At 36.4% G+C, this 144,179-nt stretch overlaps 8 protein-coding genes and 2 pseudogenes across 11 annotated transcripts; 4 read left to right on the plus strand and 6 right to left on the minus strand.

Annotated features, from left to right (window-relative positions):
* Positions 1-13,222: 13,222 nt before the first annotated feature.
* On the minus strand, positions 13,223-47,935 carry LOC142639301 (plant intracellular Ras-group-related LRR protein 6). Its single transcript, XM_075813506.1, has 21 exons — positions 47,728-47,935; positions 37,614-37,677; positions 37,347-37,483; positions 37,141-37,227; positions 33,261-33,336; positions 32,232-32,306; positions 32,039-32,108; positions 31,869-31,946; positions 31,697-31,757; positions 31,489-31,567; positions 28,760-28,850; positions 28,276-28,336; positions 28,124-28,191; positions 27,928-27,998; positions 21,347-21,484; positions 18,046-18,150; positions 17,247-17,371; positions 16,999-17,095; positions 16,153-16,227; positions 15,396-15,451; positions 13,223-13,619 (listed from the first exon to the last, which is right to left on the minus strand). The coding sequence occupies exons 1-21, from the start codon at positions 47,790-47,792 to the stop codon at positions 13,547-13,549; spliced, it is 1,752 nt and encodes a 583-aa protein (XP_075669621.1). The 5' UTR covers positions 47,793-47,935; the 3' UTR covers positions 13,223-13,546.
* A 5,375-nt stretch (positions 47,936-53,310) lies between these two features.
* Positions 53,311-54,933, plus strand: LOC142638912 (L10-interacting MYB domain-containing protein-like; annotated as a pseudogene).
* Positions 54,934-63,931: 8,998 nt separating this feature from the next.
* LOC142639223 (nuclear/nucleolar GTPase 2) lies at positions 63,932-73,623 on the plus strand. Its single transcript, XM_075813358.1, has 11 exons — positions 63,932-64,257; positions 65,009-65,142; positions 65,674-65,803; positions 66,013-66,173; positions 67,949-68,050; positions 68,157-68,261; positions 69,219-69,347; positions 70,343-70,483; positions 71,439-71,539; positions 72,215-72,272; positions 73,024-73,623. Exons 1-11 carry the CDS (start codon positions 64,023-64,025, stop codon positions 73,372-73,374), a joined length of 1,647 nt encoding a protein of 548 aa, XP_075669473.1. The 5' UTR covers positions 63,932-64,022; the 3' UTR covers positions 73,375-73,623.
* A 2,671-nt stretch (positions 73,624-76,294) lies between these two features.
* LOC142638957 (uncharacterized) lies at positions 76,295-78,675 on the minus strand. Its single transcript, XM_075813032.1, has one exon. The coding sequence runs from the start codon at positions 78,560-78,562 to the stop codon at positions 76,775-76,777; it is 1,788 nt and encodes a 595-aa protein (XP_075669147.1). The 5' UTR covers positions 78,563-78,675; the 3' UTR covers positions 76,295-76,774.
* A 5,470-nt stretch (positions 78,676-84,145) lies between these two features.
* On the minus strand, positions 84,146-95,624 carry LOC142639590 (F-box/kelch-repeat protein At3g23880-like; annotated as a pseudogene).
* Positions 93,092-99,182, minus strand: LOC142641005 (F-box protein CPR1-like). Of its 4 annotated transcripts, none has more exons than XM_075815355.1 (2): positions 97,685-99,182; positions 93,092-93,632 (listed from the first exon to the last, which is right to left on the minus strand). In XM_075815355.1, exon 1 carries the CDS (start codon positions 98,916-98,918, stop codon positions 97,716-97,718), a length of 1,203 nt encoding a protein of 400 aa, XP_075671470.1. In that variant the 5' UTR covers positions 98,919-99,182; the 3' UTR covers positions 93,092-93,632; positions 97,685-97,715. The 4 variants fall into 4 exon arrangements, with proteins under 4 accessions (XP_075671470.1, XP_075671472.1, XP_075671471.1 ...); XM_075815357.1 differs by having other exon boundaries at positions 93,092-93,493; positions 97,685-99,172; XM_075815356.1 differs by having other exon boundaries at positions 93,092-93,610; positions 97,685-99,172.
* A 3,459-nt stretch (positions 99,183-102,641) lies between these two features.
* On the minus strand, positions 102,642-104,137 carry LOC142639591 (uncharacterized). The gene is made up of 3 exons (XM_075813749.1): positions 103,963-104,137; positions 103,563-103,771; positions 102,642-103,340 (listed from the first exon to the last, which is right to left on the minus strand). The coding sequence occupies exons 1-3, from the start codon at positions 104,135-104,137 to the stop codon at positions 102,642-102,644; spliced, it is 1,083 nt and encodes a 360-aa protein (XP_075669864.1).
* Positions 104,138-116,498: 12,361 nt separating this feature from the next.
* Positions 116,499-117,275, plus strand: LOC142639593 (uncharacterized). The gene has a single exon (XM_075813750.1). It carries the CDS (start codon positions 116,499-116,501, stop codon positions 117,273-117,275), a length of 777 nt encoding a protein of 258 aa, XP_075669865.1.
* A 4,605-nt stretch (positions 117,276-121,880) lies between these two features.
* On the plus strand, positions 121,881-123,760 carry LOC142639594 (uncharacterized). Its single transcript, XM_075813751.1, has 5 exons — positions 121,881-122,199; positions 122,363-122,464; positions 122,790-122,893; positions 123,242-123,313; positions 123,443-123,760. Exons 1-5 carry the CDS (start codon positions 121,881-121,883, stop codon positions 123,758-123,760), a joined length of 915 nt encoding a protein of 304 aa, XP_075669866.1.
* Positions 123,761-124,842: 1,082 nt separating this feature from the next.
* Positions 124,843-126,093, minus strand: LOC142639595 (F-box protein At3g07870-like). Its single transcript, XM_075813752.1, has one exon. The coding sequence runs from the start codon at positions 126,091-126,093 to the stop codon at positions 124,843-124,845; it is 1,251 nt and encodes a 416-aa protein (XP_075669867.1).
* Between the last annotated feature and the right edge of the window lie 18,086 nt (positions 126,094-144,179).

Raw genomic sequence — 144,179 nt, forward strand, 5'->3', positions numbered from 1 at the left:
ATTCTTAAGCGGAGCACCGTGGTATATGATTATAACAATATCAGACATTGTGAACCTGTTCAAGTCAAGTCCTATGTTAGTTAAATCACATAGTCGTAAAGTGAGGGAAAAAAGTAATGCAATCTTACCAATGAACATATTCAAGCCAGGTTATAGAGTGCCCATTATTATCTAAAGGCCAAGACGTAAACCTTCTAATCCTAGTACATTTCCAGTGTACTTGGTTGGTTTTTTATTCTTAATAAAATTTATTCTGTTACTTATCAAAAAAAGAAATGCTCATTCTAGAAATGTCAATTCTCAATGTAGTGCATTTACATTACACTGCTGAGTAATTCAGGATCATTCTTTCTTTGAACCTACTTTGTGAATGCTTAACAACATCATTTTCTATGTATTCAAGATGTCATATGAGCAAGCAAAACTGATGGGATGATTAGATGTATGGTATGTTTTCTAATTACTCATATGTACATATGTATATATGGATGTATGTAAGTGTGTGCATGCGAGTGTGTGCGTATTATACATATAAGCATTTTAGTCATTTTAGCCACATTTCCCACATGGTGGGTATCTCATGTTAGCATCATTCATGTGGTAATCATATTCCCCTGAAACATGGGAAGGTGACATTCTTGGAATGTGTTATGTAATTAGAGAACCAAAGATGAAAATCCAATCAATTCCTGGAGAATGATGGGAATCTTGTCAGGATTCTGCAGACCAAATGGCCCCTCAATGTGTTTTTCATAAGAAATACGAATTTTATGAAGAACAGAAGGAAACTAGTGTTGCTTTCAGTCATTTATACTTACAATATTTGCTTATTTATAGGGATCCGTAAAAATTAACAATGCCCATGAAAATAGCCCCAATATGCCAGGAAAAAGGATGATGAATGTAATTGTTTGTCCCTTCAGACAATGCCCATGAAAACAAAAGCAGATCCAGTGAGACTAAGTGCTAAAGAGGAGGTTGAAAACTCTAAAGGGACACAAGAAAGATTCTAAAGAAACAAACTATACATATTTCAATAAATAATTAAAATTCATAAGAAAGTATCACTTTATCATCAGAGGACACCCATAGACAACATACCCAACTACAATGACAATCAAATTATGCAAATCCTTACCTGAGATATGAATTTGCTAAGAGGGAAGAGCAGTGAGAGTGGAGATTGTGGTTTTGTGAGAGTGGACAATGTGGTTTTGTGAGAGTGAGTGGTGTGAGAGAGTTATGGGTGAGTGAGAGTTAGTGAGGGTGAGTGAGTGAGAGTTAGTGAGGCTGAGAGTGTATTAAGTGAGTCTCTGTGAGTGTGTATTAAGTGAGTCTCTGTGAGTGTTAATGCCACGGGCTGGGTTTAAATAAAACTATCCAGAGGAAATCGAGTCTATAAGACTCGAGTTACTCTGGAAAAACTCGAGTCTCTAAGACTCGAGTTTTATGCTAATGAAACATAATTTAAAAAATAAGATACAGAAAAACTCGAGTTTTATAAACTCGAGTTTTATCGAAAACTCGAGTCTGTAAGACTCGAGTTTCATGCTTATGAAATCATAATTTAAAAATAAGATACAGTAAAACTCGAGTCTTATAGACTCGATTTTTATTTGAAGTAAAACGAGTTTTAAAGACTCGAGATCTAGGTGGCATTTTGTCCACCTCAGCTAGCGCAAAGCGAGCATAAAGCGAGTTTCTGAGACTCGATTTTTTATGTAAATCTCGAGTTTCAAAAACTCGAGTTGCTATTTTCCTTTATAGTTTCAAACAGTGCCTAACTTACTATATTCATGCCATCCACACCGCTAATCTGCACATTCCCCCGGTGTACGTGTATAGCAAAGGAGAAAAAGATCAAGACCAACTTTTTTCCACTTTTTGGCATTTGCACTTTTCACCCCATATAAACTTATATTTCAAGAAATGCCTGTGTGTGTATATATATACATATATATCCTTATCTTCATAAAATTTATTTTCTACAACATCAAAAGAGCATATGTCTTTTATAATATCACAATAGCAAAGTTTTAATGCACTTAAAATAATTAAGGTAATAACAAACATATAAACTCATAAATTTAATTATGCAATTAGGTTGGGGGTGTTACAAATCCTGTGTCACAATGAACCATAACATGTGTATATATAATAAACTAAACTCTAAACTAATAAACTTCTAATACAAGTAGGAGACTTGGCTTGCACACAAAATAGAATTAGGCTTGAGCTTATACTAATGGGCTAATATATCTCTAACACCAATTAAGGTTGATATACCTTTTCTTTGCTTCCAGCACTTCCTGCAACGTAGCCCATCAATTTGGCCAATTGCTACTACATGATACCCATCAGTCTTGTTCAAATTTTTGCAAACCCATTATGAGCCCATGCATCTTAAACCATATCCTTTTAAAATTTTGCTAATTCTCTTGATCAAATTATACAAACCAAAGAAAACTCATAGGAGCCAGTATTACAATATCCAGAAATGAAGAAGGACGGATAAGTAGAATGCAGTACCTGAGAAGCCAAACGAATAGCGAGTAGCGACAGTAGACCTTGAGTTGTACACGAAAATAGTGGCAAAAGAATAATGGGTGGAAATAATAATAGTGATGTGAATAATTGTCATTAATGCAAAATTAATTAATTAAATTATATATATAGATATTTCAATTTTACATCCCAAAATTCAATTTATCTATTTTACATCGTCGCCTTAATAATATGTCATAAATCCCAAACTTTGTTTTACAATACATCATTTTAAAATAAGATTTTAAAAGAGAAATATTATGTCCACAACATTTTCACAACAAATTTCGTATGGTAAGTTACTACTTGCTATTACTAGTGGGTAAAAAAGTCATTTGAGTGGTGGATTCAGATTAAAAACCCATAAAACATGCTACCTAAGATTTATTGTAAAAGTGTTATAAAAATGTTGTGAATGTAGCACTGTTCATTCTAAAATCTATTTATAAATGGAAAATATTTGATTCCAAATATGTTTGGAACCTAAGAAAACTTCAACTACCAATACGAAGATAACATATGTCCTAGTATAAGTAATGTAAACAACTCACTTGGTTGGTTGGACTATGTGAGTAGGTGTAATACTGCACATAACATGAATTAATATCATCTTCGTTTTGGTAACAATGACTAATGTTATCTTTCTATTGGTTACAACTCCACTTGATAGAGAAAGTGTGAAAATGTGTGGCTGAAGGTCCAGTTGATCAAGTACTATCTCAAAAACTGTCAGTAGTAGGGAGAGGATGTGTGAGAGCGCAACCAGGTCAAGAGAGGAGGATACAGAACTTCAACGGCGTACGAAGAATGTTAAGGAAAACCACTGCTTGGGTGAGCATTGCTCGGACAATAGTTCCACGGGCTTGAATGAAAAGAGGTCATATAGGGATAAACTGCTTGGAGAAATCCCAGGAGCCTTTAAACGAGCTTTTGACGTCAGTCACAATATGGAGATGGAGGTAGAGTCAAACGACAAGTTCTCTGATCTCCCTCTAGGAGAGAAGGCGGTCAAACTTTCTAGCACTACCAAAACTCGAATAAGAGCCCAATGGTCAAACGCCTTAATTCTCAAGGTTGTGGGGAAGTCTATTAGATATAGCTTCTTGCACTCATGCATTGTGATTATGTGGAAACCGTCGGGAAGGAAGGATTGTGTCAACCTTGGCCAAGACTTCTTCCTTACTACATTTGCAGAGACTGAGGACATTGACAGGGTGCTTAAGGGTGGTGCCTGGTTTGTGGGGGGACACTACCTATCCATAATTCGTTGGGAGCCCAACTTCAAAGCTTCCCATGCAAGCCTATCCTCTATAGCGGTCTGGATTCAGCTCCCTGAGTTGCCGATTGAGTATTATTAACCATCGGTGCTTCGGGAGATTAGGGAAGTCATTGGACCGGTGGAGTCTAGGGGGAGATTTGCCAGATTATGTGTCCAAATAAATCTTGATGAGCCAATAACCAAACTCCTCAAGCTTGGTGGGATTGATCAGCCGGTGCAATACGAAGGACTTAGCTCCTTATGTTTTGCTTGTGGCCGGGTAGGACATAAGATGGAAAATTTCCATTACAAGGTTTGAGCTCTAGCAATAGAAGGGGGGAAGAAGAAGCGGGAAGCCGGTCTAACGCACATGATCAAACTTCAAAAGAAGAGAAAGCTTTTGGTCCCTGGGTATTAGTTTCACGAAAAAGGCCTCCCAGCAGGAAAGTTGCAAAAGAGCATGTCCATACTTCTACTTTGGGCTCCTCTGATCGAAGCCCAAGGAATCAACAGGCCTCAACCCCATTCAGTCTTGCCTTAGGCCTATCCAAAGCATGTGATACCAGCAAGGATGGACAGGGACAGCCCATTGTCATTACAGGAGCTAGTGCGTTTCTTGCAGATCGCACTAAGGAGAGTCAAAGTAAGGATATCTCTAACCCTGTGACTGACATCTCGAGTGCTAAGAGCTCTAATCAAGGCCAAAAGACAAAAAAGAAAACTCGGGCTACGCCGAGAACTAAGGGCACAAACAAATATTCCTCTCTTTCTTGGAAGGCGGTGGGCACAAATCCCTTTGAACTTAAGATGGGTGAAGGTAGCAGTAGCTTCAATTCAGACACTCTAGGCACCTGTTCGCCGTCGGGGGTCTGTGAATTTAAAGCAAGGGGGTCAGCTTCTCTCAAGGAGATTCTCAATAGGCAAGCCCTTGTGAAGAATACAGAAGAGGGCTTGGTTAGTGTGCCTAATCAAGATATTTTGAGTATTAAGCCCTCCAAATCGGATTCTTCAAAAGTTCCAAACTCCTTTTTTTTGGATGGGAAGCAGGACACGAGCATCGACCGGGTTTCGGCTAGCATCTCTAACCTCCCGTTGAAGTGGATTGATCCATCTCGCCAATCAAAGGGGTCAAATCAAGGGGAAGATGGAGCGGAGACGATGCAAATGGATTCTAGTGAGGAGCAAATGGGGGTTTTGGAATCCCCAACGAATGATATGCTTGTCGAGGCAGGAGGTGGTCGCCACAACCTTTCTTGAAAGGTCTATATCCTTCCTTGTCTTTTAAATTATGCATCTTTTATTTTGGAATTTTCGGGGTGCCATCAACCCCAATTTTCATAGTATAGTTAATGATATGGTCCAAGCACACTCCCCTACCCCTCAGGACTTTGGCTTTATTATTGACCGTGTTCAGAGTCATCTCTCTGGATGGAAAGCTAATCTTTTGTCTTTTGCTAGTCATTTGGTTCTTACTCAAGCTGTCACCACCACCATCCCCAACTATGTCATGTAGTGTATGGCTCTTCCCCCCAAGATCCTTAACAGTGTTGATAGGCTTAGTAGGAATTTTCTATGGGGCTCTTCAGAAAGGAAGAAAAAAAATCCATTTGGTGAGTCGGAAGAAAATCACAAAGCCTAAAAGGGAAGGTGGTTTGGGCATCCAAGAAGCCAAAGCAAAAAACACGGCCTTGTTTGCCAAACTGAATTGGAGACTGCACTCAAAGACTTCTTCGCTATGGGCAAGAGTTTTACTCCATAAGTATAAAAACCCTAAAAGGAGAGCTAATCCCTATGCCAAGTTTCGGTCCTGTTCAGCTACCTAGGCAGCAGTTCAAAAAGGTGAAAATATTTTTAAACTTGGATCTAAATGGGTTGTGGGCAGAAACAACCACCTCTCTCTCTGGTATGATAAATGGATGGACAAAGGACCTCTTAGAGGGTTGATTGCTGGTCCGCTTAACCATGGAGAGGATGGCATTCTCCTTAAGGATGTGGTCCAATTTTTGGATTGGGATTGGCAGAAATTCTCCTTCTCATTCCCTAAACAGCTTGCATTGGAAATTAAAGCCACTCTAATATCCTTATCTGCTTCTATTACTGATAGCATTTCCTGGTCTTCTTCCCCAAATGGGATTTTTGACCTCAAGGATGCCTACAAGATAGCATCCTTGCAGGAGGGAGATATTAATTCCGGGATGATGGATGGGGAATGGATTTGGAAGGTAGCTACTATTCCGAAAATCCAATGTTTTATTTGGCAATGCCTTCACCGTAGCATTCCTATGAGAGAGGTCTTGCATTCTAGGGGGATGGAAGTCCCACAAACTTGTCCTATTTGTAATGAGAAGCCTGAAACAATCCTCCATTGCCTCAGAGATTGCCGTGAAGCTCAAGCCCTGTGGAAGGCCTTTCCTCCCCCTCTTGCCGCAAGCACTTTCTTTGGAACCAGCCTTATGGACTGGCTCAAGTTAAATTGCTGAACCAATAAGCTTCTTTCCTCCTCGAGCTTCAATTGGGGGAATCATATTCCCATTTGGTCTTTGGACCTTATGGTTGCGAAGGAACAATTTTCTTTTTCGCAATGCTGGTCTTCCTTGGAACTTGAGAGCTGAGGTGATCTCTAGAGCCTCTGAATTCACTTATCTCGACACCAACATGAAGTTTGCTCGCCCTCAGATCAAAATCCAGGTAAGATGGTTCTGCCCTCCCTTGAATTGGCACAAACTGAATTCTAACGGGTCATCCCTTGGCAATCCCGGATTGGCTGGGGGAGGTGGTTTGATTAGAAATGATAAGGGAGAATGGGTTAAAGGGTATGCTAGAGCTGTGGGTTTACAACCAGTGTAGCAGCAGAATTGTGGGCTCTAAGAGATGGAATTAAGCTTTGTATTGCTCTAAAAATTCCTACTGTAATCTTTGAGTTAGATGCGCAACTTGTTGTAGACCTCTTGAAGAAATCAGATTGCCATCCTAACGGTATTGGTGCTTTGATCAGCGATTGTAAGGCGGGTCTTCAGGAGATTCCCATGGTCCAAGTTCAGCATTGTTACTGCGAGGCTATTAAATGTGCTGATTCCCTTGCTAGGCGAGGAGCTTTGCTGCCTCAGGATTTTGTAATTTTTTTAGAACCTCCTACAGAGGTCTTGTTTTTGCTTAATTTAGACACTGCTGGGATGTACTCGGATCGTTTTGTATCTGCTGTTTAGTTTTAATTGAATTCTGATTTCTACCAAAAAAAAAACAACTCTACTTGATATATTTTTATTGAAAGTGAATTTTGACAAATCCATCGTTGAATCAATTTTTTTTAATCCTTCATTCTTGCAAATTTTCCAAAAGATCAAAGATCAATAGTTATATCATTAATCAAATATTTAAATTTTAAATTTTTGTAATATAAAATTATGAGGTTGGACTTGTATCCAGTGGTTAGTTCCATTGGACACGTTGAAATGCGGACACGTGTCCGTATCCTAGCGTGTCCAATGGAACTGGCCACTAGACACAAGCTTCTCCCAAAATTATACATAAAAAATCTATTTATTGATCAAATAGTAAATAACATCTAATTGGCATGAAATTTGATATATATGTATTAAGAACATAAAGAGAATGCAATCTAATAGTAAAATTTTCAAAATATGTAAGTTTTAATTATTGTATACAACCAGATTTGGAGCAAAACTTTTAAGATTATTAGATGACTTTAGGAAGATGAATACGCAAATCATCACCAAACAACCCTACTATTTACAAGCCGGCAATACAATGCATTACTACTAGGAAGTCATCTACTATCTATCTACCAACCTTTTAATAAATAAACTATATTAAAAAATTAGCCACCAACCGCTATAACCTTTATGCATGTACACAAGAATCTGCATGTAAATGCAATAGTCTTAATATTTACTCATAAAAATGTAAGCACCACCTGTATAATATATATTTATTCATATATAGAAATTGCATCTTGTATTATTCTTTCTTTTTAAACTATATTACTCCACCTGTGATACCTTGCATTAGTCATAGAGAAATTTTCTCATAATATCGAATTAGCTTAACATGACTCTTGTATCACCAACGTTTACAAGGGATCCTATGTTAAATTCCAGTGCTAACTATAATCTTAAGATGTAATTCAAATTTAATTTCACATCTAGCTTACTCCTAAAAAATTGTTTATCAAATAAATAAAGAAATAAAAAGCTTACTCCGAAAATTGGGAATAAGGCTTTGTTGTTTTTGTTGTTTTCATCTATGTGGATGTATTAATACGTGGATCCTTTACGATATAGTGATCTCAACCTATTATTTGGTTAATAAAACAAAATTGTATATATAGGTCTATGTATGTAAATCGTATTATAATTTGCCCTAAGATTTGGTTAAAGTAGCAGGTATATATAGATAAACTAATAGGAAATCACATTGACTTAACTTCAATTTCTATGATTATCTTGGTGCTTGAATCATACTTTTGGAAGATTTCCTACTATACTTGGTTTGGCATGATTAAAGGTTCAAAAATATGATAGAATTCTCTCTCTCTCTCTCTCTCTCTCTCTCTCTATATATATATATATATAGAATTGTCTTAAAGAAGCAGGATCGTTGCACACTCAAGCATAGCGTATTTAGAGTCATAGGTCATAACCCCTATGTTGTGAGACGTAAGGGGAGAGTATTAATTGAATGAACCTTTAAAGTAATGCATACTGTAAAAAAAATTTAGAAACCTAAACATAAACATGTCATTAACCATAATTTTTACGTTAATTCCATGTGTACATTTTTTTTTTTTTTTTTTGTACTATGCAATACGCATAAAGGATAAAATTTTGAGAGTTTATAGCCATAACAGATATTTGCGTTACAAAATATTTTTTGAAATCTAATATGTAAAGAAAACATGTTATAAAAAGCAGAAAAACAAATTAAAAGGGGATAAGAGTATAAATTTTTTTTTTCCTAACATGTAAGTAAAAATAATTCAAATAAACAAATTTATGATGTTAGTGATTCAAAATTCAAAATTTATTTAGCCAATGAAATATCAAATGGTGTATGTGCAGTTAAGTGTTATGGTATTATTTTAAGCGTCCCTAATATGTGTTTTTCATTATATTATATCTAAAATATATAATAAGTATTATATTTAATGTATTGTAACTTAATGTACTTAACATTCTTTCTCAAAAAAAATAATAATAATAATAATGTACTTAACATTATTTTATGTTAAACATTAAAATGATTTCTATATTTACAAAACTATATTCTAAACTTTAATTATTAACTGTAGTTTTAATGTTTTCCACTCAATGTGATAGATTAAAGCTAAACTTTTTTTAAAAAGTTATTAAATAAATTGAAGACAAAAAAGGTAGTGCATAAAGCCGTTATTGTAGATATAAGGTACTCTTCAATAATCACTAATATGCTGCTTGACAAAAGTTTTTCTACCTATGGTATGGCGAATGAATATACACTAATTTAATTTGCTTTTTAGATAAACTTATATTCAACAATAAAACTACTGCTACTTTTTTATATATGAAAAAAAAAATTGATTTTTAACTTATACTTCACAAAATAAATTTTTTTACAAACAATTAGTTAAATTGCATTCGCAATGCACATGTTTGATCATTGTATTAAATATAGTTTGATTTATTATATTAAATGATGATATAATTATAATTATTATTCGCAAAACAGACAATGAATGTAATTATTACTATGAAATTTTAAATATTGCAAGTTTGAATGCAAATATTAACTGACTGTAATGTAAATATTTTAACACATTAAACATTAACAATTTTTTAAAACAAATGGAAAATTAAACATAGCACAACACTGACATTTTTGTTTTCTTTTAGAGGTGGTAATTGTCCTTATTGTCTCATAATTTTTTAAAGAAAATGATCATTTGAATAATTTAAGTTTACTTTAATTTTAATGAAAAATATTTTACAAGTAACAATAAACTATAAAAATATCAATTTGCAATTAATTATTTACAAAACTCTAATGAATTATTTGCACCTTGTATGCCTTTTCAAGCAAAGAGTATCTAAATTCATAGTCCATATGTTGAGAAACATTTTATTAAAGCTAAACCTAAACCTAAACCTAAACCTAAACATGTCAACATAAACTTTACTCAATTAATTATATAACTTTTTATGTTCATTCAATGTGTGCATATCTTTTGTACTATGTGATACACAGTAACACATAAGAGAGAAAAATACCGAGATTTTTATAGTCATAACCAAAAGAGCATACACATTTGTAAAGAAAAAAATTATGAGTAGAAGAAAACCAAAATAAAAGAGATAAGATTATACTTTTTTTTTTTTTTATTCCAACAACATGTTAGTGAAAAACAATTCAAAGAAGCAAGGTAATAACATTAGTGTTTCAAAATTCATAGTTTATTTATGCCAATAAAATACCAATTGGTATATGTGCAATTAAGTGTTATGGTTTTTTTAAAGTAGATTGACTATATGCTTTTCATTATATCATGACTGAAATATATAATAGTATTACATTATATTATAATTAATTCTTAATTTGATTCAGGTATATCCTGGTGCATAGGTGTACTTTAGGCAAAAAATTTGAGTTGGTGAATGAATAAAAACGGGTGAGAATTTGCTGTTGCTTTAATATTGCTTCCAAGTATAGGATTGTAGCTAAGTAATAACGATGAGTCCAAGGTCAATTCCACAAGGAAAAGGAGTTGATTAGCAATTCACAAAATAAAATAAATAAAAACAATAAAATTATATTATATAAACAGAAATTATAATGAGTTGATAAAGAAAAATTAAATTGAGAAAAACAGCGATATTTTAAAACACTAAGGTTTAGAGATCCACAAAACACTTCTATAAAGAGAAAACAAAACTTGACATAAGGGGTTCGGCTATGGGAGTCCCTCTGAACATTGCCCAAACATTTCTAGCGAAAGGCATTCCCACAAGACGTGGTTTACATTCTTTGGTGGCTGACAGCAAAGTCACACCACGGCTCCACCTTTAATTTTCTTCTCTGTAAATTGTCTCTTGTGGGTAGGATGTTGGTTGTTGGAGCATGCTCTCTACACAAAATTCAAAACTTTAGGAGGCACGTTGAGTGACCAAACCTTCTTCCAAGTGGTACTGCCCAGCAGGTTGTTGTTTAAGACGAAGTGCTACCTGGTAGGCGGTCTTCTTCACTGAGATAGATTGAGTTCTATTTTCCTGCCACACCAGCTTATCTCTAGAGGTTACAGCTTATACTGTTCAAAAGGAATAGCCAAAATTTCCTGCCGGGTAGTAGGAACAAATATAATGCAAGGATTTTTCCGCAATCCCACTGCAAAGTACCTTCGTCAAGGAGGTCTATTACTCGCATAGATAGTGGAATAGGGCCAGTAAAAATTGAAAGGATGATGATTTTATACTTCAACTAAAACTCATACGATTGCTGATTTTAGCACTAAGAACACAATAATTATCCTTCTAAAGGTATTTATATGAATTATATTGATTTTAGGGAACAAAAAACTAGTGTTTTAATTCTCAAGGAATCCTAAGTATTTAACGTGCATAGAGTCTATTAAGTCTAAGTTAAATTTAAGAATTATACAAAACTAAACATTTTTCTAGATAAATAAATTGATAAAAAAAAATCACAAGAATTTAAACATTAAAAATCATAAAAGTATTGTTAAGAACATACTAATACTAATAGAAGGTTGGGTTTCACCTCTAACTTTAGAAAGGCTTCTAGCAAGCTATTACACCCAAAAAAAAAAAAAAAAAAAAAAACTCTAGAAATTAAAAAGAAAGTATAAGAAATAACTAACTTCATTCTAAGGCTGCCACTTTTTGAATGTTGACCTAAAGGGCCTTTAAATAGGCTACGAAATATTATTACAAATAGAATTCTCGTTTGGAAAAAAATCTTTGGTTTTCAAGCTTCACTTAAACAACTTTTTTGGCCGTTAGACATCATAATTTAGACTCTTCATAAACTACAAAGGAAGGTGTCAATAGTTAAGAAAATATGGCAAGATCTCAATAATGTAGACACAATTATATTCCAAGCAACAACGATGCCAAGCATAAGGGTGGAACCAAGGAACAGTTCAGCCTAAGAACGACAGCAAAGACTTAGCGTAAATTACTAAGGAATTGCATAACCTTAAATAGTTTAATTCTCGTTGATTCTCGTCTTATGTTATGGCCTATCCTCTGACAGATTGGCCATAAGCAAGCATTGAGAACCATTTCCTAAATAATGTTTCTTGCAAATCAGAGCAAACATTCACCGAAAGAATCTATCTGCAAGCTTTAATAGTTGGATTAGTCTTGGTGGTTTTAAAAATACTCAACCCGCTAGCTTTAATAGTTGATCCAACCCAACTCACTTGAATATCAATATCATATCCATATAGGACGATGCGGGGCTGAGCAGGTTGAACGGTTTGGACGGAATAAACGGGTTATTGCACAAGCATAATCAGAACTCATAGGCGATAAATGTCAAAAGTACTCTCACTAAGTTGACCACATCATTGAGCATGCAAGAAAATGATTGCAGCCGAACCTCATAAGTTTATCGTCATGCTTCAAAGTGGAAAAGTAATTGAAAAGAACATTTTCAAAGGCCATGAACAGGATAAATCTTACAAAGTAAAGAATAGTGACAAGTCTTACCTTAAACCTGAGTCTAGTAAGATTGAGAGATGTCCTACCTTTACTCATTTTTCTCATAGGCTAAATACCCCCTCGAAGGTGAATCAATAATTGCAATTTCACTTAAATTAAATTTTATTGTTTTAATTTAATCTATCTTATGAATTGTTAATCAATACTCCTTGATGCGGAATCGACTTCTGACTCGTCAAGTTATCAATTTGCACTAATTTTGCAGTTGGGAACTTTATTGAAATTGTAACACTTACCATACCGAGTAAGAAAGATTTTTTTTTGTTTTATTTTATTTGAGAATTCTGTATGAAACTATGAATGATTTGAGAAAAAATCTTGAGTGAGATGGGCGCATGCCTTACAGGATACCTTCTCATGATTTGATTGAAGCTAAAGGTGCAACAAGGACAAAAACATGAGCGGAGACCTTTAGATAATGAACGACATAATACAGTCTAGGTAATGTAATATACAACTTTTTTTTTTTCACATTCTTTTCCATTTTAAACCTCGATCGAAACTGGAAAAGAATTTGCCAAAATAGGAGAAAACGAGACACCTTAGCAAAGTGAACAAGTTACTGTAGAATCATAATCTAATTGGTGAATAAAGGTCGCAATCCATTCCATCTAATGGACCATAAATACTTTTAAATGGCGTGACCATTAACACAGGTAGATACAATAAATAAAGTAACACAAGTAGATAGAACAAATGTTTCTCAAAAAAAAAAAGACATAACAAATAAATTCTTAACCATGAAATGTACTCTCTCCATCACTTGATATGACGAGGATCCTAATCATTGAGAGAGAGAGAGAGAGAGAGAGAGAGAACAAACCAAGAGTAAAATTAGGAAACAAACAGTAAAACCCACAAGTATATGGTATTGAATACCAGAAATGAGTCATGTCTCATATGTTACATATTGTTACACACAAGACATGTACAAGTACGTGGTCTTTAACAAGAAGCTTAAAATAATAATATAAAATTAAATAAGAAAGAGAGGGAGTAAGATGTGAATGAACTACTGTGGAATTTTGTCCTTCAAATAATTCAGAACAGCTTTGGTTCCTCTGTCTAAAATTGTCCTCCGGATACTGTAAAAGATATAGAAAGAAAAGAGCATCACAAAAATTTAGCACAGCATTCTATACTCCCTTTTAGTAATACACATAATTTTATCTTAATATTATTTACCAATGAAATTATTTCTGGCAACATGAGTAGTAAAATATTTAAAACGTTGTTACTTGTATTTACTCTTTCTTCCAGATGCTATAGTTTTCACAGAGAGTACAGACCATGGGATGCTAATTGCAAAAGGATTCCATAAAAGTTCATGAAAATAATGTATCAAGAATTACAAAGTAAGGGTACTCTTTTTTTTTTTTTTTTGGCTAAACACATAGGAAGGGTACTTGAGATCTATACACACACATAAGCGACTTGGCCTAGTGTTAAACTAACAAACTTTATGCCACCATTGCCATAAAGTCCAAATCAACCCATGGAAACTGAATCACACTACCACCTCCTACATGATATTTGTGAAAACACGTCTTCTTCTTCTTTTTTGATAGGTACGTCTTCTTTCTTTCCTTAACACATTAGCCTTTCTCTACTGAGCAACGGCTTGATTTTAATTTCCAGTAAAAGACAACATTTCAATAAATTTGGTAATTGTGGTCATGATATGAAGCTCTCTAAATCTCAAGCAAATCAAAAAATTAATTATCTAGCAAAATTTTAGGGCATGTTTGTTAACTGTTTTTTTCCCTTATTTTTTGTTTTCAAAAACAATTTTCTATTTTTGAAACTAAAAAAAGTGTTTAGCAACTCAAAATAGATAGAAAACAAAAAATGTTCTCAAACTCAATTTGTGAAGAAAACTAAAAACATGCAAAATGCTATTTTCAATTTCTAATTTTCAAAAGTCAATGAAAATACGCATTTAATTTTATAAATCTGTTTCATTTACTGAGTTAGCATTAAATTTCAAATCCTAATAACAACATATTTTAGTATTTTTTTATTCTTCAAAAAACTATTTTTTAATTTCAACTAACCAAACATGTTTTCGATTTCAAAAATACAAGAAAATTGTTTTTTTTTTATATTCTCAAAAACAAATTTTTGAAAATAGAAAACAAAAACTGTTACCTCCTTCAGGTCAAACAATACTGTTGCTTAATCACGAGCTTAAGATTCCAAATTATTCAGGATCTGATTCTCATAGATGCTAAAGGGAGAGCTGTACTTAGTCTCTAATAGAAGTTCCAATCCATATATCAAATTAAGTACTCTTATTTCCGTGAGACTTAACATCCCCATAATGCTTTAAGTACTCAAGTTACAGAAAGAGGTTATGTTCAGAGCTTTAGACGAGACCCTTAACTTCACTGGACATTATTGTGTACTCGTGCATCATTATCCCAAAACTAATAGTATTATTGATTTGTAATTATGATCACTGTATCATAGGCACCCAAATGTGTATAATTTGTCTTGATGCATCACTACAAAAAGATTGCAAGTTTCACCCAAATCAACAATTTCAGAAGTGACAAAGCTAGATGAAACTGGAAGGCTTTGTCAATGCCCTTTTTCACCTGGGAAGTTGTTAGGCTACAATGATGCCTGTGAATTAGACAACTTCTATTATTATTGCCTAATCAAAATTGAACCCTATGACATACAAAGGATATTAATATCTTAACCCTCACAATACAAAATGACACAATTACCCTTACACTTATACCAATATCACTTATAATATCGCAAAAACCAGAAAACTAAAGCAAAGCTATTGAAACTTCTAAAGAAATTAAATAGTGTTAAAAAAAAAGCTGGAGAAACAGCAAAATGTAGCATACCTTCTCATTGGATTTCCATCAAGTCTTAAAGCCTGTAGGCTAGGTTCAAGCAAACCCTGACCAAAATAAACTCTTTATACTTAGATAATGTAAAAAAATCCTTGAAAATATGTCCCAAAAAATGTATCATTTGAAGCAATAGATATATCCTAAAGCCATACGCTTATTGATTAATGTGTGTGATGCATTGTAGAACAAGTTATTATCACTTAAAAATCAAGACAGGAAAGACCCGAACAAAAATAATCAGTTAAGCTAAAAAAAAAAAGTGATAACAGACTTGTTTATACCATATGTTATGCAATTTAAACCAACCATCACGGAACAATTTATTGGTGATATGAAAATGTATAGTCTGAATTTTGCCCCCAGAAATGCTTTGTGGGGCAAAGTATGGGGCATTTCCTTGTTCTATTTGCTTCTCACCAAAAAAAGTAGGATAAAAGAAAAACTAATCATTATGCTAGAAGTATACTAACTTGATGACCCCATTGATCAAATAGAAAAAACATGAGTTATTTTTGTGATTTGATCATTAAAAAGACAGAAATTTTGAGAATTCAAGAGAAGGTCACAGTGAGATGAGTTGTTTATCACTAAGACAGGTGTCAAGTGGACGTTCAGAGATACATGCAGCTGAGAACATGATATTCCCCATTTCTCGCTGCTGACATTAAACACTAGCTGGACCATACAGATTTTATGTACCATAATATCTAAAGAAAACACCATAGGAAAAAGGATATCATATACTGACCAGCTCTGGGGGAAGTACTGAGATGTTGTTGTCAGATAGACCAAGCTCAGAGAGTGAAGTAAGACGTTGGAACTCCTGCATGCCAGTATTAACAAACACCATCACAAATTTGATGGCAGTTGATGCTCCCAAAAGAGGAAAGTTTGCATCCATGAACAAAATTTATGAATTCAGGATTCATCTCAGTAAACAATAGATAGATAGAACCAGTAAAATTGAGCATGTCAACTTGTAGGGTTCCTAGCATGTCCATAATAATCAACCTCCTATCAGTACACCAATTTGTAGATTCGGGGATCACTAACACCAATGAGCTCTAGTTCAACTGGCACCTTCCCTTGGATTTGAGGTCATGGGTCCAATGACAAACCAGATGCATGTGCAATTTACCAACAAATAAAAAATTTAGAGAAAAAAAAAAAACCATTAACCATGAACCATGAGCCAGTTATATGGTCATTGTGAATAATATAACCATGTCCAAAAAAATATTAAATCCACTAAACTAAAAATGATCACTTCACTTCCATGTCCATCTCCAATGTTGAAACTGAAACTCTTAACCTGTAAAACCTAACAGACCTTGGCCTGTCATATCCATTTCCATACACAATAAACTGACCAAGAAAAAAAATCTTTTGACTTGAATGAACCAAAAGAACACATTCTTGTCCACCAATCAAGAAAAAAAATCTTGAAGCCTGTTATATACAACATGGATCTTTTTCAAGTCTGTCTAGCCCCAATACTAAAGCAAAGGCAATCAATAGACTTTAACAAGTTCTAAATTAAAAAGTGTCATAATACAGGTTAAAATATTTTCTTTTTAAGAAAGATATATATTACCACTGAAACCGATTGAAGGGAATTTTGGCTCAGGTCAAGGATCCGCAATTGCTGTAAGTTAAATATATCTGAGGGAACTTCGTGTAGCTGCATTCTTCTGTCAAGTGGAATTAGATGTAAGAATAATAGCTTAGACATTAAAAATAACTATAAGTTCAAGCATAGAAGCAAATAGGCAGACTCAGGCATAAATCCTTGTGCATGTACATCAATGTGTGTGATTGTATTGGAATTTCCAGCTGACTGACCTCAGGTAAAGCTCTTGCAAATGAGACATGCTTGAAAATGCTGGATGCTCCGGTAATGAAGATGCATTACCACTTAGATCCAGAACCTGAACCCTAGAGACTGCTTGAAATCCATCAGATGGTATCTGCAGGTCAAATAATAAGAGGGTAGTCAGATCATAGAGGTAACAAAGTCTCAGATCACATTCTCTAAATATGGATATCTTCGCAAAATAATTCAAGAAAATATCTATAATGCTGAACTGACATTATCGGACAATTGATATACAGTACCATGCGTCTAAATTGACAGGGTACTTATTTTGCTCTGTGTGTGTGTGTGTGTTAAGAAAAAAGGTCCAAACCTTTTTGACAGATACATTTATGCCAGAGAACTAAGGCCATATATTATACATGTTGGGAAAGTCCAGTGCCAAAGTCTGGGTGAGTAGGCTATCATGAAGGTTCCTATTTTTCAAATATATCCTTGTGTGATTCAAGTTGTGGCATACACCACTTAGCTAATTTGTGTTTTTCCATAGGTTCATGAATCATGATGCATGCTTTATTTATTTGAAGGAGGGGGGGGGGGGGGGGGGGGGGCCACAGCAGCATTGGTGAGGTGCCAAGTTAATTGACCTATCAGTTATGGACTGTCCCCTGCATGTTTTCCATTGGAGCTCTTAATAAATGGGGTCATGAAAGTTAATTCGTTAACAAAAGACAGAAAAAAAAAAGCTTCAAACTGTCCATTTTTTTCAACAGCAACACCTTAACTCATATGGTTCAAGAGAGAAGCATAAAATTAGATCTAATTTACCTGTCTGAGTGGATTATTGTCCAACTTCAAACACAAAAGATTAGGAAGTGACTTTAAAATTGCACCTGGCCAGTCTTTAATCTTGTTCCTGGATAAAATCAAAGTCTGTACATTTGGGGAAAAAATGATGCATTAATAGACAATATCAGATTCAAACAAGCCAAATTATCAGTATAGAAGAATCCCTGATTAACTTAATTCCTAACCAAAGCTGATCAGAAATGGAATGGACCAAAAGTTTTTAAAGAGGAATTTCTGTACAACTGGACCTGGTGATGCAGGACAAAATTCAAAGGATATATGGGGAAAACAAATAGAACAAGAAAAGAAGGATAAACCTAAGAATAGGCACATAGGGTTGCTTGGAATCAACACTAAGCAGGAAAACCTAGGAATCAACACCTAAGCTACCAGGAATCGGCACAAAGCCATTGGAAAATTTTCAACATAAAATTTTATTCATCAATCATTTGTCCATAATAATTTCTCTAGGGACTTTAAATAGGCTTCCAAATTACATCAAGGAAGGAAAATGAAATGATAACTAGATAGCAGTCAAATCCCTAAAAACACTCAAAATAAAATAAAATTCAAATCAGTTCAAATCCTATAATTCAAATTAATTGAAAACTCATAATTTGGACTAATGGAATCAATCGGTATTAATCTGGTGCACACCAACTTTCCCAGAGTGGAGAGACTCAACCCCATCAACTATAGCTCAAAATAGTACTCTAGCAGATCAAGTTCCAGATGACACAACTCGGCCCTAGTAATGCATGTGTAGTCAAAACTTGGTCGCGTCTTGCAATATACTAGGTAGTGAAAATAATCTGCTCATACAAATTAGCATCTATATGTTCCTTATGTGATGGGGGAGGGTTTAGACTTTAGCAGTATTGGATCAAGTATAAATTTTTAACTGGGTCATGAAAAGACTCATCAGAGGGGCATATGGAATGATTTTTGGACCTTTCTCAGATGGAATGTCAACAAAATATGCATTCTTTCCACCAGGATTTAACACTTTGAACAATCTAAAAGAAAATCTCTAGGGACTAAGGAGTAAAGATAGTGGTAGCCCCTATTGATGAAACGATGAGAGTGAGTCGCAAGTAATGAACCAGTAAGAAAGAGTGAATTGATCCAAATTGAGGGAACAAAAAAAGGTAGAGAAAGGTCAAAATAACATTAGTAGAAGTAATAAAATAAAAATTTTTAAACGACATATCAATTGGGAAAGTAACAAAGAGCATGACTTTAGATAGGATAGAATGGAGAAAAAAATTCAAATGGCCAACCCAGTCTAATTTGTTGAGGATCCATAGGCAACCCCAAATTTTGGGACTAAGGCTTTCTTCTTCTTATTGTTTTTATAAAATTAACCAAGCATCTAAAAAATTAGAAAAACATTCAGATGGCGAGTCAAGTCCACAAAAGAAAAGGATGAGAATTCACACTTGGGATGAACTCAGCACATGCTTGAACTAATCTGAGTCACATGCAAGTATGAGTATTAGACTAGGTTGCTAATATCATGGCCTGGTTTGCCAAGAATTCACACTTGGTATGGGCTGAGCACGTGTTTGAACTAATCTGGGTGTGGGGTAGATCTGAGTCACATGCTGGTATGAGTATTAGACTAGGTTGCTAATGTCATGGCCTGGTTTGCCAAGAATTCACACTTGGTATGGGCTGAGCACGTGTTTGAACTAATCTGGGTGTGGGGTAGATCTGAGTCACATGCTGGTATGAGTATTAGACTAGGTTGCTAATGTCATGGCCTGGTTTGCCAAGAATTCACACTTGGTACGAGCTGGGCACATGTTTGAACTAATCTGGGTGTGGTGTGGGGTATATGTATGGTGGAGGTGGTAGGCTTGGGAGTGGGTGTGGTTACTGCAGTGGTGGTAAGGGTGGGAGTGGGGGTTGCAAACATCTAACTCTTTGTTTGCATGCCCGCATGCCCTAGATTTAGTAACGTGCAGCCCCCTCCACATGGATAAATATTAAAGCTTTAACTCCAGCCTTGCATAACATCAAACTAAATGGACAAATTATTGACTCCCGGAGGACCACATCAGCAATGCCTAGTGGTCCTTCCACTAGATAATAGTCTTCCATGTGTGACAATTTTATTGAGTCACATTCTAGTCACCAATCCAATCAATTTAAGATTAGGAAAAAATAATAATCAAATAAAAACTAAAAACCTTCACCTTCACCCTCACCCTCACTGCCAGTGGCTCCACCACCATCCCCAACTCTAATCAGACAAGGCCACCATCCATAGTGGAAATATCCTTATATCCACAACCAAGACAGCCATTCAAACAGCCCAAAGGAAAGACATTTTATTGGTCACAGTAGACAATTAGAAAGTCTCACATATATTGCTTCTTGGTGAGTATCAATTTGTGACTATTAAAATGAGGGCAAACCAATTTCGAGCTGTGCAATAAAAAACTTAGGAAATTTCTGCGGAAATAGCAGGTCAATTAAAGTATGATAATGGCGAACCCACATGGTGCTGTTTGGAGAAAGTTCTCCATGGAGCCCCCATCCTCAAATCAGGCGAGTTACTGCCATCCCACTCCATCTATTCTTCCTGCCATTTGAGAAGGTTCCAAGAGGTTCCACCGACACACACCCCAGATGCACAGATCTGAGACAGAGTGAGAGAGAGATGCCTATGCCTTGTCTAATTGGAGTTGGGGATGGTGGTGGAGGAGCCACCAGCATTGAGAGTGCTCCTCCTGGAGAAGTGAATAATTTCTCAACCCAAAAGAGCTTCCAAAAAGCATGTCCACATAATTTATTATCCCTTGTACCTTATTACAACAAAATAACTGCTTTAATTTCAAATTTTAGTACTCACCATTTAATGAATCCATTAATCAAGTAATACAAATATACCTTTTTCTTTTTTTGATATGTAGAAATACAAATATATTTTTTTTAAATCAATGTATAGGCTGACTCCAATTCTGATACTCTGGCACCAAAAATATTTCTTGGATTCTTTTTTATTGGTACGTTACATAAGCACCTGGTAGGTCTTGAACTACTCTCCACCTTGTTCTTTATAAGGAGAGGAGTTGACATTTTAATCTAGAGTTTATTGGCTTCTGGATTTAATCAAAAGCTGTAGACAGCTGCGTCCATCATTTAAGGAGGTTAGCAGTCACTTAGACTTGCCAACACAAATAGCATTTCACTTTATCATTATTTCCCCCCCCCCCCCCCCCCACCCCAAAAAAAAAAAAACAGTGTACAAACCAGGATCAACTAAGAAATTTACCTGGAGTGAAATACATGAGGAAAGCTCAACTGGAAGCTCTTGAATGGCATTCCTAGAAAGATCAACTTTTATGACCTCACCCGATTCCCATACTTCTGATGGAACAGCACTCAAACTAAGCCCTTCCAAAGAAAGTTCCTGAAATTTCCACATTAATAAAGGTGAAATTTCCTATTTGAAGACAGAAAAATTAAATGAAAGGTAAATCAGAAGATCCACGCTAACTAAGATCACTATGGAGGGATAAGTATGCATAGCACAACATGACAACCAGAATCAAAAGCAGCACAGGAAACCCTACGGTTGATATCAAAAATCAAAAATTTGAACCTAAGACCAATTTAAATCCCACCCCACCCTTTAGTACCAAAGCCACAGCCCAAGGCCCAAATTTCCAATATTCTATACCAGAAAGTGTGTATCAAACAATATCATCCAGCAAATTAAACTTTCAAACACCATGAATAGCAGGATTAACAAAACGAAAAAGTATCAATTATTCAATCCAACAGAGTTTAAACCTTGCTACTTGGGATCAGCTAGCCATCCAGCTCTAATAGGTTCATGTTCTTTGAAGCTGCCATGAATCCACTAACTTCTCCTCAGGTCCAGTATAGATCTTGTAAATGATCAAAACCATATTGCACGCATGGCTAACACTCCTCTTATCATCTATCTAAGCTTACCTCTAACTTCTCATAACAGCATTCAGTTGTTTACTCAAATCTTGAAACCACCCAAAACCTCTCATTTATGCTCCACACCTTTTATAGGCATGATGTTTTATGACAATTCATTAAAATCTATCAAAAAGATAAACAAAAAAATCCATAACTTTGATGACAAAATAATTGGTGCAACCGTTGCAGTCACCTTTGTTCTTATACTAAAACATATAGAATACTTCTGGTCCAAAAAAGAAAAAAGAAAAAAAACATATAGAATACTTCTTCCACTCTTCAAGGATTTCGTAACCTTTGAGATAATTGCATCTTTTTTTAAATAAATAAAAATTATATATAAGTATTCATATCTCATTAATAGCGCAAAAGGGCACAACCCATGTACACAGGAAGTATACAAGCGATTCCCCCAACAAGTGAGAATGTAAAAAGATCAAAAAATTCTAACAGATTAGAAAAAGTAAAACAAGAATTGGCAATCATCCAATCATATAAAGCCTTCAGCTTATACAAACTATCCTACAGATTAGAAAAAGTAAAACAAGAATTGGCAAACAACATATCCAACAAGGCCATCATGACCATCAATTTCCAACACTTTTGATAGCAGCTTATACAAACTACCCACAAGGCTAATAGGACAAAAGTCCTTAATGTTAATAGCATTGGTCTTCTTAGGAAGTAACAGCCCCGCCCCAACTGTGTAGATATTGTCCGCTTTGGGGCCCATGCCCCTCACAGTTTTGTTCTCCCTCAAAGCACACGGCAGTGGAGAAAAAGACCTCTACACATTAAAGGAAGGTCACTCCTTATAAGCACATCCCCATGTGCTTCCCTAGGCGATGTGGGATTCCATGGATTGCAATACCCCCTTTTGGGTCACTGCATTAAAGGATTTTTCAAAGATGCAAGTTCTATAAAAAGCCATAACATCTTCTTCTAACACACTCCCAACACTTTTGGAAAAAAACCCATAGTAAAACCATTTGGCCTAGGTGCCTTATCACCTTCAGCCTCATTTAAAACTGCAAGAATCTCCTCCTTATCGAACTCCCTCTCTAAAGATAGTCTCTAAGATTCATCCAAGCAAGCAAACTCTAGGCCATCAATAGTAGGTCTCCAAGATTCAAGCTCTTGATATAGATTCTTATAAAATTCCACCAAGTGAGCTTGAACCTCCCTGTCATACTCATAAAGCACACCCTCAACTTCCATTCCCCTAATTTGATTGGTTTGCCTATCTAAGTTAGCCAACCTATGAAAAAACTAAGTATTATTATCCCCCTCTTTTATGAACAAGACCTTGGATTTTCGCCTCCAAGAAATTTCCTCCAAAGAAGCTAAATGCTCGATATCAGCTTTGATCATAGTTCTTCTAGATCTATTTTCTAGAGACAAAACTTGCAGCTCTTCTCTCATATCAAGCTCTAACAACTCAGTCAAAAGACATTTCTTCCTAAAAGCCACATCCCCAAACACATGCTTATTCCAATGCTTCAAATCACCTTTCAAAGCCGTCAATTTACAAGCTAAAACATAACTTGGAGGCCCCACAAAGTGATAACCCCTCCACCACTACCGAACTCGATCCACAAACCCTCCACTTTCAGCCACATATTGTCAAATTTAAAAGCACTCGTCCCACTCAACATACCTCCTGCCTCTGCTAAAATAGGACAATGATCCGACACCACCTGAGGAGGAGACTTCTGTGTCGCATCCAAAAAATGATCCTCCCAGTCAGCTGAAATTAGAGCCCTATCAATTCTGGACATGGAAGGATTATTAGAATCACGAAACCAGGTGTAATCACCTCCCTCCAAAGGCAGATCAACCAAATTGTGTTTCTCAATAAAGTCAGAGAATTTAATCATGGCTGAGCTAAAAGAGCTACAACCAAGCTTCTCTACCGGATATATGATGATGTTAAAATCACCAATCAAACACCAAGCCGAAATCACCTGCAATATCATAGAATCAAGTTCCACCCACATATCATTCCTAGCACTGTCATCAGATGGACCGTACACCCCTGAACACACCCATTCAAAACCGTCTACCACTCCCTTCAACAAAACAGAAATAGAAAATCTACCAACAATATAATCAACTTTCTCAAACAACCTCCTATCTCAAGCCAACCAAATACCCCCAGCAGTGTGAATTGCATCCAAAACTGCCCAATCTACAAATGGGCTGCCCCGTAAACTTTTCACAATGGTAGAGTTAGTACTGTCCAATTTGGTCTCCTGTAAACAAATAACATCACCCTTCCATTCCTTAAGCAAAATTTTCACAATAACCCTCTTATGAAAATTGTTTAAACCCCTCACATTCCAAGATAGGATTTTTAAATTCATGGATACTGATCTGAGCCCAACCCAATGGATTTCAAACTACCTTTAGAGTTTGTACCAGCCTTCCTATCTTAATTAATGGAAGAGACTAAACTCCTTAAACTCCTTACTTTTGTTTAGGATCCCATATAGACTAGGCTCAAAAAGGAGGTTACTCCAGCTGAAGATTTATCTTAAGAGCGACTTTGAGTGACATTATAATCAAGCCAATGTTAAGTAATTTTGTCTGCCCCCCACACCACCCCCCCAAAAAAAGTAGTATTGTATGTACCAGGCCCACAAAAATTGATTTATTCTATAAAGATTGGCATAGGGTTTGAAATCAATGCCAATGAGCCAAGTCTCAAGCAGCAATTCCTTCTCTCACATGTATGAGTGGAGGGTGAGGTCATGAGTCCAAAACCCAATGGGTACATATTGCATGTAGTTAGACTAATGGTTTATATATATATATATAAGTAAATGAAAGCAAAGGAGTGTAACACAGAGATTGACTTTCCAAGAGGTCACCCATCCTAGTGATTGTTAGAATAATGATTAAATTCACTATTTTCTAATAGCTTAAGATTTTGGAAAAAATGTTAATATATCATAGTACCAAAACAGGTGGTCTTAAGTTTAAACCTATGTCCTTTACCTCCCATTTAATAAGTTAAAAATCTCACGTGTTTGGCTTTACTTTGGGAGGGTCCAAGCCCACACATGAGGGGGTGTTAGAATAATGATTGAATGATTTAAGTTCACCATTTCTTAATAGTTAAACTTTTAGGACAAGTGGAAATTTTGTCATTTGCTACTTACCAATCAAAAAACAATTGTTTGAAACTTAATAATGCTATGGATAGTATTCAGAAGATTCTACTTGCTTTCTCCTAAACTTGTTTTTACAAAATGGAATTTAAGAATTTAACTAATGACCGTATTTTCACATTATATGCAAGGGCCTCGTATAAATTTTATGAAGTCTTCCTTTTGGGGTTGGGAGGCTATCCCAATATTAGATGTTCCCCACTTCACAAGTGTTAGGACATATGTGTTTCACTTATTTAAAATATATGTCATTCTTTTATGTAATTGACTAATCCTTTGACAAAACGCACTTTACTTGTAATTGGGTAGATTTAGGATGTGTTTAATGCTTCAAGAAACTGTGTTTCAAGATCAAGTGTTGAAGTCATCAAGTATGTCCAAGAAACAAGCTGAAAAGTGCAAGTTCATTAAAGCTCGACAGCTAGCATGTGTCGAGGTTTAAAGAGTTGTTCCAGTCCCGTGACTCGACAGCTGCTCGACAGCATCTCGACACCTCTATCTGTTGAGGTTTAAGAAAAACAGATTTTGAGTTCTGTTTTGATTCCAATCCGTGGATGTGTCTTTGAGTCTTCTTTTCTCCTAACTCTAGACATATAAAAGGATTATTTTAAGGGCCGTCAAAGAGTACACAAGTTGCACAAGCATTGAGAAATCCTTGTTCAAGCAAGTTGTAACTAGAGACAAAGTTCTTGCCCTAGTTCATCTCTCTTGTGAAGAAGTTGCTGTGTAATGTGCACCATAGGGTTTTGTAACCAAGCATCTTCTTGATCTTCATCGTGTGGATGAATTGAAGAACTTTGTAGCCAATCATCTTCTCTAGTTGGTAATTGAAGTTGCGTACTGGGATCCGCGCAATTGGTTAGTCACGTACTTAGGAGCCGTGCATTGAAAGGAGAAATTGTCACTACAAAACAAGTCCAATTGGGTATTGGAGTAAGGGTTTAACTGTAGGTTGGTAAGGTACTTGGCCGCTTATTGTGATAATAGTGGAATTTTGGGAGTGGTGACCTTAAAATCGTTCGGTGGAGTTTTTGCCATGTAGGTTTTCCCCATTCGTAAACAAATCACCATGTTATTTAATTTCCGCTGCATACTTAGTTTAATTAATGATTTGTTTGTGCTACCACACGCTTTGCATGTTAATTTGATTAATTGATAACTTCGCTAATTAATCAACTTAATCTATCACAGGGGTCAATACGTTTTTGGCCTATCAATCGTAAACTTCATTTAGTGAATTGGTCTAAGGTCTGTAGGCCAGTGAAGAATGGAGGGCTAGGCATTCGGTGCTTGAGAAGGTTTAATTCTGCCCTTCTAGCCAAATGGTTGTGGCGTTATGGTGAGGAGAATGATGCCCTTTGGAGAAGGGTCATTGGGGCGAAGTATGGGAATGACTGGGGTGGTTGGTGTACAAAATCTGTGTCTGGGGCTTATGGTGTTTGTTTGTGGAAGTCCATTAGAAGGGGTTGGCTGAATTTTTCCAAGTTCCTTCGGTATGATGTGGGTGATGGTACTCGTGTGAAGTTTTGGGTTGATGTGTGGTGTGGGGATAGTCCTCTTAAGGAGGCGTTTCCAGATTTATACAATATTAGTAGGACAAGGGATGCTTCAGTCTCTGAGGTTATGTGCTATGCAAATGGGAGTATTTTTTGGAACCTACAATTTCGCCGTTTTGTGAATGATCAAGAGTCACACTCTTTGGATTCGTGTATGGCTTTAATCTATTCCACAAAGGTGCGGGGTGTAGGTTCTGACAAGCTTTGTTGGAAGCTAGCCAGCCGTGGTTTTGTGGTGAGTGGGTATTATCACTCCCTTTCCCCTCCCCCCACTGCCACTCCCTTCCCTTGGAAAATGATATGGCAATCGAAGGTTCCCCCCCGGGTTGCGTTTGTTTCTTGGACTGCTGCTCTAAGCAAGATTCTTACTATTGATAATCTTCGGAAAAGGCACTTTGTTGTCCTTGAGTGGTGTTTTATGTGTAAAAGGTGTGGGGAATCTGTTGATCATCTCCTCCTTCACTGTCCTATAGCTTTTGAGATGTGGAGTATGGTCTTTTGCTTGTTTGGTATTTGTTGGGTGATGCCGCAAAGGGTAGTGGATCTATTGGATTGTTGGGCTTGCAATTTCAGGCATCATCACAATATAGTGATTTGGAGGATGGTGCCGCACTGTTTGATGTGGTGTATCTGGCGGGAACGGAATTTTAGAAGTTTTGAGGGTCGCGATCGGTCCATTCTTGAGATTAAGTCTTTTTTCTTTTTTACTCTTCTGGAATGGTGTTTAGTTTTACCATCTTTTTCTTGTCTTTCCCTTCCTATTTTGCTTGATCATTGTAATTTGGTTTCTTGATGTTTTTGCCTCTTTAGTACATTCCCTATGTACGGGGCTGTGTTCTTCTCTAATATATTTTTATCGTTACTTATCAAAAAAAAAACAAGGATCACTCTAGCAATATATTCAATTCTTGTGGGTTCTATACATCACCATAAAATCTACTTGGTCTCCACCAGCAGAAAGATATATAGCAAGATCCACAGAAAAAGCAGTTAGACAAAAATGACTATTGACTATAATCAGATTATATGGCACCAGTAAAATAGTAGTTTTCTAGGAAAGACCCAAGCAACTAAGTTACATCACCAACACGTGAAATTGTAGACAGTTTACTCTCAAAAAAGAATATTGTCTTTAAAAAAAAATAAAAAAAAATTACAGCTATAACAAGTGATACCTTTGAAGCGATAGACAATCGAGCTGCCTTGGTAATTACATCTTCTTTTGTAGGTGTTGTAATTTCAGAGTCTACATAACATTTTGAATCTAATTACTCATAACAGAAGATAACTCATAAAGGAAAAAAAAAAAAAAAAGGGCTTGGTATGTTAAAGACCATCACACAGAAGCATGCTTAGCAAGAACCAACATACCTTCACCCTCAGAAAGTCTACTTCGAAGGTACTTCAGTAAAGCAGGTGTTGGTCCAGAAACCAATGAACTGGAGGAGAAAAGGTTTCAGTTGGATAATCCTTTAATTATAAGACATACATGACACGCTAAAGGCCAACATAATGACTCACACCTTCGAAGAGTTCGCAAAGGATTTCCAGTAAGCAAAAGTTTTCGCAGGGTAGTCATATTTCCTAGAAAACAAAAATTAATTAGATTCCCCATTATATACTGATCATATTAATTCCCAATCTTTGAGTTGTTTACAGTGCTTAAGTTCATAACTAACATTAAAAAAGAACTTTCTGAGAGATAAGGGGTAAGGCAATGTGGAGCTCAGTTGAGTGACTTAAAAAGAAGTATAAAGGGAAAAAAAAAAGTCTAAGATCCAGCATTAGAATAGCCAGAAGCTAAACCAAAGGGTTTATCTTGGCCTAAAAGATTTTCCAGTTTGGACCAATTGGAGTAAAATTGTAATATCTTCATCTTGTTTGAAATAATTTAGAAGTGAAAAGTTCTTTTCAAAGCCTCATAAGCTATTCAAGAAGTTAAAAATCCTAAGAAAATATGCCAGAGCTAGACTTTATATCTACATAACTACAACTTGCGAACCTTACCCATTTCTGGGGGCAATCCAGTCAATGAATTATTTGAAAGATCCAGAACCGAAAGATGCAATTTGCATGCCTCTACCGGATATTCCTTCAACTGCATGAACAATTAGCAGGCAAGTGTAAATTTAGAGATCGAACGCCTGAGTATTTCAAAATGCCCCTCCTTCCCCACCAACCAAAAATTAAAATTAAAATAAAATAAAAAAATAAAAGAAGAAGACATTTGGCAGACAATAATATAATTTTTTTTTGGTAAGTTAGCTATGCACCTAAATATTTTTTAAATCCGTGGCATTACACTCCACCTTATTCTTACAAGGGGAGAAAGTGAGATCTGAACTAGAATTCATGGCAATTTGGTCGACAAAAACATAAAGGAACAACAAAATAAATAATTAACACAATAAAGCATAACTACTTACTCCTCTCATAAACCAAAGAACAATGGCCATAAGCTCTAGTTCATATAGCACCTCCTCCCATTGTAAGATTAAGGTGGAGGATGAGGTCATGGATTCAATATCTACCAAGTGTGTGTAACATACTACTTTAAAATAAATAATTAAATAAATCAAACACGGGCAACAATTTGCATGGACCTCTTTCCATTTACGTACTCAAATGTATCGTTAGAATACAAATTCATAGATCTATTACAACTCATATAATACTTTTAGAATATTGTTGGAATTGATATTTGATAATGAGCGAGAAGAGAGAGAAATAGTAAGTAAAAGCATAATTTAACATGGTTCAACCTAATCAATTACATCCACAATGGAAAGCCCTAAGCGGCTACATCTTAGCTCTATATAATTATTGTATTTCAATGGACCCAATATAGAGTAAAAATGGGAAAATAATATACCTAGTATAAGAGGTCGTACCCAATGCACAAAACTCCCACTTTTGTGGGCTCTGCGAGAAATCATGGTAAGCAGCCTTATCCCCAATGTTTTGGAGCCTGATTTTCGGACTTGAACCCAGACCTGTTGCAATTGGTGGAAGGCACTTGCCATCACACCAAGACTCGACCTCTAAAATATTATGTCTAGTAATAACCACGGTAGCTAGTGGTATTGCAAAACCTTGTAGCCCATAGTATTCTACAAAACCATGGTCCACATATTTATGGTACATCCTATTCGTCCTTAAACTCAAAGGTGGAAACTAGATTTTGGAATGTGAGACCATTGAGAAAATGCTACCTGGCTGAACATGGGATGGAACACACAAATTAGCCACAAGTGACACCAAATGATGACGGTCAGCAACAAATGGAGGCCAGAAAATGGTTGTTGTGGCTGGAGGACAGCTAAAGTAGTAGCTAGAGGATGACTACTATGATTGGACTATGAATGCACCACAGCTAGAGAACATTGGCAGAAAAACAATGACCAAACGATGGAATAATCAAGACAAACACAGGCAATAGAGGAAATCCCCAATGAGCGGTGACCAAAGGATGGTGAAACCAACGACCGTAGGAGAGTGGCACTGTTGGCCAAAGGACATCAGCAAAGAGAAGCATTATAGGAAATGGAAGACATCAACAAAGGAAAATGTCATAGTGAGAGATATGAGCGAGATTACAGCCTTTGGGGAACCAACAAAAGGCCTGACTTTGATACCATGTTTAAATTGTTGTTGCAATTAATATTAAATGAGAATAGAGAAATATATACAGCAAAAGCAAAATTAATCTGGTTTAGCTTAACAGCTTACATCCAAGTGCTAAAAGCTACATCTTTGCTATATAGACTAATTGAATTACAATGGACCTGACATAGGCTTATATAGGATAATATTAGGGCCCAACATGGTAACCCTAAAACTGCAATAGCTCGTGGTATTGCAAAGCGACTGTAAACCATGGTATTCTACAAAACCATGGTTTAAATATTTGTGATATAGCATTTTTTTTTTTTTATTATTAAAAATCTCTCTTTGACTCTGCACTACTGGAAATTGTCTCCACCATCTGATACTTAATTCTACATACAAGTCCACTCAAGCAATTAAATCGATAGGGTACATATAATATTAGGAAGGACTAAAGAATTTACATGCAAAATTATTATTACCAAATGAGCAACAGATTTCGAAGAGAAATAAACATAAGGAATTACTGATATGAAAAAAATACTAGTCAACTGGTATTGCGTGTGTAAGGATAGTGGAGAATATGTGGATCATCTACTGCTTCATTGTCCAGTTGCTCATAATATGTGAACCTTTATTTTCTTTGTTTGTGGGTTGCATTGGGTGATGTTGCACAAGGTGACAGATATTTTACCTTGTTGGAAAAGGTTATATGGGAGGCATAGCAATAATGTTGTTTAGTCTGCGACTCCTCATTGTGTTGTGAGGATAATTTGGAGGGAACAAAATGATTGTATTCTTTGGGAAGCTCTTCCTATAGAGATTTTTCTTTTATTTTGTTAATAATAAATAAAGAAATTACTCAAGCCCATCTACCTTAACAAACTAATAGAAGGGAGATCTTCCCAAATAATATCTCTATATTCTAAAGCTTGGAATGTCGACTATACCCATCTAAAAATGTTACGATGTTTGTATAATTAAATGATTGTATTAGGATATACTACCTCATGTTGTTTTATGGTATTTATAGATATGTTAAACTTAAATATGTAAATTTCATGATGTATTTTGTATTCTTTTTTAGTATTCATGTGGAATAGAATTAATTTTACATACAAAAAAGTTACCTGATTTGAGTGAAGATCTAAATTCCCTAAACGTGAAAGCACCCCAATCTCTGTTGGTAATGAAGACAGTGAGTTATTCCTGAAATTTGATGCCACAAATGCCAAACAAATATCAAAGATGCAGATTTTTTAAGTAGAAGAAAATCCACACACTCCAAATGCCACTAAAATTTTAATATTATCAATTAATAATAAAGGAGAATATGACCCCATATAGAACTCCACAAGAGAAGAGCATCCCATTATTGATGGTGGGATTGAAGAAATTTCTGCAGAAATCGTTACATAGAAAAAATTTTAGAAGACATGGAAGAAATGAGCTTAAATGAAACAAAAAAAAATGGATAAAAAAGAAGGTATTTCTTGCTTAATTTACTCACTGTTCTGATGAAGATCAAAACGAATGAGATGTGAAAGATTCCCAATGTTCTCCGGTATACTGCTCAACAAATTTTTTGCTGCAAAGATACAGTAACAAGCACCATTTCAACATATCCATAATTGTACATGTATGACTTAACACTTGGATAGTAAAACAGAAGATAATTACATGCATTGAATTCAGTAAGCATTGTCCATGATGCAATCAAATTCTCTGAAAGCACAGTTAGCTTGTTTCCCTGGCAGAGATAGAAGATGAATTACACATATGTTGCCACAAATACATGAACAATAATTACTTTACAGTATATAAACAAGCAGACCGGTCATCTAATTCCTCAGATTATAAACCCGACTAATACCTCCACGTCTAGTTTTGTCAACTTTGAACAGTTTACTAGATCTTCTGGCAAGCCAACGATAACATTTTTTGATGCCTGAGAGAGAGAATCATAAGGCACATGTCATCAGAAAATACAAGCCGAAAAAAAGACCTTTACGTCAAGAAGGCTTAGCAGATCACAAAAATAGCAAAGCACAACATTAGGTTTCATTGATGTTTCAAAGGCTGATTGGGAGGGACAACCAATCAACTAGTGGAATTAGAAATTTAGAATATCACAATTTAGAGCAACTTTACTAGTCTTACATAAGCAACAGTCTCAGTACCATGTTACAGAGTATGAACGAGGTTAATTTTAAAATAAAAGGAAAGTAATGCAGATACAGTGCTAACAAAACCCTACAAAAGATTTTAGCTAAAATCTCAGAGGTTGCATCCACTTACGAAGGTGTCAAGATCTGCTCTTTATTTGTGATGCGTATGAAACAAAAATGTTCCAACAAGGTCAAAATAAAATTCAACAGATGATATTCCTTCAGGCTCCGTTTGGATAGGGATGTTTGAGTCTGCGTCTGGAGTAAAGTCACGTTTTTGGCTTCTTCTTTTTTTTTTTTAAACCAGCCTGTTATGCACTGTTCATTGGTCATGAACAGTGTATTTAGGCCAATGAACAGTAATGAACAGTAAAAAATTATTTTTTTATTATTTTCAGTTTTCAGCAAAATAAGCAGTATGCGAACGCACACTCAATGTACAGTAGAACTGTAACAGGCATTAGGAGGCATAATGAGAGATAACAAAGATAACATAATCATTGTGTTCACTATGTATCTCCTTTTCTGAACTTAACAATACAAATATAACATGTTCTGATTGTTAGCATGGTATAATGCATGGGCTATTTAACCAAATGCCAACTTATCCACGTCTAGAATACTCAACCTGATTCTGTCCAAAGGTTAAACTCTACAGAAGCCCTTTTTTTTTTAATTTATCAATGGCATAGCCACTCCTGGATGTTTGCAATTCAATGACGTTAAAGCATTACCTTCAGATCTGATAATTCTACACACCGTCCAATGGAACTTGGAAGTTCCTTAAGCCGATTGCAAGAACAATCAAACCTGGAATGATCACATAAAAAACATTATTATCAAGTGCTGAAGTTTTTTTTTTTTTTTAATAAAGTTGCTAAAGGTTAAAATCAACTCCATGTTCACTAGCAGGAAAATGAAAACATAAAAAGTTGTGTACAGATAAAAACAAGTGGCAGTCCTGCATATTGAGAACACCATGGTTTTGTTATATAAATACCACAAATTAGTTGCATCAAAATGTATTTGTAATAAATAAGAAACAATGGAAAGTGACCTGGCTAGGAATGTCATCACAATATCATTTTGAAATCAATAAAATGTCATATTGATTATGAATGAAAAATTAAAATAAGTTCATAGGAAAACTAAATCATTAAAATCTTGAAGTGTTTGGATTTAACTTTCACGTCAATGTCCTTCACTTAAGCCAAAATTTGAGTTAGTATCTTAAAAAAGATATGGAGTTTGGGATAAAATACTCAATGGAGAGAATTTGAGGAAGGTTTCGCTTTTGTTGACTGGTGCGTTATGTGTTGTTGTTGTGGGGAAACAGTGAATCATTTACTGCTTCATTGTGAGAAGGTTCATCAGTCATGGTGTTTTGTCTTTAGATCCTTTGGAGTTTCTAGGGTTCCATCAAGAACGGCACCAAGTCTTCTTTTTGATTGTAGGAATTGGTTAGGAAATCACTCATCAGACATTTTGAATTTAGTTATGTTGTGCCTAATGTGGTGTATATGGAGGGAGCATAATAGACGTACTTTTGAGAATGTGGATAGTTCGAAAGACCAGTTGCTTGCTTCATTTAGTGTTTATCTGTTTGATTGGCCTCGGGCTTTGAGACTCACATCTAGTGATTGCTTACCTCTATTCATTAGTTCTCTTCTCTCTCGTAACTAGTTTTCTGTTCTATTCTTTTTCCTGCTTGTATAATTTGACTTCTTTGTGCTTTTTTTGCATAAAGTAGTATTTTTAATATACACTTATATTACTTATCAAAAATTAAATAAAAAAGATATGGATTTCATCAATAAAATATTAATTATTTTAAGCATTGAAGCATGTTGGCCTTTGTGTGTTCTTTTTTCCCTTTCTCTTCTCTCTTTTCTTCTTCTCTTTCTTCTGGTACGAATCACCAATGCTGTTGAGACAGCCCCGAAACAACTTAAAATTCTCTCTTTTCTTCTTCCTTACAACCCCTCTTTGTTCTAGTACTAATCACCAATGCTGTTGATACAGCCCCTAAACAACATAAAATTCTCTCTTTTCTTCTTCCTTACAACCCCATATCAAGCTCTGTCTTTTACCTATCATAACCCTAAAAATCCCATGTGTCTTCTCTATCAAATAACCATATACAGCTCATCAAAACCTGGCCAATTTTGACCCTTAATCACCTTTTCTTCAACGATTGTAAACCCGAGATCTACAAATTCTCCTAAACCTAAACCCACCAGTACCACGTATGATGCATGGACATGGGGATTCGGCAATTTTTAAAAAATAAGGACATGACACGGCGTGGACATGGAAATTAAATAATTAATTAAATTTTATATTTAGGCATATTTTTTAATATTTTTAAACATAAAATACATTTATGTCTAAAATTTAAATTATGTAAGAACTACAAATAAGTAAACTAACACTCAAAGTGATACAATAATACACATAAAATATTTAGAGTACAAACCAAAAGTAAAGAAACAAAATATATATATATATATATATATATATATATATATATATATATATATACAGTATAACACAGTAACAGTGAGAGCAGGAATAAAAAAAATAAAAATAAAATAAAATAAAAGAAAAAACGCGCTACAAGCAACGCAGTGACAGTGAGGGAGAAAAAAATAAAGACTGTGAGAGAGAAAAAACAGAGGGCCTTTCGCCTGAAAAAGAAAAAAAAAAAAAAAAAAAAAAAAAAAAAAAAAAAAACAGAGAGAGAAGAGAAGAGATTGGACCATTCGCCTGTGTGTCTTGTCCACGCCGAGAGAGAGAGATTGGAAGGCACGGCGTCAACGGCGACTGTCTATGGAGCTCACTGACTCGCCGATCGGCCCAATCTAGCACCGGTGAGGGACAGAGGGCAGCAGGGCAGAGGCCAGAGGCCAGAGGGAGGGTTAATATGTGATTTTCTGTTTTTTTTTTTTTTTCACTGCTGGAGTGTCCACCGTGTCGGAGCCGCGTTGGCGCCATGTCGGAGAAGCGGAGAAAAAAAAAAAAAAAAAAAGAGGACACCGCTTGGACACCGGAGTCCGGCGAGTTGTGCCGGTATCTGTGTCCGACACGTGTCGGACACCGACACGTCGCCAAAAATGGCGTGTCGGTGCAACCTAGAGTACCACACAGACAAATCTCCCAATTTAAATGGCTATGGCATATGACATTTTAGGGAGGAAAATACTGGTTTGTGGAGAAAGGTTGTTGTTTTGAAATATGGGGAGGTTTGGAGTGGTTGATCAACAAAGCGGGTTAGAAGTGCCCACAATTGTAGTTTATGGGGGAATATTTGCGTAGGTATTTATTGGTCATAAGCACTTGAGGTAAGGCATGGCAACTGAGTGAGATTTTGACATGACAAGTAAGATAGAAGTCAATCTTTGACAAAGATAAACCAGAAGTTGTTTGCATATGCAGCTGATAAGATGCCTCAATTAATTCTTATGCAGAGAGTCAAAATGGAGGATGCACTTATGGAATCTCACGCTTATAAGAGATTTCAATGATCATTAGAGTTGGTTAGTTGTTGGATGTTTTGTAATCCAACAAATCAAGTAAGAGGTGGAGCTTGCAATGGCAACTTTGATGTTCGTTCATACTTCATACCACAAGGGATTATGAGGCTTAGGTGATGTTCTTTTCCTGGGGAAAAGAATTTGGAGTGCCAAGGCTCTGAAATGGGTTGCATCTTTGAGTGGACAACAAGTAGGGGGAAGATTCTACTTGTGATAACCTTATGAAGAGAGGATTAACTCTGGCTGAATGATGCTACATGTGTAGGCAAAGTGGGGAGACTATGAAACATTTTTTGTTGCACATGATTTTGGAGTTTTGTCTTCTCTATGTTGGGATTCATTGGGTAATGCCAAGGAGTGTCATTGATCTTTTATTTGGTTGGAGGAATTGGTTCGGTAAACACTCTTCCTTTATCTATAACCCCTATGCTTGTCGCGGACACAGGAGAGAGAGGAATTGTCATCCATTTGAAGATATGGAAGCCTTGGTGGTTCAATTGAAGTCATATTTCATTAGAAAATTGATTGAATGGTCCTTTGCTTTGGGTCTTGTCAGTTTCCAATCTGTTGTAGATTTTGTTGATTCTCTCTTTTCAATTGTAATTCCCTTTTCTTTGTAACCTTAGGATGTATTATATGCACGCAATGTGTGCCGAAGCAGTTCCATTTATCCATTAAAATTCACTAATTATAAAGAAATATAATGACATCCCCTCCATTTTTTTGTAATTCTTTAGGCTGCATTATATAACCCCACCCCACCCCCCTACCCACCCACCCACACAGACAGAAGAAAAACAAAACAAAAGGGAAACAGAGTGGAAAAAGACATGCAGCCACCTCAAATTCAATCAGTAGGAGGTTATTGCTATAGAGATGCTCACATATAATATACGCTTGCCATTTCTTGGTTTTCACTCAGATATATCAAATACTAAGAACCATAAAGAAACAGAAATCCACACAAAGACACATAAAAACAGCAACTTGGAAGAAGAAAATCTACCAGATATTATAAAATTAAAGGGAGGAGGGGAGGGGGAAAGAGAATAAGAAGAAGAGGAAAAAGAAAGAAAGATACTTGACAAGAGAAGTTGCCGATCCAATTTCCTCAGGTAATTTTAGTATTAAGTTAAAGGACACATCTAATGATTTTAGCATAGGAAGCCTGTCAAATGTGTCAAGGAGAAAAAACAATAAAAAAATGCACAACATTAGTAAAAAACAGTAAGAAATGGGAAAACATTCTCGAAAAATAAGATAAATAAGTATGTTCAGACAACCCACTCTCCTATTGCAGCTGGAAGGTCGGAAAGTTTATTGTGGCTGACATTCAATACGGTAAGTTGAGGTAAATTCCTAAGATCTTCTTTCAATGACTCAATATTATTATGAGCCAAAATGAGCTTTTGTAGCTCCACAGCCTGTCATACAAGCAATGAAGCCGTCAGTTGGTTTTATATATCTTTCATAATTGTCTGCAACTTAATCTCTAGCTAACATTTAATGAGGTGTGTTAAGGAAGAACAAAATGAAAACATCAAAATAAATTACCTCCCACCAATTTTCATCCTTTCCAATGGCATCCAAACTTTGGTAGACCTCATTTGGCACATCCCTGATAATAGAAGCACAAAGAAATAAAAGTTCGTAATACAGAATTAATTACATCATGCTCTACTATGACGAATTGTGATTATGCAAACTGCAATGAAGCAGCACTTAACAAATTTTTCCTAAAATTTTTTATTATTCTTGTCATTTTTTTTTTTTTGATAAGTAACGAAAATTTTATTAAAAAATGAAGAATAACCAACCCGAGTACATTGGGAATGTACTATGGGGGCATAAATCAATAACCAAGATTACAACGATCAAGTAAAATAGGAAGAGAAGAACAAGAAAAATGACAAAAAACCACACTCCAATCGAGGAGAGTGTGTAGGAATAAAGACTTAATCTCTAGTATAGAGCGTTCACAGCCCTCGAAGCATCTCTCATTCCTTTCGCGCCAAATACACCATAACAAGCAATGAGGCACAATTCTCCACAACTCTATATTTCTATGTCTTCCAAACTTACCCTGCCAAGACTCAAACAACTCAATAACCTTCTGAGGCATAACCCAATGAATTCCAAATAGGCAAAACACCAACGACCACAACTCACAAGCAATGGGGCAATGAAGAAGAAGATGATCCACTGACTCCCCACAATTCTTACACATATAGCACCAATCCAAAACTAGCACACGTCGTTTGTGAAGATTATCTGTTGTTAAAATCTTACCTAAAGAAGCAGACCATGAAAAGAAAGCTACCCTTGGAGGAACCTTCGATTTCCAAACCAACTTCCAAGGGAAAGGTAAGGTGGTAGGAGGGTAAAAAGAAAGATAGAAATCTCTAACCTCAAAACCTCTACTCCTTGCTGGCTTCCAACACAACCGATCCGGACCCAAACCCCGTACCGTCGAAGAGTAGACCATATCCATAAACCGATCAAAGGATTCTTGTTCCCAATCCTGTGGAGGACGACGAAATTTAGCATCCCAATGAATCCTCCCACCAGACCAACACATAACCTCCGCTACTGAAGAATCCTTTGTTCTACTAATACAATAGAGCTCCGGAAAAGCTTCTTGGAAAGTACGATCACCACACCATACATGCTTCCAAAACTTCACTCGAGTACCATCGCCCACATCATACATAAGAAGTTTAGAAAAACGTGTCCAACCACTCCTAATATGTCTCCACAAACTAACACCATAAGCACTGGTCACCTTTTTCGTGCACCAACCACCCCAATCATTCCCGTATTTCACTGCAATAACCCTCCTCCATAGAGCATCGGTCTCCATGCCATACCTCCATAACCATTTTCCTAACAAGGCAGCATTAAAACTCCTCAAACGTCTAATACCTAACCCTCCAACCTGCAACGGCTTACAAACCTGAGCCCAATTGACCAAGTGTAATTTAGAGTCACCATTAAGACCACTCCACAAAAAATCACGCTGTAACTTCTCCATACGATTCGCCACCTTCCCAGGAAGAGGCAGAAGGGAAAGGAAGTAAGTAGGTAAGGAGGAAAGAGTACTTTTAATAAGAGTTACCTTACCCCCCCCCTTAGATAGATACAACCTCTTCCACCCTGCTAATCTCATTTCCATCTTCTCCAAAATAGGATTCCAAATTGACAACTCCTTAAATTTAGCTCCTAACGGTAGCCCCAAATATCTCAATGGAAGAGAGGATAGCCTACAACCCAGCATCCCCACCAACACATCCATATTGTAGACCTCCCCTATAGGAACCAACTCAAATTTCCCCAAATTAATCCTTAAGCCTGAGACCTCCTCAAATCTAGCTAGGATCGCTCTTAAACAAGCTATATGCGAAGAATCAGCGTCACAAAAAATAAGAGTGTCATCAGCAAACAAAAGATGAGACACCATCACCGAGTTGCCAGCTGAATTACCTACAGAGAAGCCTGAGAACTGACCAGAAGTAACAGCCACATCCAACAAACGACTCAACCCCTCCATAACAATGTCAAATAGCAACGGAGACAAGGGGTCCCCTTGCCGAATCCCCCTAGAACTACCAAAAAAATCAGAAGGACTACCATTGATCAGAATGGAGAATTTAACAGTAGAGATGCAACACATTATCCACTTTCTCCATTTCTCTGAAAACCCACAACGCTGAAGCATATACATTAAAAAACCCCAGCTCACATGGTCGTAAGCCTTCTCCACATCCAACTTACACAACACTCCCGGAACACCTGACTTCAATCTACTATCAATACATTCTGAAGCAATCAAAAAAGAGTCCAATATCTGTCTACCTTTCACAAATGCATTCTGAGAATTCGAAATAAGCCCATGTGCCACCCTTCTGAGACGATTAGCCAACACTTTAGAAATGATCTTATAAATCCCACCAACTAAACTAATAGGCCGAAAATCCTTGATCTCCACAGCATCCACCTTTTTGGGAATAAGAGCAAGGAAAGAAGTATTAAGGCTCTTCTCAAACACAGCCTGAGTATGAAAATTTTGGAACACTGCCATAATTTCAGCCTTCAACAAACACCAGCAAGACTCAAAGAACACCATAGAAAAGCCATCCGGGCCAGGAGCCTTATCACCCTTAAAATCACTAATCACCCCAAACACCTCTTCCTCATCAAAAGGCCTATCTAGCCACAATGCATCATCCTCCGAGATACAAGAGAACTCCACATCATCTAGTAAAGGTCTATGAGCCACAGTTTCAGCATATAGCTGCCTATAAAAATGAGAGATACAACCAGCTATAGCCTCCGAATCTGAAGACAATTCTCCATCTACCATAAGCCTATCAATGGAATTAAATCTTCTGTGAGAGTTAGCTATACGATGAAAGAATTTGGTGTCTCCTTCTCTACTACAAAGGACTCTAGACTTCTGCCTCCAACAGATTTCCTCCATCAAAGTAACTTTTTCTAATTCACCTCGAACTCTCTCCAACTCCAGCCTTTCCTCCACAACTAAAGTTCGACTATCCTCAATCATCTCTAAATCACGAAGCTCTTGCCACAATTTTCTCACCCGATCTTCAACATTTCCAAAAACCTCCACATTCCATTTCTTCAAATCATTTTTCAAAAGCTTCAATTTATAGGCCAACACAAAACTCGGAGCTCCTTGGACATTATAAGATGCCCACCAGGATCGCACCCTCTCCACGAAACGCTCATCTTTCAGCCACATATTCTCAAATCTAAATGGCCTCCTACCGCTCTGAAAGGAACCACCCTCAAGAACAATCGGGAAGTGATCAGATAACAGCCTAGGCAAACGTTGTTGAGAAACAGATGGAAACTTATCATCCCAATCTGCAGAAAACAAAAACCTGTCCAGCCTAGCCTTCAAAGCAACTTCACGAATATTAGACCAAGTGAAAGATCCCCCTTGAAGCGGAATATCAATGAGACCTTGCTCAAAAATAAAATTGGAGAACTCCCGCATGGCAGTAGTAAAAGAGGTTGAACCAGAACGCTCAGAAGGAAACCTAACCACGTTAAAGTCACCACCTACACACCATGGAACATTCCACCAACTGTTCAAACCAAATAATTCTTCCCATAAGAACCTTCTGTCTCTCACAGAATTAGGACCATAGATACCAGTAAACACCCAAACAAACTGATCTGACACACTAGTAAATCTACAAGAAACTGAAAATCGCCCCACAGCTTCCTCCTCTTTATTCACAACCCGTGTATCCCACATCAGTAACACCCCTCCAGAAGCTCCGCAAGAGCCTAGATAAGACCAATCGACATGTTGACCCCTCCACAAACTGTGAATCACATCTCTAGTTATCAACTCCATTTTAGTTTCTTGAATACAAATAACATCTGGCTTCCATCTCCTTACCAAATTACGAACCCGAAGCCTTTTATCCCTATCATTCAGCCCTCTAACATTCCAAGAAATAATCTTCAAATTCATTGATGAACCACCACAGCCCTCTCCTTACTTATATTCCTCGGTTTCGTTGAACCAACCTCGACATTCAGAGATGTCAATAAATTTTTCAACTCCCGCTGACCTTTCTGCCCCGACTTACCGTGCTTCATTTGATCATCTACTGCCTTAAGCTTTTTATCCTTTTTCTTGGCCTCTATAGCCAGCAGCAATCCCGTAATCTGCTCCTCAAAACCTTCCAACGAGGTGCCCACTGATTTTCTAAAAGCCTTAATCCGATTTGTTACCCATAGTGATAAATTATTACCATCACCCGACTCCATACACCCAACCCCCCCGCTCAGAACTACACTCCAACTCCAAAGGAACTTCTGTGGCCAAAGGTACCACCTCTAACGGCTTGCCACTACACTCCCAAGACATCAACCTCTCATCAAAATCCCCCATCTCCTCCTCTGCCTCCTTAACAATAGACCAAGAATCAACTAACCCATCACAGTCCTCTGCCCAACTAACCATTTGACCGTCATTGATAAAAGTGTCATTACCTGTTACAGCCTCTACATCAGTGACTGAGCAATCCGACACACTTTCTGGAGATCGATATAGAGCTAACGGAATCACTACTTGTCGACCATCTCGCAATTGTAGCATCCATTCTTTGGAATTACCCCATGATTTATCCAAGTCACTGACCAATTCCCTAATAGTGGGAGAATGATTAAATACCACCTTACCATCAGAGGCCTCGTGCTCCGTCGCCCTTACCTCCGGACCCAACAACTCATCATCCTCCTCCTTCGTCTTCGTCGGAGATGACGACATCTCCACCAACTGTTCTATCAAGTCCCCTGAAGACATCACCTTCATCTCTACCGGCTCAACCGAAGTACATATCGGAGCTACCGTTGATGAACCCACCTCGCAAACATCCTGCACCACTTCCGATGTCAATATCGGCACGGTAGGGGGCTGGGTAAGGCAGCTCGGGCTCACTGGAACACAAGACCCACTCCCGCCAGGTACTTCCAGCGCCGATATGGGAGAAGTCGAGCCTAGGTTGGCCATCGGAGCCTTCGTCGTCCTCCTTGGTGGTAGAGAACCAAGCACCGAGCTCACTGAGACAGTCACACCATTCGAGATTGCGCTCAGGCCCGAGGTGCTTGACTCTAACTTACCATCCTCAACAAATGGGCCTGTAAGACCTGGGCTGGGTATAAGTTCTGACTGTTTGGAGCAAGCCCCTGCCTCAAAAACAAAAGGGCTAGTCAACATTGGGCCTGGGCAACACTTAACTGCATGGGCTTCAAAAGGCCCATTGTCCATTCCCTTATTCACAACCTGGGCAGAAATTTCCTCACGTGCCACCCACTTAACAGCTTGCTTATCTCCCCTATAACGTTGCCAAGACACCCGCCTCTTACCAAATTCATTTACTTCCACAGTCAATCCTTTCCTTAACCAACCAGACCTCCTAATTTGACGCTCCCTGCCAGAATCAACAGCTTTCAAATTCAAATTATTCAATCTGAATTTATTCTGTTCCGGGATTTTCTCCTTAAGCCTAGCATCTCCATTAATACTACGGTGGCTCCCCTCCACACCACCCACGGCAATCGGTAAAGCATTATCAGCCGGAGCTTCAAAAGCCACCACCTGAATCCCCACTTCGTCTCTCGGAGGCTGCGTTGTGTTCTCCACTACTTGAAACTTCTCTGTCTCCCTAATGGAGGGCTGGTGCAAAGGCTTCCTTACTTGCACAGGCGCTTTTACCGTTTCAGCAAAGGACCGGGAAGGATGAATCTCTGAACCCAACTTAGCCTTATACGGTAGAGCTTTTGAACCCAACGCATAATGAGAAGGTTCCAACATTCTCTGCAATTCAATTCCAAAAGCCCTCCAACCTTGTTGTGCCTTGCCTGTAGGAATAATGATCGATCTTCTCATCCTGCCAACTTTTAACTCTGTTACTAAAATAAATTGCCCAAACGGGTTAGAACCCTGTTGCACTGTGTAGGCAGAGTCTCCATCCCTGAGCGTGAAGAAATGTTTGGGGTTGACCCCAATCCCCATTTGTTCCAAGCTCTGCATTAACCAGCTTGCTGCATTCCTACCCATAAACACTGAGTGCATGAAATACTTCCCTCGTTCAAAAATCTTAAGGGAGAAAAAGCTCCCCCCTTCCTCAACCACCAATTGAAACAACTTCGATTCAATAAAAAAACTGCGAGATCCACCCATATCGATCCAAAACAGAAATAAAACAAAAAAACCGAAAACAAAATTTCTGACTAATTTGAGGTAGCCGGGCCTCTCAAGGCTTGGGGATCTATCCCTTTAGCATGCCATAAGCACAGGTATGACCAGTGTTTTGAGGATCAAGAATGAGTATGGTGAAGGTGGTTGGATGTTTCTTAACTCCTTTACCTAGAACTTGTAAGGGGGGAGGTGAAATTTGACTTGAGCTAGAGCTCATTGGCGTCATTATTCTTGTCATTTTGGAAATGGTAAAGAGAATAAGTAAATAATGAACCATTGGCCTATCCTCTATGAAGAAAATAATTGTGGTTTCAACATGTCAAAGAATTTGAACCAAAAATTTTAAAAGAGAAATGCACAAAGAAAGTAAATTCTAAGAAATGCACAAAGAAAGTAAATTCTACTCTTAGTATTTGACAAAACAAGACAAATAATTTCAAGGTACTTTAATACAAACAAATACAAATGTTACAAACAAATGTTGAAAATTTATGTGGCGTTTGGTACAGGAGAATCCACATTACTCTTAACATCCAGATTCCCATGAATGTAATTCCTAGAAATCACATTCCTAGGAATGTAGCTATTCCTATGTTTGGTTTCATTGGGAATGTGAGATGATAATGTTTGGTTTATTCCCAGAAATCTTAAATAAATTATTTATTTTTCCCATTCTATCCTTAGATTTGAATATGAACTACCAAGTCCTTCAAAAAAGATCTTCCTCTAAATAAATAATGAAAAACTAAATATAAACTATTAATTATGACAAATTCATTAAAATTATAGTCTAACATTTCAAAATGACAAGTACAATACAAAAATAAATATTTAAATTTTAAAATGCTTTTATTCTTAATAATAATTTTTAAAAGAGTTTAATTCATAACAAAACAACCTTACAACTTTTTTTTTCCCACACGTGAACCTAAATAAAACTTTGTTAAAGAATATATCAACATAGTTATCTATCATGTTTATATTATTTTAGCAGGAAAAGATAAGACAAGGGAGATATTGATAATTTGTTTTATATTTTATCTTAATTGCTTAAATGATAAGGAAAAATGGTTAAAATTGTCAATTTATAAAAAATACAATTTCCTTTAAGCTTGGGAATCTGAATTCCCACATGTTTTAAAGAGAACCCACATTCCTACTGAGAGGAGTTTAAGGAGAGAATCCAGATTCCCCTAGCATCTGATTCCCTAGCGTGATTTGCAACCAAATATGGGAATATTTAAACATTTCTGGGAATCCTAAAACATTACCCCGTACCAAACACCACATTAGGGAAAGGACAGCATCTCCTTTGGAACTACTTCATCATAGAAAGAACCCCAAATGGAAAATCCATCAATCATATGTTAGTCTCTTGATTGTTTTTCTGTGGTGTTCTGTTTTGTGCTTTCCTGAGTTCATTCTCATGAACACATTGTATTTTTCTTTTTCCACTTTCATTAATAATAATTCTTATATTACCTATAAAAATGTAAGTCCCAAAAGGTAAGGGAGATTTCTCCCATAAATGTATGCAGCTTGTTCGTACCAGGGCACCAACATTCACAAAAAACTTGCATTACATGCACATTACCATCATAGGGCAAGAGTGAGGCATATAGCTCTTTGAAGAACTTAGCACCGTTTATCACTTAGCAACTTTAGCAATAGCAGCTAAGTATAACCATTGCTTGACAGTGTCTGATGTAAAATAGAAAGATTTGCGGTATTTGCCCCACGTCATTCAAAAGGCACCTTTCTTGAGTTTGTGGAGGTGCAAAATGGCAGATCCAAGCGAGAGGGGGTAATTGCCCCCTGATCTCCCCAAAAATTGATATATACACTGATGCCTTAGTATATTCTAAGTATTTGGCCCCCTCCCATACAGCAATTTACTTCCCATAAAACAACCACATACATTGTGGTTTCCTAATCAAAAGATGGTGATAATGGGTCCACGTAAAACTGATATTTTAATAATTTATTTGCTTGTTGTCACTCTTCTCACGGGAAGTCTTGATTAGTTGGTCCTACAAAATAATTTTTAAAAATGTATCTTTGTATACCAAAACCAATAGTAATATCATTTTTTTTCAAAACAAATTTCACAGTTGCTAAAGTGGTTGACTGAGAATGATGGACACAATTAACACTCATGAACTCAACACTTTTTCAACACAACTCACACTTGACCACTTTAGAAATTATGACTTTTTTTTTTATAAGTAAAAAATAAATAATTTAAAAAAAAAAAACATGAATATTATTGTGAAAAAATTTCTATCCGTAGTATTATTGAATATTATTGTTTTCTTTATTTTAAGGATATGAAATATGTATTTTTTGTTGATTGAGATTATGGATACAATTACATTAGCATATAATTACTTTTTTTTATATCTACTAATATTTTTTGGATTAATTTTACTTTTCATTTTATCTTTTCATCTTGCCTCCCCTAAACTGAAATCTTTTTTCTGCCACTAGAGTTGCACCTTCCTACCCCCCAAAGCATTTAGGGAGATGACATCCTTAGGTTGAGACTAGGACAGTACCTGAACATCTTCAAGTCACCAACTTACATTCTTGATTAATGAAAACATCATTGGCAAATGCTTTCACAATTATTCAACTTTCATAAAACTAAATTTCACCTATAACTATTAAATACAACTGCCCTTGATTGTCCTTATTAATTTTTCTTTTATGATGTGGAACCTCACTAAGGTAGGGTCCTTTGCACCAACTCCTGAGAAGTAAACCATGGATACATGACCCCACCTGCCAAAACCATGTATTAGGCAATCGAGGGGAACTGTTAGTGCAGATTGAACCCAAGATGTTTAAGTCTGCAGCTCATCTCAAGGCTCCAACCATTAGGTAGACTAACCCTATAATTCATTACCCCAACCCCGAATGCCAACACAATAGAACCAAATTCACATGATGTTATTCCATGCTAGTGTATTCAAAGTGTATGCTTGCTTTGAGCACTCTAATTTTAAATCTTGATAGGTGTTTGCTACATCTCAGGCAAGTAAGTTATCTTCCCTCATTTGTGACTTATCAAAAAAAAAAAGTACGCTCCCCTAATTTGTGACCGTAATTGCAACTTCTACATACTCATGAAACTAGACGGTTATGGGTTTTATCATCTTTCATTTGGATTGCGATCTCTACGTACTTGATACTCTGAAGTGGTCGAGACCTCTCCACTCTTATCTTTCACATGGACCACAGTCTCTACATACATGATATTTTTAAGGGATCATGATCAATTTATATTAAATCTTCTAGGCATTCTAGGGTACAAGGCGGCCTACCTACCTAACATATTTCTTAGGGTTATTCCACCTTAGAGTTCCTAAAATCCCATCCACTCATTGTAAATTAGATTTTACCCATGTCATCAACATTTATAAAATAAAATTTAAAAAAAAAAAAAAAACATTGACTATCACAATTTTGGTATCTATTCAAATTATTGATGATGTGACAAATTTCAATCCCCTCATTTCAAAATAAATGGATAAAATTTTAGGAACTCCGTAGTTGAGCTATACTAGTAAGAACTTTGGAGGATCCAACTCCCTGTTTCACAGGTCGTATTGTAAAGAATTAACATTCTTTAATAACTTCATATCGAAAATCGCAAATCAAGACTCGATTAAAAAGTCGATAATGCAATCTAAATTAAATCTAAAATATCAAACAGATTAGCATAAAATAACATTAAGCATTTTACTTCGTAATGCAATTGATGGAACCCACGAAAAAATCATACACAGCACAATTGCATGTTAGATGGATATAGATTTTTCTGAAATTTCTTGGATTGTGATGAAAAGTCCAGAAATATTTGGTTGAATTTGATTTTTTTTTTTTTTTTTTTTTGAAGAAATAAAAAGTTATGGGCTGGTAGGGGCTTGCCTGAGGGAGCGATTTGATAGGTTGAGAGAACCGGACGTTCGTGCAGCTTTAAGCAGCCGATCCATGAAGAGAACGCTCCTCGTTCATGCGCTGCAGTTTGAGTTTTCCTTTCAGATCAGAAGTCTGAGATGGTACATTTGATTTTACTTTAGAAAGATGGCAGTTGAGTTTTTGCTATCAGATCAGAAGTCTCAGATAGAAATTTTGAACCGGGTATTTCGGACATTTCGTTTTTTTTTTTTTTTTTTTATACATTTCTCCATCCTATTATATGTCCATGTGTACAGGTGAATTTTCTTTCTAGAATCTTAAACTAAATTCTTACTTCCATATTTCATAAGCATTTATATTTGTCTTTTTTTTTTTCTTTTTTTTAGTTTTTTTTAATGTCTTTTATTTAGGCCCATTTGATAATGTTATTCTAGTAACTTTATTTAAGTGTTGTTAAAATACGTGTGGGTAAAAAAGTGTTATAGAAACTAATCTCTGAGCACGCACCTGAACGCGTGCTCAAAGATTAGTATTCCATAATTATTATCCGTTTTTGCCAATTTTGTTTATGCAACAATCAACATGCTATTGATTGAAAGACAATGCTATAATTTAGTATTAATCTTTAAAGGAGAAAAAAAAAGATCCTCTGAATAAATCTTATAAATAGTGCATAGATTAAAAATGCATAATGAAATTGTAACAATAAAACTACTTACAAAATACATGTGATCACTGTTACAAAATCTATTATGAAGAAGTTGATGGATCAATGTAGAAAGTTAAATATTTACATCAGGTAAAATTGTTAAATAATTCACTACGAGTTTGTTTGAGATTCACTTATTTTGTTGAAACTAAAATTTTTTTGTTGAAAGTCCTATAGATAAAAGTAAAAATTAGCTAAAATAGTATAGTAGAACTTATAAATAGTACCAAAAAATACAGTGGGCCCATAAATAGTAGCAAAAATAAGCTGAATAGTAAAATAAGTTGGCCTTTTAAGCTGAGCCAAACGCACACTACATCTGAAACATGGAATAAGTAAACTTATTAATATTATGCCAGCTACGGTGGAGAAGTTGGTGGAGCAATATTATTTGTTCCACATTCTAATTGCTTTCCAGCAACATTTGCCACGAACCTATGATACAAAATGTGTTAGTTTGTGTTATTAATAAAGACATTAAAACGTACACAATAATTATAAATACAATAAACATCAAGCATAAATTTGTGAAATGAAATATTTGAACTAACCTTGTGATGATATTTCATAGCTCCGTGTATGTGAAATAGTCTACTTCAGCTTGGGAGTTGAAGAACTATCATTTAATTACCAAAATTTTTTTAAAAATTTATATAAAAACTATGTAATTAAGTTTTTTTTTTTTTAAAGTAGATATGGTAATGATTTGTATCGCATTGTCCTTGACCCTCATTTTCTGTTTGTCTTTACTGTTTTGGATGTTCAAAATTGCATCATCCTTGGGTTTTTTTTTTTTTTTTTTTTTTCTCATGGATATTGGAAACCACATTGTCCTTGATTTTCATTCTCCGTTTGTCTTTGTTGGCATGAGTGTTAGAAATCACACCAGCCCACATTTTTCCTTTGTCTTTATTTTTTAGGTAAGAATTAATTTAGAGCATTTATTATAATTGTTTTGCTTCACTCATCTTGGTTGAGAAAAGCAATTGTGCAAAGAATTGCTTAAATAAATATAATAAAAAGTAGCACTTCTCATATATATATATATATATATATATATATATATATATATATATATATATATATATATATATATATATATTGAGAAAGCCCTTCCTAACAATGTAATGTGACCATCAACTTTTCTAAAACATTTTATTTCATAACCTCAAGAGAATGTTTGGTTTACTATAATGTGTCCTTGATGTGATGCCTACCTACTCATCAATCACGGTATTTAGCTGACTTGCACTAATGGATCGCTATTGTACTGGAATTAGTCTCTCACCTTTTTCATGTTGTCAACTAATCTTTTTAATGTTCGATTCTACTCTATGTTAGAACATTTCTATGATTTTTGGTTTATTTTATTTTTCTAACATTACCAAAATCTAAAATCATAAAATATATTACATAATCTTATTTTCATTACCTTCCTAAACAATGTAATGTTGTATTATTGTACTTAGATTACACTAATGTAATATTACGGTGTAATGTAACATGGCAAGCCAAACACCCCGAAGGAGTTTCTTTTACCTAAAGTATCAGATATTCACACATTGTTGTTAAAATCATGATCCATATTATAGATCATAAAATCCTACTTGTCCAAAAAATTTAGGATCAATGCATATGGTTTGGAGTCAAGGATAGCATGTAGGATCGGATCATACAATCCCACTTAAAACCAAATTTTCTTTGGGCTTTTAGTAGTCCAGTTAACCCCAATAAAAAAACAACCACCCAATAGGCCCTTATAATTCTAGAAACCTACCCCTTTGAAAAATGAAAATATAAAAAATATCTTAATTAAAAATAAAAAATAAAAACTCAATGAAAATATCAATACTCACAATCACTTTCTTAGTTTCTTTCCCTCCTCTCCAAAATCCAAATCACTACATTAGGAGACCCCAAATTGAGTTTGTGTTGTTTATTAGGATAAATGAAAAACATTTATGCTTGGCTTTTTAATTTAAAAACTTATGGATATTGGATTGAGAATTAATTTTCTTGTGAATTAGCTTAGGCTTAGTGTTTGCGTTTTATAATAAATAATTATATTATGTTTGCTTCTTGTCTATTTAAGGGTTCAATTTCAATTTTAAATGATTGTGACAACATTTATGCTTGGTGTTGGATGTTGTGTACATGTTTGCTTGTTGTGATGCAGGCTGAGACCCATTGGGTTAGCTAAGTCAAAGATTCAACCAAATGATAAGATGGATAGCTCCAAGATGCCACTCAACAGGAGGTAGTAGATGTCATTCAACACTACTAATTGAGGATGTCACTCAACACAACCAAGTTAAACACTTGATTGTTAGGATGAGTCATTCAACTCCAAAGCAATGACACTTGCAAATAATTTTTTTGAATAAAAACTCCCTCCCTTTTTTTGATTTCTCGTTGATATTTATAAGTGAATACATTATATGTAAAATAAATGCTTGACAGCTTCCAATTAATGTAGATTACAGCCCTCTAAATTGACTTCACATCACCTTATGATCAAATTTATTAGGTTAGAGTAACTACCAACAGGACTCATAATTAACTTTGATTTAATAATAAAAATAAATAGAAGACAATCGGACTCGTAAATAAATAATACATATCGCTAACGTGACTGCAACATAAGTTGTCACCATGCTCTTGCATTATCTTGTCTATTTAGGAGTTTGTTTGTTTTATAATTCCATAGATTACTTCTTTTGAGTATGTCTTTGGCTTTTTTTTTTTTTTTATGTAATTTAGTCTATATTTTTTAATGTTGCTATTTGGCATAACTTAAGCTAGAATTTGTATCTTGGTGTATGGTTGGTCTTGTTGCAGTTTTGACACTTTGTTGTTAACTAATCATTTACTAGACTTTTAGGATAAATTGGATTAAAAATTAATTATATTTTTTTTTCTTTGGTACGGATGTAGTTATGTATGATATACAAGTTACATGTATATTGCTGCAGAATTTTGTTCTCTATGGATAAATTCATAATTTATGTGGTTATTCAACATACAAATTCGCCACTAATTTGTTTATAGCTTCTTCTTTTTTCTATATATATATAAAGAGTGAGATCTTATAATCTTACAATTTGATTCGATCTAACCCTCAAACTTTTGACAACCTTGGATTCACGAAATTTTTCTATACTTTTGCATGTTTTTAAATTAATTCTCAACTTCTAGAAAAATTCTGATTAGAACCAATAAACTTGTAATCCGATTCAATTCACACTCTATTTGTGTCTTTATTAATTAAAAGTGACAAAAAAATCACATAAGTTGTGACTAAAACCTATCTAAACATAACAATTGTTACATATGAAACTATAAGACCTATGGTGCAATATATGAGATTTGTGAAATTATCTAAAAATCATTCAGTTAGTCATTACTGTAGACACCCCCATTTTGTATTTCTTTAAATCTCAAGTTCTTGGTCTCAAAGAAGAATCATCTCAAAAGCCATTGTTACAGGCTTGACCATTCATTCAAACCTTAAAGGGGACTCTACCTAATAAGGTGTATGACACTTCCCATTACAAAGATCATAATTTTTGAAACAGACTTCCCCCCATTTACTTTGATGATTCTAACAACTCCCAATTGGTTAAGGCTTGGTCTACCAAGCCCGTTGGCCCTCTACCTCTATAAAAAGACAATTATACACTTAAGAAAATAACTTTTTTTAGATGAAAAAGTGGAAGGACGACCCCCCCCCCCACCTTTGAATGGTGTTGGATCTATGGACCCTGGATGAATTTGCTTATGGCCTTTCGATATATTAGGATTACATGAATTCACCATGGTAGAGCATTGTCCACCAAAATTGGCATGAGTTAGGTGCTATTAGTGGAACATAAGCCTATCTTTTTCTGTATAGAAATATTGTGGGCACATAATGGTATGGCCAACAATGGGCCAAGTTGGCTGGACTAAAGCAAATGATCACTTATTATGGTCACCCACATTGTAACATTTTCCAAAGCTCTCTAACTTTCCTTCCAAGCATACCCACCATAGCCTTGATTGCCACAAACAAAATGGCATAGATTATGCCAAGATTGCTTGAAACCCTGTTCCAATTTTGGATTGTTACAAAATTGATCATACACATATCTTTTTCTGTATAGAAATATTGTAGGCACATAATGGTATGGCCAACAATGGGCCAAGTTGGCTGGACTAAAACAAATGATCACTTATTATGGTCACCCACATTGCAACATTTTCCAAAGCTCTCTAACTTTCCTTCCAAGCATACCCACCATAGCCTTGATTGCCACAAACAAAATGGCATAGATTATGCCAAGATTGCTTGAAACCCTGTTCCAATTTTGGATTGTTACAAAATTGATCATACACATAGCACTACCAATGGATGGGGTTGATATGGACTTCAAGGAAGGGGGATTCGAGTGGCAACGAATGAATCACTCAAAGAGTTGATTTAAAGGGCGTTTGGATCCAAATTAATGCTGCGTCTGTGCGTTTTGCGTTTGTGAATTGCTGGGACCCACGCTATACAATAGAACAAAAACATTGAGGGCAAACGCAGGATGAAAGGAGCTGAAACAAATCCAACGCACCGTTTCATTAAACAAAAAATGCGTGTGCTTTACTGTTCATGGACACCTTCAAAGCCAGCAAAAATCATTTGAAAGAGCTGAAACAATGAGATGCATCGTTTCATTAAAAAATGTCCAAGGCGTGCGTGTTATGTTCACAAGCGAGACGGTGCGCACAGCTGTTTTTTTTCCATTGCACAAGCACAGCATCTGATCAAAACGGTGTGGAGTTTTCTGCTTCTCTGTTCAACGGATATTTTTTCTCTTCTTCAGCTTTCTTCTTTTCTCCCAACTACCGTGTCAGTAATGGCTTCAAAGTTCTTCAATGCTCCGTCCGAATCATCTTCAATGAATTGCACCTACCCACCATTTTACACAAAACCATCAAAACAGAGCACACACGGTAGAAAACCCATTACGTGGAACACCTCAAAAAAACCTCCTTTGTTCTTCCTTCGTGCGAGCGAACCTTCTCTCCGCTTGGGACATCGTTGCCTCTACTGTGGGTCTCTGCATTCACAGGTAAGTTGTGTCTAACTCCCCATGCTCTCTCATGTGTTGGTGTGGTTATATTGTGATCCATGAGGCTTCATCAATTTGTGGGTTTTTATTTTTTTTTTTTGTGTTCAACGGTTGTGTGTGGTGTTTGTGTTTATCGTCCCCGTGTGATTCTTTTGTGTGTGGTTATATTGTGGGTTTCTTAATCCTTCATGTGATACCACATGTAAATTCTCTTCCTGCCTCTGTTGTATTTGGATGTATGTGATTTCACTTTGCATTTTTCATGGCTATCATGCCTAACTGATTATATCATATGCACACAAACTGTTTGTTCAAATGCCTCAATGAGTATAGAAGGAAGTTGTAACAAAAATGGTTAAGGAGAAATTGAAGGATGGTGGTAGTAATGATCCGAGAGCTGACTAGAAAGACCTTAAGGAACTACAAGCTTTTTGTGAGTTCTGTGCTGCTCAAGTCCTACAAGGCTAGAGGAACGGAGGATTTTTTACCAAAATTGGGGTTGATGCAGTGATATCTGAGTTGGGTAACATAGGAAAAGTGGTGACTTACCTTCAGATTAAAAACAAATGGGATCATCTGAAAAAAGGGTGGAGGCAGTATAACGAGTGTTTTGACAATGAGACTAGGTTGGGTTATGATGCTGGCACTGGGCTGCTTCAAACTAGTGATAAGTGGTGGACCCGAAAGATTGCGGTTAGTTCACTTTAGATGATTGTGAAAAACTTTACTGTTTACAACTATATTATTGTGTTCTAACTACTGTTTCTCCACATGTAGGCATGTCCCACTGCAAAAACCTTCAAAAATAAACGTTTGCCGAATCGTGAGTTGATGAACATCATGTATGGAGGCACGGTTGCAACGGGGAAAAATGCATTATGCACAAGTGCTCAAATGCCAAAGGCAACCACCGAAGGGTCTGGGGACTCCGCTAATAGCACAAAATTTGTTGACCCCCAATGTGAACCCTTTGTGAATGTTGATGCAATGGAGGTTGAAGGTCCATCATTTTCGAGGGCAGAACCGACAATGACTAAAGGGAAAGGCTTGGCAACCAGTGTCCACCTTTTCAAGCCAATTTGCAAGAAATAAAAAAAAAAGCGTTCAGTTGCGCAAGAGATGTCTGATTCATTGAAGAGCATCTCAGAGGTTTTTCTTGAAAGTAGAAGTGTAAGCACCCGTACACCACTTGCTTCCACAGCAATTACTCAAGTTAAAGCAATTTTGGACATGGTGTTAAGTCTTCCCGAGGTGCACTCGGGTCATTACCTTCATCTGTTCAGCACCGTCTACTTCATGAAAAAAGAGAAGGGTAGGCACATGTTTGCAGCACTTTGCGATGACAAGGACATCCAGCTGAAGTGGCTACAAAATGAGTACCAAAGGCACCTTGAATTTCATTTTTAGTGAAGGAAATGGGATTGTCTCGATAGAATTGGTGTAGTAATCATTTTTTAAGTGTTGTACTTGTTGCACTATGTTTTCTTTCTTTTGTTTTTATTGGTAGAAACTACTACTTACCATGGGTGTGTATGTAAGACAATGGTTACCAATTAATTGTCATGTGTAGTGTATGCTTACCTCTTCCCTTTTATTATGCTTACCTGTTCCTTTGCTTGTTGCATTTTCTTTTTTACTAGTGAGTTTTGAAACTAGTAAAACTTTTTCTTTATTTTTTTAAGGTTTTTGTTTAAAGTATGGCAGGTCTTGACAATAGATAATGTTGTGTTTTGTTCAATACTTCCTTGTAAAACACTCTATAGTTTTTTATTTTTTATTTTTTCATATGTTCTAATATTAATAACCTTTTAGACAGTTTTTTTTTGGCATAGTTAAGTCCTCAAAGTTTGATCCTTCCCACAACTATATAACTCTTCACCACATGGAAGGTATGTAGGTTTCTTTTACCTAACAGCTCTACTCATATTTTTCTTTTTTTAATTTTGTTTATGATATATCTTTAGGCATGATTTTGAGTGTGATAATAATGGGCTTGCTTGGATACCCTCTTCATATTTTTATAAGTATTTATAGAATAGTGTGCAATACGTCTATGCTTGTTTGCTGTATATGTCTATTGGCATTTGTTAATTGTAAACTTCTTTGTAAGAAGCCCATGTTATTGGTTAAATCTTATTGGTGTATAATTTGTTGTGTATGTTTAATTGGTGATATGTGATCAAGGTAATTATGCAAGAGAAATTAACTGAAAATTAAAGCTGGTGGAAAAGATAGGGATGTACTATTATGTGGAGGGATAGGCTGGTGTGATGTATCACTTTTCTACTCAGGTCTTCTAGTTCCCTCTAAAACAGAGCATCTTTTGAGCCAGCAAGGAAGCAATAATTCTTCTAAGTTGTGAAGTTGTTTTGGGGGGGTTAGATCATGAAATCTATTAATTTTTTCGAAAGAGCTAGTGTGTTACATGGTGGTTATAGAAGGGGATAAGATCTCTAGGTGTTTTTTAAATTGCTGTCAAATGAGAAGAATTAATGCAGTAGGAGTGTAAGTACTGACCTCCGGGTTGATTCTTAGAGCCACCTACACACTATAAAATTTTCTACAGTTTCTTTAGTAGACAGTGAGTGGAGCAAATGAATCCTTTTAAAGATAAGGGCATATTCGCTTTTGTTAGTCAAGTAAAACTTGACCATATTCTTGCAATATGTACTTATTTCTTGTAGGCCTACTAAAATGTAAAGTAAAGGAAAAAAAAAAAAAAGATTCTGGCTTATTTATCTTCTTTTTTAAACTCTAGTTATGCCAAAGTCTTTGTCTGTTTGATTTTGCATTAAAAGAGATGGGTTTTGTTGTCCTGTTCTTTTTGGAGTTCTTTTAATTGGTAAGGTAGTAAACACACCAAATGGAGCTTAAGGTAACGAAGAGCATAAGGCAACACTAATTGATATAGGCAACACCCCTTTCTATGTGATTCTTGTCTTGTCTTGTATTTATTAAGTAAGAAATTTACTAGAGTTTCTTTATTTTTTTAAATTTTAGTTGATTTGTGGGATTTGTTTAAATTTTGATTTTTTTTTTTATACATATAGCCCATTTTGGAAATGAGATTTGCCTAAATTTTGTATCTTTTTAATATATACATAGGTGTGTGTAATTTGGATCTGAGTTTGGAGGAAGTGGTCCTAATGGAGCTATATGTGAATTGAAAATCGATTAAAAAAATGTGCAAATATCTGGTGGTATTTCTATGTTGAACTTGTTAAGGTGTAGAATTTGTGGGTTTGTTGACTAAAAAAGAAATGAAAATTTTAACAATTGCACATACATGTATGAGTCATTTTGTTTTTATGTAATATGTCAAAGTATTTAAATAATTCTTCTAACTTCTATCTACACCAATAAAGAACCTTCATTTATGCAGCAACGTTGATTTTGGAAATGTAAAGGGAGTTTAAGCTCGATATCTGCACCAATAATTCTTCCGTATTTCAAGGCTCTGAATTTTAAGCTCGATATCCTTTAGACCATTGTTCACTAGCTGTAAAGCAGTCTCAGGGTATACAAAAGGATGGATTTGCTAAACGACTCATCTGATTCCCAGCACTAGTGAGTTTCTGTAGTTTCCTCTGTAGATGTGAATATTCAATTTGTATAAATCTTGGATACGATTTGGATTGTTAATTAATTGGTACTACCATAGTTTGACCCTAGTAGTAATAAAGTTTCAATAACGTTTAACAATTTTTTTTTTAGTATTTGTACATGCAATTAAAGTCGGTAAAATATGCAGGGACAATGACTTCGACATGAGCGACGACATTGTACTCGCAGCATATCTAGCCGGGTGCGCATGTGCAGTTTACGTGGAGACCTATATGACCAAAGTACCATTGCATACGAATATACAAACAGGGTATTATGAATGGGTATTGTATACATTAACTGGAAATCCTGAGAAATGTCGAAGACATTTTAGAATGTCAAGCCATGTGTTTCGACAATTGTGTAATACATTGCGCCAGTATGGATATAATGGTACCAGAAGAGTTTGCTTGGAAGAGTCTCTAGCAATGACATTGGTGGTACTTGGTCATGCTGAGGGTAACAGATTAGTGCAGGATAGATTTCAACACTCAGGTGAGACAGTGCATCGACACGTGGTTAAGGTAGTTACATTGTTAGCCACTGTTATGGCAGCGGACATTATCAAGCCTGTTGATCATACATTTCGGGACGTGCTAGAGCATATTCAACATTCAAGTTGATATTGGCCACATTTCAAGGTACTTTGTGAATTTCGTATCTTGACTTTATTTTATTAAAATTATCTTTATGTTCATACCACGTATTTCATTTCACATGGATTAATTTTTGTGGCCATGGTTAGGGTTGCATTGGTGCGATTGATGGGGTCCACGTCCCCGTGGTCGTACCAGTTGATGAGCAACACTCGTACTATGGCAAGAAGGGGATCACCACAACAAATTGCATGTGCGCATGTGACTTTGACATGAAGTTCACATTCGCATGTGTTGGATGGGAAGGGTCAGCGCATGACACGAGGATTTTTTTTAGCTGCCTCAACAATGAGAGTTACAACTTCCCAAAAGCTCCAGCTGGTTTGTAAATATGTAATTTAATTACAGTATTAAAGTATGTATTAATGTAGTGAAAATGTTAATGTATTAAACGTGTTCATTTGTAGGAAAGTATTATCTAGTTGACTCAGGATACCCTATGAAGAAAGGGTTCCTTGCACCATATAAGGGGGAGAGGTACCACATCCCCGAATTTCAGCCTCATAAGGTGCTGCATCGTCCAGAGGAGAGATTTAATTATCTCCATTCATTACTCCGTTCGGTCATAGAATGAACTTTTAGAGTTTGGAAGAATAAGTGGAAAATTTTGAGAAGTATGCCACAATTTCATATACACACTCAATCGTACATCATTGTTGCTACAATGGTTCTTCACAATTTCATTAGAGCACATGAGATAAACAATGACGTCGAACGTTTCAGATCTACAGGGGGCATATTTGGACCTAGTGAGAGTGGCCATTACGATCCCGTGGCACAACTGATCTCAATCTTGGGCGAACCTGAGATGAAAGAGGTTCGTGACAGTATCACAACATCGATATGTGCGGACCATAACTGATTATGGTGACTATTATTTTTGTCACAATTAGTATTTTTGGTGTGGTTGAAAATACCATTAACATTATGAAATTTTTTTTGTGCGGACCATAAGTGAAGCCGCCAAAACTTCTTTTATGTAATACCATTTGTTTTTGTATTGTTGGTAGGCAGAACTGAGCTAATCACACATAACAAACAAAGATGAAATTATAAAGTCTAAACCAACAAAAACTAAATAATAAAGAACAATAAAATGATACATGAAAGAATAAACTTTATTCAAATTACTTAATAAAATGACCAATATAAGGCCATTCAACGAGTTTAAGATACCACGACCATAACCAAACAATACTATTAAAGCAAGTTTAGAACATATTAGGAGCCATTAAACAATGGCAAGTAAACTGATAACAGATAGACAAAAACCCAAAAGCACCAACATAGAAACAATGGCAAGACTCTTTCCATCTTCAAGTTGCTTTCCTGCAAAGATAAGCCATTGTTGGTCTGGTGGGATACCTTCCTTGTCTTGTATCTTAGCCTTGACATTGTCAATAGTGTCTAAGCTTTCAACCTCCAAGGTTATGGTTTTTCCGGTCAAAGTCTTCACAACCTCCATTGGTGCAAAGTCCCCATCCATACTAAACAAACTGCAATAAAACAGATTCAAGTCATTATTCAAATAAAATTATAGATAATCATTGGTGCTTATCTTTAACTATTAGGAGTAGAGTGGAACAAAAATCCGGCCTAAGGAACAAAAATCCATTGGGCGTAAGAATGGAAAAAAATGGAAAATGTTATTCTAACTTATCTTGCCATAAATTTTCTCAGCTACCAAACAAGACCTTACTAAAGTTGTATAACCAAATGTTAATTTCTCACTAAAACTGAGAAAATATTTTGACAAAAAGAAATCCTATACAAAGCACATAACAATTAGAAAAGGTCAAAATAAAAAGAAAATAAAAGATTACTTAATAGCTTTCTGGCTTGAAAATTTGTAGCAAGTATCAAGTCATTGGTTCAAGAGATGGTCAATGGAGAGAGGGGGAGAAAGACTCAAGCATATAATAAGAAAGAGCCATACTTTCTTTACTCTCTCTATTGGATAATTATGGAAGGAAGTGCCTTTAACAAAAACGCTATAACAGCAGCAAGGTCTGCAGCCTGATCACATTAAATGAAAATATATCAAATTAGCTTCAAAACCTAACAGAATCACTGCACAGCTTGATCACATCAAAGAACAGCCTTACTCAATTCAATACCTAATAAGTCTTTCTGGATTGACTCCAATCTTTTTAAGGTCAATAATTTAAGTAAATATAAAATGAAAGCATGCTCACAAAATTCTCAATCACTTTCATTCTAAATGAAGTACCAAAGAAATTGAAGCATAATAAGGAAGAACATATCGCAATCTAATCATAATTTGTATCAATTTCCCACTGTTTCAAATTAGCAATTAGGTTGAGATAAAGAAACTCCTACAGTTTCTAAAATCTTCCCAAGAAGGCAGGCATAACCAGGATATTCAGTGGAAATATCATTAGGAAGCACATTCGCACAATTTAGCACACAAAATGCTATCTGATGAATGTAATGTAGGCTTAGTCCCCTTTTTGCATAAGCCTAGATGGAAAAAGATCACTTGACCCAGAATAGACAACAAGCCTTGACAATACTTAAACATACAAAATAATTCCAAAAAAAAAAAAAAAGAAGTAGAAGAACATCCATCAATATTGCAGCATAAGAAAGAAATAAACTAGGAAAATCTACAATTTGTTAATTAAGCGGAACCAATTAGAGTGGAGTTCTTTAAAAATAACCCAGGGGCTCTTGAGCACTCTGTGCCTCAACTAAGTATCAAAGAAGTTACAAACTATACCTATTAAATCCCAACAAGAGGGTGATTTAGAAATTGCTACCCCTTTTAAGTACGAAAAAAATTGCCATAAGAAAGGAAATGTAAGAATCTGGGATGAAAAACTCCATTGTGGATCAATATTTGACAAGTACATAGCTTCTAACCAATGTGAGGAATTACAAGGGCAAGCAGACGCTCCAATGATGACACTTCCCAAACTAAGTAGCAGTCTTTGTACTTTCCTACAGTACATCAACAGATACTTTCAAGCATAGTATATGTGAATGTATCATGGAAGGGCCAAAATAGTACAAGAACAATCTCTAGAAACAAGACTACTAGACAAGTTAAACCAATCATGATAAGATTATTAATACTAGCAAAATATATCATTCCAGCAAAGAGAAGCAAAACATTGCAGAGAGAACAATAACATAGAAAAATAAGAACATAACCGAATTTGTATTCTCACATTCATTGATTTCAATTTTGATGGTCCTAATATACAACAATACAACATAATGTCTGGAAACCTAAAATGGCATAACAATTAAATCTCCATTTTGACCACCATCTCCACTACTCTTAAATTTTAAAAAGAACTTATGCTTCAAATCAAGTTCATTTAAACAACAGAATCAAAGTTTAGTTTAAATCTATCTTTGCACCAGCGAGTAAGAAGGGAAAAAGCATTCAATATAAACTTGAAACCTGTATAACACCAATCGAACCTTTCAGTCCCTATTTATTCTTCTTTAGCCCCCACATCTTTCTTTCTTAGCCACAAAGATGCATGTTAAGTTGACAGAAGAAGAAATCACATTCTAAGATCAATAGCTAATATGTTTATGTGAAGTAGAACCTACCAAAAATTCATTCTTAACCCCCCCAAAAAAAAAAAATCAATCAAGCAACTGAAAGCTCATAAATATCCTTTGTTAGCAAAAATAAGAAAAAACAAATGGTTATCTTGATTCAATAGAAATTGGATAGGTAAAGAAATTTCTCATTGAGTTGCGTACTTATTAAAAAACAAATTAACTGCAGTCGGCAGTTCCAAGAAAAATAAGCCCGAGGATTGGCATTTCATTACTGTCATTTTATATGTATACATTTACAATTATTCACATTCCCAATGTGCCTATAATGTTGGATCGGGTGGACTAAAGTTCATATGGTCATGTTATGCACAGAAAAATATATGATGTCAAACAACCTTCAATAGCTTTCCCCCAAAAGTCACATTACATCTGTTATGGCTCATGGACTGCACGGATGCACGAGGCAAGGGACCAACACATGGGCAGATCTCGAATTGACTTCAGATTAGTTTAAGTTTATCTTCCTTCAAGTCATTATTCAAATAAAATTATAGATAATCATTGGTGCTTATCTTTAACTATTAAGAGTAGAGTGGAACAAAAATCCGGCCTAAGGAACAAAAATCCATTGGGCGTAAGAATGGAAAAAAATGGAAAATGTTATTCTAACTTATCTTGCCATAAATTTTCTCAGCTACCAAACAAGATTGTGACTGAAACCCTAGAAATGAAACAGAGAAATAGAAAGCTGAAAACAAATCAAAACAGCTTCGAAAGAAACAAACACTCAGATCTGAAGAAAAGGAAAGAGAAGAATGACCTCCGGAGTTGCGGCGACCCATGGATTACGATAAGACGGCGGAGTGATCGGAATAGATGAGAGCTTCTCACGAGCGCAGAGAGAGAGAGACAGATAGAGATGCTACGCTGTGGAGTTCTGAGAAGTGATAGAAGAAGGAAGGAAGAGAATGAAGTTTGCTCGGAGGATTTATGAGCTTGTGGATTTTTGAGAACAAGAGGCTATGGTGTGTGGATTTCTGAGAAGTGATAGAAGAAGGAAGGGGAAAAAAAATGTTGTATTTATATGCTACAGTAATTTCAGCTGAGCTACAGTATTTGTATATCCTAAATTATCATCCACGTTTTTTCACTTATTTGCTACAGTGTTTTCAGTTTTCAGTTTCAGTAAGATAAGTTCTATTCATGGTGGTTGTGTGGTTTAGTCTTGGCTTGATGTTGATAAAGCCAATTATACTTTTTTGGGAAATGGGATATAGCTAGTGGTTTACGGTGGTTTTGCTAAGGGTTCACAATGATAGGTGTAAATTCATGGCCATTGGGTGGGTGTGACTTGAACTTGACAATAGGTGTGGGGAATTGGTTGATTTCACAATAGGTATGCATGAGTATTACATTTGGTTGTGAAGAAAGTGAGCGTTTTGGATACCGTTTATTTTGCTGAAAACTGAAAATAATAAAAAAGTTATTGTTCATTCTAGGGTTACTGTTCATTAGCATAAATGCACTGTTCATGTCCCATGTGCCATAGGCGCTGGTTTAAAAAAAAAGAAAAAAAAGGCAAATGTGGGAAGCGCAAAACGCGCTTCCCAAATGCTCACAAAGTGTAAGAACATGAAGCACAGCAATGGAAAGTAAATTGATTTATCATTTTATGTGTGAGTTTTTTAACTTATGCATTTTTTGGTCGACGTGTTTTTTTAAGAGAAAACTTATATACAATACATTAGATGTAATATATTAGGTCTTCTAATTGAATTCAAATGCTTGGTTACATTGACCAATAATATAATATAAGAATAATTAAAATCCAAACAACAAAATACTTGAATTCAAGTGAGAAACTTAATGTAGTGTACCTAATATAATATATTGCATATAAGTTTTACCTTATTTATTTATTTATTTATTTATTTTTTTTATAGTGTGGCTGAGTGACATATAAGCAATTTATTAGCTATATCAATAGTTTTTGAGAAATTTTAGGGATACAATAAAACGTTAAAACATTTTTCAAAATATTTAATTATTTTATTTTGACTTATGAGATATGGACAAAGTTTAGCTACAAACTTAGTTGTAGCCTAAAGCTACAACTTCACTCAATATCTTTTTATTGAATGTGAATTTTGACAAATTCACGTTTGCATAATTTCAATAGATATGTTATTAATCAATTGTTTAAATTACAAGTTTTTATAATCTAAAATTATGTATAAAAAATAAGTTTATAGATCATATAGTAAATAACATCTAATTGACAAAAAAATTAACATGTGTGTTAATAACATAAATAACATGCAATCTAACAGTTAAATTTTTAAAATACATAGCAATGTAATTTTTTTTAAAGAAAGTTGTAGTAGGCTTAGACAATAATCAAGTTTGTAACCAAACTTTGTTAACAAGGGATGAATATCTTGGAATGATAATTTTTTGTGACCCTAGGCTAGCACAATTCAACAGTTTTTTTGAACCGTGTTTAAAAAAGAGCATGAATACATTGCCACAAATTTAAATTTTTAATAGTACCAAAATGCAATAACCTAAAAGCTGAGGACCAGATCATATATTTTAAAGCTCCGTCCATCTATATTTTTCCATCTTTTCGAGGCACCGACTCTCCTCTCTCCTCTTCTTAAAACCCTAGATCTCAGCTTGTAGCTGCTAATCCCTAAAATGGCGAAGAAGACGGAGAAGAAGGTGAACGTGTCGGGAAAGCCGAAGCACTCGCTGGACGCCAACCGTAGCGACGGCGGGAAGAATGGGTCCAAGCGTAGCGCCGCCACCGTGCGCCGCCTCAAGATGTACAACACCAGGCCCAAGCGTAACAGCGGCGGCAAGATCCTCAAGCACGAACTCCAATCCAAAGAGTTGCCCGACACTCGAATCCAACCCAACCGCCAGTGGTTCGGTAAATATCCCCAATTTGAATTGCATATCATATCATATCATATGCTTTGAGTTAATGCAATTAGGGTTTGGTTTCTGCTTATATTGATTGTATTGAAAAGTTTCCGTGTTAGAAATTCAAAGTAAGCATTGCTTAGAAACGAAGGAATTGTAGTAAAGAGATTCATTTTAAGTTAGTTTTTGTGCTTTTCCTGCTCCGATTGAATTGAAATAATTAGGGTTTAGTTTCTGCTTATAGATTGTATCAAGTTTTTTCAGCTTTAGAATTCGGTTTACTAACTCAAAGTAAGTATTGCTTAGAAACCAAGGAATTGTAGTGAGAAGTTTCGGTTTTTGATGGAAATTCTGTGTGTTAAGGTCTAGGTTAGTTTTAGAGTTTTAATGAGTTGTAAATTTGTTTCTTTTGTCAATCCAAGAGGCTGTAAAAAGAGCGAAAGAAGCCCTATCTAGTGTGGGGGGGGGGGGGGTGGTCTTATCTTTTCATTTCTTTTGTCCATCATTGTAGGCATTGTGTGACGAGGAGAGCTTTTTCTCTGCAAAGCTATACCGCATTTATGGTTCAAAGAAATAATATCATCGTAGGTATTATGTTAACATTATGTAAGTAATTTTGAAAAGAAAAGGGATCAAAGTTAGTAGAAGTATTTGCAAATAACTTTTTTTTATTTACACAGTGATTATCACTTAATCTCTAATTTGGGGACAATTAACAAACTTGCAGTTCTCATTAAAATTTTTGGCTGAATTTGCAGGGAATACTCGTGTGGTGGATCAGAAAAAGCTTGAAGTTTGCCGTGAAGAGATTCAAAACCATATGTCTAGTGGCTACCATGTCATAGTAAATTCGAAGAGTGTTCCCTGGTCCCTCGTAAATGATCACCAAAAGGTATTGAGCTTTCTTGATTTTAGCTTTCTGTTCCACTTTGTGGAGGAATCATAAATTATTTACACCTGGTGCACAAAAAAGAAAGGGAATTATACCATTTTGAGCTGAACTATAGTTGTTTGTTCCATTGTGTTTGGTGTCACATATTTATCTTCCACACCTTGGAAATATCTATAGTCACAGCTTTTTTGATAAGTAATATTAATATTCAATTGAAGAGAGAAAAAAAAAACCTGCACTGCCCTAGTACATGGGAAGTATGGAAATATCTATAGTCACTGCTAAAACGATACTGATCAAAATCAATTGGCATTGCATACATGATCAAACATTGAAATCATTGATTAATTTGGTTTACAAGATTTAGTTGGTTTTGATACATGCAGTCATGATAAATGCTAAATTTTGTGAATTATTAGCGGAAATAGTGACACGTTTTATTGTTCAAGCAAGTTTTGTAGTCAGAGTTTAGATTGTTGAAAGTATTATGTATTTTCATTTGCTAATTGAGTGCTTTATATATCTGTGAAGCAAGCCAGAGTTCATCTTCTTGACACTCAGCCATTTGAGAATACATTTGGGCCTAAGTCAAAGAGGAAGCGTCCAAAGCTCATGGCAGCAGATTATGATTCCTTGGTTAAAAAAGCTGATGGTTCCCAGGGTACATAAATGTCCTTCCCTCCTCTCTCCTCTCTTTCAGTCTTTCTCCCTCTTCTAGGTCTTCTTTCCATTTAGTTGGTTGGCCTCTTTGGACTGGGCCATGGTTAAAATGCGAAAAAAGCATTTTTTGTTTGCAGTTTCATGTGATAGTTCAGTATATTATGAATTTAAAACGTTTATTTATTTAATTTATTTTTATTGATTACTTAGATGCCTTTGAGCAGAAGCATGTTGCTAATGCCTCTGCTGAAGGAAATGAAGAAGATGGACTTCGGGACCTGGTTCGGCATACAATGTTTGAAAAGGGTCAAAGTAAGCGTATATGGGGTGAGCTCTATAAAGTAGTAGACTCTTCTGATGTGGTTGTCCAGGTTAGTGTTTCTTTGTTGATTGGTTGAAATGTATAAATCTATTTATATGTCTTTTTTTTTTCTTACTTATAAAAAAAAATCTGTCTTGTTTCTCGCTCTCAGTTATCATAGCCACTTTTTTATATTTTGTTAGCTTTTTTAATTTTTAATTTTTAGCCCTTTGTAATCTTGATATTGATTTATTGGGGGAGGCTACATGTACCAAGGGAAGGTTAGCATCTGTTGCCCTATCAAATGGCAGAGAGAAGTTACCGATAAAAAAAAAAAGGCTGAGAGTGTTGACTAATCTGCTTACTGAACTTCACACATTATATTTTTCTAGGGTTTTTATTTATTTATTTATTTATTTTTATAAATTTATTGTGTTTTTTTGGGGGGGGGGGGTGAGTTTAAAGAGAAGGGAGAGAAGAGGGAAATGGCATAGGATTTAGCCTTTTTAAGAGGCCCTTCTCAAAAATCAACTATTAAAGGGTCACCTTCCAGGCAAGCTGCTTTGATTTCCAGCAGTTTGCGTCTATTGGTGCCTACATTCTATTAAAATTTATTTTCTTATATAAAAAAAAATTAATGTATAAAATTTCACCTTCTAGGCAAGCTGCTTTGATTCTTGTTCTATTTTTAGGGTATTGCTTGCTTTGTACTCCCTAGGCATTATTGTGGATGGTTAATTATTGGTGACAATGTTTTTTAAGGAGCTTGTTACATGGGTGGTTGGAATCATAGTGGTTAGTATCGTACAATACGCGATATGTATCGTACAATAAGTATCGTATCGTGTATAAAAAGTTCTATATTGTAAGGGTGTATTGTAAGTGCTCATGAATTGTATGATACATGTCTTAAAATGGGGTTTTTTGGTTAAAATTTGTGCTTTTATTTGAATCCAACAAGTTGTTAGATTTGTTTTTAACACAAAATTATTAGGTTATTTAATTTATCAAAAGTTTTTTTTTTCTCCTTCTTGTACAAAATTTGGACTACACACTTACACTCTACTTTCATATTTGCAAATTTCTTTCTATACTATGAATGAGGTATTAATTGACAATATAATGATTTTTTTTAAAAAAATTTTGTCACTGTTATTATTAGTCAAAGAAGTTAGTATGCCAAGAAGAAGTATTAAAAAAAAAAAAACAAAAATTTTATTAAAATAAAAGAACAATAAGAGAGTTGATGATGATAAATAAAATTTCAATGAAGAAATAAATTTGCAAAATGATGAACATGATGATAATACTAATGTAGATGAATTTGATTAGGCAAGGTGAAGAATATGATGAAAATAAATTAATGTTTTGGGTTATTTGTCATGTATTATCATTTTTGAGTTTAGTCAATTTGAATATGTATATTATACACAAGTTAATTTGATTTATTTAGTTAGCTTGTTAAATATTATTACATAAAGTGATATTAAATTAGTAGTTAGTTGAATATAATCTGAATTTATAATGAATATAATCTTTTTTTGTTTTTATGTATATCTGTAATTTTTGTATAAATTTTATTAGTGTTTGTGTATCTTATGATACACGATACAGAAAAAAAAAAAATCAATTCCTGATATGATTTACATTTTGACTACTATAGTTGGAATTATCAAATGATCTAATTTATTATTATTTTTTTTGTGATTTATTTTTTCTTATGCTTGCTTGCCATGCCTTTTCATGCCAAAATACTGCCGGTAGGACACATTTTGCTTGATTGAGCATTCCCCTTTCCCTTCCTAATTTCTTTTGTTCCTTTCAATTTGTTCTTATGCATTGCAGGTTTTGGATGGGAGGGACCCACTAGGTACGAGATGTTACCATCTAGAGAAGCATTTGAAAGAGCATTGCAAGCATAAAAACTTGATTTTTTTGTTAAACAAGGTTTGTTGCATTTTATACATCATGAGTTTAGTGAGATGATAAGGATTTCCTTATTCTTTTATGTTCCCTCCTGCTGCTTGAACATTCTAATGTTCGGTTTTCTCAGTGTGATCTTATTCCTGCTTGGGCTACAAAAGGATGGCTTAGAGTGTTATCGAAGGAATATCCAACTCTAGCATTCCATGCAAGCATCAAAAAGTCATTTGGCAAGGTACCCTTATTGGCTCATGTAACTTTGTGGTCGTGATAGCTGCTAACTTCTTGATATCTAACAATGTGTGGTATGCTTTGCAGAAATTATTATTATTACAAATTCCAGATGTTTCCTATAATATTGCCTCCCCTTTTATACGCACTACTATATTACATACATCTCATGAAGCAAATGTCACTACTTTGAATTTTCATTTGCCCCCCTCCCCTTGGGGCCTAACTCATATACTCCCTCCGTCCTTAATTTTTAGGCCTCTATTACTATCAATAAATAAATTTCCTAACATATTTTTTTACATTATATAAAATGTCAATGCCCCTCTTTCACTAAAGTTTAAATTAGGGAGCATAGTTTTGGAAAATTTTATCTTTTATGTAAAAGAAAACGCATTAAATGATGTTCTTTTAAAAAGTTGGATTTGCTAAACAGGCCTAATAAATTGGGATGGGGGGAGTTAAAAAAAAACTCAATTCGATTCAATTAGTTTGGCCAAATTATATGACCAACAATTGTCCTACAATGTAGACATATAATGTTATGGCCAAATACACAACACACTTTTTTTTCTTTTCATTTCCTTCTTTTATTTTCAAGCCACGTCTAAAGGAACTGTTAGGTTGTGTTTGGCAATGGCCTAAAAAGCTAGCTTATTTTTGGTACTATTCATGGGTCCTATTGCACTTTTTGGTACTATTCATGGGTCTCACTGTACTATTTTAGTTAACTTTTACCTTTATCTACAGTATTTTCAGCATAAAGTTTTTAGTTTCAGCTAAATAAGTTGTTCCCAAACAGACACTTAACATGATTAGTATGGAAGGACCTTATACTCAAAGTTTAGGATTCATTGAATATATAAATGGCACATTGTATATGCGTAACTCTTAGTGTGATTTAGCTTAAAAAGCTGTTCTAATATGTTCTTTTTCAAATTTATATCTTTCTTGGACTTAGGGTTCTCTTCTGTCAGTATTGAGACAATTTGCTCGCATAAAAAGTGACAAGCAATCCATATCTGTCGGATTTGTTGGGTATCCCAATGTTGGAAAGTCGTCGGTTATCAATACACTTCGCACAAAGAATGTAATATTTCTCTTCTCCTTTGCTGCCTATAATGTGTTATTCTTCTACAGCTGCTAGTTTAATTTAAGGGTGTGCAGGCACACACATAATCATATATACAAGGCCTGTTTGTATAAACAAGGATCTATTCATATATTTATTTCTCTAAATGTTATATTTGATATATTATAGTAGTTTGATCATTGAATCATAAAATAGAACTTAAACAATTTGGTTACCTTTTGTGCAGTGCAAGTAGTTTGCATTTAAATTTGGACTCATTTTACTTTTAAAATTTTTTTGTGATTTGTTCTGGTTATGCTGTAGTAGACTTTGAATGCCCCATAATGTTAGGATATGAACATGTTATTTAGAGTTGAGATATGTAGCTTGTCGTACAACATCCTCAACCTCCCAACTGTGTGCTTTCGGTGGCATTCTGCCAGGCTGTAGCTCAACCTACTGCCTGAAACACATGCATGAGTGTGGAGCTATATTTTGGGAGGCCAAAACAAGAAAGCATAATCAAATTCCTGCAATAAGCTTTGTGCATTTTGTGATGGTGGCTTAAAGCTATGAATTTTCTTTTTTGTTGTTGGTCAGCACAAGTTTTTTGTCATGTAAAATCTATGCAATTCTGGTAGTGTCTTCTTTGATTAAATCTTGATCTTACATTGCAAGAATATTTCTTTGGATGCTTCAAGTTACACATTGCATGCACATTTTACTATTCCTGTCAATACCAAGAAGCTTGCCGGCAAAGGACATTGGTAAAGAGTCCCATTCTTAGGATATATATCCTTGTGTTCCTTCTTGAGGAAAGACAAGTTCAATATTTCTTATCCATAAAAAAAGAGAGAGTCCAATTTATCTGGTCAAGAGAAAGAGCGTCCAGTTTACTGATAAGATGAAAAAAAAGGACTTTGATTTTAATGATGTTTGTGATCTATTGCTTATATGTGATGAGGTTGTGCTAATGGTTTGGTTTACTGACATACTTGTGTTCTTCTTCAAAGGTTTGCAATGTTGCTCCTATTCCTGGTGAGACTAAAGTGTGGAAGTATATTACCCTCACAAATAGGATCCATTTGATTGACAGCCCTGGAGTTGTTTATAAGAGCAGTGACTCTGAAACAGATGTTGTATTGAAGGGCGTGGTATGTTCTAATTATGTGCTTCCATGATAAATTTTAACCAATTTCGAAACATTGATTTGCTGATGCTATTGTTATAATTATCCTTATTTGTTCTCAACTATGCCTTTGGTTTCTAAACTGTAGAATACAGGCTTGTGCCATTGAAGCAATATCATCATGATTGAGTTACATTATGCAGTGAAGTTGTGGTCAAACCTGTATTGTATGTGCCATGTGATTGGGCATCATGTTCAAACTGTCTTGAGCTAGAGTTGAAATTGTTCAGGGTTAATTTAGTTTATCTTAGGTATTAGTCTTGTATAACAATTCCACAAACATTTTTAAAACTAGTTTGCTTTTATCCATGTTTTGGTGTGCCTTTCATTTTTTTTTATTTGTGGTTTATATGTTTGAAGTTTTTTTTATTAGTTTTATTAATTTTTTTTTTGAGATGATGTATCTGTTTTACTTGACTATGAGAATTTGGTCATCATGTTAGTAAATTAATCTTACCTTATTGTTGCATATTATATATGGGGCTAGCCTATTTGGATCTTGCTTTGTTATATAAGGTCCTTCTCCCTAATGATTGCTATCTTGCCATGTTTTGGTGTGCCTTTTATTTTTATTTGTGGTTTATATGTTTGAAGTTTTTGTATTAATTTTAATTTTAATTTTTATATGATGTATCTGTTTTACTTGATCTATGAGAATTCGGTCATCATGTTAGTAAATTAATCTTACCTTATTGTTGCATATTATACGTGGGGCTAGCCTATTTGGATTTTGCTGTGTTATATAAGGTCCTTCTCCCTAATGATTGCTATCTTGCCTCTTTATTTTATTGGATCTGTAGAGGACTCCATTGTCTCTCTCTTTCTATTTCATATTAATGCTTGTGTGTTTTTATTAAGCAAATTGGTAATTTATGAGTCATTTATATTGTTTTTAATAAGGATTTTGCCCTTGTTTCCAGGTACGTGTCACGAACCTGCAGGATGCTTCTGAACACATTGGAGAAGTTTTGAAACGTGTGAAGAAGGAGCACTTGGAAAGAGCATATAAGATAAAAGATTGGTGCGTCTCTCTTCTATAGTTTTAATTTTAATAAAATATCATGTCATGATTCTAATAAGACATTCTAGAGCATCCTGCCTCCAAGTATCTCTTGGCAAGAGGTCTGTTTGCACTTTTATTTTTGGTGGGTCTTGCCAAGATCTCTCCCTCCATGTAGCACTTACAGGGGAGGAGGTGCCAGTTGGGTTAGAGCTCATTGTCAAGTGGTCTCTTTCCACTTTGATTGTCCTGGGCTTTCGTTGGTGTTAAAACTGCAGCTATGAGCAAAGGTCTAAACTTCACAACATCAGAATTCATTCTTGCTTTTTATGTTATACACCGTCATTTCTTGGGTCTTCTTGGTGTTAAAAATACCAAATATTGGATATTAGATATAGAAGTCACATGGATCATTATCACTGATTGCTATCAATGGATTTCAGGTAAGAGTTATCTTGAGTCTGGCTTTAGTGAATTTGACAATAAGTAAATACAAAAAAGGGTGCAGTTTAACATTTTCCTTGGTTTTTATTTTAGGATTTTATAGCATGTGTATTATTTTGTTTGCTTGCTTTGTCTAGGCTTCTGTATGAGACTCTTAATTCCTTTATTTGCCTGTTTTTCTTTTCGTTTTTTTAAAAGAAATATACAACATTGTTTGCAGAATGCTAATTATTTGTTTGGTGGTGATCTCAGGAATGATGATAATGACTTCCTAGTTCAGCTATGCAAATTGACAGGAAAGCTTTTGAAGGTACAATTATATATATATATATATATATATATATATTATTTTTGATAAGTAAGGTATATTAGCTATAATGCTTAATGGTGATGTTAGGATACCACTTTTGTCGAATGCTTGCAATTATTCTTCAATTCAGCTTGATATGATTTTTAACAAGATTAGAAGACTATTGCCTTTTCTTATGTGTCTTTGAGGTTCTTTTTTTATAAGTAATTTCATTAAAAAAGAATAGGAAGGGGCACAACCCTAGTACATGGGAAGTATACAAAAGAAGAGCCAAAAAGAGAAACAAAAAAAAAATTACAATGGTATTGAAAAAACTTCATATCAGCATGGAAGTCAGCAAGGTTTTAGGTGGTAAAAGAGGTGAAAGTCAACATCCACTCATAGATGAGGAACAAAAACTTCAGATGTGCCATGTCCTTTCCCTCAAAAGTATGCCTATACAGTGTTACTCATTAAGCACAGAAAAAATTGACTCCAAAACCTCTTTACTATCATGCTTACCCCTTTCCAGCATGTTAAGTGGGCAATCACTGAACTCTGCATTGCCTAACTTTCCTCCAAGAGACATAAAACAAGTGTCCATAACTCTGATGCCGTTGAACGTTGAACAGTTAGCATATGTGCCATTAGATTTATGCGTACAACACCAATTCATTAATGGCAACTCGGCTCTTGATGTTTTACTTTTGCTTTTGAAATTAACAGTTGTGCTTCATTATTGACACTACTATGTTACAAATGGGTTGTCTAGGGTGGTGAACCTGACTTGATGACTGCGGCAAAGATGGTCCTCCATGACTGGCAGAGAGGTAAAATACCCTTTTTTGTGCCCCCTCCACGACAAGAAGACAAGTCGTCAGATGAACCCAATGTTTTTGGTGCTGACCAAGATGAAGTGGGTAACAGTCAGGCCTCTGCAGCAGCTTTCAGAGCTATTGCAAATGTTATTTCCTCCCAGCAGCAAATGTCTGTCCCTGTTCAAAGGGATCTCTTCAGTGAGAACGAGTTAAGGGGCGACACAGACAAGCTGGAAGGGGGTGAGAAATTCAAGCTGGTCTCAGATGCCAAGGGTGATGCGCATGAACTTTGTCCAGCAACCTAGGGTGAGATTGCCGGTCAGCTTCCTGCTAGTTAGTCATAGGTTTTTTTGCGGAGGGATTATCACTTTTTGTAGTCTGGGCAGTTTTGTATGTCTAAAATAAATTTTGTTTATGAGTATTTATACCTGGGAGCTTGTCTTAATTACAGATTATATCAAATTACAACCCCTAATTATATTATTGTTTTTCCCCCCCAACAATCTAATTTAAGGAAATCAATTTAATAATTTGGCTTTTCATGCATTTTAAAAGGCAGGAAACTCATCATGCTACGATTGGGAACAATGGCAATTACATTATTTATATCAGGATTTGTGACCTTGAAATTTTAGAGCTACTGCTGTTTTATGGGGTCGGCTTTCTGCTTGTTTCATAACCAGTTCGAATTCTTTGATCATAAGCCATTGTTTCATCTTACATCGGGTGGTTTATTAACTTTACCTGATTTACATTTGCCTATAGTGAGAACGAAATATATGTTGATTGGATGGTATGGGAATGACAATAAAAATATAAAATAACTTTTAAATGTTTACTATTGCAATTAAGTCAAACGTGTTGATAACATCAATCCAATCTATTTGATGTATCAGACGGCTTATGAAAAACCAGGGAAGCTGTAGACATGGCTCAATTCTTGCCAGACTGATGTGCTTTGACATGCAATTGGACAATCTTGGGTCAAACACTTGGCCGTCAGACATCATCGATACAGATTTATTTTTTGGTGGCTCCCTGGAGAGCATGTGAGCAGAGGGCGGGGTGGGATTTCGATTATGTTTTCATGAGATTTAAATTGCTTCTGGATCTGCGTCTCGAATCCCATCCTAGAAGCTTCATCAAATGAGGCTCTCTTTTTGAAAACTCGTATTGTATTACTCATTCCTCAAGCATCCAAAACTTGAAATCAATGAGAATAAAACAAAATTCTGGGGTTATGCACTGAATTTCTTTTGTGCCTTCAACAGATCAAGCTCATTTGCTCCCACTAGTATCTCCTTTACCTACACAATTTGAAGGTTGGCATTCAGTGTCAACAATGCTCCTTCAGTTAATGTATCAGATATGATTAGGAAATGCGTAATTTGGGTTAAAGCATAAATGTATGGCAGAAAAGAAACGAGATGAAGGTCCATATCCGCAATTTTATGCTCATAAAACTCATTTAGGTTTATCAATAGACAAGATGAAACAAGAAGTACAACTTGTCTTCATTCCAGGGCATACTTATTCAATTAACTCTTCCATATTGCCCTTTGACCTATCCTGGAATTCCCAAACAGACATTATTGGTCTTGTTGTAAAGAGATAACACATTTTGAAAGAAAATGGTTTTAGTAAATCAGGGGATTATTTTCTTTTTCGTTTTCCTTTTTGACCAGTAAGTGATATTTATTATATTTCAATCAAGCTGATTCTTATGAAATCATTTTATGAAATGCCAGAGAATGTTCCCCAATTGTGCTGAAGTTCATGCAAATGAAAACCTGCAAGTGGAATGTTCCACCCACATATCATTCCTAGCACTTCATCAGATGGACCGTATACCCCCGAACACACCCATTCAAAACCGTCTACTACTCCCTTCAACAAAACAGAAACAGAAAATCTACCAACAAAAAATCAAATTTCTCAAATAATCTCCTATCCTATGCCAACCAAATATCCCCGGTAGTGTGAATTGCATCCAAAACTGCCCAATCTACAAATGGGCTGCCCCATAAACTTTTCACAACGGTAGAGTTTGTACTGTCCAATTTGTTTCCTGTAAACAAATAATATCACCCTTCCGCTCCTTAAGCAAAATATTCACAATAACCCTCTTATGAAAATTATTTAAATCGCTCACATTCCAGAATAGGATTTTTAAATTCATGGATACTAATTTGAGCCTGACCCAATGGATTTCAAACTACCTTTTGAGAGTTCATAAGGGAATGAAATAGAATGATCATAAGAGAATAGAAAGGAATGAAATGGAATGAAATGTATTTAAGTAAGGGAAATGAATGGAAAAGAATGGAAATGGAATAGAATTATGTAATCTAGATTGGATGATTTAAAATAAAGGAATGAAAATAAATGGAATATAAGTAATATTGTTTGGGAGTAATGTGGAGAGAATGAAATGATATCATTTTATAAAAATATTACTATTAGACCCATATTTTAAAATAAAAGGTTGAATGAATAGGGATATTTTGGGAGTTTTAGTAAAAAAATCATTAAATCTAATTCAATTCTCTCCCATTCCTCCCAATTTGAGGGACTGCAAATTTGAGGTTTTAAGGGAATAAAGAAGAATGAGTGTTCTCTCCTACCCATTCCATTCCCTCCCACTTAAACTCCCAAACAAGGAAATGAGCTTTCCATTCCCTACATTAAACTCCTTAATTCCCTCATACCTTTCTTACTTTTGTTCCCTGTCCTACTAATGAGAGGATTTAAAAGTACCCGATTTCCTTTAAAACCATGCCAGCCATGAAGCTTTAAATAATTAATATATTTATTTTATAAGAAAAATTATGAGACTAAAATTAAAATGGAAAAGCAAAAAGTCATATGTTTATCAGATTAGATCAACTTAAAAATCAAGTTATTGTAGTGCTCTATTGGTTAAAATTCTAGTGAACCACGGGATTTTTGAGGGTGTCTCAGTCCTAGTTCAGGAGCTCTCTGAGCATCTATTTCGGTGCCTATTTCAATGACAACCCCCAAGTCCCCCAAGTTCTTGTATACATAATCTAAAAGCCATTTGACTTGAGGTGCCACATAAATATCATCGTATCCGTAGCACAAGTCAATTAGCAAGCAAGATCCTTGTAATTGCATATAGTCATTTACTGTTATATCTGTCAATTCTCATATATATATATATATATATATATATATATATATATATATATATATATATGCCTTACCTTCTATTATACAAGGAAAGAAGATGCTTAGAACATGAAAGTGAGATGTAGCTTCTAAGATGTATACACAACAAACCTGATAGTGTTCAGTGAAAGTCTTCTCCGTCTCAGAAAATTTTGAGACAATGATCAAATCTCTCAAAGTGCTTCCGGTCATCCATAGAATAAAAAAAAACACATCAAGAAATTATCAAGATAGTGTCTTTGGCTCAAAAGGAAATGTTGCCTTATTTTGACGATATAGCCAAATGAAAGCAACTCTCTGTTCCTGTTTCAAAATCTGTCAGAGAGCTGCAACCATGTCCATGATAGAAAACCATATCTACGATGGCAATCATCTTAAGTCTCTCTATTCATTTTTGTTCTCTTAGCAGATGGAAAGTAAAGAAATCATCTAAGTCTCCCATGTTCATGTTCCAGACTGGCCTTCACCAGTCTATTGAGCCAACTAGCCTTGTAATTTTTCCAAGAGATACGGTAATCATCTCCTTTGGCGATCCTTTAAAGTTTTATTGATTTCATTAACTATTAAAGTATAAGAAGCATAATCTGAAATAAGGCCTTTTTCACTTCGTAATTTATCAAAATGCTCTGGGTTTCCATTCTTGCAATGCCCTTCTAACAAAATGTTGTATGTAATATCATCTGGAACCACCCCCAAATTAAGCATAGCATCTAAGAGCATATTTGCATTTTTCATCTGCCCTAGCTTACAAAGGCCATTCATAAGTACGTTATACGTTACAACACCTGGAACATGGCCATCACTCTGAATTTCTTTGAGCAACGTAAAAGCCATTTTAACACCACCCTTCTTACAAAAACCATCCATGATCATGGTATATGTTGCATCATCAGGTTTCATACCAGCACTCAACATCTCCCTCATCGTTCTTTCTGCATCAACAACTCTTCCTTCCCTACACAGCCCTGAAATAAGAGCTGTGAAAGCCACATTATCAAGTTCAATCCCTTCATCACTCATTCTCTTCCTAATCTTTAAGGCTGATTCTAAATCTCCTTCCTTGCAATTCCCATCAATAAGAATAGTGTATGTGATCATGTCAGGCTTCAATCCCCTCGCACTCATCTCATTAACAAGGTTCCTCACTTCTTTCAAATCTCCAATCTTGAAAAGTCCATTGATGAGTGTATTATACGTAATCAAATCAGGTTTCACACCTTTCCCCAACATTTGCTGATAAATTTCCATGGCCAAATCAACTCTCCCATTCTTACATTGCCCATCAATCAATGTCGTGAAAGTAACATAATTCGGAACCAACCCCCTCTCACACATTTCATCAAACAACCTATTCGCATCATCCAAGCTACCCTCCTTACACAACCCGTGAATCAAAACACTGTAAGTAAAAACATCAGGATGCATTTTACTCTCCTCCATAACCCTTTTTAACCTAAACCCCTCCTTTAAATCCCCACACTTACAATACCCATTAATCAAAGTATTGAAACTAACAACCGTGGGACGCAAACCCCACTTCGGAATTTCCTCAAACACAAGCTGGGCTTCCCTAATTTTACCCTCTTTACACAATTTATGCATCAAAACATTGAAGTTACACACATTTGGTGGATACCCACAATTCAAAACCTCCATATAAAACGCACAAGCCGATGAGGCTGTCTTCGACTTCATCATCTTATCAAGCAAAGACCCACACCCTCGAAATGGGACTCGAAAATTATGCTTCCTAACCAATCTAAAGCACTGAATAGCATCAGAAACAAAACCATTATCCGTATACGCAATCATCAAAGCATCAAACACAGAATTGGAGTAATGGGTACCTTTGGTTTCGACGAGGGAAGCAAAAACAGAGCAAGCCGAGTCCTTGCCTTTCCTAGAGACAAGGAAGTGGAGGAGTGACTGGGCTTGAGGGAACATGTTGTGGGAGCAGAGGAAGTGGGCCATGGTGCAATAGGAATGGAGGGTGTGGCGGAAAGTGGGGTGAGAAGAGAGGCATTGGAAGAAGGAAAGGAGAGAGTGTGGAGAGAGAGAGTAGGGGTTGTGGTTGATGAGGTTGATAACATCTTGGGGTGTGAAAGAAGTGAGGAGGTTTCTGAGAGAGGAGTGGTGGAGTGGTTTGGTTTTGGAGTTGAGAATGGCTTTAGAGATTGCTGAGAGTACAGGGTCTTCTTGGTGAGGTGATGGTGGAGGAGTGTACTTGTACCAGGCTGAAGATGAAGAGAAGGAATGGTGTGTTGTTCTTGAGAACTTGAGGGTGGTCATGCCTTTGCTTTTCATTCTGATAGTAGTTACTAGTTATCTCTCGCTCTCCCCTCTGTTTTGAACGATAGAATATTTCTAAACGTTTTAACGAGAGGGAAAAAACAAGAAATGAAAGAAAGAAGAGGGAATATATGGCCTACAACAGTGTGAATATGAATATGCAAAGCTTGGCCAAATTGGATCACTATATAAAATGAGACTCTGAGTTTTGGGGTCCATACGAAAGTGATAATTTACCAGTTACAATCAAATCACTCGGATATCAAATTGCGGCCAAAAGTTATGGCAAAGTGTGATTGTAGAACTAACAATAAAATAAAATATAGGTTAGTTTGGAATCAACACCAAAAAAAGAAAACCTAGGTTTCGATCAGCACGTCCGCCAAGTGTCCTCTCTACCTGTAATCGTGGTTGGCCATGAGATATCATATATGATATATCACTTAAAACAATTTTAACTGATGAAAAATGAATAATTCATAGCTGTTAGTTGTATATTGTCTTCAATACATTTTTAGACTTTGAAAGTTTTGACTTGAAAATACCTACTGCAGGGCCTGAATTTTGCCTGCCATGCATATTCTACCACCTGTAACCATAATAAAAATCTTGAGCCAATTGGATTGCCATATAATCAAGTATCTGTTCTTGATTTATCTCAATTATTTTGGTTAATTCAATCTTTTATTTGAACATTAATTTTGAATATCTCTCTGTATTTCTATGCCTGGCTCCAACATGTAACGTTAACCAGGTAACTTAAAATGTTTGACAAAGTTAATTATTTTTGGTGAGCTATTAAATTGCTGAATAGTAGTGTTTAAGGACACTGGAGGCCACACAGAATGATATTTTCATGAATCTCTGAGAGTTGCCCACTGCTGCCACGTAGATGGCAGATTTGAACATAAGAAGAGGTGAGTACTTTTGGTCTTGTAACTTTAATTGCCTTCACCGGCGAACCTATCTGCCTTTTTCAAGTGCACAGGGTAATCGGTACATTACATTAATTCCCAGATATCATTTCTTGCTAAATATAGTTGGGTGGTTTGAACTCTCAGTCTCTCACAATTGTGTCACAAGGGAGGTCCTTAAATGTCGATAGATAAATCAATTATCACTTCAAATTCCATTTGTGATACTCTGTCAATAGTCAACTTGACGTGTAGTTGCAAACACAGGTGATTTACATTGGTCCTTAAGACAGCTGCAGGTGTAGATTTATGTCAGCTGCTTGCAGTTGGCCTTGGTAAGGGCTTAAGGCAGTTATATACATGTTTGGACCTTTGAGGGGTTCCATCTTTCTGTGATAAGTTGAAGCTTAGACTAGTGGTCGATTTTTGAGTGATAGCTGGATCTAGTTGCTTCTCCTTCTCTTCTTCCATGATTTATTTGGACCTTTAATTTATTTTAACTTTGAATTTTTTTTTTTTACACAATTCACGTTTTATGCTTCCCATGTGCTAGGGTTGTGTCATTTTTTGCATTTCAATAAATCGATGTCCTGGGAGGACAGTTCTACTTCCATGTACATATCCAAATAAGAAAGAGAGATTTCAAATCCAAACTATTGGCATCAAAATCTAGTCACATTGGAGAAATTGGGCATGAAAGGAGAACTTTGACTATGGGTCTACTACACCTTATAAGATTCAAATCTACCAACAAGCTACAAATCAGTAGCCTGGTTGCTAAGTGACCACAGGTTGGAGGTCAAGAGCACATCGGTGAAAGAAGATGGACTGGGGTTAAGTGTTTTTTTTTTCTAAAAAAATTGCAGAAATGACTGAAAAAATTGAATATAACATTCATATGGAATTATTAGCAACTAATCATTTTTGTATATAGCATACTTGTAGAGAATCAAATTAGGCAATGAATCCATGTCAATATATCAATTCTGATGCTAGACCAGATAGAAAAGTGCAGATAATAAGATGTAATTTCTCTGGGTAGGATCTTTCAAAAACTAATAGCGAGCCAGCAAAGATTCTTTCTTTGAGTCGCCATGCACTAGAAAGTTGCCTTCAACAAGAGAAATTTGTTTCTGTATTATAATATAGAATGATACACTCTTTAGTGCTTTTAATTATCATGTTTGTTGAATAAAACCATTGACCTTGTGAAAATGCATTACCATCTGGTTGGTTTGTGTGCATTAGGTGACTGTACTAGTCCATCTGATATCAGACAAGTACCGGCATCAGATCAAGGGTGTGAGATACCAACAGAATTCATCTATATCAGACAAGTACTGTCGTACTGGCATCATACCCGAGGCGCATACATGCAATAATTTTTCTTTTGATGGAACACATACATGTAATTAGATACAAGTCAATATGAAGAGTAGCTTATGAGTTTACAATATTGATTATACTATACATGCAATCCCCATCAACAAAAGCAGATCCAGTCATCCAGATCATTCCATTTTCAACAATAACTAACAGATGCACATTTGTATCTAACCAACCACCAAAAAAATACCAATTTGCTGGTCTCCCTGAAACTTATTCTGATTTTGATTAAAGTTTTAGGGAAGTGAACACAAGAAAGGACACATGGTATGCTGCATGCACCAAGATATGTTTCACATAATAACTGATAACTGATACGCTATCTATTTTAAATATAAAACCACTCCATTAAGCCAATCACTCAGAAATAAGAATTTTAAGAAAAGTGCCATATATATTCTAATTTTTTTTATAAGTAATAAAATTTTATTAAAAGAGACTACTTCATATACAAATGGCATAAAGTGGCCTAAGGAATTACAAACTAAAACAAAAAGAAAATAACACAATAAACATTGAAACATAGTCTATAAGCGAGAGTCCTCAGGCTTGAGAGCAATGAAAACAGGTACCATCAAAGCGAAAAACATAAATGTAAGGACCATAATAGATTGCTCTTTGCCTTTTGTTGTTCCATAAATGTAAGGACCATAATAAATTGCTCCTTGCCTGTCATTGTTCCTACAGTTTCTTCTCTATGTAAATGCATGGTTGGTTTGTCGAGCAAAACTATACTCTCAACATAAGAATCAACAAAAGCATGACAATTTCGAACAATCCTAAGATCTTTAATCTCTTGGGTCTCAAGGACTCGTGAGACAAATTCTCCATTTTCATGTCCAAAATAACCTCTCCACCCTTCCTAAAGGCTTTTAGATTTGGTAGGAGCCCAGAATTTCAATTTTGGTCCAGGAGGATGCATCCCCATACTCTTTCATTAGCCATATATTGAGACATTCCCCATACTCTTCCACGTAGGATAAGCAAACAAAGGGGAAAAAAATTGCGCGTGCACACACACATTATATATATATTGTGACACCATATTTGTATTAAAAACAAATGTGACTGTCTCTCTTAACCTTAAAGTTCTTTCCCTCTTTCTTCCTGGCTAGTAATCATCTGTCCTTTTTTTTGAAGTCTAATTTGATGGCTTTCTTGACAGATCTTTGATGAATAGAAAAGCCGAGAGAAGAGGGGGAGTATTTCAATTTGGATAAATTCTGAAAACGACCCTTACACTGGTTCAATTCACTTTTAATAGAAGAAAACTGGAATGTAAGAACAACCCTTTAATGAAGAAGAGAGAAAGGCTGGCAATCTGAAACGACTAACTTTTGAAGAAGAAGAAGTGGCAGCTTAGCTTTTTAAGAGGAGACAAGGCAAGGAGTCCTATGTGGCTCAACAAGATGTGATCTTAATTGAAGCTAAAGGCCTCCATTTTTATATATAGTATGGACAGGAAAGAGAACACAAGAAAGGATACATGGTATGTTGCATGCAAAAAAATATGTTTCACATAATAACAAATTGTACAGAAATGATGAAAATCTTCAGTTTTTTCATATGCTAACTAACTCTTTAAAAAATTCCCTTAAATGAAAATTGAATTACAAAAATATGCATCCATGTACATAGAGCTTCCTGATTTTCTTCATGATTAATTCTACTATCAATACATATCTATTGATGGCTTCACCAATATGCACTTGAGACAGAATATAAGAATGAGTAAGAAGACAAAAGCAGCACCCTATGAAAGATGAATGATTTATTTTACAGAAGCACTATACATAAAATGAATTGCAAAAAAAAGGGGGGGGGGGATTGCAAGTTCAGTGGATTCACAACTAGGCATTGGTTTTTAAAAAAAAAATAACATAACCATCTAGAACAGAATTGCACTGCTGGAAATTTAACATAAATACAAAATTTTGAAACAATCCCCTCTGTTCTGTTTGCCAGAATTTTATTTTATTTTTTAAAAAAGGAACACTTGAATCTCTAAGGATAGACATCAGCATTGACACCAACTGACTGATTTGTAAGGTATGTAAGGTCCTCAGGTCACTAAAAGTTCAAAGTTCATTTTTGTGAAGTTGATAAAGTCCTCAGGTCCTGGCTCCAAGATCTCAGCTTAGGTAGTGATGGGGAGGGGGATAAAGATGGTATAGGTCTTAGGTTTGAATCTCAAATCATGATGATGATGTAGTTCTTGAATTGAATACATCTTACCTTACCTTACCTTAATTGTATCACACGCATTATATATATACACACTGTAGGAGAACACTGGTCTTGGCCTACCACAAGATCATACAACATTGTGATTTGGAGCTGAGTTGTGACTATTCTGTTTTGCCATAATTTTCTTTTTTAAAGGTCCAAACTTGCCATGTTCAACTAAAATCTAATCATGAACATAGTGATTTGGAAACTTGACAATTCAGGGGGGTCGAGAAGAACAGAAATATGAAATGCAATTTGACACAGATTTGCCTGTAGGGAATTAGTATGAGATCTCATATGATATGCTTAGCCTGTTACCAAGTACTCTTCTATAGGCTATAGCTTGGCTAAGGAATGAGGGATGACAAAAATAGTTCAAGAAGAGGATTATAAACAAGTCATTTCCAATTCTTAAACATCCAAAGCAAGCAATAAATACTGGTGAGCTGGCTTGTCAATGAACATGGCTCTATGGGAATGTTTTCAGGAAAATTTAAAATGTACAAGCAATATCTTTTGCATAAACAATGATAGATAAAATAATTATTTTCATAATCCAAGAAGAACATTTAGTACAAGTGTGAGAACATGAAATTAAAAGAGGTCACCATAACATTATCAAGAAAGAAGAGTTGAGTACATCTATGTATACAATGTAAATAATTATAAGTGGTAGGAAACATGAAATTTAGTGTCCATTTATCTTCAACCACTTGATAATTACGCGTGCTAAAAGTTGATAACCAACATGAACCACTTCTTTCTAAAAAAAAAAAAACATGAACCACTTTGTCTTTTATTTATTTAGTATTAAATAATTATTGAAGAAAAATTGAAATGCAGCCAAAGATTTTTTAGCATGCAATTTACTCAAATATCTCTCCAATATAACTGATAAGCTGCCTATATTAATTCTAAAACCATCCAAACAAGGTAATCAATCAGAAATAAGAATTTACATAACAGTGCCATACAAAAAAAAAAAACTCATAATCAATGCCAAGTATGTATGAATGACAAAATGGAAAACCATAGATAGAAGTAAAAGTAAGGATCAAAATAAAATGTTACCTTGCCTGTTGTTTTTCCTCTTTCATTTCACTCGGTAACTGCATGGTTGTGTTTGTCAAGCATACCTAGACTCTTAACATAAGAATCAACAAAGATTTGATAACATCCAGCAATCCCAAGATCTTTAATCTCTTAGGTCTCAAGATCTCGTGAGAATAATTTTCCGTCATTCGTTTCCAGTATAATCTCCCCACTCTTTCTAAAACCTTTTGCTGTTGGTATGTATCCTACGGGATCTTGATCGGCCAAAATTACAATTTTGGTCCACGAGGACACATCCCCGTACTCTTTCATCACCCATACATTGAGAAAATGCATAGGAACTACTTGAAACAAGGCAAGGGAATTCCCATATGCTGAAATAGAATGATACTCATTTTTTGGCAGTGCAATCTGGCGGAAGACCTCATCCCCCAAATCGAGCACCATAATAAACTCGAGTAATATTTTGTCTTTAGTTTTCTTCCAAGCAAGCCAATGCAGCGCCCCATTGACAAAAGCCTGTGGGTGACTATAGCATACAGCACCTGTAGGAGGCAAGGCAGCAGTAAGCGTTTTCCATTCACCAGTGGCAAGTAAGTAAACCTCAACTTCAGGTAGAGACTCGCCCTGGTTTTCTACATCTAGAAAAGTCAGAAACCACACCACCTTATAGTCATTGGTTTTGGCATCAAACCCAATCCCAGTAGACACGTCATTGCCAGGTTGTGTCCGGAACCAGAACTTGACATGGCGTGGAAATACCAAGAACTTTCTAAGGCAAGGGTTCCAAAGAATGAAATATTGACCGTTAAATAAATCATCGGCAATGCAAACAAGGCCATTACAAGTACCCACAACACGGTATAATCCGTAAGTGCTTTGATCTTGGAAAGGGGAGTCAAACGTGGTGTGTTGATTGAAGTTTTCGTTGTCATCCCAATGCAACGCGTAGAGCTCCTTGTCAATTTCGCACAAGTCCGCGTTGCTAAATGCTCCATTGAGCTTTCCAGTGCAGAGTCTGAAGAAGAGGAGAGGAGGGGCTGTTTGTTTTTCTTGGAGGAGTGGTGGAGATGGGTGGATATGAAAGTTGGGTTTTGGATGAGAGATTTCCATGTTTTGCAGACAGAGGTGCAAGTTAGGATAGATTTGATAGGTAGGCGTATAAGAATCTCGGTTTGGATTTCAGGAAGTAGAGAGTTCCACAATGGTTCTTCGGTGATGGATTTGGAGACTTCTTCTTTAGGTAAGTAGTCTGATATTATTTGCTCCTTTCTTCAACCCTCAAAGAGAAGGTGAGAAAAGATGAGAAAGTGCTCAGAAGTAAGCAACAAGCTCCACACTCTCTCTGTTCTGTGTCTACTTTCTCTTTTTACCTTCATTTTTCTCAATCTATTATTGGCTTTTGACTTTATTCAGAAGAAATGTTGTTATTCATGTATTATTGGTACGAATTCACCGCACAATGTCCACAAAGTGACCCGACAGTTATTTGATTGTGAATTTGAAAAAAAAAATAGTCAAGACACAGATCATACCAGTAAATAATGTAATTTTCTCATACAAGTCATACAACTCCAAATCCCAGCAGTAGAGATAGAACTTGATGCTAAATCTGTTGTTGACCTTCTAAACAGCAATATTGTCTCTCTTGCTGATTATGCACTTATGGTTAATGATTGCAGGAACTTACTAAATCAGATTCCCAGGTGAAAACTGAAACACTGCTCTAGGGAAGCAAATGCCTGTGCGGACAAGCTAGCAAGAATGGCAGTCCACCTCCAACAATCTTCTGTTATTTTAAACACTCCTCCTGTGGAGATGTTTTTGCTTTTACTAGATGATTTTACCAGTTTCGGATATAATAAATTATGTCCTGAATCTAGCCCTTGCTGTTTCTTGTTTATAATATTCTCTATTACCAAAAAAAAAAAACAAAAACCTTTTTTCCCCGTACTACCATGGAAGATTGTTAATTTTGACCAATGGTGGAACCAAAAATATTTTTTAAAGGGACCAAACTATATATATATATATATATATATATATATATATTTTTTTTTTTTTCTCTTTTTCCTTAAAAAAAACCTATATATGTATAATTAAATCTAAAGAATAACACAAACACACACGAGGGCGAAGGCACACAGAAGCTTGGGGGCCTGGCCGCAAAGCTTTTAAAACCCCTATATAATACTATATAAAAACAAGCTGGTCTTGCAAATGTATCAGTTGGCCCCTCCAAAAAAATTTACATATCTAGTCTAATGTTAGTTTTAGTGGTTTCCCTTTTGAAATATGTTGTGGTTGTATTATCAATCAAATGGCTGAGGCAATTATTTCTCAAAACTACATAGAATGACACACTAACACAAGTGATAAAAAATATTTGATATCATAAGTATGTCTCAATTTTATTGGCTGACAATTGGATGTATCTAGAGCACAAAACTATTAGGATTAAAGAAGGTATATAGAAGTAATGAAAATAATTAGCTAAGTGAGGTTGTCTAGCAAATTATTGCATATAAAATGACTAAAACAAAGTAAAAGTATTAGTTACCTTTCAATCATTAGCTTTTGATTCAGCAATTGACTAGAGCAATTGTCATGTGTTTATTTTGTTGTGGGTCTTATGCATCATACAATGTTAATTTTTTTATAGCATTCATTTTGAAATATGACTATTTTTACAATTACAATATTTTAGTTTCTCAAGCGGACTTCACCCAACAAAACACACGTTTACTCAAACCAATACACACACACACACACACAAAGTTGTCCGGATGCTATTTATTTATATTTTTTAAGTAAACAAAAGTGCATTATGTTTGTGCATGTTCAAATGTGAAAGTCGCTAAAAGTTTATTGTTTTGCTTAAAGTAGTGATTTTTTTTTTTTTTTTTTTTGTGTGTGTGGCATTCTTAATCTTTAAGTTTCATTTCTTTATTTCTTTTAACTCTATCTATCTCACACATACATAGACATAAATATGTGAGTTATGACTAATGTACAAGCATGTAATTCGGCCCCCCAAGTTAAAAATTCTGGCTACGCCCACACACACACACACACACACACACACACACACACACATAAAATATTTATTTATTTCTTATACATGAAATGTTTGTAATTTTGATTTATCATATGATATTTTCTTATATAAATAAAAATATTTACATCAAATAAGTCTTAACATGTTTAAAAATATACAAGTCAATTTAATAAAAATAAAATATAATTAAATTACGTAAGGTACATATTAATTGAAAAGTGTTATATTCACAACATTTTAACAATACTTTCACAACAAATCATAGGTGGTTAATTGTTATTGGTTCAAACTTACCATTGCAATTACTTTTTTGCTCCATTGATAATAACCTGTAACAATCTGCCACTTAGAATTTGTTGTGAAATTGTTGTAGACATAGTATTTCTCATATTAAATACACTTTAATTTAATGAGCTATGTATGCCATAAGAGTAATTAGAGGGAATAAAAATGGAGTCCAAATCTTCTGTCTCACTTTTCCTACTCCACTCTATACTCCACCAATAAAAACTTGTCACGTGTTCATTTAATTAATTAAATACTATTATTAATTAATAACCGTAGCATTAATAAGTCAATAATGATAGTATTTAATTAATTAGATGAACACATAGCAAGTTTTTATTGGTGGAGTATAGAGTGGAGCAAGAAAAGTGGGACAGAAGATTTGGACTCATAAAAATGCATCAAGTCAAATATATAAATGCATTATATGCTTTTAATAAACATCTAGGGAGGGCTCTATTGAAATTTATGTCTAAAATTATTTATTTTTTACCAAAAATACAAGGGAATGAGCATTATTGAAAAATCAAGGGGGGCCATGCCCCCCCCCCCCCTCTCCCTAACCACAAGTGTTCTGCTTATCTTGTTCAATGGCACTAAATTGGAAGCTTTTTAACTTACTCGAGGTGTAAGCTAGGATGATCCATATGATATGTATAGAGATATCTTAATGTGTTGTGTAGGAAAGTTTTGGGGTTTCCTCTTAATTAGGGTGTTGTTTATTATATACAGTTTTGCACTGCAATTGTGTCTTTATGAGTGTGAGGAGAATGTGCAAAATGTACTTGTGCGGTTGTTTGGAATAAAATGTGTATAATAGTTTTTATCCTTCTTATTATTAATGGAAAGAATGAGGAGAAGTTGTGAAATCCTCTAAAGTCTAAAAGGAGTGCTTTCTCTCATCTTTTTCTCTCTCTCTCTCTCTCTCTCTCTCTCTCTCTCTCTCTCTCTCTCTCTCTCTCTCTCTATAATCTAGATAATTTAGTCCTTTTTGTATTGTAAAGATTGATATGAAGAACTATTGAGGGTAGACGTTTCAATTATTCAAGTTAGGCAATCGCCCAAAGCTCCTAAGTCCTAAGTAAAAAAAGACCCCTAATGAAAAAGTAAATAAACTTAAAAGTACTGCTATATACTCATGACTTGAGAGGTTTAAAATCGATATACATATATATATATATATATATATATATATATATATATATATATATATATATGGAAAGCATAGAGAGATTCTGTTAAGTGGCGTATTCTATGCAAAGAGATTCAAGTGCTATATATATATATATATATATATATATATATATATATATATATATATATATAAATGTATATATATTTATATATATATGGAAAGCATAGAGAGATTCTGTTAAGTGGCGTATTCTATGCAAAGAGATTCAAGTGCTATATAGGAGACAAAAATAAATTAAATATTGACTTTTTGTTTTATTTATTTCAATGTTTTAATACTTTTCTAATTAAAAAATAAATATTCTTTGTATTTTTTGGTTCAATGTTTTAAGACTTTTCATCCCTCACACATACATATAAGCCTCTTTACATTTTAATTCATCATTTTTCACCTCTTGCACTTCTACTTTTTTATATATACCTATCCATAGCCCTTTATGTCATCTTATGTCAAATATATACAAATAAAAAACGATGTCATTTACCTTCAATCTTTCGATGACACCTACCTAACTTTAACATTGTTGTTTCATCTAATCCTAACTCGTATAAGTTGGCTACAACCAAGGAAAGGGGGCTTGTATTTTATATTGAGTGACAATGATAAATATGATTTTAATGTTAAGGTCAGACGTTGTGGATTTGTAGGTTTTGTAAATGATGTGATTGACGGTAAGTGTTTAGGATGCATGTTTTGTTTTAGGATTTTGCTGAAAGAGAAAAACACATTCTATATCAACTTTTATTTATAATATTCCTCTAATTTTTTTTATTACTTCAATTGAATAATTATAATGGATATGTGTGTATTTTTTATGATAAACTTATTACTAATAAAGTTCAATAATAATTGTGCTATAATATTTATACAATTTTTTTTTCTACAAAATAGGAGCACTAAAAAAAAAAAAAAGTCTCATTGCACGCGCTTCGCAGTGTGATAAGACTAGTTTTATATTAAAGAGGTTTTGAGCTTAAAATATTTTGGAAATTTAAGTTTGTAATATTAATAAAAAATTGGAATTTATTTTTTTAAAAACCAATATTTATGTTCACGTGTTTCTTTTTATATGTAAGAGGGGAATTGCGGCAATTATCCCCCTCCCCCTTTGGTTACGTCCCGATGTAAGACGGTAAGAGTATAAAATAAAACTCAAATATTAGACAATAGACAGTCAAACCAAAAGAAAAATGAAAAGAGAGACTCATCGGCCACTATGAGGAAGTTTTAGAATGTAGATAACATTTTTTTTTTAATTAAAGAAGAACCAAAAAAAAAAAAAAAAAATTTGTGGGCAGTGCTCGTGCTTGTTTGTTTTTTGTGTGTGGGAGTTTTAGAGGGTTCAAGTACAACATACAAACCTGCACTCATAAAAGCTTATTAATTTCTCTTTATTTAATTCTCTCAACAAAGAAAAAACTAAAACAAAAGACCCAAAAAAAAAAAAAAAAAAATCAACCTCAATTTTTTTGGCTCAAAATTGATTCCTAGTTATCTTTTTTCAATCCACTATGTGGCAATTGAATAGATCATTCATGTCTAATTTTAGTCATATGACTTTTTTAATGAGTTTTGTAACTTATTTAAATAATATACATGTATACATATTAATGCATAATGGTTTGGAAAAGACATCTCCAAACTAGTTGGGACCCTAAGTAAGTTCATCGATCTCAAACCTATGTTTTTTAGACTAATTTTTGGAAACTTTGCAACCCTCTCCATTTAAAGCGTAAAAATTTGATTTTTACTTAAACTTAGAAGAGGGACTTTTTTTTTTTTTTTTTTTTTTTGGAGGTGGTGGCGGTAGCGCCCCGGGGGGGGGGGAGGGGGAGGGGGAGGGGGAGGGGGGGGGGGGTTGACTGACCCAAATCCAATTAATTAGGCTTTTCCCCAAGGCCCAGGTAAAATATGGGTGACTTGGGCGTGATCTTACTGTAGAAAATATAGGATCCATATTACTACTTACTAGACCAATCTGCACACAAACAAAATTCCGAAGCAACGAAGAAATAATACAAGTAAAATGCAAGTAATCGAATACTATAAGTCCCCTAAGACGTGTGGAGTTTGGGATCTAGGATCAATGTGTCCATTAAGAGAAGAGTGAGCTAATTTACTCCACATAACTTCCTAAGATTGTTGCTTTATACTTAGTGGCATAGGCGGAGCTAGGGGTGCCAAGGGAGGCCATGGCCCCCTTAGCTTTTAAAATTTTCCATTAATTTTTTTTTTTATATTTGGTAATAAATTTAAAAATTACACAAATATATTCACCAGCCCCCTTAAGAAAATTTTCTAGATCCGCCACTACTTAGTGGGTTAATAGTGGCTATTATTCTCACTCCCTTGGTTCTGCTGTCTTTAGTTTGTGTTGGTGAAGTTCAGAGTTATCTTTGCCTCCCAACCACTCTTGCTTTTTTTGATATTAGGGCTCTCTGAAAGTACCCTTGGTCCTATCCCAATATAATGGTTTTTCTTTGAGATGGTCAATGGTGTGATACTTGTGAGTAGGGATGTACACCAAACTGCAAAAACTGCCCGTAAAATGGCATAACCTTACCGCATTGCAAGTAACATTGCACCACACGTGCAGTGCAGTTTGCAGTTTATAATAGGAAAACCACACCACGCTGCATCTTTTCTATATATTATTATATTTATTTATTTTTAATATTAAATATATTATTAATAGTTTAATAACCTTAGTTTAAAAAAAAAAAGTTTGATAACCCTAGCAAGTGTTGACTAGGAAAGCTAGCTCAAAACAAAGAAAAACTAGCTCAATAGTTTAAAACTTGGTCTAAAATAAAGGGAAAAATTAGTTTTGGGCTAAGTAGGAAAAACTCAAAATTTGAAAAATATACTAACTTCAAACCGTTCAAGCTGTATCTTATACATTGCATCGTACATGTGATCGCACATGTGACCGCAAAAATGAGGTGCGTTGCGGTTATGGTTTTGGCTAAACTCTAAACCGCACTGCACCGCACATGTGACTGCAAAAATAAGGTATGGTGCACTTATGGTTTTAGTTAAACTGCACAATTATGGTTTTATCTAAACTGCATCGTAAAGTATGGTGCTAAAAATAGCCCAAAACTGCACTGCACGACGAACACCCCTATTTGTGAGTATGGTTCCTCCTATAGAATTGTGGGGACAAGATGGAGTGGCTTTGCTAGTCCCAGCCTAGTAGAAACGACATTGACTATCCAAATTTTGGGCTTTACTCATTAATGGCAGAGATGCCTTATAAAGAAAACTCCTTTGTTAAATTCCTTAGGTTTTTTTTTTAGATAGATAAAATTCTATTATAATCTAGTTTAAGTATATATGTGTGTAAAACTTTCTTCTAGAAACTTGAAGGATAGCCTCTCACCATATATCATGGATGTCATCTTTCTCCTTGGATTTTGTTGCTGCGACTCAACCTCATTGTGTTAGTTATTCTTACCCATTATTGAGCCTATCGTAGTTTGCTAGTCTAGGTACCTTTGTAGATTCATAGACCTCCCGCTTCTTCTTGATTTTGGGCTTGGTAAAACCCTCAAATTTTGGGTATCAACAAACTTCTTTGGATTCTTTTAAAGATACATGTACTATTTACAAAATATTACTTAGTTGTTATAGTACAAAAATAAGTTTGATAAAAATCTATTTAAGATCAGCTATATCACAAGAAAGAATAAATTGAATTAGTTATATATTAATTGAAAAGCAAATGCCAGGGAACTTGAATACAAAAAAAAAAAAAAAAAATTGTCAGTAATTTTGCATCTCAAAAGTCAATAAGACAAGAATTCTAGATTCTAAATGAAAATATTATATTATAAATTAAAAAGATTTTATTTTATTGATTTTTAAGTACTATTACAAAAATACGACATTTAAAATTGTCGACCACAAAATACATGGAATTAGCTCTGGAACTATCAAAGCATTAAAGAGGTGTTGGATACCTATTGTGAAATGTATGCTAAAAAAGTGAATAAAAGGAAGTCTAAATGTGACTTTGCGCAATGAATTCAGTAATGTAATTGGTTTTAACTTTTAACACAAGACCAAACCTTGGAAAATATATCTTTGTTTCCCTATTAGACATCTTGGCTCTTTTAACTAAGATTTCAAATTGTGTTCTTATCCAAGCAATCACCACAACCGTACATTCCATGCAAGGTACCATATTGCTTGGAAAAGTGCAAAATTCACTGGATAGGTTGAACATGAATTTTATGCGAGGATTAAATGATTCTAATAGGAAACTACGATTCTGTTGTTTTGTAGTAAAATATTTTAACAACAAAAATGCCTAAAAATATTGATACATAACAAATAAATTTATCCCAAAAAGTACTTTTTTTACAAGGCATATAGATTGACTGCACTTCTACCTCTGAAACATATACTTCGACACACTGAGGTAAAATGAAAGCATTTGCAATACATTTACATAACAATAATACCACCACCATCTAAGTGATAATTCATAATCATCCAAACACTTAACATTCTTCCATAACACAACCATTATACGATTCCCATCCTGGTTTAACACATAACCATCCAAAACACTACTACCATTCAAGTTTATTCAAAAGACACATTGTTCCCTAATATATAACCATAATACTACCATTAACATTGTTTCATAATGCTTAACAAAGTTTGGTGACCACCATTTTTGGTGAAAAAGTTCTCTAACCAAAATTTTCACAGTTTAGCATTTTTAGCCCTAAAGAATCTTCCTGCCAATTCATCATAAACCAAATGATCACAAGTAGTTGCAAGCATCTGCTCATCAAAAGCTTCTGTTGCCATCACCACTGCATAAAGCTTATCAGTGTCAACAGGGCCATGGTTAAGAGCTGTAAGTGCTATCGTGATTTCCCCTAGTTGAGAAGATATCTCACTATAAGCCTTGAAATCTGAGTTAAATTAATCTAACAAAGCAAACAACTGCACCTGTTCAGAGATCAAGATAAGTACTAATATGAAGATCAAGAAAGTGACTTGTATAGTTGTATAAAATTCAGATCATAAAACAACTGCTAGTTAACAAACAGAATATGAAGATCAATAAGAGACATATACAGTGAAAAATTAATCTATTAAAAAATATGAATTTCAATTTAACAAACAAGAAAATCAAAACATCCCTACAAGCAAGCAAATGAGTTTGAACTTTATGCACCCAATTGATAAGAAAATCAGACTCCACATAAGAATCATCAATTACACATTTAAAAGTGCATTGGGCATCTACACAACAAGGCTAATTGGGCATGTTTAGTATTTTACAGCCAGGTCCATCATGTTTTGGTCGCTTCTGAAAATTATAGGAAGACTGAAGAAGACAAACATAGGTTGCATGTCATATCCAACAGATAAGCCAAAATAACAATTAGACAAAGATTGCTTGTGGGGGATGGGTATGAGATCTTATATGGAATGCGAAGTCTGTTACCAAGTAATATGGATATGGAATTAGTTTGGTTTAAGAGAAAAAAAAAATCAAAGGTAAGAGTTTAGTAAAATAAAAAAAAAGCTATTAGAATGGCTTGAACAACTGTAATAATAGATGGATCAATAAAAATGGTTACAAGAACAGTGGCATAAACATGATTGCAGCATCACCCCCCCCCCCCCCCCCCCCAAACACACACACACACAAATTAGTATTAAAATGAAAAAGAATCATTGACCTGAAAGCACTAATGGTCTTTCAAGATTGCTCCTACTGTAATCATATCAAAATTTTTTTTTCTTGTACAATCTCGTTTGATGGCTTTCTTGACTGATCTTTGATGAATAGAAAAGCCAAGAGGAAAAAAGGGGGCGGGGGGGATTATTTCAATTTGGATAGATTCTGAAAATGGCCCGTACACCAGTTCATTTCACTTTTAATAGAAGAAAGTGGAATGTAAAAACTACCAGTCAATGAAGAAGAGAGAGAGGTTGGCAACGGGAAATGACTAACTTTTGAGAAGAAAAAGAAGAAACGACAGATAAGCTTTTTAAGAGAAGGCAGAACCAGAGTCCTATGTGGTTCAACAGGATGTGATCTTAATTAATGCTGAAGGCTTCCATGTTTATATATACTATAGCTAGGAAAGTGAACACGTGAAAGGACACATGGTGTGTTGCATGCACCAAGATATGTTTCACATAATAACTGATATGTACAGATATGATGAACATCTTGAGTATTTTCACATAACCAGTAACTCTGTAAAAATTTCCCTTGTAGTGAAACTTGAATTACAAAAATGTGCATCCATGTAAATAGAGCTTCCTCATTTATTTCATGATTAATTCAAGTATCAATATATACCTATTGATGGCTATACTAATATGCACTTGAGACAGAATCTAAGAATGAGTAAGAAGATACAAGCAACCTATGAAATACAGATGAAAAGGCAACAACTATAAAACGGATTGCAAGTTCAGTGGATTCACAACTAGGCACTTGGATTTTAAAAAAGAAAACAATAGAACCATCTAGAACAGAAATTGCACCGCTGGAAATTTGACATAAATGCAAAACTTTGAAGCAATCCCCTCTGTTTCATTCGCGAGGAAAGAAAAAGAAAAGGAAAAAAACAGAATTTCTAAAGATAGATGACAGCATTGACACCAACTTATTTTTGTGAGGTAGATAAGGTCCTCAAATTAGTAAATACATTACAATCTCCAATATATGAAGGATGAGATCACTAAAAGTTCATTTTTGTAAGGTTTATACGGTTCTCAGGTCCTGGCGCCAAGATCTCAACTTAGATAGTGAAGGGGAGGGATCAAGATGGTACAGGCCTTAGGATTAAAACTCAAATGATGATCATGTAGTTCTTCAATTTAACATATCTTACCTCACCTTAATTGTATCACATGCAGAGATTTCTGCATCATTGAAGGAGAAGACTGGTCTTGGCCAACCACAAGATCAGACAACATTGTCATTTGGAGCTGAGTTGTGAATATGATTTAGATTAATTCTGTTTTTGCAATTATTTAATTTTCTTTAAAGGTCCAAAAATGCAATGTTCAACTAAACACCAATTGGGAATATAGTGATTTGGAAACCTAGAAAGTCAGGGAGGTCTAGAAGTACAGGAATATGGAATGCAATTTGACACAGCGCCTGTGGTGAACTAGTATGAGATCTTATATTGTATGCTTAGCCTGTTACCAAGTACTCTTATATAGCTTGGCTGGCTATTCAAAACAAGTGCCTCACTAGAGATAGAAAACTATAATAAGGATATCACGTGTTTTTTGGTTGTGATATCTCCAAGGACTTATGTAGCAAGGTTTTGAGTTGGAGTTTCAAATGTCAGACCTGCAGTTAATATGAATATGGGACAAGATTGGATCAGGGAAAAAACAAAAAATTAAAGATAAGAGTGTCGTTGTTATGGGAAAACTGTGGATCATCTTTTGCTCCATTGTCATTTTGCTCATGTGTTGTGGAGTGAAGTATTCCTGATGAATGGGATTCAGTGGGTAATGCTGGAGATAGTTGCATCTTTTCTATTTGCGTGGAGGAATTGGTTGGAGAAACATTCTTCAAATATTTGAAATTTGGTACTAACTTGTCTAATGTGGTTAATTTGGCAAGAATGCAATACCCGCACATTTGAAGATATTGTGAGACCTCTAGATCATTTGAAGTATTTGCTAATTGGGACTTTTTTTGAGTGGTCTCAGATTTGGGGTCTTATGCAATGTACTTCCATTCTTGATTTCCAACATTTGACTAGAATTTCTTTTTGATTTGCATGTAATTTTTTCAAGTACTTTGTGTTCATCATTGTGAACATGAAATACTTTTTTATCAATAAAATTTCTATTACTTAAAAAAAAAAAAAAAGCTATTAGAATGGCCTTTAAACAACTGTAGTATATCATGGTTGGATAAAATAAAATAAAGGGATTCATGAAAATGGTTACAACAATGGTGGCATAAACCATTAAACATGATTATAGCATTGGACCTTGGGAAGTTACTTGGACAAAGATCATACATTCAACATTGTATAGACCCTTATGCAAGAATTGGGTTTTACATTGACCATTATGGGATGAAGTTCTATTTCTTTGCAAGTATGGTAGTCTGAAGTTGATGTCTTATATGTACCTATATTTACTCTTTATCGTTTCCACTGGTGTTCAGTTGACCCTTTGCTTCTACTTTGTATAATTGTGTGATAGAAAATGCTAACTCATCACTAATTAAAAGACGGAAAAGAAAAACAACAGAAGAAAATAGAGTCAACAAAACAATAAAACTAAGCATAACTACATTATTGGATTAAAATTCTTTTTCAAATTATGTGAAGGAGCTTAAGATAACAAAAATAGTTTAAGATGAGGATCATAAACAAGTCATTTTCAATTCTTAAACATCCAAAGCAAGCAATAACCACCATTTAGCTGGTTTGTCAATGAACATTGATCTTTTGAATGTTTTCAATAAGATGTGGAAATGGAAGATTTAAAATGTATATGAAATATCTTTAGCATAAATAGATCACAATTGACAAATTAAGATTTTTTTTTATTAAAAAAAATTAAAAAGAAATAAAAAAAATCCATGAAGAACATTCAGTAAAAGTGTAAGAATATGAAGTTAAAAAGAGGTCACCATAACATTATCAAGAAAGAAAAAGTTGAGTACATCTATCTATAAAATGTAATTTATAGGTGGCAGGAAACATGAAATTCATACAATCCATTTATCTTTAAGCACTTGACAATTAAGCATGCAAAAGTTAATAACCAACATGAAACAGTTTGTTTTTTTGTTTTGTTTTTCGTTTCACAAGTATTATAAAATAGATAACTGATAAGTTATCTATTTTAAATATAAAGCCACTCAACTCAGGTAATCAATCATAAATAAGAATTTAAAGAACAGTGTCATATATATTCACATCCAAATCATAATCAACGCCAAGTATATATGAATAACAAAATGGAAAATCATAAAAATAAGGATTAAAATAGAATGTTACCTTCCTTATTGTTGTTCCTCTTTAATTTTTCTCAGTAACTGCACAGTTGGGATTTTTTGTCATTCAAAACTAGACTCTCAACATAATAATCAACATAAGTATGATAATATCCAGCATTCCCAAGATTTTTAATCTCTTGGGTCTCAAGGTCTCGCGAGATGAATTTTGTGTCATTCATTTTCAATATAACCTCACCACTCTTCCTAAAACCTTTTGCACTTGGTCTGTAATATCTGGGACCTTGATCAGCCAAAATTACAATTTTGGTCCACGAGGACACATTCCCATACTCTTTCATCAGCCATATATTGAGATAGTTCATAGAAACCTCTTGAAACAAGGCAAGGGAATTCCCATATACTGAAATAGTTGAGGGCAAGTTACGCTCATTTTCGGCAAATTTTGGCATCGCTATCTCACTGAAAACCTCATCCTCCAAATCGAGTACCATAACAAACTTGATAAGTATATTGTCTTTAGTTCTTCTGGAAGCAACCCAATGCAGAGCCCCATTGACAGAAGCATGTGGGTTACCATAGCATTCAGTACCTGTGGGAGGCAAGGCTGTAGTAAGCGTTTTCCATTCAGCAGTGGCAAGTGAGTAAACCTCAACCTCAAGCTTGGGTGGAGACTCGCTTTTTCTATCTCGAAAACTCAGAATCCTCGCCACCTTATAGTCACTGGTTTTGGAATCAATTCCAAACCCAACAGAAACGCTGTATCTGAATGGTGGGATATTGGGTAGAGGTAGAGGTTTAGTCGCTTGGACGAACTTTCTGATGCAAGGGTTCCAGATGATGAAAGTGTCACAACATATATAATTGGCAAGACAGATGAGGCCATTACAAGTACCCACCACACGGAATCTTTCCGGACCATGGAGAAGAGGGAAGTAAAACTTGGTGTATTCATTGAAATCTTGGTTGTCGTCCCAATGCAATGCGTAGTGCTCTTTTCCTTGTTCGTGGGGGATTCTATATACCTGCCAGGCGGTCTTAGAGTAGAGGCTGAAGAGGAGGTATTTGGTGGTGGAATGGCGGAGATGGTTGGAAATGAAAGAAGGGTTTTGGACGAGAGATTTCCATGTTTTGCAAACAGAGGTGCAAGTTATGATGGATTTGATGGGTAGTCGTATGATAATATCGAGCAGGATTTCAGGAGGCAGAGAGTGAGAGTCCCACATGATCGCTTCTTCAGTGAAAGATCTGGAGAGTTCAGGTATATTGTCTGACATTATTATTGTTTATATTCGCTTCTCCCTTCTACTTCCACAAAGAACTTAGATCGCAACACCACTTAAAACACCAGATCTGACTGCACAATCACCACCACCGCCGTCGCCCACCAGAAACTCCGCCTATTTGGTGGTGATTGATATATGACGAAGAGGGACAGACATAGTCAGACGAAGCAAGAATGGGGAGAGAGAGGGGCTGTGAGATATTGAATTAAAAAAATTCTTTCTTTATGTATTGACTACCGATGAACACTAGCTGAAATGTCATTCAAAGTTGTTGATATTGGATAAGCCAAAGTAGTTGATATTGGATAAGCCCGACCACTAATTGTCCAATGGTGTCTTAATGAATTGTTTGGCACTGCACTCCGACTTCAAGCTATTAATTTAATAGTGAATTTCAGTTAATTTAATTGGTAAAATTTTTAATAGTTGAATAAGAGGTTTATGATTCAATTCTTGCCTATACCAAATGGACATCATAACTTGAAACTCTCTATAAAAAATTTAAAAAAACTATTAATTTATCCCTCCTCTCGAGGCCTAATTTATATTTATATATTTCATTGGTAATAAATTGTGAGCACTAGTAATGGAGGAGGTAAAAAAACATATATTTTATGTTAGAGACATATTTATGTAATTAACTAATTTTTTGACAAAATGCACTTTACTTGTAATTGGGTAGATCTAGGATGAGTTTAGTACTTCAAGAAATAAGTGTTCAAGTTTAGTATTGAAGTCATGCAAATCCGACCAAAAAACAAGTGAAAAAGTGTTGTTCATTAAAACTCAACAGATGTCTCGACAGAATCGGTTCTATCAAGATTTAATGTTAAAGCTCGACAGAAGCTCGACATAAGCTATATCTGTCGAGAATTACGAAATAAGAAATTCCAGATCTGATTACATGCATATCCTCGAGTATTTGTGTAGGATTTCTTTTCTCACAACCTTAAACATATATAAGGATTATTTTAAGGACTGTCACAGGGTTGTTGCAATTGTTGATACATGCATATTGTGACCGGAGACAAAATTGCCCTAATTCATCATATTCTCTGTAGAAACTATTGCGTCTTTGTGCCAAGGGTTTTGTGACCAAGGAGCTTCTTGATCTTCATTGTTGGATGAATTGAAGAACTTTGCAGCCAGCATCTTCCTCAAGTTGGTGTGTTAGTCACGTACTGGGATTCGTGCATCATTGGTTAGTCACGTATTGGGAGTCATGCATTGAATAAAAAGATTATTGCTACAATACAAGTCCAATTAGGTATTAGGGTAAGAGTTCAACTGTAGGTTGGTATTAGGTATTAGAATTCCTTTTACTTGTAATCACTTGTTTTGATAATAGTGGATTTTTGAAAGTGGTGACCTTAAATTCACCTAATGGGATTTTACCTCGGTGGTTTTCCCTATTCATAAACAAATCACCTGTGTCAAATTTATTTTCTGCTGCATTTAACTTAGTTGGTGATTTGTTTGTGCTACCATGCTATTGTATCTTAAATTGACTTAATTAATTAACTTGGATAATTAATTAATTAATTGCCAAATGGGTCAATACATTTTTGGCCTATCATTTTACATTCTTAAACACAACTTTATTTATTTTACCATCTTATTTTACAACTCCTCTAACATCCCAATTTCTATTTTTACATGCAACAATAATATAAATTATACCAACAAATAATATAAAAAATAATACAACTCTTAGTTTCTACATTCCACAGCCCTCTCTCTACCAAACCTACACACTACTTAAAATTATAATATTTAAGTTTACCACCTAGTTATTGTAAGCTGCAAATACCCCAATGGAGTGAGTTTTACAACTACATGCCCCAATGGAGCGAGTTTTTAGTGAATTTGGTTGTAAAATAGCAACTTGGGGTTTTACACTCTCAATGCTAGTGCTCTTAGCATTCATGTCAAGAATGCTGAAAATGCTAAAAATCCATTTAACAACCTACACACAAAATTACCTACTACATTAAAGCTCTCAAATGCTAAATTTTTTAAAACTTAGCTACAGTGAGCTGCTAAAAAAAATTTATTTAATCCCTCAAGCATGCCTCTAAGGGCATTCACAACAAAGCTTCTATAAGTTGTAGCTTTTAACGCATTTTATTGAAACGAGGAGTTTAGTTGCCGTGATATACAGACTACCTAAGAAACGTAGACTTAAACACTGACATAAAAAATAATTAAAAAACTAAAGTAAAGGATAAAAGCTGTAAAGGTAAGTGATAAAGTGATAATTAACTCTAGTAGCCGGACTCATCTCAATCCATTAACAGATTAAATAGACTAATATCTAGATATATTTGATGAGTATATTGATAAGGGCAGAGCTTGTGTCCAGTGAAAATTTTCACTGGACACGGCAGGATTTGGACACGTGTCTCCAATCCAATGTGTCCAGTGAAAACTTTCACTGGACACAAGCCACACCCTATTGATAAACTGATAAGCGATAAGACTGATAACAATAAAGTTGCAAAAAACTACCAAAACCTAAGGCGTACGTGTAAGCATAGGCTATAGCCTATTATACTCAATTGTGAAGGTTAGCATTAGTATTGGGTCTTGTATAACTCAAAGTATGCTAAATTTTAGCATAAAAGCACAAAAAGAATGCATTATCCGGACTCCTATTTGTAAAAAAATTTGCAATACTGCTATAGTGCGGTCTTATATATAGGACGACACTGTAGCAGGTTGATATAGTTTTTTTTATTACTTTATTCTTTCTTCCTCTTTCACTTTCTCTTCTTCTCTCATTTTGGCTCTCTCCGTGTGACTCTGTCCTTACCCCCACTCTCACATCTCTCTCCTCTCATTCAAGACTTGCACCGGAGCTGCTTGGGTTATTTTGCATGGAGTTCATCGTTGGGCATGTGGGTCGTGGCGAGGTTGTGCTTGGAGATCAGCATGGTGAGGTGGGTTTTCATTTTGGGTGGGTTCTGATGGGGTTTGGAATTTGGGAGGAGATCGGGTGGGTTCCAATGGGGTTTTGATCAGCGTGGGTTCCATGGAGGTCGGGGTTTTGATTGGTGTGCATGGAGATTGGGTTTTGATTGCATGGGTTTCGACGTTTCGTTACGATGGGTTTTTGATCAAGTGGGTTCCGTGGATATCAGGTTTCAATTGGCGTGGGTTCCATTCCAATGGAGTTTTGATCGCGTGGGTTCTGTGGAGATCGGATTTTGATCGTGTGGGTGCCAAAATAATGTGTTTGTTGGTTTTTTGATTTAATGGGTATGTTGGTTTATGATTTAATGGCTTTTTCCAGTGGGCGTGTGGCATGGTGGTGGTGATTGGTGGTTTGTTGGGGTTCGGCGGCAGTGGCAACTTCGATCACTTTAAAGATCGGCATGGATTGATGGTGGGTTTTTCTTCAAAATTTTTTTTTTTTGGATTGTTGTTGTGATTTGTTGGGGTGGCTGGTGGTGTAGCAGTGATTTGGGTCCATGTTGTGGGTGATTGTTGCTGGGCAGAGGATTGGGTAAATGATTGTTGCTGGGCGGAGGAGGTGGTTGTGGTTTGGGTAATTATTCTCATATGGTGGTACTGATCTGGTTTAGGTAAGTGGTTGTGTAGCTGCTGGGCAATAATGTTATTGTTTCTATTTTTTTTGGGTAGAAAACACACTGAAACTATTATTATAAAAACATCACAATATAGATACATCTGGATAAGAGCTTGCTGAATACATCAAGGAATCTCTTCAATCCAAATTACATCTTTGACAAGGTTTTGAGCTTGTCTTGCTAAAATATAGGTTGACTTATTTCCAATCCTGCGTACATGAGAGAAATTAACAACACCAATTTCAGCACCTAATTCATGAAGGCCTTCCACAAAAGCATCAACAGAAGTGGGAGACAGTGTAAACCACTTGAGAGCATTAGAGATTATCAAGGAATCACCTTCCAACATCACACCTCGCAGCCCCAGATGCTTTGCTAGCAACAGACCAGCCTTATAGGCCTTAGCTTCAACTTCGAGTGAACCCAATGGAGCTTTAATCTTTCTACACAAAGTTGCCTTTAATCTGCCTTCAACATCCCTTATTACAACACCAATCCCAGCTTGCTTCTTTGATGAAAAAAGAGCCCCATCTACATTGATTTTAAATAAACCCGCTGAAGGAGGAGACCAGATTGAGAGCAGAGACTTTCGTTGTGCGTCAAGTAGAGGCTGAACCGGATCTAATGTAGCATGAAGGCAAGAATCCACTGCAGAGCAATACTCCTGAAGGTAATGTGTTGTCCAAAGAGACATGGCTGGACCTGTTTTGCCTTCACCTCCATAAAGAATTTCATTTCTGTTACTCCGGAGTGCTAAAGCAGTTGTTACAAGTTGTGAACATTTTTCCTCTCCAGCTGCATTAGTCATCATGACAAACCATAACTAGTCCATAAAAGAATCAAGATGAACATCCAAAGGTAGTAGTTGTAATTTTGAAGTAGCCTAAGTTTCTTGTGCTTTCGAACAGCCCCAAAAGGTGTGACCATTCGTCTCAGCCTCATCATGACAACAAACACACATGTCTTCTGCAATCATATTATGCCTTCTTAACTTAACTTTGGTCGGTAAAGTGTCTCGACAAGCATGCTAACAAAAGTGTCGCACCTTATGGGGAATGGGCAAAGACCAAATTTTCTTCCAAAACTTCCTCAATGAACTACCATCAGAAGTAGTTCCACAGGTTGCAGATGTAATCAAGTTAACCGCTAATTTATAAGCACTTCTAACAGTGAAATTTCCATTAGACGTTTCAGCCCAAACCATTTTATCTACTGGTAGGATAGCACTCAAGGGAATGCTCTTGATCAATTCGGCTTCATGAGGAATAAAGAGGTTGTCACTTCAGTTTTCCATCTTGCTGTTCCTGAGTCAATCAAGTCAGCAACATTCATATCAGTACTCAAAAACAACCTTGGTTAAAGTACTTTATGAGATGATACCCCTGGCAGCCACTTATCTTGCCAGATATTGATATTTGTTCCAGTACCAACTCTCCATTGTATACCTTCAATGACTAAGCTTTGGGCAGAGATTAAACTCCTCCATGTATAAGAAGGGTTGTGTCCAATCGAAGCATGAACAAAATCACTTGTTGGGAAATATTTAGCTTTAGGTATTCTATAGACAAGTGACTCACTTCCCATTTGAAGATGCCACCCTTGCTTTGCGAGTAAGGCCATATTAAACAATTTTAAGTTCTTAAAACCCAATCCAACATTACACTTAGGCTCACACATTTTTTGCTAACTAAGCCATGCGATTTTCCGTTCTTCCTTTTTTTGACCCCACCAAAAATTCATAATCATCCCCATCATTTCCTCACAAAGTGAATCCGGAAGTTTGAAACAACTTATAGTGTAAGTCGGAATTGCTTGAGCCACGGCTTTGATCAAAACTTCTTTTCCCGCCTTGGAAAAAAAATTTTCTTTCCAACCCGCCAACACTTTCCCCATTTTCTCCTTAATGGCATTGAAGGTAACTCTTTTATTTTTCCCCACTAAAGAAGGTAGGCCAAGATACTTCTCATGTTGCTTAATTATTTGGGCACCAAACCAATTTTTTATCTCCTCTTAAACTTCCCTTGAAGTGTTACTACTGAAAAACAAAGATGTTTTTGAACGATTTAAACTTTGACTGGAAGCTTTCTCATACATAGCAAGCAATCGTTGTAGTTCATCACACTCCTTTAACGTTGCCTTGCAAAAAATCAAGCTATCATCTGCAAAAAACAAATGAGACAATCTAGGACCATCCCTCCAAATTTTCACACCCTCCATTTGACCCCTATCCACTACTGATTGAATTAAAGCAGACAAGCCTTCAACACACAAAAGGAAGAGGTAAGGTGACAAAGGGTCTCCTTGACGGATTCCCCTAGATGGAGTAATATGCCCTTTCAGAGTCCCATTGATTTTAATTGAATAAGTAACTGTAGAAACACATCTCATGATCAAATCCCTAATCTGGGCAGCAAAACCCAATTTCTCTATAACTCTTTCAAGCCAAACTCATTCTACCCTATCATAAGCCTTACTCATGTCTAATTTAAGAGCCATTTGCCCAATCTTACCCCCATTTTTTTTGGCTTATATGATGCATAGTTTCAAAAGCCACCAACACATTATCAGTAATCAATCTCCCATGGACAAAAGCACTCTGTGTATCACTAATAATCGAAGGCAAACACATTTTCAACCTATTTGCAATAGCTTTTGAAGCAATTTTATAAACAACATTGCATAAGCTAATAGGCCTATAATCTGTTTTCTTCTTTGGCTCTTTAATTTTTGGAACAAGAGTAATGTGAGTTTCATTAAAATTGGGTGGAGAAATACCAAAGTTCAAAAAATCAATTACCGTTTTGGTAACCACCGCGCCATAAGTGCTCCAAAAGTGTTGAAAAAACAGAGAAGGCATCCCATCAGGACCCGGTGCCTTAAGTGGATACATTTGCTTCAAAGCTACATTCACTTCAAAATCCACAAAAGGCCGAACCAGCCATTCATTCATTGCATGAGTCACCTTAGGTTGCACAGCCAAGAGCAAATCAGAAAAATTCACTAGATTACTAATAGAGAAAAGATCCCAAAAATACCCAACTGCTATCTCCTCCATTTTATCCTCTTCAACCAGCCATAACCCATCATTATCAAGCAAACCCTCCATTAAATTCTTTTTATGTCTATCACCATTTTGAAACCAATTAATCCTTGATCGTTGTCGCCACATGTCATCCTCTCTATCCAACCAATAATTCAGTTCAATTCGAGTATGTCGCAATGCTTCCACTACTTCCGTGGATGTGGGCTGCATCTCTAACCATTCTAATTTGGTTTGAAGCTCCCTAATAGTTCTTCCCACATGTCCAAATTCCATAGCATTCCAAGAAGACAAGTCAGCTTTGCACGTCTCCAAGCAATTGTGAAGAACCCAATTTGACTCTATCAATTGATCACTTTCCCAGGCATTGTTGACAACCATTTCACACCTCAAGTCCTTCAACCACATTGATTCAAACCTAAAAAAAAATTTTGTGCCTCCTTTTCTTCCGTTGTTGAAACAAATGAAGTGATAGTGGAGAATGATCCGAAACCGAAGAAGATAAATGGTGAAGCTTAGCTGTTGGATAAAGAGACATCCATTACAATGTAGCCAAAGCCCTATCCAATCTTTCTCATATTTGAATCCCACTAGTTGTTTGATATAGCCAAGTAAACTTAGATCCAATGAAACCCAAATCACGCAACCCACAATGATCAATAGTGGATACAAATTCTGCCATCTGCTTTCTTGGACGAATACTTCCACCTTCCTTCTCCGAGAGACCCATAATCTCATTAAAATCACCAATGACCAGCCATGGTAAAGAGGACGTTCTTTTTAAGGTCTTCAATTTTGCCCAAGATTTATGCCTTTTAGCCATATTCGGATGACCATAGAAACCCGTAAAATGCCACCAACCAACTTCCCTACCATTCACCCATGCATCAATATGATTTTGAGAAAAAGTCTTGATATCTACTTCAACTCTTCTTTCCATAACAAAAAAGACCACCACTACTTCCAATACTAGGAACAACAAAACAATTTTGCATTTTGTGTTTTTCATTAATTAAATCCAGCCAATCTTTTTCAGCTTTGTCTCCATAAGAAAGACAACAATGGGCTCTTCTTTATGCACTACCTTTGCCAAGGTATTAACTGTTCGGAGGTTCCCAAGCCCCCGACAGTTCCAACTTAAAAGACTCGTTGTGCTCGGCAGGGTTGCTGAGAAACCTCCACCGTTAGAGTAGTAGAACATACCTCAAACTTTTTCCTCTTTTCCCCTTAAATAGAATGATCCTCCTTTCCAACTATACCTGCACTTTTTCTCTTCTCACTAATGTCAAGACCTACTTCTATCTTCTCTGCAGAAGTTTCTCTTTTAACAGCAGTGCAATTCCATGTTTTGTTTTTAGTATGGGTTGCCTGTGAAGAGTTTCTCGAATAAACATGATTTGTGTTCTCTATATTCAACAATTCTCCCTGTGGAAATTTCCCAGGTCTTACACGTGTGCACTTCTTTTCTTTAGGAGTAGAGTTATGCTTCTCTTCCTTGTAGTATATGGTTTCCTTTCTCTTTGAGAAGGATGGTGGGTTCTCGAGGATATTGCCTCTAAGTCTGGACCAAGGCACTAAACCAAGCTGGGGTAGATGCTTCCTCAAAGTTAAGGAGGATAAAGAACGTCTTCTACCCTCTAGCTCTGCGTATAGCAAGTCCTTCCAGCTTTCTGCAGACACCGCTCCCTAAGCGCTCGAGTCCGACTAGGCCGCTCCTGCTGGCACTCTGCCAGCCACCTCGGAGTCCCCTAAAGAGCCTGTCCGAGCAAAGACCCTGGACAAGGGGAAAGAGGCAATTAAAGAGAAACTACCTTTGAATAGGGGGTATGATGTGAGAGGAGTCTTGGTGGATCAGTGCAGCGGGGCAGAGATTATGTATCCTGACCTGTACAAGGGACTTAAGTTGAAACCTGAAGATTTGGTCAGCTATAATTCCCCTCTGGTGGGGTTTGATGGGAAAATAGTTATCCCAAAGGGCTAGATCAGACTGCCTGTTCAAGTAGGGTTAGAAGTTGTTGAAGCAGATTTCATTGTGGTTGATGCGTACTTCCCCTATACTACCATCATGACAAGACCTTGGCTTCATGCCATGGGGCTGTCTCTTCAATTTTGCATTTGAAAGTGAAGTATCCTTCAAGGGACCAGGTTAAGGAGTTGATTGGAAGTCAGGTTCTGGCCAGGCAGTGCCTAGTTGCGGTTATTAGACACCAGTCTGAGGGTGAATCCTTGGCCAACCCAAAAAGGGCTTTGTAGCAATCAAAGGAAACAGTAACATCCTCAGACGTTGTAGCTGAAGGAGTGAGGTGCGAGAAGCTGGAGAAGGTTACTATCGATACTAATGTCGACAAATATTTTCAAGTGGGAGTTCATTTGCCTCCTCGGGAGAAGGAGGAGTTGTTGGCTTTCCTTAGAAAGAATGTTGATGTGTTTGCTTGGAGTGCTTATGAAGCTCTTGAGGTGGATCCGAATTTCATTTGTCATCATCTGAATGTCAATCCATTTGCTGCCTTTAAGAAACAACCACCTTGGCGCTTTTCTAAAAAACATTCCAAGGCTGTTAAAGAAGAGGTGGTAAAGCTTAAGCATACAGGGGCAATAAAAGAAGTTTTTTACCCAGAATGGTTGACCAACACGGTGGTGGTGAAAAAGAAGAATGGAAAATAGCGAGTGTGTGTAGATTTCATGGATTTAAACAAAGCTTGCCCCAAGGACCCCTTTCCAATACCGTGAATAGACTAGTTAGTAAAAACAACGGTTGGTCATCCTCGGATGAGTTTTTTAGCTGCCTTTAGGGGTACCATCAGATATCATTAGCACTGGCCGACCAGGAGAAGACCGCTTTTGTAATGCCCATGGGGAATTATCATTATAAGGTGATGCCTTTTGGATTGAAGAATGCAGGGTCTACTTACCAAAGGATGATGACTAGAATGTTTGAATCCCAGCTTAGCTAGAATGTTGAGGTCTATAGTGATGACATGGTGGTGAAAAGCAAGGTAGTGGCCGAGCATGTGGGTGACCTCGAAAGTGTCTTTGAGGTGTTGAGAAAGCATAAATTGCACCTTAATGCTTCTAAACGTTCCTTTGGCGTCGACTCAGGCAAGTTTTGGTCTATATGGTCACCCACCGTGGGATTGAAGTTAACCCTAATTAGATCAAAGAAATCAATGATTTACAGCCTCCTCGAAATCCCAAAGAAGTGCAAAAGTTGATTGGAATGACCGTAGCCTTGAACAGATTTATCTCTCGATCCGCAAATAGATGTAGGCCATTTATCCAACTCTTGCCCAAGTGAAAAGGGTTTGAATGGAATGAAGAATGTGCCTTCTCTTTTCAGCAATTGAAGGATTACCTTTCTCGGCCACCCATTATGTCTAGACCTGAAGAGGAAGAAGTCATTTTTGCCTACATTGCCGTGGCCTCTCATGCAGTTAGTCTGGTGCTAGTGAGGGTAGAAAATGGAGTACAGTGGGCAGTCTATTATGTGAGTAAGTCACTACATGAAGTTAAAGTTCGTTACTTACCCTTAGAGAAAGCCATTTTGGCTGTGGTGCATGCTACACGAAAACTGCCCCACTACTTCCAAGCCCATACAATTGTGGTTTTAACTTAAACTCCTTCTGCAGTTGTTGCTACAAAAAGCTGATTATACGGGGAGAATTGCCAAGTAGGGGATGATCTTGGGGGAATTTGACATAAAGTACATACCTTGTACCTCAGTTAAATGACAAGTTCTCGAGGATTTGGTGGTAGAGTTTACCGGGTTTCCAATAGAGGTAGAGGTCGAGGAACACAGATAAGAAGGAAAGCAAGTTTCAACAATCTACAGGGACCCTCACCCTGGAAATTATATGTTGATGGTGCGGCAAATCAAAGGGGATCTGGGGTGGGACTGGTAGTAGTGTCCCCAGACAGGATCACTATTGAGAAATCCTTGAAGTTGGGCTTTTCGGCCACGAACAACTAAGCTGAATATGAGGCTCTACTGATAGGGATAGCTATGGTTCAGAAGATGGGAGGAAAAGCTATGGAAGTGTTCTCAGACTCAAGGTTAATCGTAGGACAAGTAAAGGGAGAGTTGGAAGCTAGGGATCTGAGAATGCAAGGTATTTGAGTCAAGCTCGGCGTTTGCAGTCAGGTTTTGAGTTTTTCGCCATACAACAAATCTTGAGAAGCAGGAATACACATGTTGATTCTTTGGCAACTCTGGCAACCTCTTCTGGACAAGATCTACCTCGGGTTATACTTGTTGAGGATCTATATAGGCTTGCCGAGGAGAAGAAGGAGAAAGTCTAAGTTCACCAGATCAGGATCGGACCTAATTGGATGGATCCTTTAGTTCTATTTCTCAAGGAAGGTGTTTTGTCTTACGAGAAGGGGGAGGCAGAAAAAATACGGAGGAAAGCTCCTTGTTTTTGGTTGTTCGAGAAGCAAAAGTTGTACAAATGCTCATTCTCTGGACCATACTTGCTTTATGTTCATCCCAATGTAATGAAGCCACTTTTGGAAGATTTGTACGAGGGGATATGTGGAAGTTATAAGGGGGCAGATCATTATCACATAGAGCTCTTACCCAAGGGTATTGTGGCCTAGTATGCAAAAAGAGGCGCAAGAGTATGTAAAAAAGTGTGATCAGTGCCAAAGATTTGCTCTGAACATTCATGAGCCTTGGGGTGTATTTAATCCTCTATCTAATCCATGACCATTTGCTCAATGGGGCTTAGATATTGTAGGACCATATCTCACGGCTATGGGAAACCAAAGATGGCTTCTAGTCGAAACTGATTACTTCATGAAGTGGGTGGAGGCTAAGCCATTATCTAATATTAGGGACATAGATGCAAAAAAGTTTGTTTGGAAGAATATTGTTACTTGATTTAAGATTTTTCATACCCTCATCTCAGACAACGAACTCCAGTTTGATAGTAAAGCCTTTAGGAGATACTGCTATGAACTGGGCATTAGGAACTGATATTCAAGTCCAGCCTATCCGCAAGGAAATGGGTATGCTGAAGCAGTCAACAAAGTCATAGTGAATGGGCTTAAGAAGAGGTTAGATGAAGCAAAGGGTAGATGAGTGGAAGAGCTACCGCACGTTCTTTGGATATATCAGACCACTCCTTGTCGGTCAACCGGGAAAATGCCCTTTTCAATGACATATGGGTCCAAGGCCGTGATCCTTCTAGAGTCTGGGTTTCCAACATTAAGGACAAGCTTGTTCACCCCAAACAATAATGATCAACTATTGGAGAGAAGTTTAGATTTGGTTGATGAACGAAGAGATGCAGCCACAGTTCAACTGGCGTGTTATTAGCAGAAGCTTAAACAAGGGTATGATATAGGTGTAAGGGCAAGACCATTAGCACTGGGTGATTTGGTGTTGAGAAAAGTAGTGGGTACTGCAAAGAACCCATCGTGGGGAAAGCTAGGGCCCAATTGGGAGGGTCATATCGCATCACCTCAATGGCTGGTATAGGTGCCTACTTTTTGGAAGATTTAGATGAAAATGTTGTACCACGTCTATGGAATGTAAATAATTTATGAAGGTGCTATTATTAATGAAAGGCAGTCCTGCCATTTTCTGTTTCTACTATTATATGTTTTATTCCTATTCATTTAAGTGTTAAACAGAACCTCGGTCATGCTTGGTTCCTCAGACCACATACCTCGGGTAAATTAATACTTCCTATTCATTTATGTGTTAAACAGAGCCTCGGACAGACCTGGTTATTCAGACCATATACTTTGGGTAAATTAATATTTCTAGTTATTCATTTATGTGTTAAACAGAACTTTGGTCATGTCTGGTTCCTCGGACCACTTACCTCGGGTAAATTAACACCTCTTATTCATTTATATGTGTTAAACAGAACCTTGGTCATGCCTGGTTCCTCAAATCACATTTCTCGAGTAAATTAACACTTCTTTTTTATGTAAGTGTTAAACAGAACCTTGATTATGTTTGATTCCTCGGACCACATACCTTGGATAAAATTAATACTACTTGTTTCTCTAAGTGTTAATTAGAACCTTGGTCATGTTTGGTTCCTTGGACCACATACCTTGGGTGAATTAATGCTTTTTATATGGCTAAATGGTGAGTAAAGCCCCAGCCACGTTTGTTTTCTCTAACCAAAATCTCATATCTGTTTGAAATTATGAATGGAGCCTCAATCGTACATAGCTTTTTGAGCTGAATATCTAAGGTACACTAGTTCTAATTGTGAATTAAGTAATTAGGTTACTGATTGTAAGTGTATGTCAATATGGAAAGTGATATTGTGTTTTGGTTGGTAGAACTTGTAAGTTGGGTTTATCCTTAAATGGTTAGCCTATGCTGAATAACAAATAGATATTATCATGAGTCACACCTGTGCAGTGGTATTGTAAAGATAAATATCATTGTCCATTAAATAAAGCCTTGAAAAGGCAAAGGGAATACATAAAAAAAAAAAATACATAAAAGAAATACATGAAAAAAGGAAGTAAAATCCTAATTAGTCTTGGATGGAGGGGGGTTGTTTTTTACTGCTGGCTGGGTAGAGAGTTCAGGCACTTTGGCAGGAGCTGCATCCTTCCCTTTGGAAACCTCCTTAGTCATTAAAGGAGGTTTAGCTTGTCCAGAGGCTTGGCTTTAGGTTGCCCCCTTTTCCTTGGAGGTATCCTTAGGCACAGGAAGAGGTTTGGCTGGCCCAGATAGTTTCTCTTTAATTGCCTCTTTCCCCTTGTACAAGATCTTTGCTCGAATAGGCTCTTTAGGGGACTTCGAGGTGGTTAGCAGAGTGCCAGCAGGAGCAGCCTGGTCAGACTCGGGCGCTTGGGGAGCGATGTTTGCTAAGAGCTGGGAGGACTTGCTATACACAGAGCTAGAGGGGAGAAGACATTCTCTGTCCTCCTTAACTTTGAGGAAGTGTGTACCCCAGCTTGGTTTAGTGCCTCAATCTAGACCTAGAGGCAGTATCCTCAGTAGACTCCGGTGACTTGGGCTTTTAGATTTTCCTTTGTCTTTTTCACCCCCATGTCATAGCCTTCCTGCTCAGCTTGAGCCGCAGCCTCTTCTGCCTTCACCAAATTCTGTTTCAGAGCCTCTATCTGCTTCTTGGTAATGGCGAGCTGATCCTCGGTTCTACGCAGTCATTGGCGTTAATCCTCGGCTTGCCTCCCAGCCCTAGCCAGTGCAGCCTCAGCATTTTTCTTATCCTTATCTACCTCAGTTAACTTTACGTTGAGGTCTTTTATTCTTTTCTTAGCAATGGTGAGGGTTTCGATGGCAGCTATACGTCGTCCCTTCTCGTCCTTCCACTGCTTATAGGCATCATCTACCCATTTTTCGATAATATTTGTTGTTTGGATTACCTATATAAAAAAGGGAAAAGAACATTAAAATAAATTCTCTAAAAGAAGGAAAGAGAATGTAAACTTAGCAAAATTAACAAGTAAAAAGACTTACCATGGCTAGGTCCCTCTTCAAGGTTAGAAACACCTCTTGTTTCTTTAGTGTCCTCAAGTTGGCCATGTAGCCTGCTTTCCCCTTTTAGAAGTCTCTAATGGAGGAATCTAAGGGGAGGGGGGCTTTGTCCAACTTTAGGGGAGGGTTCCAAATCTGAGCCCTAGGGCGACGACCAGGCACTTTCTTCGTGATCGTCCCTTCAGTTGAGAATCACCTCTTTATTGAGAATCACCTCGCCCTCCTCAAGCACCTCTTTACCCTTCTTGTCTCACTTCCTCTTCTTATCTGCTAGTTCAGAAGGGGAAGTGTGGGCAAGGACGGGAGTCAGAGGTCAAGGCTAGATGGCCACCTCTGGAGTGGATCCCCTAGTGTGCGATTCCAGGAGCTAGAGAAGGCTAGTTTTTTGCTTGCATTGGAGTACCATGGCTGAGGGTACACTGGATGGATCCTGACTAATTCTTACTTGGGCAAAGGTAAGTGGGAGAAGGGAGGGAGGGGGAACTCTGTAGGGAAGGATTGGTTAAAAACTCCAAAGTCCTCGCCAAAACACTCACTAGAGTTTACGACCTCTATCACTTTGGTTGTCTCTTCCTCGGGAGTTGAGTTTAAAGAGGTCACTTATTTCTTAAGAGCTCGTTGCACGGGCAATTCAACTGAATGGGTGCCCGCGGGAGGAGGGCCACTGAGGAAGTTGGGCACAACGATGTTAATCTGGTGTAGTCGGTGATCTTTCACCTTTATGACGTACTTAGGGGATTGGAAGCTGGTGGATATTGGCTTGTCCCCAAGGATGACGTGAGTGGCTCGTAACTGTCCATCCGTGTGGAGAAAGATCACAGACTTCAGTATCCTCGTCAGATCGGGCTCATTCATGAAATTGAGATTAAGGGCTGTAAAATGCTTATCTGCAAGAATAACAAAAATAAAGGTGTCATTAGAATGAGAGTTCGTTAAATAAAGCAAAGTTAGTTTACGAACTACAAGAAGAGGAACAAGAAGATGTTAGTGTAAAGTGTGCATTGTTAAAACAGGGAACCTAAACCTAAGTACCCCACCTGGTTTCCCCTATCGTGTTGGGCAATGAAATCCATCATGCCATTCACCCGAGACAATCAGAAAATCTTGGTCCATGCCCTTGTTAGTTTCAGGAAGACACGAGATAAGTCTGACTTCAGGGACCTAGTTTTAAGGTAGTACCCCTGACTCTTTAGGAGCTGGTAGTTATACACCCAGTTAACATCGTGATGGATGAGGTTTACACCCATCTTTTCGTTGAGGGCATCCACACTTCCTAGTATCCTAAACATGTTTGGGGAACACTGAGTCGGGCAAAGTCTGTGGGCAATCAAGAAATCCCTAGTTACTCTACCTTAGGGATCCTCATCCCTCCCTCTATAAAGGCCATCATAGGGATTACCACTTCTCCTTTTGATCTTAAGGCATGCCATTCTCCTTGAAGGCAATGTCGGATGGAAACCCCAGCTGGTATGTTATAACGGGCCTTAAAGCTTTCTATACCCTCCAGGGTGTCTACCAAGCTAGCAAATCTACCCATTTAAGACGTGAGTGGGGGATGTTAGAAGAATAAGGTGAAAATTAGAAGGCCCGAGGAAGAAAAGATCCTAATAATCAGTAGGTAGGCTAAAGGTTACTTACAAGAATATAGGAAAAGAGCACCTAAGATTGGTTCTTGAGAGTTGAAGATTTAAAAAGTGGGGCATCTGGATTCTTTGAGCGATTTATATAGGAGGGGAAAGTAAGCGGGAAAGTTCCCGCTCGAATCCTTATAGAAAATATCTACCATAGGATTTTTATCACACTGTAGAATGTGGGAGATAGGGTGTCGTGCGGAGTAAATGCTGAAGCATCCTAGATACCGAAGCGTTAGGAGCATGCTTATTGCAGGTGAAAAGACACTCACACGGGTGGAAACGTCGTAAGTGTGGGAAGTGTAGTAACGCAAGGTCAAAACCCCATTTTTCTCTTGAGAGAAAGAAAGAACAAAGTTTCGAGGGACTATTGTGGGGGTAAATGGCTCGGATAAGGGTATTAGGCCATGGGCCGCGCCCAAGGATGTCATAGAACCTGAGGACAAACTAGTCTTAGTAAAGGCAAGTAGGATATCGGGCTAAGGACGAGAGTTGTTCATGACAAGCAGGTGATATTGTCCGAGGAGACAAACCTCCTCGGGAAGCAGAGTGGAAACCTGAAGCCTGACCACCCAACAGGTACTAGGAAGTGGACAACCATGCTTGGAAGGAGGATAAGCCTCAGAGAGAGGAAAGTCAACAAAGAATTGAGAAATATCTGAGAAGAAAGCTGCTACCACCACATTAAATGCTCTGCACCTAATCAACTGGCTACATTAAAGTGGAGGTGATACCTGAATAGTGACTTCTAGCCTTACAGCTACCCACAAAGACTTCAAAAAGGTACTGATAGGACAAGTATCAAGGAGATTAGCAATCTGATCTACATGTGGAAGGCTAAGATGAAAGAAGGAAAGGTAGTATAAAAGGAGAAGGATTCCATTACAGAGGGAGGCATCAAAAACAAGGAGAAAAAACCATTCTGTAACCAAGAACTTGAACATTTGTATAAGTCTGAGAGATATATATACAAGAACATACCATCCTCGGACTTGATCGAGTAGTGTTTTTCTTTTCAACTTGTTTGTCTTAGTCATTCCAACACCAACTAACCTATTGTGATATACATTTTAACTCATTGAACGTTCAGTAACAAACCCACTCTCTAACAAATCTATTGTTGTGGGCTTATTGGGCCATTATCCAAATCTTTTGGGCTATGGATCAAACCGTGTCCTTACAAGAGTGATATGAAACAAAGAGCTTTTATTAACATTATTGCATATTCTCCTGGGAGAGTAGCATTTATGCGTTCAATTGACGTTTCTCAAGAGAGAAAAACTGGGTTTTTTCTCAAACAGATTAATTCTACAATAATTGAAGAAATTGGGTCTAATCAGGTTGTTCAATTTATCACTGATAACGCCACAAATTTTGAGTCAACTAGAGACATGCTTATTGTTAAGTATCCTCATTTGTACAAAACTCAATGTGTTGCTCATGGGATTCAATTGCTTTTGAAGGATATATATATGAGGAAGTTGATTGGGTGCAAAAGGCAATTAATGATGCAAAATCAATTGTTGCATATATGTATAAGCACACTATCGTCCTTTCACTCATGAGAGCACACATCCTTGTACAACTAGGCTTGCTTCTAATTTCTTGATGCTCCAATCTATTTTGAATGTTGAAAGCGAATTGCGATTACTTGTTGCATCTTCTGATTTGAGAGGATTAGATTATAGCGAAAAATATATTGACAAAGAAGTTACTAATATAATTCAAATTACAGATTTTTGGAGTCAAGGACATGAGGTGCTACTAGTTTTGGAGCCATTCGTTTGAGTTCTTTGATTAGTTGATGGTGATGGATCAACTGTTGGGTACTTATATGAAGCAATGGAAAGGGCAAAGGAAGCAATTCAGCAACATTGTGGCAACAATCAAGAAAAATATATACGGATGTGGGAATTATTTGAGGGAAGGCATACTCAAAATATAATCCATCCAATTCATTCTGCTGCAACCTTTTTAAATCCCGCTTACATGTATAGTGGGACATTTACTGAGAATCATGAGATGAAAGAGGGAATAAGTTTTATACTAGAGAATTTGGTGGCTCTTGAAGAAAAGATAGAATTTATGGGACAAGTGCAACTTTATCGCATGAAATTATCAAGCTTGTTTATTGAAACTGCAATGATAATGTTGAAAACATCTCATCCTAGTAAGCTTAACAGCTTTATTTCTTTATTAATTGATGGGTACATATTAATTGTTACTTCATTTTTAAGAATATGGTGGGATTGTTGTGGAGATAGTCGTCCTGTTTTAAAAAAGTATGTCCTTCGAATTTTGAGTCAACCTTGTAGTTCTACCTCATGTGAACGTAATTGGAGTGTATTTGAAGCAGCACAAACAAAGAAGAGAATTAGGCTGACACCTAAGATGTTGGATGATTTGGTGTATGTAAGAATGAACACAATGATGATGGAGAAATTCAATACCTTAGAAGCTCGAGATGTAGAGTCGATTGATCTTGACAAGCTTAATGAGCTTCCAGAATGTGAATATGTTTCTCAAGAACAAGATATAGAGAATGACACACTAAGTGAAGATGTTGAAAATATTAATGATGATGATATAGATGATGCAGATCTTTCATGGTTAAATTGATAGGTTTTTCCCCCCTCTTTCCTATTTGTTGATTTAGTCGTGATGGCTAATAAGTTAAGATCATTTATATTAGATCTTTGATTGTGTAGTACATTATTTGATATATAATTTAATTATTAGTTTTTGGATGAATATTAGTGTTATTATTGAATTGTTAATGACTATTGAAACCATTTCTTTATTAATAAGTACTTAGTATAATGAACGACACTTTCAGCCATGCGAAACAGAAACCTACTCAATAAGCAAGCCATAGGAGTTTTGAGAATAGACCCATCTTGTTCAGCCAAAATGTATTTTATATAAATTTGTTCAACCCAATTCTTTAGAGTTTTTCATTGTATCTTTATATAAGATTAATTAGATCATAATGAGAAACACATTTAATTTCCATGGATTGAATTGTTAGTTTGGAGTTCTTTCGTTCGTTGGAAAGGATGACTTCTTGTTACCATCCTTGATATCTTTTTTATTTTTTTTGATTGACAGGAAAACTTTATTGAAAATACAACAAACAAAAAGCTAAGCCTGCTTAGTACTTACAGTAGAATATTTCATATTCAATTCTTTATAATATTCTATTAAATATAATAGAACGACTATTGAATTTATCTATAAAATAAACTACTTGACAGATATTTCCGTATTTTTTGTAGCGTTTTTTTTTAAATATAAACATATTATACACGTACTATACATGTACTGTTATTTATCCGTTCTTGTATTTTTCTGCCGAATTTTTGAAACGTATTTTTCTTAAAATGATCAAATTATACACGTCTGTATATTTTTTGTATCATACACGTACCGTATTTTACTAACTATGTCTAACATTAAAGGTTCTATTTTTTTACTACTTTCTTTATCTTCTTCTCCACCTACATCTCTTTCTCTTCCTGTCGCCCACCCACTGCCACCAACCACCTCTACTGGTTAAAAAAAAAAAAAAATCAAATAACCACAAACCCACTACCAGCCACCACCACCACCGGAAAAAGAAAAACCCATAAAATTTCAACACAAACAAGAACCCATAACTTACAACTCACTACCAGCCACCACCACCGCCGCCGCCACCACCATTGGGGAAAAAAAAAAAACCCACAAAACCCATCACAACCACACCCACAACTGGCCATAAAACCCACCACAAAAAAAAAAAAAAAAACAAAAAAACACAAGCCAAACAAAACCCATCACTACCACACCCATGATTGGCTACAAAACCCACCTTGCTCTTCCACTACCATAAAAGAAAAGGCCAATCACCTTCCTCTTCCACCACCATCACAAAACCCAACCACCTTGCTGTTCTACCACCATCACAAAACCCAAACCATTGTCACAAGCACAAGCACAACCACTAGCATCTTCAACAGCCCACTGCAAAGCCATTAAAATCCACAACCACCACTCACCACTGCCACAAACCCAACATACCCACAACGAAAATGTTAGTGAAGACAAAACCCACAACCATACAACCCAACAAAGCTATAAATCCCACTCACAAACCCATACTGGTGTCGGCGGCAATGACAAAACCCAATTTAGCACCACAAGTGATGGCAGCGGCGATGGAGCCATGAAGAAGAGATGGCCTTGAAGCTTTGGGGGTTTGGTTTCAAATGGAGAAGAAAGGCCTTGGGTGAGAGGGGGCTGGGGAGCTGGGCTGGAAGTGTTGGAAACAAAGAGAAGAAATTAATCAATTAAATAAAAGAGAAAAAAGGTAGATAAAGTGAAAAGGAAATGAAAAAAATAACTTATTTTTATATATGACTTCTAGCTACAGTGGGCTGCTAGAAATTGTAGCTCACTATTGCTAGATGTTAAATAAATAGGTATGGCATCTTTGATGTAGTAGAGTTTTTACTGTTTTTGTTGCTATTTTTAAGATCTAGCATTTATCACACCTTTGGTGTGAATGCTCTAAGTCTCTCCCTTTTCTCTCTTTCTCACGTTACCCCCTATTCCACATCTTTTTAGTTGGTTCTCCCTCAACCCATCCCTTCCCTTTTCCCACGTATGAAACCCATCCTTTCCCTTCTCCCATGCCTAAGACCAAACCCAAGCTTGAAACTCTCTGACCAGCATGGGCTTCAATGTTGAGGTGAGATCGGCGTGGGTCATTGACATGGAGATCTGTGGGTCATCAGCGTGGAATGGTGGTGGTTGTTTGGGTTTCGTGGGTGGGTTTTTGTTGGTTGTGGTATGGGTGGGTGTCGTCGTCAGTAATGGCTGTGATTGTTGTGGTTGTGGCTGGGGTGGCTGGTGGCAGTGGGTATGGGTGTGGGTGTGAGTTTGAGTTTGTGATTTGATTTTGGGTTTATGATTTGGTTTTGGGTTTGTTTTTGTTTTTGTTTGTGATTTTGGTGGTTGGGGGTTGAGGGTTGAGGTTGCGAGTGGCCGTGGCTATGGTAGTGGGTGTGGGTATGGGCAGTGGTGGCTGGTGGTAGCGGGTTAGGTGTTTTTGTTTGGGAGAAGAGAGATACACATGCAAAAAGAAAGAGGAAGAGATGAGATTGAAAATAAAAAAGAATTAAAAAATAATAAAGAAATAATATTTGAATAAAGTGGTAAACAGTATAAACCTTTGTTGTTGGGTATATCATAATGTGGGGTATTAAAATAGATAAAGTAGTGTTTTGAATACTATATTTTTTAGCATTCTTAATGTGAGTGATGCTTCTATTCCAGTCAATAAATAAATTTCTTAACATAATTTTCACTTTATTTTCCTCATGAACCACTTCAATTTTTTCTTATAAGTATTAAATGATTATTGAAGAAGAATTGAAATGAGGCTAAAGAACAATGCCATATATATATATATATATATATATATATATATATATATTCACATCTAACTCATAGTCAATGCTAAGTATATATTATTAAATATTAGCTTTAATATATTCCATATTGAATATGCTTGAATAGATGCGGAAGAAGAAAATATAAAATAGGAACACAAGAACACGAGGGTTACCATGGACGGAGCTATTGTTGGACCTAGGGGGGCAATGCCCCCCCCCCCCCCCCCAAGAAATATTTTTTTAAAATTTTAGTAAATATATAATATATTATTTTTAGCAATTTGTTTCAATAAAATTGTACTTTGCCCCCATTAACAATATTATTGATATTTTTAAAAGCTATAAAAGAAAAATATTAGCCCAACAACAAAAATTAAGCCCAAACAACACCCAAAAAAAAAAAATCAAAGCCGGTTCTAACTAGATATCTAACTAGCCTAGGAGTGGAAACACCCAACTTACCTCACACATATATAATAAGGGAAAAAAAGGGGATTTATAATCCATTCAAAAAAAAAAAAAAGGAAAAAACTAACTTACAACTGAACACAGAGGAGAAGAGCTTGGCACTACAGGTCTGCAGAAGCGAAGGTATCCCTCTCATCTCATATTGAATCCTTGTTTGGTTAACTTAGATTTTATCACGTGTTGACACTTGACACTGTTGTGACTTGTAAAGAAAACTTAAAAGAGAGCACAGAGCAAGAGCAAGGACGGAAAGACTCAGAGACATAGAATAAACTAGAGGAAACTAGAGAGAAAGAGTCAAAGAGAGAGGTAAAAATCTGACCCATCTTTGTCTTTCTCTCTTTAATATAGCCCATAATTTATATTCTTTTATAAATAAAAAAGTTGTCATCTGACAAACACAACACAACACATCAACAGTCAACTCCTATTGCCATAGCCTGTGATGTTTTGTTTTTTTTTTTTTTTTTGTAGTTTTGTCTTTAGTGTTTTTGTCTATTAGTTAGTGTCTTTTAAAACATTAAAGATATTTTTTTTGGGTAAATAATTAAAGAGATTATTTGCAACTTTAAAATTTATTGGTTAGTTGTTGAATGCTTGTGTGCATAGTGCTTGTCTATTGTGTGTAGTGATTGTAGATTATTGACCATATAATGACATAATAATTTCAAATTATATTTTATTTTTAGATTATGAAAAAGTCAACTACCATATTTGATTTTTTCAAAAGAAAAGCTTCAAATGGTTTAGAAGCTAATACTAGCGGTGCAACATTGCCAACCACTAATGTTGAGGAAACTCCTGATGTCTCAATTGAGGAAAATCTCGATGTCCCAATTGAGGAAGATCCTGATGAACCTATTGAGGAAAATCTTGATGTCCCTATTGAGGAAAATTCTCAAACAAAATTTCAAAAAGTTGATATGAGTTCGTTGCAATTAGAACTTGATCTTGGATTGCGTAGACAAATATATACTTAATATGTTGATCAACGAGATGAGATCTGACGACGTTACATTAAGTTGGGTCCATTCCAGCCTTGTTTTAAAAAATTTTAAAAATCTGAGAAGGGTTGAAGCTTTCATGGTTCTTGTTATGAAGATGATCGCTTTAAGTCATGGCTTGAATATTTTCCTAAAAAAGATGCCGTTTTTTGTCTACCATGCTTTCTCTTTTATAAGTCAACTAGGCATGACGGACAAAATGCATTCATAGTTAATGGATTTAAGAGTTGGAAGAAAGTTAAATATGGTGAAAGCTGTTCTTTTAGTTTTTATATGGGGAAAGATCTTAACTCCACTCATAGATTTGCCCATAATGCATGTCAAGATTTGATGAACCAGACATAGACAGGATAGTGGGCAATTTCACTTCTGAACAAATTGCAAATAATCGACTGCGATTGAAGGCTTCAATTGATGTTGTTCGACATCTTGCCTTGCAAGCTATTTCTTTTAGAGGTCAAGATGAAAGCTCTACTTCAACCAATTGGAGAAACTTTCTTACAACATTGGATTTGATGGAGGGCTATAATAATAATGTTGTTGAAATAATGGCAAAAGCTCCAAAAAAATGCCTCATACACATCACCTCAGATTCAAAAAGAAATTCTACATGTTATTTCAACCAAAGTGAAGAAGGCAATTAGGGAAGAAATTGGTGATGCAAGGTTTTGCATATTGGTTAATGAAACTTGTGATGAGTCCATGAAAGAACAAATGGATGTGGTTTTAAGATATGTTGATACATATGGCTTTGTGTGAGAACGATTTTATGAGATTATTCATATTGTTGACACTGCAGCATTGACCCTTAAAAATGAGATATATTATTTGTTCTCTAATCATTACTTAGATATCCAAAACATTCGGGGGCAAGGATATGATGGTGCAAGCAACATGCAGGGTGAGTGGAATAAATTACAAGCTTTGATTTTGAATGATTGTCCATATGCTTACTACATTCATTATTTTGCACATTGCTTACAATTGGCATTAGTAGGAGCATTAAAAACAATTGTCCCTCTTAATAGATTTTTTTACTAAATTGATTTTAGTTATCAATAATATTCGTGCTTCATGCAAACGTATTGAGCAATAAAAAATTACTAGAACTTCTGACATTGCATATTTGATTGATATTGAAGAGCTTGAGACTGGGAAAGAACTTAATTAGATGGTCAGTTTACAGCGACCTGGAGATACTCATTGGGGTTTGCATTATAAATCAGTTTCTAACTTGATAAAGTTGTTTAGTCCAACATGTGAAGTTCTACTAAAAATCATGGATGAAGGAAATTCTTCACAAAAAGTAGGAGCAAAGTCTGCTTATGAGGTATTAATTTCATTTGAATTTGTCTTCATCTTGCATTTTGTTAATGAAACTATGGGGATCACTGATAAACTTTGTCAAGATTTGCAAAACCAATCGCAAGACATTTTAAAGGCTACGCATTTAGTTTCATCCAATAAAAAACTTATCCAACAATTTAGAGATGAGAAATGGGAAGACTTACTAGCTACTGTGATGTCATTTTGTAATGAACGTGGTATAGATGTCCCTAATATGAATGCTCGTTATGTTGCAAGATTTGGTTGAGCCCGTCATCGACAAGAGGACTTTAGAAATGAGTATTATTATAAAGTAGATATTTTTAATGCAGGAATAGATTCTTAATTGCAGGAACTAAATCACCGGTTTAGTGAGCATGTCATGGAGTTACTTACGCTTAGCTCAGCTCTAGACCCTCGAGAGGTATATGAATCTTTTCGAATCAATGATATTTGTTCATTGGTAGATAATTTTTATCCAATAGACTTCATAGATGATGAAAAGAATGATTTGAAAAAGGGACTTGATCTTTAAAAGTATGATGTAGTTTAGCATTCAGGGTTCAAGAATTTGAAAAACATTTCTGAATTGTGCCAATGGATGGTGAGAACTAGAAAATCAGAATACTATCCACTTATTTATAAAGTGGTCAAGCTTGTGCTTACTCTTCCCGTTTCTACTGCAACTACAGAGCGAACATTTTCAGCTATGTATGTCATCAAAACTGACCTTCGCAACAAAATGGAAGATGAGTTTTTGTCAGATGCTATGATGTTATTCATTGAAAGAGACATTGCTGCGACAATTAGTACAGATTCATTCATAAATGATTTCGAAGATTTAAAAAGACAGCGAGTTCCATTTTCATAAATAATTGCATTGTAATATCTTAAAAAACAATAATTTTGTGTATTTTTCTTTGTTGATGGTTTATTAAATGAATGTTTATTTGGAGTTTCAATTTTTTTGTTTTTTTGTCTATACTTCTGCCCCCCCAACTCCAAATCCTAACTCTGTCCTTGAGGGTTACGTGGTTCAGTCTTATGGCCAGCGTCGACTGAGGAAACCCTAAAGGGCTACATCAATATTATATTAGAGTGTAGTACAAATCCTATCTTATAATGAACCATAACATGGGTATCTATAGTAGACTAAACCCTAGACTAATAGACTTCTAGTACAAGTAAGAGACTTGACTTGCACACAAAGTAGAATTAGGTTTGGGCCAATGCTAATGAGCAAATATATCTCTAACACCCCCTCTTAAACTTAAGATGGAAGCTTGATGAAACTTTGAGATTTGATAAGGTTGAGAAGATCCTTTGAATGAAGTTTAGCTTTGTGACGGTGGTTTGATGAAGGCAATAGTCTTTTAGTGTTGATGCGACTTCTAATGGTGTCATGACTATCGGAGAGTTTTGACGGCAGCAGTAGGAAGCCAAAAAAGATGAACGCAATGAAGAAACACCGAGGAAGACAAAGACTACTCTTAGACACACCCTAAGGACAAAAAACCATGGTCATAAGAAGGTGGCTCTAATACCATATTAAATATTAACTATAATATATTCCATGTTGAATATGCTTGAATAGATGCGAAAGAAGGAAGAATAAAATAGGAACACAAATACACGATATTAACGTAGTTCAGCCTTACGGCCTGCATCCACTAAGTAAACTTTAAATGGCTACATCAATAATGTATTAATGTAATACAAATTCTGTATTACAATGAACCATAGCATAAATATATATAGTAGACTAAACTCTAAACTAATAGACTTTTAGTACAAATAAGAGACTTGGCTTGCACACATAGTAAAATTAAGCTTAGGCCTATTCTAATTAGCTAATATATCTCTAACATATATGAATGACAAAACATAAATCCATAAAAATAAGGACCAAAATAAAATGTTACCTTCCCGGTTGTTGCTCCTCCTTCATTTTCCTCAGTAGGTAACTGCATGGTTGGCTTTGTCGAGCAAAACTAGACTCTCAACGTAAGAATCAACAAAAGTATTATAAGATCCAGCCATCCCAAGATGTTTAATTTCTTGGGTCTCAAGGCCTCGTGAGACCAATTTTCCGTTGGTCATTAACAATATAGCCTCACCACTCTTCCTAAAACCTTTTACCTGAGGTTTGTTTCGTCTGGGACCTTGATCAACAAAAGTAACAATTTTGGTCCATGAGGATGCATTCCCATACTCTTCCATTAGCCATATACTGAGAGGGTCCATAGAAACCTTTTGAAACAAGGCAAGGGAATTCCCATATGCTGAAATAAATGTGGGCAACCTATTCCCATTTATGCCAAGTTTTGGCAGGGCTATCTCACGGAACACCTCATCCTCCAAATTGAGTACCGAAACAAACTCGAGAAATTTATCGTCTTTAGTTCTTCTGAAAGCAACCCAATGTAGAGCCCCATTGATAGAAGCATGTGGGTGACCATAGAATTCAGTACCTGTGGGAGGCACAGCAGTAAGCGTTTTCCATTCACCAGTGGCAAGTGAGTAAATCTCAACCCCAACCTCAACCTTGAGTGGAGACTCGCCAACGCCCAAGTTGTCTCTATCTCGAAAAGTCATAATCCTCACCACTTTATAGTCATTGGTTTTGGTATCAAATCCAAACCCGAAAGAAGGGATATAGGTTAGGTGTTTGCGGAATTTGATATTGGGTTTAGGAAGTTGGACGAACTTTCTAAGGCAAGGGTTCCAGAGAATGAAATTGTGAGAGTAGCAGCCGAAATCATCAACAAGGCAAACGAGGCCATTACATGTACCCACCACTCGGAATATTCCACGACGGCATTGAGCATGGAAAGGGAAGTCATCAAACCTGTTGTATTCATTAAAATTTTGGTTGTCCCAATGCAATGCGTAGAACTCTTTTTCATCTTTGAACCATACCGGCCCCCCAATCCCAAGTACCACCTTCTTAGAGCAGAGCCTGAAGAGTAAGAGGGGGTGATCGTATTTGGTGGTGGAATGGCGGAGATGGTCGGAAATGAAGGAAGGGTTTTGGATGAGAGATTTCCATGTTTTGCAAACAGAGGTGCAAGTTATGATGGATTTGATGGGTAGTCGTATGAAAATATCGAGTAGGATTTCTGGAGGTAAGGAGTCCCACATCGACTTTTCTTCTTGTTGTTGGGTGAATAATGATTTGGAGAATTTAGGCAAATTGTCTGACATTATTCGCACCTTCAAAGACAAAGAGAGAAAATGGTTTAGAGGTAGAGAGTCTCACATGTTCACTTCTTCTTCGGTGAAGGATTTAGCTAAATTGTCTGACATTATTCACTGCTCCCTTTGCTTCAAGACAAAGAAAGAGTAACTCAATAGAGGGAAATATAGGTTATCTTGACCTTTTAGTTTGATTTAGTAACTCTTCTTGCAGAATATCCAACAGCCTTCTCTGGTAGAGTAACTCTATGCTTTGACAAAAGGATAGGAAAAAAAGGAAAATTAATATACAAATAAAGTTGGAAGATAGACTACCAAAGAAACTGAAGGAAAACTGAAAGATATTTGAAGAAGAAAAACAACGGGGGTAATCTAAAAAAATCAATCGTTGTAAGCAAATAATGAACGATAATCTGGTTTAAAGCGTAAAGAGTACTTGAATAAGAAAATTAATCATGCTATTCTTACATTTGTACTTGTTTATGTATATGTTATTGCAGCTAATTGAAAGCTTGAAGGAGAGGGAGCCTTGAGCGAGCGGAAACGGTAGAGAGGGGTTTCGGTATTGTGCTTTATTTAGATAGAGTGGCAACATTTAAAAAAAAAAAAAAAAAGTGAATACCAAGTGTAACTTGGATACTTGAAGTTAATATTTAAGAATATATTAATAAATAAAAAATTAAGAAGAGAATTGTTAAAAAAAAAAAAATTTATATTAGAATTTGTTTAGTATTTCCTCAAAAAATATTCTTACAGTATTTGATTGCTTCGTTACAATAAAAAAATTGTTTTTAGTTTATTGTATGGAAACAACAGTTCTAATTGGTTCTTTCTCAAAAAAAAAAAAAAAACAGTTCTAATTGGTTTTAAATAACTCTAACAAAAAAAAAAAAAAATTGCTTATAGCATTTGATTGCTTTATTCTAATAAAACAACTAAATGGAAACAACAGCTGAATTTCAAGGAGAACTTGGATACCTGAAATTAATATTTAAGAATTATTAATAAATAAAAAATTAATAAGAGAATTGGTAATATAAATTATATTAGAATATGTTTCTTTTTTTTTTTTTTATAAAAGTTGTTTATAGTATTTGATTGCATTATTCCAATTAAACAACTATTCTTTTTTTTTTTTTATGGAACTAACTTAAGCAAAAAAAAAAAAAAATTATAGTCTTTAATTGTTTTATTATAATAAAAAATCTTTCTATTTTTTAATGGAAACAACCATTCTAACTGGTTTCAAATGACTATAACAATTAAAATGTTAAGTAGTACAATAATGTGACCGAAAGAGGAAGTCCTAAAAATGCAAAACTCATCTATTTGGAATTCCAAGTATTCCATGGATCTTAAGTCCTAAAAGTACTTTTAAAAAAAAATTAAAATTAAAAACAAAAAATAATATTGGTGATGTAGAAATTTTGAGTACATACCTTAAGCCAGACAAAAAAAAGAGAGAAAGAATTCCAAGTATAACTTGGATACTTGAAGTTAATATTTAAGAATATATTAATAAATAAAATTAATAAGGAATTGGTTAAACAAAATTTTATATAAAAAAAATCCTATTTTTTAATGGAAACAAGCATACTAATTGGTTTCAATAACTCTAACAAAAAAAATTGCATCTCAAAATTAAATTATAATTAAATCTTACCCCTTGATTCGAGGAAATATATCCTAACAATTAATAAAATAATTAATAAAACATAAGACGCAACTTGAGGGGAAAAAACCTATGGGAGGTTGTATGGGATTCCGGATGTCAATTTAAAATTTATTTTATTTTATTTTTCTAGGGAAGGAAGTTAAAAAATTTATAATATACTTTTAGTTTGAATAAAATTTAAATATGTTAAAATTTAAATGATAAATTTTTATGTAAATTAAGCAGTTGTTAATTTTATCCATTAATTTCGAAGAAATATATCCTAATAATTAATAAAAGATTAATTTAATAATTAAAGCTAGTAGTTGTTTATTAGGAAAAATTGTTCCACAGAGATAGAGAGTATAATATAAATTTATGAACTCCTATGAATCTATACAACATGTATATCCTTCCAATACAAATTGATATGTGTAAGTTGCAACTCGAGAAAAAAATAAAATAAACAAAAACATTGGGTGCAAGAGAGATTCTATGGAAAGACCATTGGTGTGTGTGTGTGTGTATATATATATATAAGTTTTGAAATTTTGATAATAGATGTGGGGACACATAGACACATAGATATGTAATCTTGGGCCTATCACCCCCACAATAGATTTTTAGTTGTTGTAGGATTTAAATTTCTGAAACTTAGATGCATGTTGCATGTTTTGTTAAAGCACTTATTATTACTTTATTTAAAGAAATTGGTAAAAACAAATAAATTGTTGTCTCTATCAACTGAAACTTAGATGCATGTTGCATGTTTTGTTAAAACACTTATTATTATTTTTATCTAAAAAAATTGATAGGAACAAATAAATTATTGTCTCTATCAACTAAAACTTAGATGCATATTGCATGCTTTGTTAACACTTATTGTTATTTCATCTAAAATGCATGTTGCATGTTTAACATATTGTTACTTTATCTAAAGAAATTTATAAGAACAAATAAGTTTTTGTCTCTATCAATTTAAACTTAGATGCATGTTGTATGTTTTTTTATAACACTTATTACTACTTTATCTAAAGAAATTGGTAAAAAAAAAAAAATTGTTCTCTATCAGCTGAAACTTAAATGCATATTGCATGCTTTGTTAGCACTTATTGTTATTTTATCTAAAATGCATGTTGCATGTTTTGTTAAAATACTTATTAACTTATTGTTACTTTATCTAAAGAAATTTATAAGAACAAATAAGTTCTTGTATCTATCTATTGAAACTTAAATGCACGTGGCATGTTTTATTAAAACACATGTAGTTACTTTTTCCATTTAAAAAAATTGATAACAATACCTTCTTATATCTTCTAACATTCATCTCATAGAACTAGGATCTTGGTCAATGCAAGTATCTAATGGTCTTGCAAACTGGAAAGAAAGGCCTTGCTCTTGTTAGGTTTTTCAAAACTGAAGTCGCAGAGTATCACATATTCGGTCGCGTTGTTTCAAGAGGTTTTCGAGCCTTAACACAAGTTCTTATCCAAAAAAAATAAATCTTAACACAAGCTCAAGGTTTATACAAATATCTCTATGCAAGTGCCAATTCATAAAAAAATAATAATAATAAAAAATGTCAAGAAACAGACAAGTGAAAGTCATAAATAAAAGCAGTACGTGAGCAGTGAGCAGTGAGCAGTGAGCAGTGAGCAGTGAGCAGGTAAGCAAAAAGTCAGAAAAGTGCAAAAAAAAGAAAAAAGGAAAAAAGTGAATAATCATGAAGACTAGTATTTTCGATTGGTGATCAAAGGTTGAAGTCACAAAGGCTTCATTGTTCATTATAGTAGAAGAAAATTTCCCTATTAACTGAAACTTGGATTGCATATTATGTATTGTTAAAACATTTATTATTATTTTATGTAACAAAATTGATAAAAACAAATAAGTTGTTACCTTAATCTAAAAATTGGTGAAGTTATTTGGTGTAATCATAACTTTTAAACTCAACTTTTATTATATAGTATATGACATATGTTATAATATGATATGATATAGGTATAAATTTAGTGTGTACAACTGTCGAATTATCTAAAAGGGAAGAAAAAAAGTACTACTAGTCTCAACCTATATAAATAAAAACAAATTCATTACACTATATAATCGATTATTACTAACAAAATCAAGCTAGCTTTTTACTTCTTCTTTTTTTCATTCTTTCATAAAATCAAAAATCGTTGACATGTTTGAAAATTAATCAAAAGGTATAAATGTTAAAAAAATTACTCATTTAATATTCCTATGAAACTAGATATTATACAGTATAAAATTAGAGTTTGAAACACAAAAAAATTCTTTCATAATTCGATAGTGTACAATCTGGAAACTGCTATCCCATCGTTGGAGGTAAGTCCATTGGAACCCAATGGAAATTGCTCTTACAACTGAACTCTCTACGGATTCATAGCTTTTCCAGAATAGGGCCGATGGTTGTGAACCAAGCGAAGAACCCGATTTTTCAATGAATAACACAATACTCAATTTGAATTTGGGGAAATCAATTTAAATTTTAAAAAAATTAAAATTAAAACAGCCTCTCCATCTGACATGAGAATTCTTAGCCTCTTTTTTTTTTTTTTTTTGAGAAAAAAAAATTATTAGCCTTAACTGCCGTGAGTTTTGGAATACATAGACATTTAGAGGAGAAATTATACTGTCCTTATGGTGGACCGTGTCACTTGTATATCATTTCACTAAAAGACTCACACTTGTTTGAAATTATTGAATCAATAGTCAATTTCTGTTTAAACAAGTAGGTGTAAGTGCACAATTGTGCCTGGACCCAAAAACACACGTGGGCTTAGGCCCAATAAGCCTTAAACAATGAAATTTGTAGAGTGTGGGCTCGCAATCTAGTTTAGTGATATTCGAAAATTGATGAACATGCTAAAATATTACAGTGCTTGCAAATAAAAGACAAACTGGGCAAAATAAACCTCCTCGGACGTAAGCCGAGGACAAATTATATATTATTTCTCTCTTTTCCCTCAAAGGTCACAATTCTTAATATTCGTCCCTCAATTTCTTTGCCCTCTTTCCTCCTTAAATACTTCTTCTTCATCCCTCTTTATCCACGTGTCGCACAAATCACCCTATTAGACACCTATCCCATCCACCACCCTCTGGAAGTCTTTAAATTATAGTAAGAAGGCTGACTTCTACTATTCAGGGGTCACTCCCCCATTAATGCGGCTAGGGAGGTAGGTGCAGGGTCTTTAATGTGGAGGTAGCAGCCTTTTTCTAAGATATTTCCCTCACACCGTTGCGTCTAGAGGGTGTTTAAATCCCCCTCTTAACCAACGGTTTTTCCGGAACTCTGCCTTGATCTTTCTGGCGAATCCCAGGGTCATCGTGGATCTGTCCAAGGAGATATTCGTCCTCGGACGAATCCTTGGACTCTCGACTCATGGGCCGAGCTACAGTTCTAAGAGGCTTTTAGTCTAAAACAAACTAGCGTCCATCAACAAAGCTCGAGGCCCAAATACTTACTTAGGTCTTTTTAGTCCCCACAATAGCCCTTAAAAACTTTATTTTTCCTCATTCGAGGAGAAAAATAGGGTTTTGATCCGACCAGAGCTCCCTCCACACGTTTCGTACATCACCATGCGTGTGGGGGTCGTTTCATTCCTAAAAAATGCCGTTTGGCGCTTTGATTTCCAGAACGCGCGCATTTATGACTGCAAGTTACACCTTGTTCCCCACGTTCAACGGTGAGATGAACATCCAATGGTCCTCATCACCTCTTGAAAATTTGGGCGGGAAAAATCCAACTTCGAGGCCGCCTCCCGCACGTCATGACGTTTGGAAATCTGCGCCCTCATTCATTTCTTCAGAATTCAATCACATCAAAGCGTCAATCATCATCTTTTCTCTTTAGAAACCCGTGGAAACTCGCATAACTGCAAACTCGTAAGTCCTTACTTTCTCTACCTTTTTCTCCTCGGATTCTGTCCTTGGCTTCCTTCTTAACCCTACTCCTTCTTGAAGCTTGCCTTTTCCTTTCTTTTAGATGGGTAGATTTAAGTGTTTAGTTGATACCGCCGCTGGGATGGAAGGCATTAGGGCCAAATACCATATTCCCAGTGACGTGGGCTTGAAATATTGTCCGGCAGAAGCCGTAGGTGATTCTAAGAAAACGGGAGAGGTCATTATCCCCATGATTGCCTTCATAGAAGGTGGGATGACCCTCCCTATGAGAAGCGTAACTAGGGAATACCTTCGCAATCACAGGTTGTGCCCAGACCAGTGCGCACCCAATGTATTTAGGGTCTTAGGAAGTGTCGACACTCTAAATGAGCAGATGGGCTTGAACCTCACTTGGCATGATATCGTCTTCATGTATGAGTGTCACAAACTTACAAAAGTAGGTTACTACATTAAATCACGGTCTAGTGTAGTTTGGCTGATTTCCTGTCTGCCCAAGTCTAATAAAGGCATGAAGGACGACTACCTCATCGCCTCAGGCAAATGGCATGATGGCCCTCACTGCCCAGTCGTATGGGGAGACCCAGGTGTGACTCTTTAGGAGTTAATTTCTCTACCCCGAACTTCAATCTCAAAAATTTCTATTGTTTATTTCCTTTTACATATTATCCATTTCGATTTCTCATATGCATTGCAGATCTGACCATACTTGGCTTTGTTGGTATTCTTTCTTGCAGATAAACAACTCGTGCGCCCTCGTTTGAGCCACTGCAACGTTGCTGATCTGAACCGCATCTTGCGCTCAGAAGTATTTGTGAGTGAAGACTTGCAACTTAGAGCGGCCCACTTAATACTAGGGTACGACCCAATATCCTCGGATTTCCAGGAGATAGAGAACGCGATTATCGCGGGGGATAGGAGGCGTAAGAGGATAAACGTAGCAAGACCGCGCTTTCTTGACGACCACGACATCCCTGACGACCCCAACACCATCCTTTACACGCAACCTATCGCGGCGATCCCTCTCTCGACGCACTCTCAAGCAACTGCTGTTCCGGAGGAGCAAGTATCCTCTTCGCACACGTTGGACGACGAGATAGACCGGTTTCAACTCGAGGACGTTGAAAGACCCCGAGGGAACCAATTTGTCATGCTATTTGATGAGGAAGAAGAGCCTGTCGAGGCCTCCGGAGTTGTAGGCTTAATAGTTGCCCATCCCGAAGACGATTCCGAGGAGGAAGAGATGGACGTGCTCAGCGGCCTTCTAACCAAGAGGGGCGAGAGAGTCGCCTAAAAAAGAGCGGGAATGTCCCAAGTTCCTCCAACCTTGCCACCTCCCCCTCCTCCAGCCGATCCTAAACATCTAGTTGAGGAGCCAAAGAAGAAAAGGAAGGGGGAGGCCGAGGAGGCTGGTGGCGAAAAACAGAAAAAGCCCAGACAGCAGCCACAACAAGCCCCGCAGCAGAAACTGGACAAGGGCAAAGGACGTACCCGTTTAGTTGAGAGTGGGGAAATTAGGGATATGGCCGAGGTGCGCCGAGCACCGGCTACCTGGTCTCCTGACTTGAGATTGGACGGAGCACCAATCTTTTGCCAGTCCAGCATTAGGGCACTCTAGCAAGGCCACACCCACCATCTGGCCGAGGCGTTGGAGCGTTCCCTTTTGCTGCCCAAGGATATGGATGCCTTGGAGAAGATGAGCCAACCTCAGCTGTTCCTTTCTTTGAAAAGGGACTTAGCCCTGGTATGTTTCTCTCCGTGCGCATACTTCGTTCTTTATAATATCTGGCTATTTGTAAATGTTTTACTACTCCTAACCCTCTGATACTTTGTCATAGGCCATTCAAGAGGTTTTTGCTGCTGAGAAGTTCGTGGAGGATTCTCGGAAGAGGGCCGAAATGGAGCAGGAAATTCGTCTAGAGACTGAGAAGTCTTTAGGCCAGGCCCTAGCTGAAAACGAGAGACTCTCCTCTCAGTTGACCAATTTAAAAAGAGAAAGAGACGGCCCCGAGGCCAATTTGAGAACGATGAGGACTCAAGTAGAAGGGCAGCGCAAGCTTCTTCATCAAAAGGATGATGAGCTCTCCCAAGCCCAGAAGGAACGCTCGGACTTGGAGAAGGAGCTTGCGCGACTGAAGGAGGAAGCTAGCACCTTTAAGCATTCTCTGGAGGCTGCAAAGCAGGCAAGTTACAAGGAAGGGGTAGCTGCAACGGAAGACCAGCTGACAGAGGCTTTCGCGGCCGTGTGCCGAGAATACTGTCAGCAGGTCTGGGGGGAAGCCCTAAACGTAGCAAGATTTCCTTCAGCATCCGGGCTGAGGAAGTCTGAGAACATTTGGCTTCCCCTGGACATACAGGAGATAGAAGAGGCTCTTGCTATTGCTCCTGCCCCTGAAACAATTCCTCCTGCTCTTCCTCCTGTGATTCCAGAGCTCATTCCGGATCCTACAGAACCTTCAAGTTCCAACAAAAAGAAGGAAGGGAGTGGTGGTGCCGAGAAGGGCCTGAGCCAAAGTGTGGAACCTATCATCCCTCCAACCACTACAACAGACAAAGGAAAACAAGTTCTGTCTTCCTTTGAGCTGGAATTAAAAGACACTGAGGCTATCAGCACTTCTCAGCAAGACCCTCCTCCGAAAGCTTAGGGTCATGCACAGGGCTTCTTTTTTTGTACTTAGAATTCTTCATGTAGTGATATATATATCGACATAATTAATGAAAGACAGCTTTATTTGATTTTGATCTGTATTGTGTTCATTCCATCTTTTCCTCTTTATGCTTACCATAAAAGTTCTCGTTAGCACACAGCAAAAGAAAGAATGAGATAAATAAGTCCACTTTCAACAGTTGAACCATTAAAACTTTAAACAGCAATACACATATTCGCCTTGCGAATTAAAGCGTTCAAGAACCTAACAAAGACTAACCTGGTTTGGCTGGTAAGCAATACCTCATTTTGCAAACCCATGTGACACTTAGGACTTGTAATCTGATACGCTAATTCTAGTAAAGTGTGGGGTCCAAGGATCCTACCTTATCAAATTTCTGCCTGACACTTAAAGATATATAACTTAAGACTCCATTTTAACCACAATTTTATTCAACAAACAATAAGATATCAATTTCCACTAGGTATGTAGTCCGAGGACTATACATAACCAAGTTTCTGTTTGATATTTCATAACAGTAACTTAAGATGTTAATTTCCCCAAAGTAGAAGGTCCGAGGACCCCGCATAACTAAGGTTCTGTTTAACAAATAATAAGATATCAATTTCCACTAGGTATGTAGTCCGAGGACTATACATAACCAAGTTTCTGTTTAACATTTCAGAACAGTAACTTATGGTGTTAATTTCCCCAAAGTAGAAGGCCCGAGGACCCGGCATAACTAAGGTTCTGTTTAACAAATAATAAGATATCAATTTTCACTAGGTATGTAGTCCGAGGACCAGACATAACCAAGTTTCTATTTGATATTTCATAACAGTAACTTAAGATGTTAATTTCCTCAAAGTAGAAGGCCCGAGGACCCGGCATAACTAAGGTTCTATTTAACAAATAATAAGATATCAATTTCCACTAGGTATGTAGTCCGAGGACCAGACATAACCAAGTTTCTGTTTGATATTTCATAACAGTAACTTAAGATGTTAATTTCCCCAAAGTAGAAGGCCCGAAGACCCAGCATAACTAAGGTTCTGTTTAACAAATAATAAGATATCAATTTCCACTAGGTATGTAGTCCGAGGACTATACATAACCAAGTTTCTGTTTGACATTTCAGAACAGTAACTTAAGGTGTTAATTTCCCCAAAGTAGAAGGCCCGAGGACCCGGCATAACTAAGGTTCTGTTTAACAAATAATAAGATATCAATTTTCACTAGGTATGTAGTCCGAGGACCAGACATAACCAAGTTTCCGTTTGATATTTCATAACAGTAACTTAAGATGTTAATTTCCCCAAAGTAGAAGGCCCGAGGACCCGGCATAACTAAGGTTCTGTTTAACAAATAATAAGATATCAATTTCCACTAGGTATGTAGTCCGAGGACCAGACATAACCAAGTTTCTGTTTGATATTCCATAACAGTAACTTAAGATGTTAATTTCCCCAAAGTAGAAGGCCCGAGGACCCGGCAGAACTAAGGTTCTGTTTAACAAATAATAAGATATCAATTTCCATTAGGTATGTAGTCCGAGGACCAGACATAACCAAGTTTCTGTTTGATATTTCATAACAGTAACTTAAGATGTTAATTTCCCCAAAGTAGAAGGCCCGAGGACCCGGCATAACTAAAGTTCTGTTTAACAAATAATAAGATATCAATTTCTACTAGGTATGTAGTCCGAGGACTATACATAACCAAGTTTCTGTTTGACATTTCAAAAGTTGTAATTGATAAGTCCATATACATTTATAATTTAAACCACAAATGACAAAAGTGCATTTTATTAATAATAATACCTTCGAAGGTTGTTTACATTCCACGGACGTTGTACAACTCTTTCATCTAGATCAGCTAGTCGATATGAGCCTATACCTGCTACAGAAATAATTCGATATGGTCCTTCCCAGTTTGGTCCTAATTTACCCCAGGCTGGGTTTCTAGCAGTACCTACGACCTTTCTCAGGACCAGATCCCCAGGTGCGAGTGGTCTGAGCTTCACATGGGCATCATACCCTCGTTTAAGCTTCTGCTGATAATAAGCCATTTGGACCATAGCTGTCTCTCGCCATTCCTCAACTAAATCTAGGCTCTTCTCCAGGAGACCGTTGTTATTTTCTGGGCTAAATGTACTCGTCCTCAATGTGGGGAAGCCAAACTCTAAAGGTATCACTGCCTCGGCCCCATAAGTCATAGAGAATGGCGTTTCTCCTGTGGATCTGCGCGGCATAGTTCGATACGTCCATAGAACGTGTGGTAGTTCTTCTACCCATTTGCCCTTCGCATCGTCCAGCCTTTTCTTGAGGCCACTAACTATAACCTTATTAACGGCCTCGGCTTGCCTGTTTCCCTAAGGATAAGCTAGAGTGGAGTATCTATTTGCGATGCCCATGTCACCACAATATTTCCTAAAAGCTCTACTATCAAATTGAACGCCATTGTCCGAAATGAGTGTATGTGGTACTCCAAATCTAGTGATGATGTTTTTCCAGATGAACTTCTTGGAATCGACATCCCTAATATTTGCCAAGGGCTCAGCCTCTACCCATTTGGTGAAGTAGTCGGTCCCCACAAGCAACCACCTTTTGTTTCCCACACCCCTCGGGAATGGTCCTACTATGTCCAATCCCCATTGACCGAAAGACCAAGGACTGGAGAGAGGGTTAAGGACTCCTCCGGGCTGATGGATGTTAGGAGCGAACCTCTGGCATTGGTCACACTTTCTTGCATAGTCCTGAGCTTTTCTCTGCATATTGGGCCACCAATACCCCTGAGTCAGTGCCCTATGAGCTAGGGACCTTCCCCTAGTATGGCTCCCACAAATTCCCTTATGCAGTTCTTCTAAAAGCGCCTCCGTTGATTCGGGGTGCACGCATAACAAATATGGTCCGGAGAAGGACCGTTTATACAATTTCTGATCCTCGGACAACCAAAAACGCGGTGCCTTTCGACGGATCTTGTCTGCCTCAGACTTGTCATCGGGAAGAATGTCGTTCTTCAGAAAAGATATCATAGAATCGATCCAATTAGGTCCAGGCCTTATCAAATGGATTTGGGCTGCTCCAACAGTGGTAAGAGCTGGCGTTAGCAAATCTTCGACAAGGATAATCCTAGGCAAACCCTGAGCCGAGGACGTCGTTAAGGCAGCCAAGGAGTCTGCATGTGTATTCCCAGTTCTAGAAACGTGAGACAAGATAAAAGAATCAAATTTGGATTGTAAACGTTTGACCTCGGTCAAGTATTCTTGCATCCTAGGGTCCCTAGCCTCCATGGTCCCTGTCACCTGACTGACCACTAATTGAGAATCCGAGAGCATGTGAACTTCCTTTCCGCCCATCTTATGTACCATGTTCATGCCGACCAAGACTGCTTCGTACTCGGCCTCATTATTAGTAGCCGAGAACGCCAACCTTAAGGATTTTTCGAAGATAATCCCTTCGGGGGATACTAGGTGGAGTCCGATGCCAGACCCTCTCTGGTTAGCTGCCCCATCAACGGATACATTCCAAGTCAAAGGTCTTTCGTTCGTAATCATGCCAATTGATTTCTCATCCATGTGTGATTCCTTCAAAGTTTCTTCCAACATTGGTTCAGCAAACTCTGCCACCAAATCTGCAAGAATCTGGCCCTTCACCGAGGTACGTGGCCTGTATTTGATGTCAAAGGCTCCCAAAATAGTTCCCCATTTAGCCACCCTTCCAGAATAGTCAGCACTACGCAACACTGACTTGAGAGGCAGTTGGGTTAAAACTACAACGGTGTGGGACTGGAAATAATGAGGAAGCCTCCGCGTGGCATGAACTACGGCTAGGAGTGCTTTCTCCAAAAGCAGATAACGCACCTCGGCATCATTCAGCGTCTTGCTGACGTAATAGACCAGTCTTTGCACCCCACCGTCGTTCCTTATGAGGACCAGGCTGACCGCATGAACGGCCACTGCCAGATACGCAAATAGGACCTCATCTACCTCAGGCCAAGACATAATGGGTAGCCGGGAAAGATATTCCTTAAGTTGTTGGAAGGCTACAACGCACTCTTCGGACCATTGGAACCCCTTCCACTTATTCAACAGTTGGAAGAAAGGCCTGCATCGATCAGCTGACCGGGAGATGAATCGGCTGAGAGCGGCGATCATTCCGGTTAATTTCTGAACTTCCTTTGGATTCCGAGGTGGCTGTAAGGTTTGAATGGCTCTGACCTGTGCCGGATTCACCTCTATCCCTCTATGAGTGACCATATAACCTAAGAACTTCCCAGAACTCACACCAAAAGAACACTTAGAGGCATTAAGACGCAACCTGTACTTTCTAAGTACTTGGAAAGTGTCATCCAAATCTTTCAGGTGCGCAGATATTGCCTTGCTCTTCACTACCATGTCATCCACATATATTTCAATGGTCTTTCCAAGCTGCAATTCAAACATCCTAGTCATCATCCTTTGGTAAGTAGCCCCGGCGTTCTTCAACCCAAACGGCATCACCTTATAGTGATAATTCCCTGTTGGAGTAATAAAGGCAGTTTTCTCCTGATCTTCTGCCGCTAGTGGAATTTGGTGATAACCCCTGGAAGGCATCCAAAAAACTCATCCGAGGATGTCCGACTGTGGCGTCCACTAGCTGGTCGATGCGCGGCATCGGGAAAGAGTCCTTTGGGCAGGCTTTATTCAAATCTGTGAAGTCTACAAATACTCGCCATTTTCCACTCTTCTTTTTTATCACGACCGTATGCGCTAACCACTCTGGATAAAAAACTTCCTTGATAGCCCCAACCTTCTTGAGCTTGAGCACCTCCTCTTTAACAGCTTCGGAATGCTCCTTCAAGGAATGCCGAGGGGGCTGCCTTCTAGGAGGAATAGCAGGATTGACGTTCAAATGATGACAAATGAAGCTTGGGTCAACACCCGGGGCCTCATAAGGGTCCCAGGAAAAAACATCAATGTTGTTCTTCAGAAACTCCACTAATTCCATCTTCTCTTGGTGTGGTAAACATATCCCAACCTGGAAGAATCTTTCGGGATCATCCGATATCAAAAACTTCTCAAGGTCTTCGCATATGGCCTCATCTGCTGTCACCGCGTCGGGCGCATCCAGAGTTGTTAATTGCTATAAGTCTTTCACAGCCGAGGTCGAGGACTGCGTTCGGTCTGATAAGTATTGCGGCCGATATGCATTGCTTGGCCATCAATTGGCTGCCGAGAATCTCTTCAATGTGCTCCCCCGAAGGGAACTTCACCTTAACATGCAAGGTGGAGGAAACGGCCCCCAGAGCATGCAGCCAGGGCCGAGCGAGGATGGCTGTGTATGGGGAATATGCATCGACCACGATAAAATCGACCTCGACCGTCTCGGAGCCAGATTGCACGGGCAACCGAATCTGTCCTTTTGGAATAACGGCCTTCCCTTCAAAACTTATTAACGGCGAGTCGTAAGGGGTGAGGTCTTCTAATTTCAACTTTAGCCCCTTAAATAGGTCAAGATACATGATATCCGCGCCGCTGCCTTGATCGATCATTACCCTTCTCACATCATAATTCCCTATCCTCAGAGTAACCACTAGGGTGTCGTCATGGGGTTGGATGGTCCCCACCTTATCCTCCTCTGAAAATCCCAAGATGGGCACATTTATCTTCAATCTCTTCGGCTTGGAGCCCCGCTCCTCGGCTTGGGAGTCCGAGATGGTCATCACCCTAGTAGGACATTAGCCAGTCCTGCCCAGCGCAGCAAAGATAACGTTGATCGTTCCCAAAGGAGGCTGAGATGAGTTATTCCTCTGATTATTCGAGCCAGACTGACTGCCCTGCCTACTAGGTTGGTACAGGTGCTGCTTTAACTTTCCTTCGCTAACAAGCTGCTCCAAGTGATTCTAGAGGGTCCGACAGTTCTCGGTCGTATGACCCACATCTTGATGGTATTGACAAAAGAGATTTTGATTCCTCCTGGCAGGATCCCCCGCCATCTTACTGGGCCATCTGAAGTAGGGTTCCTTACGGACCTTCTCCAGTAGCTGGTGCACCGGCTCTCGAAATACAGTATTAACTGTCTGAGGTGCCGTCGAGCCAGACTGCCCGGCGTAATCTCTTTTCGGATTGTTGTTGTGATACCTGTCCGACCTGAAATCCCTTCTCTCTTGCAGGATAACCTTTGCCTTACCCTTCCCCTGCTGTTGATCTTCCTCGACCCTTTTATATTCGTCAATACGGTCCATGAGGCGACGTACACTCCGTACGGGTTTTTTGGTCAAGGACTTCCTCAAGTCATGATCAGTTGGAAGGCCCACCTTAAAAGTATTGATCGCCACCTCATCAAAATCACCATCTATCTCATTAAACATCTCCCAATACTTGTCGGAGTATGCTTTCAACGTCTCGCCCTCCTTCATAACCATAGACAACAGTGAGTCTAACGGTCGAGGAACTCTGCTGCATGTAATAAACCTTGACGCAAATGCTCTGGTCAGTTCCCCGAACGAACTTATAGATCCCGATTTGAGACCGTTGAACCACCTCATAGCAACAGGTCCCAAGTTAGAAGGGAAGACTTTGCACATCAAGGTCTCATTGTGAGAATGCACAGCCATTCTCTGGTTAAAGTGGCTCACATGTTCCACCGGGTCAGTCCGGCCGTTATAAATGGTGAAGGTGGGCTGGGTGAACCTCTTGGGGAGCCTCCCGTTCTCAATCCTGCGCGAGAATGGCGATTTGGAGAGCTGGTGCAACGCCCGGCTCATGGCATCGTTCCCTAAGCCCCTGGAGGGGAGCTTCATGCTCCTATGACCCGATAGGCTATCCTCTTCGCAAGAGGATGTTCTGCTGAGGGGCGACCATGACCTCAAACTGTAACTACTTCCCCGGGATTTCCCGGAAGAGATACTGGATGAGGGTGAAGCACGCCTCCGCTTGACGCGACGCAGCTTCTTCTTAAGGTGATCAATCTCCTTCTGCATGGCTTTAGCACCATCTTCATGGGCGGTACTGGCGCCTCCACTGTGAGTATGACTCGTCCTAGGATACTCAGTGTGAACGCTACCCTCTCGATCCCTCCGGCGTTTAAGGCGCTCGAACAGATCCTCCGGTTGCGATCCCTGAGATTCTGCATGGTGTGAGCCTAAGCCTGCCATAGTGTTCCAGTTCCTTTTTGCACTAGATTCCCACAGACGTCGCCAATTGTAAGTGCACAATTGCGCCTGGACCCAAAAACACACGTGGGCTCAGGCCCAATGAGCCTTAAACAATGAAATTTGTAGAGTGTGGGCTCGCAATCTAGTTTAGTGATATTCGAAACTTGATGAACAGGCTAAAATATTACAGTGCTTGCAAATAAAAGACAAACTTGGCAAAATAAACCTCCTCGGACGTAAGCCGAGGACAAATTATATATTATTTCTTTCTTTTCCCTCAAAGGTCACAATTCTTAATATTCGTCCCTCAATTTCTTTGCCCTCTTTCCTCCTTAAATACTTCTTCTTCTTCTATCTTTATCCACGTGTCGCACAAATCACCCTATTAAACACCTGTCCCATCCACCACCCTCTGGAAGTCTTTAAATTATAGCAAGAAGGCTGACTTCTACTATTCAAGGGTCACTCCCCCATTAATGCGGCCAGGGAGGTAGGTGCAGGGTCTTTAATGTGGAGGTAGCAGCCTTTTTCTAAGATATTTTCCTCACACCGTTGCGTCTGGAGGGTGCTTAAATCCCCCTCTTAACCAACGGTTTTTCTGGAACTCTGCCTTGATCTTTCTGGCGAATCCCAGGGTCATCGTGGATCTGTCCGAGGAGATATTCGTCCTCGGACGAATCCTCGGACTCTCGACTCATGGGCCGAGCTACAGTTCTAAGAGGCTTTTAATCTAAAACAAACTAGCGCCCATCAACAAAGCTCGAGACTCAAATACTTACTTAGGTCCTTTTAGTCCCCACAGTAGGCGTCTTTTAGTAGAATGGTGGACCACAACACTTATCTACTATGAGAACCTTATAATTTCTCCATTTAGAGACCTTTACTATATGGAGAAAGGGCCCAAGTTTTATTTACTTATTTGTTTTTCCTTAAAAACAAAACTTATTCGTCTAGTTGAAAAGTTAGAAGCTTGCTTTCGGTGTCTCAGGCGAAAATGGGCTTTTACCCATTTCGCGCAAAAAAAATGGGCAAATGCCCCCTTTCCCAAACTAATTAGGGAAATGCATATCTTTTGAAACTCAATTTTCTTATAATCGAGTTAAGCCCTATAGTGGCGTCTTATGGAGTCTATAGTGACGTTTTAAGGAGCCTATAGTGACGTTTTGGAACTCGAACTCCATGAACTCGAGTTATAGGTAAAAAAAAAAAAAAAAAAAACTTGCATAGAACTCGAGTTCATGGAGCTCAAGTTCCAAAACGCCACTATAGGTCCTTAAAAGGTCACTATAAGCTCTTTAAAATGCCACTATAGGGCTTTAGAATTTTTTTTTTTTTTTTTGAAACTCAATTTTGAGAAAATCAAGTTTCAAAAGAGAGACATTTCTTTAATTAGTTTGGGAAATGGGACATTTGCCCTTTTTTTTTTGCGCAAAATGGGCATTTGTCCATTTTTGCCTTGTGTCTCACAATCAGTCTTGGGAGAGGTCTAGCTATGCTTTGGATGGAGGACATTGATTTTACAATTAATCTTTTGCTGATGGGCTTTGGTGTGGTATGACTACTTATCCTGTGAAATTGTTTGGATTGAAGTGGTAATGCACCACATCATGAAGTTATTAATTTAATTTGTTTTCATTTACCCCTCCATTGGAGCCTAACTTTTATACTCCATTCGTCCTAAATTGTTAGACTTCTATTCCAGTCAATAAATAAATTTCTTAACATATTTTTCACCTTATTAAAAATGTTAATACCTCTCATTCACTAAAGTTTAAATTAGGAAGGGTAGTTTTTTTTTTTTTTTTTTTTTTTTTTTACAGGATAGAATTCTACTCTAGCATAATCTAAGTGTATATGTGTGTGAAGCTCCCTTCTGGAGACTTGAACCTCAATCCTTGCCCTCCACACCCCACAAAAACTTATACTTGTAGAATGACCATCGCACCAAGGGTGTGTTATGGTAGGAAGGGTAGTTTTAAAAACTAATACATTTTTATATAAAAGACAATACATTAAATGATGTTTCTTTAAAAAGTTATATTTAAATGATGTTTTTTATTATTTTATGTTGTATTATGTAACATTAGTTCAATGAGTTATTTCTCAGGAAAAAAATAAGTTCAATGAGTTTTTTGGACCAGTTCAACCGGGTCAAAGAGTTGACTTTATTTTAAAAAATAGAGAAATACATCTCATTCACTAAAGTATAAATTAGATAGGGTAGTTTTAAAATTTGTACCTTTTTATATAAAATACAAAGCATTAAATGATTTTTAAAAAAAATTTATGTTGTATTATGTAATATTAGTTCAATGGGTTTTTTTTAACAGGTTCGATTAGGTCAAAGAGTTGACTTTATTTTGAAAAATAGAGAAATGAGCAACAGGTCCAAAGAATTGACTTTGCTTAAAAGAAATAGAGAAATACAGTTTAAATTAGGGAGGGTAGTTTTAAAACTTGTAACTTTATATATAAAAGACAATGCATTAGATGATGTTTCTTTAAAAAGTTAGATTTAAATGATGTTTTTTTTTTAAAAAAAAATTTATGTTGTATTATGTAATATTAGTTCAATGGGTTTCTTGGACTAGTTCAACCAGGTCAAAGGGTTGACATTATTTTACTGGTCCGCATAATTGACTTTATTTTAAAATAAAAGGAGAAATACCTCTCATTCACTAAAGTTTAAATTAGGGAGGGTATTTCTCTTTAAAAAAAAATTAGGGAGG

The sequence above is a fragment of the Castanea sativa genome, chromosome 6 (genome assembly GCF_040712315.1).
Source record: "Castanea sativa cultivar Marrone di Chiusa Pesio chromosome 6, ASM4071231v1".
Classification (NCBI taxonomy): Eukaryota; Viridiplantae; Streptophyta; class Magnoliopsida; order Fagales; family Fagaceae; genus Castanea; species Castanea sativa.

Excerpts from the sequence above, each read along its gene's own strand:
- LOC142639301 (XM_075813506.1), bottom strand. The coding sequence starts at position 47,792 with ATGGATCGGCTGCTTAAAGCTGCACGAACGTCCGGTTCTCTCAACCTA. Across the intron at positions 32,307-33,260 it reads TAGAATTATCAGATCTGAAG|GCATCAAAAAATGTTATCGT; the intron begins GTAATGCTTTAA and ends TCTCTCTCTCAG. Across the intron at positions 27,999-28,123 it reads TAGACTTTCTGAGGGTGAAG|ACTCTGAAATTACAACACCT; the intron begins GTATGTTGGTTC and ends AATGTTATGTAG.
- LOC142639223 (XM_075813358.1), top strand. The coding sequence starts at position 64,023 with ATGGCGAAGAAGACGGAGAAGAAGGTGAACGTGTCGGGAAAGCCGAAG. Across the intron at positions 65,143-65,673 it reads TCGTAAATGATCACCAAAAG|CAAGCCAGAGTTCATCTTCT; the intron begins GTATTGAGCTTT and ends ATATCTGTGAAG. Across the intron at positions 71,540-72,214 it reads GCATATAAGATAAAAGATTG|GAATGATGATAATGACTTCC; the intron begins GTGCGTCTCTCT and ends TGGTGATCTCAG.
- LOC142638957 (XM_075813032.1), bottom strand. The coding sequence starts at position 78,562 with ATGAAAAGCAAAGGCATGACCACCCTCAAGTTCTCAAGAACAACACAC.
- LOC142641005 (XM_075815355.1), bottom strand. The coding sequence starts at position 98,918 with ATGTCAGACAATATACCTGAACTCTCCAGATCTTTCACTGAAGAAGCG.
- LOC142639591 (XM_075813749.1), bottom strand. The coding sequence starts at position 104,137 with ATGGCCTTACTCGCAAAGCAAGGGTGGCATCTTCAAATGGGAAGTGAG. Across the intron at positions 103,772-103,962 it reads CCAAAGCTTAGTCATTGAAG|CCGAATTGATCAAGAGCATT; the intron begins GTATACAATGGA and ends TTCCTCATGAAG. Across the intron at positions 103,341-103,562 it reads CTTTGCCCATTCCCCATAAG|TTATGGTTTGTCATGATGAC; the intron begins GTGCGACACTTT and ends TTTATGGACTAG.
- LOC142639593 (XM_075813750.1), top strand. The coding sequence starts at position 116,499 with ATGGAAAGGGCAAAGGAAGCAATTCAGCAACATTGTGGCAACAATCAA.
- LOC142639594 (XM_075813751.1), top strand. The coding sequence starts at position 121,881 with ATGTCAAGATTTGATGAACCAGACATAGACAGGATAGTGGGCAATTTC. Across the intron at positions 122,894-123,241 it reads GAGCAAAGTCTGCTTATGAG|GAACTAAATCACCGGTTTAG; the intron begins GTATTAATTTCA and ends TCTTAATTGCAG. Across the intron at positions 123,314-123,442 it reads CAGCTCTAGACCCTCGAGAG|CATTCAGGGTTCAAGAATTT; the intron begins GTATATGAATCT and ends GATGTAGTTTAG.
- LOC142639595 (XM_075813752.1), bottom strand. The coding sequence starts at position 126,093 with ATGTCAGACAATTTGCCTAAATTCTCCAAATCATTATTCACCCAACAA.